The sequence below is a fragment of the Leuciscus leuciscus genome, assembly GCF_965113295.1.
Source record: "Leuciscus leuciscus genome assembly, chromosome: 9".
NCBI classification, from domain to species: Eukaryota; Metazoa; Chordata; class Actinopteri; order Cypriniformes; family Leuciscidae; genus Leuciscus; species Leuciscus leuciscus.
The window spans coordinates 26,045,233-26,169,321 of record NC_138733.1 but is presented as its reverse complement, the minus strand read 5'-3'; the positions used below and the strand labels follow the sequence as shown (position 1 = coordinate 26,169,321).

General features: G+C 40.7%; 5 protein-coding genes and 1 pseudogene across 22 annotated transcripts; 4 read left to right on the top strand and 2 right to left on the bottom strand.

Annotated features, from left to right (window-relative positions):
- Positions 1–8,537: 8,537 nt before the first annotated feature.
- On the top strand, positions 8,538–24,066 carry LOC309506150 (uncharacterized protein). Of its 9 annotated transcripts, none has more exons than XM_082179766.1 (10): positions 8,538–9,849; positions 10,536–10,601; positions 10,713–10,793; positions 12,055–12,108; positions 12,884–12,949; positions 13,061–13,141; positions 14,775–14,828; positions 16,133–16,231; positions 19,952–19,995; positions 22,997–24,066. In XM_082179766.1, exons 1-8 carry the CDS (start codon positions 9,814–9,816, stop codon positions 16,145–16,147), a joined length of 453 nt encoding a protein of 150 aa, XP_082035892.1. In that variant the 5' UTR covers positions 8,538–9,813; the 3' UTR covers positions 16,148–16,231; positions 19,952–19,995; positions 22,997–24,066. The 9 variants fall into 9 exon arrangements, with proteins under 9 accessions (XP_082035892.1, XP_082035891.1, XP_082035894.1 ...); XM_082179765.1 differs by having other exon boundaries at positions 19,952–20,030; positions 23,898–24,066; XM_082179768.1 differs by lacking the exon at positions 22,997–24,066 and adding an exon at positions 20,787–21,803.
- A 293-nt stretch (positions 24,067–24,359) lies between these two features.
- On the bottom strand, positions 24,360–46,705 carry LOC309506127 (NXPE family member 3-like). Of its 4 annotated transcripts, XM_082179721.1 has the most exons (9): positions 46,598–46,705; positions 46,153–46,523; positions 45,509–45,579; positions 36,011–36,403; positions 35,495–35,910; positions 35,329–35,405; positions 34,938–35,141; positions 34,508–34,845; positions 24,360–25,015 (listed from the first exon to the last, which is right to left on the bottom strand). In XM_082179721.1, exons 2-9 carry the CDS (start codon positions 46,196–46,198, stop codon positions 24,821–24,823), a joined length of 1,740 nt encoding a protein of 579 aa, XP_082035847.1. In that variant the 5' UTR covers positions 46,199–46,523; positions 46,598–46,705; the 3' UTR covers positions 24,360–24,820. The 4 variants fall into 4 exon arrangements, with proteins under 4 accessions (XP_082035847.1, XP_082035849.1, XP_082035850.1 ...); XM_082179723.1 differs by lacking the exon at positions 46,153–46,523 and having other exon boundaries at positions 46,598–46,686; XM_082179724.1 differs by lacking the exon at positions 46,153–46,523 and having other exon boundaries at positions 36,011–36,330; positions 46,598–46,686.
- Positions 46,706–51,676: 4,971 nt separating this feature from the next.
- LOC309506148 (cobra venom factor-like) lies at positions 51,677–56,281 on the top strand. The gene is made up of 8 exons (XM_082179759.1): positions 51,677–51,785; positions 51,971–52,168; positions 52,285–52,479; positions 52,572–52,715; positions 55,200–55,325; positions 55,418–55,495; positions 55,587–55,787; positions 56,261–56,281. The coding sequence occupies exons 1-5, from the start codon at positions 51,726–51,728 to the stop codon at positions 55,209–55,211; spliced, it is 609 nt and encodes a 202-aa protein (XP_082035885.1). The 5' UTR covers positions 51,677–51,725; the 3' UTR covers positions 55,212–55,325; positions 55,418–55,495; positions 55,587–55,787; positions 56,261–56,281.
- Positions 56,282–58,104: 1,823 nt separating this feature from the next.
- LOC309505810 (complement C4-like) lies at positions 58,105–59,977 on the top strand (the record flags this gene model as incomplete). The annotated part of the gene is made up of 6 exons (XM_082179266.1): positions 58,105–58,150; positions 58,250–58,389; positions 58,557–58,760; positions 58,905–58,956; positions 59,041–59,132; positions 59,882–59,977. The coding sequence occupies exons 1-6, from the start codon at positions 58,120–58,122 to the stop codon at positions 59,975–59,977; spliced, it is 615 nt and encodes a 204-aa protein (XP_082035392.1). The 5' UTR covers positions 58,105–58,119.
- Positions 59,978–66,791: 6,814 nt separating this feature from the next.
- On the bottom strand, positions 66,792–86,043 carry LOC309506130 (NXPE family member 3-like). Of its 6 annotated transcripts, XM_082179729.1 has the most exons (9): positions 77,659–77,719; positions 72,860–72,930; positions 70,921–70,939; positions 70,568–70,836; positions 70,052–70,467; positions 69,885–69,961; positions 69,494–69,697; positions 69,064–69,401; positions 67,106–67,315 (listed from the first exon to the last, which is right to left on the bottom strand). In XM_082179729.1, the coding sequence occupies exons 1-9, from the start codon at positions 77,702–77,704 to the stop codon at positions 67,121–67,123; spliced, it is 1,635 nt and encodes a 544-aa protein (XP_082035855.1). In that variant the 5' UTR covers positions 77,705–77,719; the 3' UTR covers positions 67,106–67,120. The 6 variants fall into 6 exon arrangements, with proteins under 6 accessions (XP_082035854.1, XP_082035857.1, XP_082035855.1 ...); XM_082179728.1 differs by lacking the exon at positions 77,659–77,719 and adding an exon at positions 85,956–86,043 and having other exon boundaries at positions 66,792–67,315; positions 70,568–70,939; XM_082179731.1 differs by lacking the exons at positions 70,921–70,939; positions 77,659–77,719 and adding an exon at positions 85,956–86,033 and having other exon boundaries at positions 66,792–67,315; positions 70,568–70,866.
- A 6,742-nt stretch (positions 86,044–92,785) lies between these two features.
- LOC309505809 lies at positions 92,786–119,733 on the top strand (annotated as a pseudogene). The gene is made up of 31 exons (XR_014211630.1): positions 92,786–92,950; positions 93,019–93,145; positions 93,323–93,438; positions 93,562–93,735; positions 93,922–94,119; positions 94,236–94,431; positions 94,524–94,666; positions 94,812–94,941; positions 95,034–95,111; positions 95,203–95,403; positions 97,264–97,381; positions 97,510–97,582; positions 97,679–97,818; positions 99,042–99,402; positions 99,455–99,843; positions 99,988–100,308; positions 100,609–100,779; positions 104,192–105,106; positions 105,176–105,215; positions 105,331–105,420; positions 105,645–105,720; positions 105,872–106,004; positions 106,105–106,209; positions 106,288–106,397; positions 106,966–107,021; positions 107,246–107,433; positions 110,490–110,645; positions 111,050–111,109; positions 111,204–111,290; positions 119,294–119,420; positions 119,546–119,733. The product of XR_014211630.1 is annotated as an uncharacterized misc_RNA (transcript).
- The last annotated feature ends 4,356 nt before the right edge of the window (positions 119,734–124,089 follow it).

The following is a 124,089-nucleotide window of genomic DNA, read 5'->3' as shown; positions in this document are numbered from 1 at the left end:
AAATATAATGAATTAAAAAAGTTCCCTTAAGTTGTGGCAAGTTTATTTTCCTTCATTAGATTATGTAATCATTAAATGCATTTACTGGATTCAGTGCATCTTGAACTTGTATTTGTTGATTTTAATAAAAACAAGGAACTCTCATTTCACTGTAAAAACTTTCATCACTTTTTTTACTTTCATTTTTAACAACAACATATATTTCTTTAGGGAAAACCAGTAAACGTGCCTAGAGCACCTCCAAGGGCACCTCATATAAAACACAGGAGATATTGCTTAATAACTTAACAGCTTTAACAAAAATATACACAAGCTTGATAGAAATTATTCTTGATGCAAGTGTTTTCCAACAGTATTTTGGATGCATCTGGCAGGTTTAATCAGGATGTTGTCCAGTGTATGTCTAGAAGAAGTCCTGGCTGGTGCAGCTGTATTTAATGACTTTTGATGAGGGCCACACTGGTTCCTTTGACTGTCCATGCTCGCTGTCATCATCAGCAGAATAAAAATCCCTCTTTACGATTGCATTGGTCTGTTATTTTCCAGCTCTAGCTAGAACATGACGGCTTTTTTTGTATAATAAAAAATAATACAGACATAAATGAAAGGGACACCACTTACACCTTGCAAGGCGCGAGACAAAGCTCTCTATTTCGGACTGTCCTGCAAAATGTGGGATAGGTGCATGGTCACCATAGTTGTAACTTTTTTGAGTGGAGATCATTGTCATTACTTTTGGTATCAAAAGAACAGTGTAACTTTCGCTGATTTTCAACCCACCGTTACAATCTCGGTAGTATGTGTAAATGAACAATGTTTACTCGCTCTCCATATTACCTGAGAAATTCAAGTTTTTTCTAGTCAAGTCAAGTCAAGTTTATTTGTATAGCGCTTTTCACAATACAGATTGCATCAAAGCAGCTTCACAGTATTAAATTAAAATAATACAACAAAGTTTGTTTCAAGAGGAATTTATTGATTGATAAAATTAAATTAAATATCCCCAAAATATCCCCAACTGAGCAAGCCAAAGGCAACAGTGGCAAGGAACCGAAAAACTCCATCAAGTGACCTAATGGTGTCCTAAAACTCCATCAGGTGCCTTAATGGAGAAAAAAAACCTTGGGAGAACCCAGGCTCAGTCGGGGGCCAGTTCTCCTCTGGCATTGGATAGAGGCCGGATTGTAGTTTGAACTGTAGGATTATATGAATGCCTGGCTGAAGAGATGCGACTTTAATCTAGTTTTAAACTGGGAGAGCGAGTCTGAGCAACGAACAGTATCAGGAAGACTATTCCAGAGTTTTGGAGCCAAATGTGAAAATGCTCTCCCTCCTTTGGTGGTTCTGGATATCCTAGGTATGACCAAAAGCCTTGAATTTAGTGATCTCAAAGAGCGCGATGGATTATAGGGCGATAGAAGATCCGTTAAATAGACTGGAGCTAAGCCGTTTAGGGCTTTATAAGTCAGTAGCAATACCTTGTAATTAATACGGAACTTTATAGGTAACCAATGCAGTGATGATAAAATCGGTGTTATATGATCATATTTTCTTGATCTCGTAAGAACTCTAGCGGCGGCATTTTGGACTAACTGTAGCTTGTTTATTGAGGATGCAGGACAACCAGCTAATAAAGCATTACAGTAATCCAGTCTCGAGGTCATGAATGCATGAACTAACTTTTCTGCATCAGAAACTGATAGCATATTACGTAGCTTAGCAATGTTTCTAAGGTGGAAAAAGGCTGTTTTTGTAACATAAGAAATATGATTTTCAAAAGACAGGTTGCAATCGAGTATAACACCCAGGTCTTTTACTGTAGAGGATAAAGTAACAGGACATCCTATGATGTTAAAGTTGTATTGTGCGAGGTTTTGTGGGCGGTTTTTTGAACCGATAAGTATTACCTCTGTCTTGTCTGGATTTAATAAAAGAAAATTACGCGTCATCCAATCTTTTATATCTTTAACACACTCTGTCAATTTGGAAAATGTAGCGTTTTCATCCGGCCGTGATGAAATATATATTTGAGTGTCATCAGCATAACAATGGAAACTAATTCCATGTTTCCTTATAATATTTCCAAGTGGCATCATATATATTGAAAATAACAGAGGGCCTAATACAGATCCCTGCGGCACTCCATAGTTTACTGGAGTTATGATCGATTTTTCTCCATTTAAATAGACAAAATGGTAGCGGTCAGATAGGTATGATTTGAACCAGCTTAGTGCTTGTCCTTGAACACCAGTATAATTTTGTAGTCGATCTAAGAGTATTGTGTGATCTATAGTATCGAACGCAGCACTAAGATCAAGTAAAACTAGTATTGAGATACAGCCTTGGTCAGAAGCTAAAAGTAAATCATTTGTGATTTTAACGAGCGCAGTTTCAGTGCTATGATGCGGTCTGAATCCAGACTGAAACTTTTCATAGATATCATTTTGTTGCAAGAAAGAGCCCAGTTGAGCGGACACCACTTTTTCTAATATTTTAGACATAAATGGAAGATTTGAAATGGGTCTATAATTTGCTAGATTATTATGATCTAATTGTGGTTTCTTAATGATAGGTTTTATAACTGCCAGTTTAAATGTTCTTGGAACATGACCTAAAGATAAAGACGAGTTAATAATATTGAGGAGAGGCTCTTCCACTACAGATAACACTTCTTTCAGTAGTTTAGTTGGTATAGGATCTAATAAACATGTTGTTGTTTTAGATGAAGTGATAAGTTTATTTAACTCTTTTTGTTCTATAGTTGTAAAGCACTGTAATTGTTCTTTCGGGGTGATAATTGAAGCTGAATTGTAAGGCGCGATTGAAGATTGAACGTTTATAATTGTGGTTCTGATGCTTTCTATTTTCTCAGTGAAGAAGTTCATGAAATCATTACTACTGAACTGTAACGGGATATTTTGTTCGGGTGACGTCTGTTTATTTGTTAGTCTAGCCACGGTGTTAAATAGAAACCTTGGATTGTTTTGGTTGTTTTCTATTAGTTTGCGGAGGTGCTCAGCCCTGGCAGCTTTTAGGGCCTTTTTATAACGTGACATACTGTCTTTCCACGCGATTCTAAAGACCTCTAAATTAGTTTGTTTCCATTTACGCTCTAAAATATGGGTTTCTCTCTTTAAAACATGCGTAGTATTGTTATACCATGGTGCTTTATTTTTCTCTCTGACCTTTTTTAATTTAATAGGTGCAACCACATCCAATGTTCTAGAGAGAATGGTGCTCATAGTGCTAGTTAGTTCTTCTAGTTCATCTGTTTGTTTGGGTTCAGGCAGCAGCTGAGACAGATTAGATAAGCAATTTGAGAAATTATCTATGGTGGATGGGAGGATTGTTCTGCCTGGTTGATAACGCGACGCCGCATGACATATTACAGCAGTACGTAATATGCAAGTTACCATGTAGTGATCAGTGACTTCATCACTTTGTGGAATGATATCTATATCGGTTGGATCGGTTCCGTGTGATATAATTAAATCGAGTGTATGATTAAGACGATGAGTTGGTCCGGTGACGTTTTGCTTGACCCCAAATGAATTTAATAAATCTGTAAACGCAGCTCCTAACGCATCATTTGGATTATCTACGTGTATGTTAAAATCTCCAACAATTAATGCTTTATCGACATTGACTAATAGGTCTGAGAGAAAATCTGCAAACTCTTTTAGGAAATCAGCGTAAGGCCCTGGCGGTCTATATACGGTAGCCAAGGCTAGAGATAATAGGGATGTTTTTCTAACATCTAAGAGCGTCACATTTAGTACAAGTACTTCAAATGAAATAAACTTATAACCCGTTTTCTGAGTAACATTTAGAATATCTTTATAAATGGTTGCAACACCTCCGCCACGGCCAATCAGACGGGGCTCATGCTTATAACAGTATCCAGGAGGAGTAGACTCATTAATACCGAAATAATCATTTGGTTTAAGCCAGGTTTCAGTAAGGCAAAGTACATCGAAGCTATTATCTGTGACTATTTCATTTACAATAACTGCCTTAGGTGTGAGTGATCTAATGTTTAGAAGACCTAGCTTTAGAAATAGTTTTTGTTTACTAATAGCAACATTTTCTGTTTTAATAACAATTAGATTTTTCCTAGATCCTGCATTAGATTTATTATTTGATCTCACTAAACGAGGAATAGACACGGTTTCTATGCAATGTTCTACACTAGTATTTATATCAGTTGAATTGGTGCAGCAGAGACTATGATTTGGACTTTTGGTTACTAGTCAAAGGGTATTTAACATTTTGGAGATGTTATCTGACAGAAGATCCGCTCCGAATCTGCTTGGGTGTAAGCCATCAGCACGGAAAAGCCTAGGACGCTCCCAAAACAGATTCCAATTATTTACAAAGAGCAGTTTCTGCTCATTGCACCATGACATTAACCATTCATTTAGCGCAAATAATCTGCTGAACTTTTCATGCCCTAGTCGGTACGTGGGAAGCGGTCCTGACACAATGATCGTTGTTTCAGGCGATGTGCTGCGTACCGTATCGATTAGATTCCTGAAGTCTTTCTTCAGAATCTCCGTCTGGCGCAGCCTGATGTCGTTCACTCCCGCGTGCAGGACCACAGTTCCGACGCGCTCGTCACCGTTCAGGATCTCGGGAACGCGAGCAGTGATTTCAGAAACACGAGCACCAGGGAAGCAGTGACTTTGCACCTTACTTGTACCTAACGTAGCGTGTACGTGCCGAACGATGGAATCGCCGATGATCACAGCATCGCGTTCTGTTTCGCGTAGAGGGGAGAAGCGGTTTTGTGTCGATAACTCGAAAACCGGGAGGGTCGGAGAAAGTCTTGGTCTAAACCTGACTCGCGTCTTCCGCTGCGGAACCACCCAGGCTTCGTGGTGGCGTGTTGGAGCCGGAGTGAACGAGACCATGGCTGATTGCGACCGATGCTGAGGAACGCACGGAGTAGACGCGGTCGGAGTCAGCGGGTTAGTAACGTTAAACACTGATTTGTGTGCGTCGGCGCGTGATGTTTCAAGAGCCAAACACCGGTCTCTCAGCTCGGCCTGTCTCAATAAAAGGTTGTGGATCTGTTTCTCAACAGCTTCCAGCTCAGACTGCAGTGCGTGAAGCTCAAATGTGTCCTCACCTGCACCAAGCGGTAGACTACTTACATCTGATATATTCGCCATTTTAACAGATGGACAGTGAGTTAGCAACGAAGCTACCAGTGATGCTATCAATATTAATACTAATTTATATTATAAGTTTGTTTGTAAATGAGTGTGGAGAAGACGCGTTCAGCCGTGATCCACGGACGTAACCTTTAAGAGTATGCAGCGTTGGATCACTAATAGGCTTGAGACGCGTCTGCTCAACAGTCCGCGTTGTAACTATGAGGTTTTTTAGTGGTAGGGGTGTAGAGTAGACGCACGATAGGCGAAAAAAAAGTGTTTGTTTATAAGTGAGTGTGGAGAAGACGCGTTCAGCCGTGATCCACGGACGTAACCTTTAAGAGTATGCAGCGTTGGATCACTAATAGGCTTGAGACGCGTCTGCTCAACAGTCCGCGTTGTAACAATGAGGTTTGAGCAGTAGTGCTTCTCAGTGAGGAAGAGTAGAAAATGTTCGTTGTAAGCGGGTTTAAAGAGAAAAATCAAGAATTATAAATCAAATCGATAGAGCTCCAAAAACAACAACGCATTCAGACGCAACGCATGATAATGACAGGACAAGACATTATTCACCGTGTTTGTTGAGTGTTTCTTATTCACCTGAGCTTTTATGAACTCAAAGGCGCGAGAGAAAATAAATAAATAAAAATTAAATAGCTGAGCGCAAGGGTGGCGCGTTAACAGGCTAGCGAATTACTAGCGTGTTATGCGTCAGGGTTGGGTAAGCTGTATTTAGTAGTAATATAAACAACTAGAAATTGTAGTAAATGATGGTTCAAAACAAGGAAATACGAGGCTAAGACGGAGCTTACAGCTCCGAAGCAAACACACTCACAGCAGGCAGCGAGAAAAATCAAGAATTATAAATCAAGTCGATAGAGCTCCAAAAACAACAACGCATTCAGACGCGACGCATGATAATAACAGGACAAGACATTACTCACCGTGTTTGTTGAGTGATTCTTACTCACCTGAGCTTTTATGAACTCAAAGGCGCGAGCGCGCGAGAGACAAATAAATAAATAAAAATAGCTGAGCGCACGGGTGGCGCGTTAGCAGGCTAGCGAATTACTACCGTGTTGTGCTAGTAGCAACGGAAGCCAGCGATGTTGGGCAAGCCGTATTTAGTAGTAGTATAAACAACTAGAAATTGTAGTAAATTCTGGTTCAAAACAAGGAAATACGAGGCTAAGACGGAGCTTACAGCACCGAAGCAAAAACACTCACGGCAGTTTTTTCTAGTCAGGTATCACCTAGTTCAAAAAAATGTAATTTGACTTTTTACTGTATAGGCAGCCAAGTTTTATTAAAAGCCCATTTTTCCAGCGATGAATTAAACCTTTGAGATAAAAGTGAGATTTTCTTTTAGATGACTCAATGCAAAGTAAATTACTGATTTCTTGGTCATAATGTGTATTTTTTTTTAAGATTTTTTTATAAAAAATAAATAATAATTTGAAGAACATCCAGTAAATACAATTTCACACAAGGTCTCAATCACATGACAAGTACAACAGAAAGAAATACAGAAGTAAAGAGGGAGATGGCCAGCAGAGGCCCTTGGATTTCTACCCCACACTCAATACCCACAACTCACACTTGTGGTAGTAGGCTAGTCTAGTCTTTTTTTAGCGCTTCTGTGTTGTACCAGAGAATGTCTAATAGGAAGAGAATTGGCACTCGCAGTTTACTTCCGGTTTCTGGACTGGCTGCAGTAACACGTCTCTGTCCATGCGGTGGCGCTCGCAGGTGAGTGCAGAATGAATGGAGGTCTATGGTGCTATACCCATCAAAATCCACTTTTCTCAGGATATAATTTTTTGTCTAATATATAATTATATTTGGCGCGCAAAACCTATGGGGTCGCTGTGTCCAGTTTATATACTGTCTATGGCTTCTCCTCTGTTGCAGTGAATCTGCACGGCTTGGACAGCAGGCTGAGATCCGTGCTCAAAGGAGAAGAGGACGGGCACAGGTGCACGGCGACAGTCTCCTCGACGGGGGGCATGCGCACATAGCCTGCGTGGCAGAGTGGGTGCACGCCGATTGGGGGTGCAGACCACGACTTCACCACGTGCTCATGGACGTCCGGAAAGAAGATACCTCGAGTCCAGCTTGCTCTTAGTAGGCTCGTCCGGAGCATTCCACGTCAAGTCCAGCTCCTTGACAGCTTTGCCGAGGACCCTGACGAGCTCCTCCTGGAGGTCTAAAGGGCCTTTTTGGTCGGGGCAGTCCGGTTCGGACGCTGCCCAGTCCTTCTCTGATGCCAACAGTGACAGTGAAAGGCTCGCTGGCGGCAGTGGGCCTGGGCCCCGTTATTGCAAACCTGCAAAGTATCCAGGTCAAAGTATAAATCTCTTGGAGCTTGATGCTTCAAAGCTGTCAAATGGAGTCCAGTTGCACAAGTCTTCACTGCTGTTTTAATATGAGATTATTAGATTAACCAAATCTAGTTGCTCAAATCAAGGTGGAAACCTTGTTTCTTATATCTATTTTATTTAAACTACGCAGCATTGTGTATGTTGAACAATTTGTGCCTAGAAAAAGAAACACAATAGAGACTTTCACTGTTTTTCTCATCCTGTGTGAATTGATATGCCTTTAAAAGGTAATTGGAAAAAATTATGCAATTCTGTTGGTAGAGCAGTGAATGTTCACTATGAGGATACTAATAGATGCAATTTTTGTGACTGTTGTTGGCAATAATAAAGGAGTTCATAATTCATCTTTGACGTCTATGTCTGTTATTCATAGCTGAAATGAGATTTAATTAAATTATTTTAATTAATCCACTCATTAAAAAAGAATAATACCAACTTGTTTTTGTGTTAAATCAAAACAATTCCATTTAGTAGTATTCATTAGCATAGTGTTTTGTTTTGTCCAAGGAAACCAATTTGCAGTTACTCATTTTGAATGGTTGATTTGTAAGGATCTCATTTGATTCATTATCACTCAATTGTTAAGTGTTGTTAAATTGAAATAATAATATTGCTTGCAATCTGTTGCCACAATTTTATTGAGTAGATCTAGTGTATTATTTTTTTTTTTTACTTGGAGCTTTAGATTTCAAGTTTCAGAATGAATATATACTGTGTGTGTGCGTGTGTGTGTGTGTGTGTGTGTGTGTGTGTGTGTGTGTGTGTGTGTGTGTGTTTGTGTGTGTGTTTGTGTGTGTGTGTGTGTGTGTTTGTGGTTTACGAGGACTTTTGACCTGAATACGCACCAGCACTATGGGGACATTTGGGTTTATGAGGACAGAGGCCATGTCCTCATAAATCCGACAGCGTAGATGTCATTTACTACGTTCCAGATCCCTCTCAAAGTTTGGCGCCATGTCCTTACATACCACAAAACCCTGAAATTTTACCATACACTGTGTATCCCTGATTTCGAGAGTGCGCCCCTGTAGCCAGGTCCTGGTATTACACCCGCGTCATCAAAAATTTGCATCTTTTACACAAGTGTATTCTTTGGGGCCTGTGATTGGTCAGATCGGTACCGGTAGGCGGGAAATCGCGAAAACAAGATGGCGCCAGTGGGCGGAGCTTCAATCAGCTTTAGTGATTGGTCAGATCGGTACCGGTAGGCGGGAGATCGCGAAAACAAGATGGCGCCAGTGGGCGGAGCTTCAATCAGCTTTAAAATGTGTAGCAACTTAATGCAAAATACTAATTATTTAAGTATTTTTGCCTGTAATTTATTAATTTTGCATTAAATATATGATAAATAAATAAATAAAATCCCGTTTATATTATGATAAGTACAACGTAATCAGAGGTGTAGTCATTCGTCGTCACGTCATTTCCTGTTTGGACTGGACAAACTCTGCACCTGAGAAGACATCAGTGGACCTGATGAAGGCAACTGTTATCCAAAAGGTAAGTTATAATGTTGTTTAATTGCTTCTCTAATAGCATGTGGGTCCGGTTGGCTTGTTTGTGCATGTTCTGTATGCTCTTCGCTGCTCGTTTTACAGTTAGAAAGCAGCTAGCGCGTGATGCTAACGGTGCTAGCGGACCTATAGTGATTCTGTTTACAGACTGACATGAGGGAATCAGCGATGCTTGTCATTTTAAACTCGTTTTCGATTGCACTATATTTGTAACTGCTACCTTTTCTGATCTCATAAAATAGTCTAGCCATCATAATAACGCGTTGTCATGACTACAGTATGTGAAGGGGAGGCTATTTCACCCAGTACAGTATCCTGATATGCTACTGTTAATATTACTACAGTTATGCTTGCTTTAAACACATTAAGACACAAATATGTGCTCATATTACTCCTGACTATAATAAAATATACTCTGAATATTATTAGAACTGTCAGTCTGATTCAGTCTTATTAATACTGTCACTATTATTGCCTATAATGTATCAATTGTGAATGAAATCTATGAATGAATAGTTATTATCAATTAACATATTCCTTAAATATCATATAATAATAAAGTATTAAAATAACTTGAATGCTGTTTACCATAATTGATCAATTTATTTAAAACAAGCTTTTTGAATAATATGTCAAATGAAATGCAATGGTCGTGATTAATGAGAGTCTTTTTCTATGCGCGCAGACACATGAGATGATGACTGAAGTGAGTCAGTGAAGGAGAAGATCAAGATCTGGAAGAGGACATGCCGTTTACAGACAAAGATGAGCTCCAGGGCAGATTCAGCAATCATTATAAAGGTGAGTTCAGGGTTTCCATGCTTAAGCAGTGCCATGCGACCAGTGTTCCTCAGAAACAGATTATTTGCCACAGTTATCAGTCCCTGAATTATGATTGTGTGTGTAAGAAGTGAGTCACGATCACTTACTGTACATCTAGCACAGGCGCAATGTCTCGTATCACTCTCATACATACACACACTTGAACTCAGTGCCGTCCAAATGTATCTAGTTACCAGTGTCCCAGTAAAACTAGTGTCCTCATAGACCAGTATTCTGTTAAACTTACACAACACACTGAGATTCTTCAGTCAAGTCAAACATCAGGAACATGCTCTTATGATGTCCTCATAAAACGGTGTCCTCATAAAACTGGTGTAAAGCTACACACAACCTGACACACTGGAATGAAAACACATGTAATGTGATGCATAAAAGCCGTGAACATTACCTTGTGGTAGCATTTAAATATTGATTTGAAAACTTTAACTATTTTGTAATCTTGTATATTATCTCAAATCAGTATTTCATGTGCAAATATTTATTGATAGGTAGCTGTGTATCAGGACCCTTATTATCCTGTCAGTTTATTTTTTATTAATTACTGACTGACTGTACATTATCCTTTATATATTCCATTTATAATGCTTTTTTTAAACTCTTAGGTGAAGTGTTTCTGTATGTAACGCTTAATTTCATATTCTCAGATGAGCCATAAGAGCCAGTGGTCATCAGGCAGTGATTGTGCTGCTCTTACTGTGGGACTAGACAAAGTAAGTGAGAGTTGTGCTGGAAGAGAACGAGCAAACGAAGCAGAGACATCTGTGAGATCTAGTGTTCACATATTTACACCACTGTTTCATGTCTAATGTGATGTTTTGTAGACTCTCAGTGAGGTTGAACCCTCCACTCTCGAAATGAAGAGTCCGTCCCCGTCCCAGTCAGAAGTCAGAGATGTACAGAAGGTAGTGTTTTTTTGGAAATCAAATTAGGGATACAGCGATATGAACATTTGGGCCGATAACTGATCATTCTTTATATTCGAAAGCCGATATCTGATATATTAGCCGATGAATCTAAATCCAAAATTTGATATACTTTGAAAGCCTGATTACAAAAACGAAACGCACATCATTTAAAGCCAATGTCCCAAACACTTCAACATAAATCAAACATATACAGTACAGTGGCCTAATGTAAGATTCCTTAACTTTTAAAATGAATTTTACATTCATATTTCCAACTTTCTTTATAAAAAGGTTTCATCTTGTTAGTATTAGTTAACATGAACTAACAATGAATGAACAATACTTCTACAGGATTTACTTAATGTTTATCTTACTTAACGTTAATCTTAACATTTTCCAAGACATTTTAGGATCCAGTGTTGTATCTGTTAATTTAATACACTGTGAACGAACATGAATTCGCATATTTTATTAACTCACATTAACAAAAGTTTTTCAATATGAAAAGCAATTTCACTAAATGAATTGAATAGCTCTATTTGGAAATAATTAATCATTCTAGAATGATTGGTGTGATTTTGTAGGGGTTTGCATCTGCATAGAAAATAATAAATTGCAAGCAGAGATAAAAAAAATTAACAAAGATGTTAAATAAACAATGCCTCATATATTCCAGGTAAGTCTAACAGCATTTAGGTACAGAACTTGAGGAATCAACTGTAAAATAACACGGCAGAGTCTTTATATAGCCTGACTTCACAGAGGCCTATACTGCAATGTCACTACCACAGATAGGTATGAATGATAAAGCAATACATTGTTCAGCCCTACAAGTTAATGTTCATGGCTTTAATGCATCACATTACATGCATGTTCATTCCAGTGTGTCAAGTGTGTGTGTGTCTTACACCTGTTTTATGAGGACACCGTTTTATGAGGACATCATAAGAGCAATGTCCTGATGTTTAACTTGACAGGAGAATCTCAGTGTGTTGTGTAAGTTTGACAGAATCCTGGTCTATGAGGACACTAGTTTTACCGGGACACACATATGGAATATTAGGATCGATACTGATAACCCATAATTCACAGCTCATTGTGGCTAATACCAATAGCGAAAACTATTTGTGCTTGTCAGATTAAATATAATCATTGAAGTTGGTAAAAAATAGCAACCTCTGTTTGGCTGTCAATAAGTGATACTAAAATTAGTATTTATTTGTCTTTTTTATATATTTTTACAACTTTTTTTTTTCAGATGATAACTCTGAAGAATCAGATGAAATCTGAACAAGATACAGCAACTCTAAAGGTATCCAATAAGTTAATGTAATAACTCTGTTTCCTCAGAAACAGATTATTTGCCACAGTTATCAGTCCCTGAATTATGATTGTGTGTGTAAGAAGTGAGTCACGATCACTTACTGTACATCTAGCACAGGCGCAATGTCTCGTATCACTCTCATACATACACACACTTGAACTCAGTGCCGTCCAAATGTATCTAGTTACCAGTGTCCCAGTAAAACTAGTGTCCTCATAGACCAGTATTCTGTTAAACTTACACAACACACTCAGTCAAAGTCAAACATCAGGATCATGTTCTTATGATGTCCTCATAAATCTAGTGTCCTCATAGACCAGGATTCTGTTAAACTTACACAACACACTGAGATTCTTCAGTCAAGTCAAACATCAGGAACATGCTCTTATGATGTCCTCATAAAACGGTGTCCTCATAAAACTGGTGTAAAGCTACACACAACCTGACACACTGGAATGAAAACACATGTAATGTGATGCATAAAAGCCGTGAACATTACCTTGTGGTAGCATTTAAATATTGAAATATTGATTTGAAAACTTTAACTATTTTGTAATCTTGTATATTATCTCAAATCAGTATTTCATGTGCAAATATTTATTGATAGGTAGCTGTGTATCAGGACCCTTATTATCCTGTCAGTTTATTTTTTATTAATTACTGACTGACTGTACATTATCCTTTATATATTCCATTTATAATGCTTTTTTTAAACTCTTAGGTGAAGTGTTTCTGTATGTAACGCTTAATTTCATATTCTCAGATGAGCCATAAGAGCCAGTGGTCATCAGGCAGTGATTGTGCTGCTCTTACTGTGGGACTAGACAAGGTAAGTGAGAGTTGTGCTGGAAGAGAACGAGCAAACGAAGCAGAGACATCTGTGAGATCTAGTGTTCACATATTTACACCACTGTTTCATGTCTAATGTTATGTTTTGTAGACTCTCAGTGAGGTTGAACCCTCCACTCTCGAAATGAAGAGTCCGTCCCCGTCCCAGTCAGAAGTCAGAGATGTACAGAAGGTATTGTTTTTTTGGAAATCAAATTAGGGATACAGCGATATGAACATTTGGGCCGATAACTGATCATTCTTTATATCCGAAAGCCGATATCTGATATATTAGCCGATGAATCTAAATCCAAAATTTGATATACTTTGAAAGCCTGATTACAAAAACGAAACGCACATCATTTAAAGCCAATGTCCCAAACACTTCAACATAAATCAAACATATACAGTACAGTGGCCTAATGTAAGATTCCTTAACTTTTAAAATGAATTTTACATTCATATTTCCAACTTTCTTTATAAAAAAATGGCAATACTTTATAAAAAGGTTTCATCTTGTTAGTATTAGTTAACATGAACTAACAATGAATGAACAATACTTCTACAGGATTTACTTAATGTTTATCTTACTTAACGTTAATCTCAACATTTTCCAAGACATTTTAGGATCCAGTGTTGGATCTGTTAATTTAATACACTGTGAACTAACATGAACTCACATATTTTATTAACTCACATTAACAAAAGTTTTTCTCTGTTAGTTCATGTTAGTTAATGCAATAACATATGTATTGTGAAGTTTTACCAAAACATCTATTGCCTTAATAATAATAATAATAATAAATCAAATGAAATTAAAATGCAAACAAGTTATTAGACAACATTAAACTTAAAATGAAATGGCTTAAAGAGCTGAAGGAACACCCCTAAACTGAGGCTTTGTTAGATGGTTTTAGCTCAACGGAACACAACCTATATATGATAAATTAGATATTTATACAAAATAAACACAATATTACAACTTATACTTGCACAAAATCATGCACAGATTAACTTGAGCTATTATTAATAGTAATCAACTATTACATAGTGAAACTCCTGTTGTGGATGCGCTCCTCCCAGGACTACACGCTCAAACACAGCAACTAAACCCAAAGAATTCACGACGTTTTTAATGCAATAGTTTGCTCATTATAGTGTTATGTATATATGACAGTCCCAATCATAATTAATGTTTTGCTGACCACCGGTAGGCCTACAGTGAAGTGTTTACTGCAGCACTCATTAACTCAGCCAAATGCATCCTATATGAGATAAATCAGATATATAACAAAAATAAAAAATATTACAACTTACAATTCCACAAGCGAACTCTCCCTGTAACAATGCGCTGATTTCACAGATTTGTGATTCAAACATTTCAAAACCATCATGGTGAACAGCGCACATCTGAAGCTGAAGGAAGTAATCCATTATTTATTAGTGTTAATATAGCGGCCTAATTTTCTTATCGGATTGACAATGATAACATTAATAATGAGCATTATTTTCATGCATCCCTGATTGGTTATGACCATATATTTATAGGGTTTTAACTTTATACTTGATTACAACTTATGTCACAGTGTTTTAAATCTTAAGTCACTGTTTGAAATGTCCCATCATACCTGAATTAGTTTGGCGTCATCAGCCTTCTTTTGCTCAAGTATATCATTGATAATGTGAAATTGTTTTAATTTTATGTTTTATGACAGTGATCAGTCAGTGTTAATGGAGTCAAGTATCTGTGCTGCTTCATTTGGAGAATCTCTGAATCCTTTGTATCTAATAGATGTTTATTTTTTCTTTCTTTGCCTTGCTTTCAGGTGAGCCCTGAGAAGGAACAATCATCATTGGAGGATCAAGACTGTGTTGAGATGGTAATAAAAAGAGCATTGCATCATTTTAGGAAATGCTAGTCTAGTAAGAACTTTTTCACATCATCTTTGGGGCTGTTTTACACCTGGTCATTTCATTGTCAAAACAATTCCATTTACACTTGGCCACATAAATGTGTCTGCACAAAACAGACATAAATCCGATCTTCATTTCCCGCGCTATATCAGATTTAACGGTGTTCACGTCATCGAAAGCTACCGCTATGAGCAGCATTTTTTGTATCAGCTAATTTTAAGATCAATAGGAGAGAGAGTAGCATCAGCACTGGTAAAATCATTTATTCTCACTACTTTTAATGAAGATGACTGTGTGTTGAGCATCTGCGACTTACTTTAATTTATTTTTAGTTTGTATTTTGTGCATCAGCATGCTGAAGAGATCCTCAGCTACTCATCTGCAGTGATGCGTGTTGCAGAAGCGCTGTCATATCTCACTATATCGTGTCATATAGCCTAAAATACGCTCTCACCTGTTTATTATTTGGCATTTTTGGGAGGAGTAAAATTCATAGTGTTACCATTAATTTACTCTAGTGACCCACCACAGTCTAATCTGTCCCTCCACAGTTTGAACCAAAAGAACCGAAAATATTTTTACGCCTCATAATAACATAAATTGTCTTTGTTTTTTGCGCAATTGCTTTGGCAAAGCATCTCTCAAACATATTAAAATCAAAAGCACAACATGGCTTAATGCCCTTATCAAATCGCAAAAGACGATAAGAAAGTAAGTCTGTAGTCTGTTGTGCTGCGTGTTTCAAACTGAAGAGCACACTTTGCTCGCTCGATCAGCTCATGATCTGGCTTTTTCCATGCCTCGTTTCACAGGGAATGAATGCAGTGAACTCCATCTCTGCATGTGCCATAAGTTTAACATGCATTTGGGAACGCAACCAGCACCAGTTACTCTCTATTTTCACATTCGCATTATATCCAAATTTTTTGTGGTAATCCAATTTTGCAATAAGATGCGTTTATAAACCTGTTTTCACTTAAACTGCAGGTTTCTGCCAGTATAACAGCTTAAGTGAAGAAATTAAGAAAGTATTATAACCTCTTATTGTAAAATAATATACTTATTATAAAATATTAATTTTTCATTGACAGTATTAGTATATCACTGTCTAGGCGATAATTCTAATAATAGTGATCTTAGTGAAGTATTATAGTTGTTATTAATATGATTATTATTATTAAACGGTGCCATTTGTCATGTTTCATAAATGACTTCTGAATACAGGTTAAACTGAAGATGTTCTTGTTTTAAATGTCTCTTTTTCTTTAAGATGAGATCAGTATGACGGACTCTGATGCCAGTGATCCTGATGAAAGCGGTTCTGAAGGTGATGTTCCTGCTGGAGCTGCAGGCGTCTCCAGTAATGTTGGTATGTGTCAACTAATGCTGGGTTACACACCAAAAGATTTTTTACATCTTATAAGATTTTCAAAATGTGATAGACCACAAACATGAGGACAAAAAATCCTAGATTTAACCGTTTTGCTCCTATAGTGTGTGGTGTGCCATGATGTGAAAAGACCGTGAGGGTTGGGTATCGTTTAAATTAACGATTCCGATTCTGCTTATCGAATCCGGTTCTTAACGATTCTTGGTTTCGATTCCAATATTTATTGGAGAGAAAAAAGAGAGCAAATACTTTTTTCTACCTTTTATTCTTGTTACATTTAGGCTATTACCAGTAAAACTGTGACAATGCATCTTAATTTACAATATACTGTATATATATAACACTTTAAGGAATTATAGACTCGACTCGTATTAATTGTCTGATGTATTTATTCATGATCTCTATTTTAAACAAAACTGGTTCTCATTTTATCCGGAATTATGCGGCTCTAGTTTTGTACCTGAGTGTTAGAGACTGCTATTGCTGCTGCTAGTAGCTTTATCTGGTGTGTGGAAACCTGTGGTACTGTTGTTGAGAGATCGCACCGAATCACATGTGCTGCATTCCTTCAAATTGACCCTGTGTTGCAGCAAATGTTTCATCATATTGGAGGTGCTTCCTCCCTTGCATGAAATGTCTTTCTTGCATGTGATACAATTCGCTGTATTTTCATCTTTTTTTGAAAAGCTTAACCAAACTTTTGAACGTCTGCTGCGCTCCGCCATCGTAAATATAATGTACAGCGCATGTGCGGCAGGCAGGTCCTGGCAGATCAATACAACTGTAAACAAATGCTCACTGCCATTCACCTCGCGCATGTGAGCATCACCAAAGTAAGGAATCGATAAGCGGAATTGAAGTGCGCACGTCTTATCGAATCCCCTGTTTTTGGCATTTTGGAACCGGTTCTAGATACCCAACCCTAAAGACCATGCAATCAGAGTCTCGACTGTTAACACTCTAGAGACCTCAGAATAAGCATGGCGGACGATATGCAGGAAGAAATTGCAATGATAGTGTTTGGAAAGGTTTTACACAACACGTTGTGTAAACATTTGTTCCACAAATCAACAAGCTGATCCTCCATCTCTGCTGTCCACATCAATTTCACTTTGTGCCGCCATGACTGCGTTTGTTATGCTTCCTTCTTCCTTCATCTCGCTTTCTGATTGGATATTGTTTCCTTTCACGTGATAATCTCCAGAGCATGCGCGCGTTTGTCCTTGGGCTTCCCCCCACATTTCAGGATTTCTGATCGTAAATATTCAACATGTTGAATATTTGCGATTCGAGATCAGGGCGGCTCCGACGTTCTTCCGATCAGGTTCGGACACTCTTAACACACCTCACACCAAGGGAAAATCTGATAAGATAATCTATAACCATCAAGATAATCGGGACACAGCTAGGATTGTCAGAAGGGGGAAATCGGCCCAAAATCAGCTTAATTATCTTTTGGTGTGTACCCAGCATAACAAGTTTGTGTTTATGAACATGTTTATTATTATTTTAAACCAATATATATTGTGGTACAATTTTACGTTAGTATTTTCACCAAAGAAAAATGGTTTTAAGCCAGTTATATACACTGAACAAAATTATAGATCTAACTCAAAGTTCTAAGACTTCTTCTATGTACCCAAAATGCCTATTTCTCTCAAATATTGTTCAAAAATCTGTCTAAAGCTGTGTTAGTGAGCACTTCTCCTTTGCCGAGTTAATCCATCCACCTCACAGGTGTGGCATATCAAGATACTGATTAGACAGCATGATTATTGCACAGGTGTGCCTTAGGCTGGCCACAATAAAAGGCCACTCTAAAATGTGCAGTTTTATCACACAGCACAATGCCACAGATGTCGCAAGTTTTGAGGGAGCGTGCAATTGGCATGCTGACAGCAGGAATGTCCACCTGCTGTTGCCCGTGAATTGAATGTTCATTTCTCTACCATAAGCCGTCTCCAAAGGCTTTTCAGAGAATTTGGCAGTACATCCAACCGGCCTCACAACTGCAGACCACGTGTAACCACACCAGCCCAGGACTTCCACATCCAGCATCTTCACCTCCAACACCGTCTGAGGCCAGCCACCCGGACAGCTGCTGCAACAATCGGTTTGCATAACCAAAGAATTTCTGCACAAACTGTCAAAAACCGTCTCAGGGAAGCTCATCTGCATGCTCATCGTCCTCATCGGGGTCTCGACCTGCAGTTGGTCGTTGTAAACGACCTGCGTGGGCAAATGCTCACATTCGATGGCGTCTGGCACTTTGGAGAGGTGTTCTCTTCACGGATGAATCCCGGTTTTCACTGTACAGGGCAGATGGCAGACAGGTTTGCTGATGTCAACATTGTGGATCGAGTGGCCCATGGTGGGGTTATGGTATGTGCAGGCGTATGTTATGGACAACGAACGCAGGTGCATTTTATTGATGGCACTTTGAATGCACAGAGATACCTTGATGAGATCCTAAGGCCCATTGTTGTGCCATTCATCCACGACCATCACCTCATGTTGCAGCATGATAATGCACGGCCCCATTCTGCAAAGTTCTTGCATGGCCACCATTACTCACCGGACATGTCACCCATTGAGCATGTTTGGGATGCTCTGAATCGGCGTATACGACAACGTGTTCCAGGTCCTGCCAATATCCAGCAACTTCACACAGCCATTGAAGAGGAGTGGACCAACATTCCACAGACCACAATCAACAACCTGATCAACTCTATGCGAAGGAGATGTGTTGTACTGCGTGAGGCAAATGATGGTCACACCAGATAATGACTTGTTTCCAGACCCCCGACACCCCCCAACCCCCAACCCCCCGACACCCCACACCCCCCACCCCCCGACACCACACAAAACTGCACATTTTAGAGTGGCCTTTTATTGTGGCCAGCCTAAGGCACACCTGTGCAATAATCATGCTGTCTAATCAGTATCTTGATATGCCACACCTGTGAGGTGGATGGATTATCTCGGCAAAGGAGAAGTGCTCACTAACACAGATTTAGACAGATTTGTGAACAATATTTGAGAGAAATAGGCCTTTTGTGTACATAGAAAAAGTCTTAACTTTTAGTTCAGCTCATGAAAAATGGGGGCAAAAACAAAAGCGTTTAGAATTTTGTTCATAGTGTATGTATATATATATCATACTATAGTGCAGGGTTCACCAATCTCAGTCCTGGAGGGCCGCTGTCCTGCAGTGTTTAGCTCCAACCCCAATTAAACACACCTGAACCAGATAATCAAGGTCTCACTAGGCATACTAGAAACTTTCAACCAGGTGTGTTGGAGCTGGTTGGAGCTAAACTCTGCAGGACAGCGGCCCTCCAGGACCGAGATTGGTGAACCCTGCTATAGTGTGTCAGTAGATAATATCAGATTACATTTCTAAACATTCCTTTTGCCATTAATTGTAAAAATCAGTTATCAATAATCAGATATTATTATAAATAACAATTTTTCTAGAACAAAATTAATGGAATCAGTACCAAACCAATAAGTTTATCATGTTCATGTTGGTCAAAAACTTTAAAAAGGAGATGTTTAACACAACATTCCATCTCCAGAATAATGAGTGTCATTTGAAATGTAATTTTTAGATATCAGATGTATAACCAGTTTTAAGTTCTAGATGCAGGTTTGAGTTACATCTGAGTTTCTGATCTGTCTATAACTGATTTCCTACAGGTGTTCAGAAGATGCCCATCGAGAAACCACTGAAGTTCCTCAAGGTACCTGAGGTTTAAATCAGAATATGACCACCATTGTAAGTACATGAGCTCTCATATAGTTAGAGTTTACTAAAGCATGTATTCTTCTGTACAGAGAATGAATGTGAGGTAGGAATAGAAAACCTTGTGGAAAGGACAAAAAGTGTGCTGGTCAAATGCTGAAGTTACAGCTGCAATTGAACATTTTAAGGCACATACTCACCTAAAGGATTATTAGGAACACCATAGTAATACTGTGTTTGACCCCCTTTCGCCTTCAGAACTGCCTTAATTCTACGTGGCATTGATTCAACAAGGTGCTGAAAGCGTTCTTTAGAAATGTTGTCCCATATTGATAGGATAGCATCTTGCAGTTGATGGAGATTTGTGGGATGCACATCCAGGGCACGAAGCTCCCGTTCCACCACATCCCAAAGATGCTCTATTGGGTTGAGATCTGGTGACTGTGGGGGCCATTTTAGTACAGTGAACTCATTGTCATGTTCAAGAAACCAATTTGAAATGATTCGAGCTTTGTGACATGGTGCATTATCCTGCTGGAAGTAGCCATCAGAGGATGGGTACATGGTGGTCATAAAGGGATGGACATGGTCAGAAACAATGCTCAGGTAGGCCGTGGCATTTAAACGATGCCCAATTGGCACTAAGGGGCCTAAAGTGTGCCAAGAAAACATCCCCCACACCATTACACCACCACCACCAGCCTGCACAGTGGTAACAAGGCATGATGAATCCATGTTCTCATTCTGTTTACGCCAAATTCTGACTCTACCATCTGAATGTCTCAACAGAAATCGAGACTCATCAGACCAGGCAACATTTTTCCAGCCTTCAACTGTCCAATTTTGGTGAGCTTGTGCAAATTGTAGCCTCTTTTCCTATTTGTAGTGGAGATGAGTGGTACCCGGTGGGGTCTTCTGCTGTTGTAGCCCATCCGCCTCAAGGTTGTGCGTGTTGTGGCTTCACAAATGCTTTGCTGCATACCTCGGTTGTAACGAGTGGTTATTTCAGTCAAAGTTGCTCTTCTATCAGCTTGAATCAGTCGGCCCATTCTCCTCTGACCTCTAGCATCAACAAGGCATTTTCGCCCACAGGACTGCCGCATACTGGATGTTTTTCCCTTTTCACACCATTCTTTGTAAACCCTAGAAATGGTTGTGCGTGAAAATCCCAGTAACTGAGCAGATTGTGAAATACTCAGACCGGCCCGTCTGGCACCAACAACCATGCCACGCTCAAAATTGCTTAAATCACCTTTCTTTCCCATTCTGACATTCAGTTTGGAGTTCAGGAGATTGTCTTGACCAGGACCACACCCCTAAATGCATTGAAGCAACTGCCATGTGATTGGTTGATTAGATAATTGCATTAATGAGAAATTGAACAGGTGTTCCTAATAATCCTTTCGGTGAGTGTATAACCAAAGGAAAACTGGCCACACTGACTGAATGCCAGCAGTGTAAGACCGCTGAGGATCCTTTCCGTGGGTTTTCAATTTCTGCCTCTCTCTCATTCTCTGTACAGAAGAATACATGCTTTAGTATTCTCTAAACACATGTAGGGCTGGGTACCGAGTTCGATACTTTTTAGGTACCGACCGAATTGCCTCGATACTATCGAGTATCGAAAAATGACTTGTTTTTCGGTACCATATTTCGATACCTAAGGGGTTAACTCGTCAACGTCAGTGCTCAAACAAATACATATGAAATGCACAACAACACGCCTAAAGTCGCTCGCGCACATACACGTGAACTCTACACACACGAGACGCGGGGAACTCTCCGCGCACATACTCATATGAGACGCGCGCGCGCACACAAACTGTCCACGCACACATTCTCATATGAGACGCGAGCACACACACACACAAACTTGCGCACATACTCAATGAGACGCGAGCACACACACTCACAATACCCTAAAGATGTCGATCAAAAGTGTGGATACATTTCTCCAGGCTCGATGCCAACAGCGCGCGATGCAGTATTTGTGGTAAAATAATTGCTGCAAAGACGGTACCGCGACAGATATGATGAAGCCCTTGACAGTGCACGAGTAAACATAAGAGCAGAAAGTTGCTCCGTCTTCGACTGGTAAATGAAGATATACCTTGTTGATCACTCTGACTGTGTTTATATTGCAATAATGACCTACTGAGTGTACACTGCCGTTCAATAATGTGTTGGTTGGTCAGAATTTTTTTTTCACTAAGGATGCATTAAAGTGATCAATAATGACCTTAAAACATGTGTAATGTTACAAAAGATTTCCTTTTTTTAAATAAATGCTGTTCTTTTGAATGTTTTATTCATCAAAGAATCATGAAAAAATGTATCGTAGTTTCCAAAAACTGTTTTCATATTTCTGGAGGATCATGTGACACTGAAGTAATGATTTTGAAAATTCAGCTTTGACAACACAGGAATAAATTACATTTTGAAATATATTCAAATAAGATTTTAAATTGTAATACTATTCCACAATATTACAAGTTTTATTGTATCTTTGATCAGACAAATTCAGCTTTGGTGAGCATTAGCTCTATATAAAAAAAAAATATTTTGTTCCTTATGTATATGTATAAGGAATATTTTGTTCCTTTGTGCTTTTTTTGTTCCTTTGTGCACTGGCTAAGGAGCATGAGTCAAACTGAAAAAATAACACCAAGTTTTTCTGAGGTAAAGTGTTATGTAATCTTGTTAAAATGGATTTCATAAAATTGGTATCGAAAAAAGTATCGTTTAGGAACCGGTATCGAAATCAAGGTATCGGTATCGGTATTGGTATCGAAATTTTTTGAATGATACCCAGCCCTAAACACATGAGAGCTTTTGTACTTACAATGATGGTTGTATTCTAATGACACTATACTCTTCTAGAGCTGATGTACAGCCCAAACTAACTTTGTTGAATACTTTTCCTGTTATCTCTGTAATTCTGCTTTGAAACTTGACAATTCTGTTTACATTTTCTGCAAATAACAGAATTGTCTTTTTAGGTAAACCGTCCCTTGTAAGTCGGTTTCTCTACATGTTGCAGCATATATTGCATGTTGAGTGAGTTCATTTTATACATTTCAAAGCCTGTTTAATGACATCTTTAAATTGTGCCTGTTTCCAAGGGCTGTTTTGTCAATCTTTTCGAAGTTTTGAATGGTTCATCTGTTTGTCATTTTAATATGTCAAAACAGTAATGATACTGTATGCTTTCTGAAAGATCACACAGTTGTGCAAGTTTTATTGACCATGTTTTTAAGTTTGTGGATGTCACTTTCCCCTTAAAATGGCATGACATGATTGTATTACATGGTAAAACTGAAAAAAACTCAATGTTTATGATGATATTATTGAATTCATAATTAAAGCACCTCTAAAACACTTCTGTCCCTGTAATGTTGCAAGTTGTTTTGTGTATTGTATTGGAGATCCGGTACTCTTTAATCACCTTAGTCTTGGTAATACACCGTGTTGTCAGGTTTGTGTGTGTGTGTGGGCATGTACCATTAAACACACTCGTCCTTATAATGTTGGATTATGCAGTTGTGTATTGTGTTTAAGATCCAGTCCTCTTAAATCACCTTAGTCTTGGTAATACACTGTGTTGTCAGGTTTGTGTGTGTGTGTAGTCATGTACCAGTAAAACACATTGGTCCCTGTAATCCACTGAAATGACATATTTAGTGTATTGTAAAAAGAGTGTCCTCATAATCAAGTTGGGCCCCAAAAATCACAATTATGTCATAGGCGGGAACATTTTAGGATGGGCGGGAATGTCCTTGTGTACCACCAAAATATCATATGGTCATATTTTCTGTTCTGTTGTGTGTATAGAACATTTGAAGTCAGATTTGTGATCTGCAGATTAAAACAAAATTTTTGATATTTGTATCATCACTGTAGGGCATTGGGAAAGGGGTGTCCCCATATACCACCACCAAACTTGTTTGGGCATCAGTGTCCTTCTATACCACAAAAACAAGTGTGTGTGTGTGTGTGTGTGTGTGTGTGTGTGTGTGTGTGTGTGTGTGTGTGTGTGTGTGTGTGTGTGTGTGTGTGTGTGTGTGTGTGTGTGTGTGTGTATGTGTATAAACAAGTTTCAACAGCTGAAGTATGGTAAAATGGAAACAGTTTTTGCAAAAAATCAAATGAATATATAAAATGAGGAAATCTTGCCTCACAATTTGATTCAATTACAATTCAAAATGAAACAATTTGATTATAAAACAATTCTTTTCATCTTTTCCTCCAATTCTATTATTATAAAAAATTACTATTAATAATCACATTATAATTATTTTGTTATTTATCTTTTATTAAAAATAAGAGCAATGTTGCAAATAACAAACAGTAACAAATACAATATTAGAAAGAAACAAACTGAATTAACAGTGCTTTATTGATCTATTTGTGATCTATTTAACAGAAGTATTTAAGTAATAATTAATACAGAAATGTAATAAACATGTAAAAATAATCACTGCATAGTCTTTAGTGTATTCATTACAAATAAACTGATTATTATTAAAGCTATTATTAAAGTTGTTTGATAAACAGTAATGACACGGACAGCAGGTTTATTTAGTAAGTCAAAGAAGTTGCTTTTCCAATTAGAGGATGATAAAACAAAAAATGAGGTCTCTGACATGTACTAAACCATTCTCTAAAAAAAATTATTGTAGTTGAGAATTCAAGCGGTTTATAATTTGGACAATTTAATTACAACTCATGGAAGTCAAACAGTATTTTTCAGTTTTTTTAGACAGTTTTTAATCTTGCAATAACAGTTATTGAACACAAAATTGTCAAGATACTTTAATTTAAATTCAGTAAGGGCAAATAAAAGAGAGTAAAATGTCAATCTCATTTTTAATGATGATAGGGCCAGGATGAATGTTCTCTTTGCTGTAGTGACATGCGGTCATTTGCCACACATCTAGAATATAAACACCAACATCCTGAAAAGCCCAGTGCAGAATTTTGTCCAACTGTAGAGAATACCAGTCACTGCCAAAAATATCCTATTATAAAGACAGAGAAACACAAAATTATCCATAAACTTGTCATCACAGAGTGCTTTAATTATTTGAACACTTGTTAGGCTACTCTATAGACCTTTGATCACAGTCCGCATATTGTCACATCGTTTCCTATTAGTAGTGTAATTGATTTTCCACCTGCATTATTGTCAATGGATGGACGGTTGGTAATTTTGTCAAGATAATTAAAGTAACAATTTAAGAGATTTCGAGGGAACTCGCACTGCGTCGATAAGACCCTTTAGGGAATGCCCTTAGCGTTGAAGCATGAATGAAACTAAGGGCGCTTTCACACTTGGTTCGATTGCCTGTTTGCAAACTACCTGAGCGCAAGGAATTGTGGTAGCTAGATGTAAACATTGTATGCCAATTTCGTTATGCTGAGAAATTGTACGTTACAATTATTATTATTTTTTTCATAAGCATGATCAATGCTGTCAAATTCAGGTTTACGTCACCTTAACATTTCCATGCGGCAATACACTTTCACGACATACTTATTGTTTCAGACACATAACATTGTAATACATAATCGTGTGTGTATTATCATTATTATTATATTATTGTAGCAGGAAGGGTTATTACCCCTCCTACCTCCTACGTTATCGCTTAGTGTTTGGCCAATGGCCAGGCGCCCGGTGCGTATAAGAACGTGAGCTACCAGTTCCTTGGCATGCGTCATTATCCGGGGCCGTGACGTCATCCATGCGCCCTGCTGCTTTCTGCTAGAGTTAGCGTAAAATGTGCTGCTCGTAAAAGTTTGCCGAAGCTGTTTATCCACTGGCGGTGCTGTTTGCGGGTCTATGTGCTTGTTTGGAGAGTTGAATGTGGACATTGGAGACAGTGTATGATCTATCAGCGCTTCATCCCAACGAGCTTGGCGGAGACATTCGGCTCCATCTACCGAATAGTTTGGGGATAGTGATTCTGGCCTGGGACAGTGTGCTTCGTCGCATGCGATAAGGACGATCACGACATTCTGAATGAGCATTATCTGCCCTGTGCCTCGTCATAAGGCTTTTGTTCGCGCTGTGCCTCATCAGTTTCCTTTTGTTTATTTCTTTAACTACTTTTTAAGACTGAGTACTTTAGGATTTGTGTTTTGTTTCGAATCCAATTGTACTAGTGAATTTATATGTTTTGTTAATTTATTGTGATTGAATTATACTGCTGAATTTATGTGATTTTTGTTATTTTTGGTTTTGATTGACGATCAGGTCGGGACCAAAAGAGTTGGTTCCGCCCTGGAATTGTATGACCATTTCCATTATTTGTTGTTATTTTGTTTTGCATAACACTGCTCTTTAATGTCTCTTTTCTTTTGTTTGTTGGCAGGGCCTGGGCACCCGGGGGCAGACGAGTGACCAATTAGGTGGTAGGGTCCTCACTGTGTGTCGTGGTCTTCTCTGACATGAGTCGTGGAGTGTGTGCTGTGCTGGTGTGTGTGCACGGAATAGAGTACTCTTCATAGAGGTGATATCTTGAGACTGCCCCTTGGTACGCCCAGGTTCCTCTACAGCCAACTCTAGAATTTAGTGAATTGAAGAGAGTGATTGCTGGCCAACACCTTTTTATAAAAGTAAAACTGTCTTTTAACCATTAATAAAATATATATTTTCAATTACCTATGTCTCTGACTCCAACTGTGGTTAGGATCTGTGTGTGCCTTAGCTTAGAGGTTATATTATTCTTGGGGCGAAATTCCCCAAGTGGCGTAGTCGGAAATAATAAACTGAATTGAGCGTGGGTATAAATTGTTGTTCCGCCCAATGTCATATAAAATAGAGCTGCCGCTCCCGAGCGCTACGCTACATTATTATTAATTTGACTGCAACATTATATTGTCCTAAAGTGTATTCTCACCGTGTACCGCCTGCAGAAACACTGCATCCGTAGGGGCTGCCATTGTTGTTTTGTATGGTTTCGCGGGCTATGTGACGTCAGAGCTCGTAACTGGGAGTACATCGATCTAGTACGAGTTCACGGGTGGGAAGTCACGGGTTTGACTGCCGTTCCAGTGCACTTTCATGGGTATAAGCATTGACATCATATAGATTGACGCCCTATCGACCGCTACTGCCTACTGGCGCGGGTGAGCCATGGGGCCGCCATCTTAGACCGGTCACCCGCTCCACTCAGTGTAATCTGTATGGCAGGTGCAATGAGCTGTCAGCGCATTTAATTAATCATACCTCACTGAATACCGAACTGATTTTCACGCGGGTTTTGCTGCAAAGGTCATTCATGTAGCTATTATACAGGACACATGGTTCGGCGTATTTTAATATTCATAGTAGGCTTAACAGTAATATAATATTCTGATATAAGATATAAAGTGACCAGAAGTCCAAAATCAAAATATGTGATGTAGGATATAAGGTATTTTATAAATCACACACTATAAATATGATAAAGAAGCAGGAACAGATAGTTGCAATAAAGTAAGATATTTTAATAAGTTGAAGAAACGTGTGTGTTTTACATTTACATTGCTTCCTGATATCACGTGCGCAAACACAAATAACCTATATTTATATATATAAAACAGTTATGTCCGGTCGAAAAATGTATGAATTAACTTCAGATTGGATTGCGCTAAAAGTAAGTTTCGTGCCTCTTACAAGTGCTTTCGAACTTCTTTCTGATCTGAATGGTATGTGGAAAACACTTGTTGAGGGAGGGAGAAAACACTTGAGGGAGACTTCTCCTAGTGTCTAGAATGCAACTGAATGCCTTTTCAAGCGTCTCAATACTTGAAAAACCACAGGAAACTACTTTTAAACACGAAATTACTTGATTTACAGAGGGTCTATTCGCACGTCTATAAACGTTACCTGAGGTAATTTTCCTGGACCTTTTTACAGAAGGTAAAAGTCGCCGTAATCTTTACTGACATTGTCCGTAATGATAACTGAGATGCACATTCGGACGGGACTAAAATAAGTTTTGCTCATTTGTTAATAGCATGTATATAGCCTATAATTGCGCAGCTCCCCCTTATCAATTATCTAGCACCCCCTCAGCACATGCGTTAAAAATTCTCTGGCGCCGCCCCTGCACGCACCACATTATACGTCATCAATAGCGGTTCACTTCCGCGATTTGGTACAATTGCGTTCATATCAGCAGCGAACCGTACCCCAGACCACCCTTTTTAAGCGGACTCGAGTACGGTTCGCACCCGAGTTCGGAAGACAGCGTTCACATCATCCAAACGGGTGCGCACCAAAAGTGCTAGTATGAAAGTGCCCTAAACTAATCTTGATTGGTGTTGCGTCATGACGTAACGTGTGACGGCATACACAGAAGCTACAAAGGGACGCCGGCACACAACACAGTTAGCCTTTTTGCTCTTCAGCAAGCGCTCTGTGTGAAACTGTCTGTCCTATTTGGTGTTGTTTGTCCCATAAGAATTGTCCCAAATAAGGTCTGCATTGCAATACAGAATCTATAGTGGCTCGGATCTGGCGTTAATTCCGAGGCAGAGCGTAGATTACGGGTCTACTCTGCAATAAAGATTCTGTGGCTGGGATCTCGCGTTGCTGAGGCAGCGTGTAGATTAAAGGTCTGCATTGCAATACAGAATCTAAAGTGGATCTCGCGTTTGCCGAGGCAGCGTGTATTACAGGTCTACTCTGCAATAAAGATTCTGTGGCTGAGATCTCGCGTTGCTGAGGCAGCGCGTAGATGAAAGGTCTGCATTGCAATACAGAATCTGGCTCGGATCTCGCGTTTGCCGAGGCAGCGCGTAGATTACAGGGCTACTCTGCAATAAAGATTATGTGTGGGTGCGAGGCATGCACAGTCAGCTCCTGAGGGTGCTGGCTGTGTTCATTGAGAAATATCTCGACGCACACAGCCGTGTGAGAGATGAAAGCCAAATATATTGTGAACGACTCGAATCTCGCGTTTGCAGAGGCAGCGCGTAGATTACGAGTCTGCAATAAAAGGGACACACGCGATCTGTGAAATAATACTGTTTGGGTGCGAGGCATTCACAGTCAGCTCCTGAGGGTGCTGGCAGTGTTCATTGAGATATCTCGTCTCGCGTGCATCCGTGCGCTGTCGGATGTTTCAACCTCGCACCTGTTGACTTTCTTCTCGAGGGATGAAAGCCAAATATATTGTAACGGCTCGAATCTCGCGTTTGCCGAGTCAGCGTGTAGATTACGAGACCGTATAAATAAATATTAAAACAGTATTGTCTGGTGATTTTGGCTGCATTTAATTCTATGGAATTAAAATGATGGAATATTATCTGACTTTAAGAAGTTAGATATTTTAATTCAGCCTACCATCCAGGCCGTGTTTCACATATCCAGTGTTATGGCTGCATTTAATTCTGAGCAATTAAAATGATGAGCAGCAAACGTCGAAAATCGTTTTTGATTTTTCCCTGCCGGTCCTCCGCTTCAGGGTATCGAAAACGAGACGAAAATGGCTGTCCCCCCCGTGGATGGACGAGCGAGAATCGCTCCTCCGCGGAGCCCTCAGGAAATCGATGTTTGTATCCAGCGTCAAGTGCGCTTCGGGAGACATCGGTTTTCAGCGAATGCACGCTGTAGTGCCTGCCCAAAAGGCTTGCGGCCAGGCAGTGTTCGCGTCCGCACATCGGAAACTGTTTTCGATTATTCCCTGCCGGTCCTCCGCTTCAGGGTGTCGAGAACGAAACCGAAAGAGCCTCCCCTCTGGGGAGCCCTCAGGAAATCGATGTCTGTATCCCGCCGTAAAGTGCGCTTTGGGACACATCGGTTTCCAGCGAACGCACGCTGCTCTGTCTGCCCCACGGGCTTGCGGCCAGGCAGCGCTCGCGTCCGCACATCGAGAATCGTTTCGACCAAACCCTGCCGTAGAGCTGCTTCAGGGGATTGAGAACGAATCTCGAATAATACCCGAAATCAGTCTTGAGAGGCTGGTTCCCTTAGTAGAATATTTCAAAGCATGGCAAGACCTGCCAAATATTTCTCCTTGGGTCCTGCACACAATGGCCAGTTCGATTCCGCCCACCGAAATTCAACGGGTTGGTGTGGAATGCAGCCGACCCAGTGCAGGGTCGGGTATTGGAACAGGAAGTAAACTCCCTGCTGGTAAAAGAGGCCATAGAGCGCGTTCCTCTGCCGGACAGGGAGTCTGGGTTCTACAGCCGCTACTTCATAGTTCCCAAGAAGGATGGAGGGTTGCGCCAACAGAGAGTCAGGGTTGCGGCATTTGAATCGGTCTCTGAGGAGATTCAGGTTTAAGATGCTCACTATTTCCATCATCGTGAGTCAGATCAAATCTGAGGATTGGTTTGTCACGATAGAGGACGCATACTTCCACATATCCATTCTTCCATTTCACAGGAGTTCCTGAGGTTCGCTTTCGGGGGCAAAGCGTTCCAATATTGGGTTCTTCTGTATGGCCTAGCTATGGATGCAGCTCTAGCTCCGCTGAGGCTTCAAAAAGGGGTGTCAGGGTGCTAAATTATATCGATGACTGGCTTATTATGGCCCAGTCACGAGCTGGCAGTTCGGCATCGAGATGTCGTCCTTGCCCACATCCAGAGCATGGGGTTTAGACTCAACACGAAAAAAGCGTGTTGGCACCAGCCCAGAGAACGACGTTCCTGGGAGTGGCGTGGGACTCGGTCACGATGCGGGCACAATTGTCTCCTGCACATGTTGCCGGAAAGCCGCTTCGACAGATGCCTCCCTCACGGGCTGGGGCGCGGTCATGGATGGCAGGGCTCTGTGGAGCTTCCTCCCAGACCTCAGGGGTCACCACGTAGACAATGTGTCGGTGTTCTCCTACTTGATTCATCAGGGGGTTCTGAGATTGCGCCCTCTATCCAGATTGGCGCATCAGATCATCCTGTGGTCCCAGGGGAAACTGTTATCTCTAAGAGCAATGCACATCCCAGGGGACCAGAATCAGTGAGCAGACATCCTGTCGAGGCAGGGGCTGAGGCCCGGGGAATGGAGACTTCATACTGAGGTGGTGAAGTCGATATGCGAGAGGTTCGGCCCAGTGGAAGTGGATTTGTTTGCATCTCGAGGGACGTGACGTCCCACTGTCCACTGTGGTTTTCTCTCACCCATCCAGCCCCATTGGGTTTGGATGCCATGGTACAGACGTGGCCGAGGCTACGCCTGTACGCTTTTCCCCCGATCGCTCTGCTCCCGGGAGTTCTGGAGAGGGTCCGTCGAGACAGGATCAGCCTACTTCTAGTTGCCCCGTACTGGCCGGCCCGGGTATGGTTTTCATTATAGCACTCCTGGCAGGCCAGCCTTGGCAGATCCCTCTGAGAAGGGACCTGCTTCCACAGGCCGGGGGCTCAATATTCACCCTCGACCAGACCTGTGGAAACTTTGGTCCTGGCCCCTGAGGGGGCTCAGTACCTAGAGGTTGGCCTGTTGGCTGGAGTGGTTGAGACCATACTCAGTTCCAGAGCTCCTTCCACGAGGAGATTGTACGACCTAAAGTTGAATGTGTTTCCACTTGGTGTAGAGAGCGTGAGGTGGACCCAGTTAACTGCCCGGTTGGCTTCAGTGCTGGAGCTCCTCCAAGATCGCCTCTCTGCTTGTCTTACCCCGTCCACACTCAAGGTGTACGTGGCTGCCATTGCGGCTTTCCACGCTCCTCTGGGTGATGGGCCTCTGGGGAGACATCAGCTGGTCGTACGTTTCCTCCGTGGGGCTCGGAGGATGAGACCTGCGGCTCGTACCAGAGTTCCCACATGGGCCCTGGCAGTGGTTCTCGAAGGGCTGGTCGAGACCCCCTTCAAACCTCTGGAGTCGGCTGAGGCCAAGAACCTTCCCTCAAGGTAGCTTTTTTATAAAGTTTTCTCCAGGCGACATTAAGGCTATCTTGCATCCCAGGCCGGGCAATGTGCCTAAGTGCCATTTAATGTGGCACGGCTTATGGTTCTGCAGGTTTTTCATCCTTTCATCCAGGATGAAGAAAGACTTAATTTACTCTGCCCTGTCAGACCAGTTGCTGATGTGCTTCAGGTTGCCCAAGAAGGGGCTTCCCGCATCCAAACAGACCATCAGTAACTGGGTCGTTCAGGCTATCTCTATGGCCTATCAGGTGCGCAGCTTGCCTTCACCTTTGGCCGTGAGGGCTCATTCAACCAGAGGCATGGCGTCCTCTAGAGCCTTCATTTCAGGGGCCCCGATCCAAGAAGTGTGCGATGCAGCAGGATGGGCCACCCCTCATACTTTCATCAGATTTTATAGCCTGGACATTCCTTCTACGCCATGCACTCTAGTGCTCTCGTCCTAAGTGTGCCTGTGTGCAGCTTCACACTGGGACAGGCAGGGCTTGTTGTGGCATAGTGGGTACTCGTTCCCCAAAGTGTCTTATCGACGCAGTTCGAGTTCCCTCGAAAGGGAACGTGTCGTGTTACGACTGTAACCCTTGTTCCCTGAGAAAGGGAACGAGAACTGCGTCCCTCCGCCACGCCCTCCCCTGCCTGGGAGCGACTTGCTTCATTGCAGAAGCTAACTCTGTTGTGTGCCAGCGTCCCTTTGTAGCTTCCGTGTATGCCGTCACACGTTACGTCATGATGCAACACCAATCAAGATTGGCTTAGTTTCAGTCATGCTTCAGAGCCGCTACGCTAAGGGTGTTCCCCAAAGTGTCTTATCGACGCAGTTCTCGTTCCCTTTCTCAGGGAACAAGGGTTACAGTCGTAACCCAAGACGTTATTGCTGGAGGAATAATATAAATACAATACTATCCCATCATTGAAAACAAACCTTTGAGAATAAGACTCGTTTAAGATCTAAAACCAATTACTTTTGAATAATTCACTCTGGGCTGGAAATGTTCCTTTATTTGAACTTAAATTTGATCCAGTACTTAATTATTGTATTAGAAAGTAGAGTGCAAGAAAGCAATGCAATTAATGTTTTATGGGATGTACAGTATAACATTGTCTAATTCTAATGGTCTTTAATGTGATATGTTGTTTATTCTATTCTTACATTTATTTAAAATAAAAAAAGGTAATCAGACTCTGAAGTATTGCACATAGACATACAGTGGGCTTGTGTGCTCCCCTTTAAATCATGAAATATGTGCTGGAATAACATGAGACCATTTTTCTTTTCTTAATGATAGTAATCTGAAGTTGATTTGTTGATGAAATATCTGTGATTAACTGTACATAGATAAATCACAACAATCCTGTGCCACAGGTAGGCCTACTGCCATTGATCCAGGCTACAGCAGAAGTGATTTTATGCTACTATTTGAAGCGTCTGCTTTTGAAGTGTGATGAAGGCCTATAACCAGGGCTCGAATTTCGGCGCGGGATTGCGGGTATTGCGCATAATTTTAATCATTCATCAGGTCTCCCACTTATAATGCGGGAAATTCCCGCAAACATTGATTCACTTTAGCATGTAGGTTGTATTGGTAAATGAATCCACACAGATTATAAAATCAAATCAGTCATTTTAAAACTGTCTGCGAGACGCAATTTCACAAACAGCGTGAGTGATTCAGCGGTGCTGCGTCTTCTATCTCTCGTCTCTCAAAATGGGTTGCACAAGGTAATCGTTAAGCGCGCTGCAGGCGGCGATAACACTCTCGCGTTTCGGGAGTCGGGATAGACGGAATTGTCAATTGCATAATCGGGCCAGCATTGCATCATGAGTAGCCTAACTAAAGTTTACCATTTGCACGTCTTTTAAGTCTTACCAGTTTTAACATTCACGTGATTTTAAACTATTCGGTACTTGCGCGCTGGCTGAGAGATGTTTTTTTTCTCTGCACACATACATAGAGTAAAGCCGCCTCACAAACAGCTTGCGGGTAACAAAAGTTATTTTTCGTGGATTATATCGCTTTAACAGTCAAAAACATGCGAAAATTATATCAATTTTCGGTCTTGGTGAGTATCCTCTAAACACAGTCGGTTATGTCTTAAATAAGCATAAATCGCACATGACCGTATAATGAAAACAGGATCCGTGCAACTAGCTCTTAAAGGGACAGCAGCCATATGTGTCTGTCATTAATTTGGTTGTCAAAACAACAAAACATAGCTTTCATTTTAAGGAATCTGGATTAATAGCCTATGTATTTAATTTAGTCAGGACTAAAATACTACCCAGTGTTATTTTACATTTGATTACTTTATTCAGTCTCTGTAGTATTTCTGAATACTACTGTTAGACCTAAGCAAAAACTTTTCTCTTTATTTCTCTTTATTGGTATCTTTATTCTGTTGTATATATTTGTACTACTTTTTTCAATTTAATTTAAAGATTGAAATCAAGCTTCCTTGAGTTGTGTAAATTCTTAAGAACAAAACTACCCCATTGTAAAAATGCAATGAGTGAGCATACATTTAGGCGAGATAAATGTAATAAAAAAAAAGTCTAAACTCCCCCCTCAAATTAAAAATTCCCCCCCATAATAATCACCTAAGTGGGGATTTCCCCCCCATTTTCCAAAACAAAATTCAGGCCCTGCCTATAACGTTACCTTATAGCCAGTGTTGACAGTCTTGATTATAACAGTTGTATCAGGTGCCCGCTGTAACAATGCTAGAACAGCTTTGCGAATCCTCAACACTCTATGGGTGAAGAAATCCAGAGGGTACGTGGTGAAATGGGGTCCCAGATTGAACATAATGACTGTGTGGGGTCCTCCAGCCAGGTCATCGATCTCATTACTGATGTAGTGCAGATCAGCAAATGCTGTTTTCAGAGTGCGCAAAGGAAGGCCGTGAGCCCTCCAGTGTAAGTCAATGTTGTTATCCACATCCACTGCTATGAGCGGCCCTGACTTATATTGGACATGCAGGTTCATCTGCTTCAGGGCTGAAAAACAGACCCACAATTAATGCATCTATGCACTGTATAAATAATTGATGAACAAAAGTAATGAACAAATAAGCAACTATTTATCTCACTTGGTATTGCGTTCACAAAGAACTCAAACCACTGTCTGATAGTAGAGTCTCCCATCATGTAGATGTGTTTGTCTTTCAGGCACTCTGTTGTCATTTGGGTTGTAAAATGGTGGGTGCTACAGACGAATGACGTCCACACATCATTCAAGTAAAAGCCAGCTGGAACTGGAGTGTGTACACCAGGGTGACATTTCTCTGTAACTTCTGCAGGACGAGTAAATGTAAGTTCTGTGTCAAAGGTATAAGTTTTAAAAATTTTGCCTGAACAGGAGATTGTATTTGACTTGCATTGTCTAAATCTCAAAAAATGTATTATGTGCAACACAATTCCCAACATATCTGCCTCCTCGTACTGTATTATTCTGCTGGGTTAAACCATTGACCAACATACCAATAGTTTCATTTCCCTCTGAATGAAAAATGTTGATGATCCTTTTATCTCCACTGATACCTTTGTTAGTTTGCTTCCTGTCAAAGAGAACATGTTTGTCATTCTGCCTTCCATCAATGCATCACATATATCAAACAAACAGTCAATCAAGTGTTCTTAATCTCACATAAGCATTTTTTCCTTATTAGTCAGGCAGTTTCTATAACCACCCATAGAGTGGTACACAAGGGCACTGCATGGCAGCGATTTGGGTCTCTGACAGTGCCAAGTTTCTCCGGTACGGGGATCGTTGTATTCACAGCAGCAGTCTTCTGTTCCCATATGCTCTAGTCTATTGTTGTCCCACTTTACATTACACATCACTTTTTCACTCAGCCTGGTCTTATTTGGTCCTGGTCCCTCATAATATCCATCAAAGAAAACTCTGTCAGAGTCAGTCTCTCTGTGATGCTTCAGGACCTGCACAGCTTCACTGGAGTGAATTAGACGCACAGCCACCTGTGCCTTGCCGACCCACGGTAAGAGGAAACGTACAGAGTAGGAGCCATTGAGCAGGTCCAACACCTCCCCAAAAACACTGGCCTGTGACAGAAGTACATTCTCAGTACAACTCTCTCTGACCCAGGGAGATAAATAAATCAGGCAAGTAATTTTAGTTAATCTAATGTGTACAATAACTGACCTTAGTTTTAGACCAGAATAGCTTGGCTTGAAAAAAGTCGCCTCCATAACGCTTGGATTTGTTGTCAAAATCCTTTGCTTGCACCGTGACATAAAGCTCCTCACCAATTTGATAGCTCTCTTTCAGGTTCTGAATGATGAATTTGGTGTGGCCTGGACTAGTACTCATGGACACATTTGTGATTGCTCTGTCAGGCCCGGCCCAGTACACATCTTGCTGTAACCTGGAGTAGTCATCTAAATTGATTCCTTTTTCAGAATAAAATGAGCTTGACTCTTCTGAACTAAGTACTGAAGGAGAAGTGGAGTTTGTATATTTTCCTGCAAAGTGCAGAGACAAAAAGCTGGGTGGAGGGTGTTTGTTTCTTTCATTACCTGTATAAGACCATATAACCTACAAATACAAAGATTGTTATTAATCAAAAGTTTTGTCTATGTAGGAATCATGCAAAAATGTCTAGTGATATATATATATCCTGGTTCCCTGAGAAGGAAATGAGACAATGCGTCATAACGTTGACGCTATGGGAATGCCATCAGGTGCGACCTGTGTCTGAAATATGCGTAGAACACGGCAATTGATTGCCAGACAGCACACTTTCAGCACATTGATATCTTCAGTGCTGTATACATGTATTATGCTTTCATAACATAATCTTAGAATATTTATTTTCCATTTGAATTTGTCATCTAAAAATAGACATTTCAAGCTTTCGAAAGATGTATTTCTCATGTCTGCGAGTAAAGTTCACCCTGAGTTTTGGTTTATTTTTTGACGCACTCAAGTTCACAGATGGCAGAAAGCGCATCCTGTTTGTTTATTTTATTTTGCAAAAGCACAACGTTTAGTTATTATGAGTGCACACAAATCCTAAAATAATCAGTTTTGAATTATGTATTAGGCTACTGATGTAAGACCAAAAATGACGGGCGTGGTTAAATGCCAGTGATCATGCCGGCGCAAACACAATATGCACCTAATAATAGCGTACATTTATATAGGTTAACGTTAGAGGGAGCAGTCATGTTAAGTTTCTACTTACATGGTTCAAATGATAAGCCATATTTGAGGTCGATGGATTTTCGCAAACGTTTGGATTTTCTGCCTGACATCCCAGCTCCCAACCTTCTAACAACGTTTTAACAACATGGCCAAAAGGTTGCTATAACTACGTTGTGTGGTGAAGGTTGTTAGAGCGTTGTCAAAATATTGACATTAAACCACCGTTCAGGGCCATTGCTTAAGGTTGTGCCTAGGGTGTCTGGACAACCACTGGACTACATATGTACTCGTTAGGGCTGAACGATTAATCACACTTAAATCGAGATGGCTTATCGCGATTTTAAAATCGCAAAGGCTGTGATTATTTTTTATGCACAGCTTGTCATTGATGTACGTCTCTGTAAACACTGCTCCATCTGAAAGCACTGTGAGTTTGAGTCACTTATAATGTGCAATTGAAAAAACGTACTCGGTTACTGACGTAACCTCGGTTCTCTCTAGAAGAGGGAACGAGTACTGCGTAAGTATCTTACGCTAGGGGATAATCCCTTTTCTGCGAGATATTGAAGCCAAAAAATTATCCTTAATTTTGTATTATTGTAAAACGCGTTGCGGCAGCATACAGACATAGGCAAGACGGCTCGTGTGCCTATTGGCTGTTCTGCGGCAACTGCAGCAGCCTATCGAGCGAGGCCTAGCGTGACGTCAGACCCAATGAGGGTGCTTCGCGCCCACTGCGTCACGTCCCGCCGAAACGGGCGTGGCTTAGGCCTATATATACAGCTCGCAGGCAGCTGATATCTGGTTTTTCATCGCCGAAGCTAACCAGAGCGTGTGCATGCACGGCAAGATACGCAGTACTCGTTCCCTCTTCTAGAGAGAACCGAGGTTACGTTAGTAACCGAGTACGTTCTCTTACGAGAGGTCTCTCGTACTGCGTAAGTACAGTGCCCTCCACAATTATTGAACCCCCTGGTAAATATGATCAAAATTGGCTGTAAAAAATAAATCTGCATCGATTATCCTTGTGATCTTTCATTCAAAAAATGTGCAAAATTCTAACCTTTCATTGAAGTAAAAGAATTGAAAGTGGGGGGAAATCACATTATGAAAGAAATGTTTTTCTCCAAAACATGTTGGCCACAATTATTGAAACCCCTAGAATTTTTTACGAGTAAAATATCTCTGAAGTATATTCCCATTAATATTTACCTTTTTTAGTACACCAGGGTGACTAGGAACATGAAACTGTCCAGCTATGACTTCGTGTTTCACAGGAGTTTAAATATGAGGAAACACAAAGGCCAAATCCCCTTAATCATCCATCACAATGAGTAAAACCACAGAATATAGTTCTGATGCGTAGCAAAAGATTGTTGAGCATCACAAACTAGAAAGTGGCTGTAAGACAATAGCTAAAGAATTGAAAATCCCCATTTTGACCATCAGGGCAATAATTAAGAAGTTATAACCAACTAAAGATGTTATGAATCTGCCAGGAAAAGGACGTGTGTCTATACTGTCTTAATGCACGGCGAGTATGAAAGTTTGAGTGGCCAAAGACTCTCCAAGGATCACAGATGGAGAATTGCAGAGATTAGTTGAGTCTTAGGGTCAGAAAGCCTAAAAAAAAAATTATCAAACAACCCCTACATCCCCACATGTTGTTTGGGAGGGTTTAAAAAAAAAACCTCCTCGCTCATCCAAAAACAAATTCCAGCAAATTTAATTGTCAGACACGACTGGATCTTCAAACAACACAGGGTTCTGTGGTCAGATGAGACTAAAACAGAGCTTTTTGGCAGCAAACACACTAGATGGGTTTGGTGAACACAAGGATAAAAAGTACCCCATGTGTACAATTTAATATACCATTGGATCTTTAATGTTGTGGGCATATTTTTCTGCTGGAGGTCCTGGACTTCTTGTTCAGATACATGGCATTGTGGATTCTATCAAATATCAACAGATAAAAAATCAAAACCTGACGCCTTCTGCTAGAAATCTTATAATGGGCCGTGGTTGGATCTTCCATCAGGACAACGATCCAAAACAAACATCAAAATCAAAACAAAAATTTGTTGTGGAGCACAAAATGAAGCTTCTGCCATGACCGTCTCAGTCCCCTGACCTGATGAGTGGGCTGAACTGAAGAGAAGAAGCACCAACATGGATCTGGGAATCTGAAGGATCTGGAGAGATTCTGTGTGGAGGAATGGTCTCTGATCTCTTGTCAGTTATTCTCCAAACTCATCAGGCATTATAGGAGAAGACTCAGAGCTGTTATCTTGGCAAAAGGAGATTGCAAAAAGTATTTAATAAAAGGGTTTCAATAATTGTGGCCAACGTGTTTTGGAGAAAAACATTTATTTCATAATGTGATTTTCCCCCCACTTTCAATTCTTTTACTTCAATGAAAGGTTAGAATTTTGCACATTTTTTGAATGAAAGATCACAAGGATAATCGATGCAGATTTATTTTTTACAGCCCATTTTGATCATATTTACCAGGGGGTTCAATAATTGTGGAGGGCACTGTATCTTACGCTAGGGGACCCAATGTAAAACACCGTGCGTGCTGGGATCTGACACCAAAGACCCAAGGGCGAAAGCCCGGGGTTCATATAGTGCATAATCACCAGGGGAACTCACAGGGAGTCCAGGAAGAGGGAGGGGCGGAGCCGCGCTCTTCCACATATAGCAGCGTCCCTTAGACGCAAATTACATCATACAGACAGGGCGGAGTACGGCCTGAGCTGATGGGAAATTGTGGGTTTTATTTATTTGCCCATAAGCATTTTGCGGTCGATTAGCGGGCAGTGCTCATCGAGCAGTGCTCAGCAGACACAGTATTCTGAACCGATAGCATCAGAACAGACAGTACTGGTATATTTAGACCGACAACAGCCTGGCCTGTAAGGCGGGAACCTCTAGGTTATAAAACCTTATAAATGTAGACGGGGAGGCCCAGCCTGCCGCCATACATATATCTTGCAAGGCAATCCCACTTGACCAGGCCCACGACGAAGCCATGCTTCTCGTGGAGTGCGCTCTGACACCCAACGGGCACTGCATACCCTTGGAAGTGTACGCCAGCGCAATGGCGTCAACTATCCATCTGGATAGGCTCTGTTTCGACGCGGCTAGTCCCTTGGAACGTCCGCTGAACGAAACGAAGAGCTGCTCCGTCTGTCTGAAGACAGATGAGCGAGACACATAATCTCTTAATGCCCTGACTGGACAAAGGAAGCTCGCGTCTCCTTCCTCGTCAGAGACCGGTAGGGCTGACAGGGAAATGACCTGCGCCCTAAACGGTGTGTTGAGGGATTTTGGAACATAACCGAGCTTAGGTTTGAGTATAACTCTTGAGTCATTAGGCCCAAACTCCATGCACGTCGCGCTGACTGAGAGCGCGTGTAAGTCCCCTATGCGCTTCACCGAAGCGAGAGCCAGAAGAAACACTGTCTTGAAAGACAGGTGTTTAAGATCAATCGTCTGTAAAGGCTCGAATGGGTCACCTTTCATGGCCTCCAGTACCACACAGAAAGGTCCCATACAGGGACTGAGAGAGGTCTGGGAGGATTCAGTCTCTTAGCTCCTCTAAGGAAGCGGATGACTAAATCGTTCCTTCCTATTGACTGACCAAGCGTTGTTTTTGAGAACGCTGCTATGGCCGCCACATAAACTTTGAGCGTGGAAGGGGACCTGCCCTTGTCCAACAGCTCTTGTAGGAAGGAGAGAACCTCCGTCACCCCACAGTCTGGGGGCGACACGCCACGAGCTGTGCACCAGCTGGAGAACACTGACCATTTCGAGGAATAGAGACGTCGCGTAGACGGAGCTCTGGCCTGCGTGATCGTGTTTAACACTCCGCTTGGGAGGTCAGCGGGTACCCGTTGATGGCCCAAACATGAAGGGACCACAGCTCTGGGCGCGGATGCTAAATCGAGCCCTTGGCCTGAGAGAGGAGGTCCCTCCTCACTGGCACTGGCCATGGGGCAGTGCTCGCTAGCTGCATCAGAACTGGGAACCAGGGTTGGTTTTTCCAGAACGGCGCTACGAGTAGCACTGAGCATCCTTCTTCCCTGATCCGCTCTATCACCTGAGGCAGGAGAGAGACGGGAGGAAAGGCATAGAGCGGGCGGCGGGGCCATACATGAGCCAGCGCGTCCCTGCTCTTGGAGAAAAATTCCAGACAGTGAGCGTTTTCTTGAGACGCGAACAGGTCTACTTCCGCTCTGCCGAATTTCTTCCACAGCAGCTGGACTGTCTGTGGGTGTAGAGACCACTCGCCTGTCGGAACATTGTTCCTGGACAGTCTGTCCGGTCCTACGTTTAGGAGCCCTGGCACATGCGCTGCTCTCAGTGAGAGCAGGTTGCGCTGAGCCCACATCAGGAGGCGTTCTGTCAGCCTGTGCAGGTTTCGGGACCTGAGGCCGCCCTGGCGATTTATGTAGGACACCACTGACATGTTGTCCGAATGGACCAGGACGTGGTGTCCTCGTATTTGGGGACAACAACGTGTCAGCGCGTTGTCTACTGCCAGCATTTCGAGGCAGTTTATGTGCAGAAGCTTCTCCCGTTCTGACCATTGGCCGAAGAACTGTCTGCCCTCGAGCAGCGCTCCCCATCCCGAGGTGGATGCGTCCGTAGACACCACCTTCACACTCGAGGAAGTCCCCAGGTTTACACCTGATTGGTACCAGTCGTTTGCTTTCCAAGGTTTCAGAGCTGCGATGCATTTCTGATTGACCTTGAGACGAAGCAGACCGGAAGCCCACGCTCGGCGCGGCACTCGCGCTTTCAGCCAGAACTGTAGCAGGCGCATGCGAAGCAAGCCCAGCTGAAGAACTGATGATGCTGAGGCCATGAGACCCAGCATCCTCTGAAATTTCTTGAGCGGGACAGATGCGCCGCAGCGGAAAGAGCTCGCTGCGCGCTGAATGTCTAGCACGCGCTGTGGTGACAGTCGCGCTATCATAGACAGCGAGTTCAATTCTGTGCCCAGAAAAGATATTATCTGTCTGGGGGACAGAGAACTCTTCGCCCAATTGACTCTGAGACCCAGATTCTCGAGGTGATCGAGTAAAATGGTCCTGTGCTCTATGAGCATCGAGTGAGATTGAGCTAGAATCAGACAATCGTCCAAGTAGTTCAATACCCGCATGCCCTGTAGCCTGAGGGGTGCGAGCGCTGCGTCCATGCACATCGTAAATGTACGGGGTGCTAGGGACAAGCCGAACGGTAGGACTGTGTACTGATATGCCTGGCCCTCGAAGGCGAATCTCAAATATCGCCTGTGACGTGACGCTATCTGTATTTGAAAATACGCGTCTTTCAGATCTATTGACACAAACCAATCTCCTCGGCGAATCTGCGCGAGGATTTTTCTGGTCGTGAGCATTCTGAACTGTCGCTTTGCAAGCACTCTGTTCAGTTGCCTTAGATCTAGTATGGGTCTGAGACCCCCGTCTTTTTTCGGTACCAGGAAGTATCTGCTGTATAGCCCTCCTTCGCTCTGAGCTAGAGATAACGGCTCTATGGCCCCTTTGCTCAATAGTTTCGAAATTTCGGCTCGAAGTAGGTGTGCTACTTCTGTTTTTACCATGGTCTCAACGCGCGTCGCATAGCGACGAGGGCGCCGGCGAAACTGTAGCGAATAGCCTCTTTTTATAATGTCTAGCACCCACTTCGAAACCCCGGGTAGCCTCGCCCATGCATCTGCATGAATGGCTAGGGGTTGAATGCGAAGCGCGCTCTGGTCGCTCAGCGACAGAGGGGCTTCGGTGTGCTGTAACACAAGCGTCGCGCTTATGACATTCGAGGCAGAGGGCGCGCTGATAACAGCGGGCAGATTGCCCGCGCTCGGCTCCTCTGCGGTGGTTAACCGAGAGGGGGAGGGCTGGGCGAGTCCCATAGGACTTGTCATGTCTGTGTGTGGATGTGGGCGTGGGATAGCGGGCACATTTACCACACCGAGAGCACTGTCCGCCTGAGCAGAGCGAATGCACGTTGGTTTCGTTTTTACAGAAACCTCGAGACATGCAGGACGTAGTGATTGTGGGCACTGGGCAGTGGGCACATCTGCTACATTTAATGCGCAATCGAACTGGGTCGATTTTATGTGCGCGAGCCCTGTGTGACGGGCTGTGCTTGTGTGTAGGAATGGGCACTGGGCAGTGGGCATTTTGTCTACACTCATAACACCATTGGCCGTGGCCGGGACACCAGAAAATACACTCTTTATGGGATTTATCTGGGTAGCTGTAAAAACGGCATTTGTGTGCAGGCAAGCGAGCAGTGGAACCGGCTTGTTGACTGCAAAATACACTGGAACAGTCACATTTCTTGGAACTGAACGAGCGATGAGTTTTGGTGGAAGTCCAGCCGCAGCGGGACTTGGACACCGTCGTTTCCCTAGGCGTGCTAGGACGACTTCGGGGCCTCGGGCTTTACCGCAATCCTGGGCCGCGGCCCACGCGGGGCGGGGCGGCGGCCAGATGAGCGAGAGCGCGGTCTCGCGCTTCGGGCCTGTCGACGCTGCGAAGTGGCGGCGGTGGGCGGAGGCTGAGGCTGTGAGCTCTGAGCAGACGGTTTCGTACGGCCTGCTGCAGAACTGGAGCGCTTTCTGAGCGCCTAAACACTTCTAGCTGAGAAGGGGGCGTTCCAAGACTTAGCGACTTCTTCGTGTAACTCAGGAAGAAAGGGCGCTGGTCTGGACGCAGGCGAAGCGCGCTCCCCGGGAAGAAAATATCCATCCAGCCGGTTGTGAGCAGGCTGTTCAGGCGTAGACCACTCGAGGCCGAGGCTCGCCGAGTATGCGCATCAGCTCTGACTCGATGCTAGCTCTTTTGCCTGACGATGCGCGGACAGAGGGCGCGAGATCCACAGAGCTCGCCCAATCCTCACTGCCCGATGCCAGGAGAGAGCAGGAATCATCCTCCCCCAATGCGGCTTTCTCATCAGCGTCATCGACGGAAGCAGCGGCAGACGGCGGCCGCTGTCCGTCAGGAAGAGACACTGACGAAGCCGGTGAAGCTGGCGGGCGAACCGGCGAGCTTTGACGGGTGGGGGAAGGTTCCGGGACCCGCTGAGCACGGCGCTTTTTACGGCGCGGCACTACAGCGGGCGGAGGTGCAGTCTCAGTGAAATATGCCAGGCGAGTCCTCAGAGTCACCATAGGCAGTAGCTCGCAGTGATGGCAGCCGCCGTCAGCGAGCGCGAGAGCTGCATGATCCTCACCCAGGCAGGAAACGCAGATAACGTGGCGGTCCCCGTCGCTGAGTGTGGCTCTGCACGAGCCCCAGGAAGGCATCTTTAAAAAGACGCAAGCTCTTTTAGACAGTGTGTGTCGCGGCGGCGAACACACACACAACAGAGAGTGTAAAGGATATAGGGGCCGGATAGCGCAGCAGGAAGGCGATTGAAGGCAGCGCGGCCAGCGACTTCAGTGACGACTCGTCCCGCTGCAAGTGCTTCCTCAGACGGCGCCGCTTCTCTCCGGATCCAGCGATGCGTGTGCTTCGCTGAAGAGATGAAAAATCAGATATCAGCTGCCTGCGAGCTGTATTTATAGGCCTAAGCCACGCCCGTTTCGGCGGGACGTGACGCAGTGGGCGCGAAGCACCCTCATTGGGTCTGACGTCACGCTAGGCCTCGCTCGATAGGCTGCTGCAGTTGCCGCAGAACAGCCAATAGGCACACGAGCCGTCTTGCCTGTCTGTATGCTGCCGCAACGCGTTTTACAATAATACAAAATTAAGGATAATTTTTTGGCTTCAATATCTCACGGAAAAGGGATTTTCCCCTAGCGTAAGATTCTTACGCAGTACGAGAGACCTCTCGTAAGAGAACAACACGCGTCTAACATCTTTCCAAAACATGAGAAGCATTTATGAACCTCGATCTTGTCCAACAACAGACAACATTTAATAACATGCATTTACTCCAAACTCACTTCATAACGACAGTTGAGCTCATCCTTCTGTGAGATGATGTGCCTTCTTACACAGAATAAGGCAGTCGTGTATTTATAAGTCAATCTTCAGTTTATTCAGCTACAGCGATAGGGATTTCTTGGAATGATGCACATTATTGTACTACTGCGGCGGGGCATATTTATCATGTTTGCATGAGAGCGCCCTCTGGCGTTCAAATGGGGCAGTATTTACTACCAATCAGCCGCACTCCACTGACAAGCTGCACATAAAATAATCGCAGCCTTTGCCAAATTGCGTGCGGTTTTATTGCGATTAATCGTTCAGCCCTAGTACTCGTCACTCACTGCCCTGAAGTGCGAAAATCAGCCTTTTAAATTTCAAAAGCTGATGGTTTGTAATGGTTTTGTAGTGGAAACCATTAGCATTTCTGTATTTTATTTGTTTTATTTTTTTCAGCAGGGAAGCAATGCGACTGGGAAAAAATTATAACCATACACTTAGCATATATATATTATTTAGTTTGATTAAAAGATGCAGTTGTGCTAAATGAACTTACCAGACAACTCATGATCACCAGTAGACACATCCCCATAAAAAACCTCCATACATGTGATCTTTCCCTGTGAACTGTAAAAGCATTGTGTCGTCAGTCCTTTACTTTTTATGAACAAATTGCGTTTTCCATGTTCGGTTAGCCTATATACAATATAGCTACACATTTGTAACTTAACACGACCCATTCAATGTTTATGATTACTATTTATTATTAAATAGCGTTAATAATAATAAGACTGAACTAATTTATTTAAAGTAAACCAACAATGTAAAATTGCAAGATATATGCCATGTGGCACCAATACAATTTTAACAATCAACGACCACAAATATTTTTGCCCCAAACAAATCATATTTTACTTATGGATAAACCTATAAAACATTTTTGTTTACAGTGGTTTCTGGCTAGGCTATAGCAAATCACAACAGGTTCACTGATAATACAGCAATCCAAACAGTGTCTATGGGGATTTTACCTTTTTTTCTTGTTTTGTTTATTTTGTTTTTAATAATTGTTTGCTGATCACCGACCAAATTCATTATTAAGGCATAAATTAAATTGAGACATTATTTATATATTAGACTATTTTTATATTATGTACATGAAGAAAAACAAATGCCAAGAAGTATTCAGAAATAACTTACAGTGTTGTTCCCGAGTTTCAAGCTCCATTTTATTTTTTGAAGGCATTATTTTGAAGATATGTTTTTGCAAAAGTAATAGTCCAAAGGCGATTTCCTCGAATGGTTAGTGTGTGTGTTGACTAGAGGACATGCGCATGAGGTCACCGACGGTTACACCCAAACCCTTAATTTTTTTCACATTTTTTTACAAAAAACTCTTACAGGAATCAAAAAGATCCAGAACAGGGGACAGAATGTCTGCAGGATTCCTGTATGGTCCCTACAAAGTCTTTCAGGATTCCTGCAGGATTTTTTTGTAAGGGAATTGTCTTTGCCCCTTAAAAAAAAAAAAAAACTTGTCCCAGAAAGCAGACAACTGTTAATATCGAGCCCTGAAATGCAAAGTTGAACCAAAGTTAACCGTTGTTAAATAGGTCAATAAAATAGGTCAAGCTTATAATTTTACCTTTTCCTTTTTCTGTTCTGTGCCTCAGAACGCTTTCCACATCTATCCAGTTTTGGTCATGGGACACAGAGCTCTCAAGTCTCACTCATTCACCGTGAGACACTCGCATTTCAACCAGTTCACTATGGAGTTAATATTGTGCCATAATTAAACAAACAAATCCAGCATTTTGTAAACAAACTCGATCTGCTTTGCAAAGGAAAACTCTACTCGCAAACAAACAAAGCAATGTGCAAGTAAATGTCAATTTGAGCGAAAATGCAGTGGCGTAACAAAAATGTATTGTGTTTTACAAATATAAATAAATTAGGCTAGATAATATTTCACAAATAAATGCACACCATCCTACAAATTGCATGTAACCTTTGAACAAATACCAAATCTAGTGCATACAAATGCATATCTGTCTGTTATGATTGTTACTGTTATGTAACAATATACAGTTGTTTCTTAAAGGGATAGTTCACTTTGAAATTAATTTTTGGTATGTTTTAGCTTACCTCAAGGGCATCCAAGATGTAGGTGTCTTTTTTTCCGCAGTAGTTTCAATTTTTATATTTTTAGGTCAAACCGTTCTTGTCTGTCAGTCATATAATGCAGGTCTATGGTCATTATCTCAAAACACAAGCACAGAGTCCAAATTAAAACAATTCCCCGTCGTCCAAATTAAACAATTCCCCATCGTAAGTACACATTGATGGCCTAAGACACGAAACGAGCGGTTTGTGTGAGAAAACGAACAGTATTTATATCGTTTTTACCACTTATACACAGCCATGTCCGAGTGATCTGATCTGACGTGTGCGCAGACTGGTGCATAGATATATACACACTAGATGTCGCCTTGTCTACGGCAGTTCATTGGAACGAATGTCTTTAAGGCGACATCTAGTGTATATATCTATGCACCAGTCTGCGTACACGTCAGATCAGATCACTTCGACATGGCTGCGTATAAGAGGTAAAAACGATATAAATACTGTTCGTTTTTCTCACACAAACCGCTCGTTTCGTTTGAAAAAAACGAAAATTGAAACTACTGCGGAAAAAAAGACACCTACATCTTGGATGCCCTTGAGGTAAGCTAAAACATACCAAAAATTAATTTCAAAGTGAACTATCCCTTTAACTTGCCTGTGACGTATGCAGTGCCCCAATTATTATTTTGGACAGACAAATGAAACCCTCCTTTCAATTAAATGAAATGTTCTCATTAATTTATGGAGAATGAAAGAAATAGATTATTTCAGTGTAGACATAATCACTAATTTAGTCATTTTGCACGCGTCCAATGTAGAAAAAATGTAAAAAAGCAACATATGATGGCAGAGCTTTCAGCTTATAGATAAATAGATTTCCCTATCCTAGAGAGAGTGAATTGCTACTAAGTGCTAATGTGGATTTCTGTCTAGATATGCAATAAACATTTTACAAAAGAAAACCTTAAGAAGGTTAATTACCTGTTCACCGGTCATTTTCCTCAGCTGTAGGCAAAGGCCAGTTTCAAATCAGTGCTTCTCCCGGGAGACTAGCGCCAAATTAATCCCCTATCTTAGCGCCATCTACTGTTTTAGAAGAGGAAGTTGCTCAACTGCATTTGTGAGAAAATCTGCCGGGACACATTTGTGAGAAAATCGAGCCGAGAGATCGTCTCAGGTTACTCATGTAACCATGGTTCCCTGAGAAGAGAACGAGACGCTGTGTCTCTATGATGACACTTTGGCTTCAGCGTTAGCGCTCCTGAAGTCACATGTGCAACTTAGTACAGTCCTGATTTGTGCAACGTCATTCCATGCCGGCAGAATGCGGAAGCTATAAAGGGAGGCAGCGTCACAGCTGCTGTCAGCCTTCTGATCGGCTGAAGCAAGCCGCTCTCAGGTGTGCGGAAGCATGGCAGAGGGACGCAGCGTCTTGTTCCATTCTCAGGGAACCATGGTTACATGAGAAAGCTGAGACGTTCCCTTTTGAGGGAACTCGCGCTGCATCGCTATGACGACACTTTTGGGAACGATATGCCCACTTCGCCATGCTGACGTAAGTCTGTCCCGGTGTGAAATGAGGCAGACCTCAGGACATGATTGCTTGAGACCCCGGAGTCGCCGGAAGGTCCAAGCTGTAAAATCTGACAAAGGTGTGCGGTGAGGACCACCCTGCCGCATCACATACATCTTGGAGTGATGCCCCCGACCACAGAGCCTTTGAAGAAGCCATGCTTCGGGTGGAATGAGCTCTAACTGACAGAGGTGAGGGCAGCCCGCTCACCTCATAAGCCATAGAGATGGCCTCAACGATCCATCTGCTTACGGTCTGTTTAGTAGCCGGGCAGCCCTTCTTAGGGGGCCCGAAGTATACCAAGAGCTGGTCCGTTTTTCTCCACTGGGATGTCTTCCTAACATACATCTCAAGGGTCCTAACTGGGCAAAGCAACCTGAGCTTCTCTTGTTCCGCCGACACTTGAGGAGGATGGAAGGCCTGGAGGACAACTGGCCGGACCACATTAGTGGGCACCTTAGGTACATACCCAGGTCTTGGGTAAAGAATAGCTTTCACTCCCCCCGAAGCAAATTCTAGACAGGAGGGAGCAACCGACAAAGCCAGTAAATCTCCTATTATTTTGAGAGATAACATAGCCAGCAAAAACGCCATCTTTAAGGCTAGGCACTTGTCTGATGCCGTGTCCAGAGGCTCGAAGGGTGCCAAGGATAATCCTTCTAATACTACGGCTAGATCCCAAGTGGGGACTCCCACCTGAGCCGGAGGCCTCATCCTCCGAGTACCACGAAGGAAACGAGTAATAAGATGATGCCTTCCCAGTGAGCTGCCATCCAGAGGAACATGGAAAGCAGCCACTGCTACAACTTTAGTGTAGAGGGGGAAAGGCCGGCAGAGAAACCACCCTGCAGGAACTCCTGCACTGAAGCCACCGGGCAGTTAACTGGGTCCAATTGGTGCTCTGTACACCATGAAGTGAATACTCTCCACTTCAGCGCATATAGTTTCCTCGTGGAGGGAGCTCTAGAGTTTAAGATGGTCTCCACTACCTCAGTAGAGAGACCGGCATTCAGGAACTGATCCCCCTCAGGGGCCAGAGCCATAATTTCGACATCTCCGACTGGGGGTGAAATATTGTGCCCCCGGCCTGAGTTAGAAGGTCCCTCCTGACGGGAATCTCCCACGGGGGGCCGTCCAGGAGGGCTATCAGGTCCGAAAACCAAACTCGGCCGGCCAGCACAGGGCTACCAATAAGACTTGGTCCCCGCCCTGGCGAATTTTCTCTAGAACTCCCGGGAGCAAGGCGATCGGGGGAAATGCGTACAGCCGAAGCCTCGGCCACAGCTGTACCATGGCATCCAGTCCCAGAGGGGCTGGATAAGTGAGGGAAAACCAGAGGGGACAATGTGAGCTCTCTTGAGACGCAAACAGGTCCACATCCGCCTGGCCAAACTTCCTCCAGATTAACTGCACCGTCTCGGGGTGCAGCCTCCATTCCCCGGGCCTCAGCCCCTGCCTAAACAGGATGTCTGCTCCCACATTTAGATGGCCCGGAATATAGATTGCTCTCAGCGAGATAATCTTCCCTTGGGCCCATAAGAGAATCTGATGCGCCAGTCTGCACAGAGGGCGTGATCTCAGACCCCCTTGATGGTTTATATATGAGACCACCAACTTATTGTCTATTCTCTCCAGAACATGATGGCCTCTGAGGTCTGGGAGAAAGTGCCTTAAGGCTAGCAGTACCGCTAACATCTCTAGACATTTTATGTGCCAAGATAGATGATGTTCCTTCCACAGACCCTGGGTTGAGCAGCCCTCCATCACCGCCCCCCACCTTGTGCAGGACACATCTGTCGACAATATCTTGCGCTGACATGGTGCTCCTAACACAGGACCTTGGGCTAAGAACCAAGCTTTCTTCCACATGACCAAGGAACGAAGACACCTGCGCGTAACCATGATCATGCAAAAAGGGTTGCCCCTCGGGGAGAACCCCTTGCTTCTGAGCCACCACTGTAGTTGTCTCATGTGCAGCAGGCCAAAAGGTATCACGTTGGATGCTGCCGCCATGAGGCCTAACAGTCTCTGGAACTGTTTTAGAGTGATGCGTTGGCCTAGCTTTATTCTGGACACCATGGCCAGAATCGACTCGATACTTGCAGGAGACAGTTGTGCCCGCATCGTGACCGAGTCCCACACTACTCCTAAATATGTCGTCCTTTGGACAGGAGTGAGCACGCTCTTTTTCGCGTTGAGCCTCAGCCCCAAACACCTCATGTGGTCGAGTACGACATCTCAATGCCGTGCCGCCATTTCCTGAGAGTGAGCTAGTATCAACCAGTCGTCTATATAAATGCACAAAGAGCCACCTATTGCATTTTATTTGTTTATAGTCTTCTGTTATGTAGGTAGAGGAGGGCACTACAAATACAGAAGTACTCACTGAGGTCTTAAAGACAGCATCAAAAAATAACACTCAAGGCCATATAGAGGGATATTATCTTTATATTGCAGTCTCGGTTTTGGAAAAAGCAAGTGAGTAATAAATGGAAAGTAGCCTAATGATTAGATCAGGAAATGTACGTACAGTAATAAAATCAATTCTAGTTATCACAAGTGCAAAAGTATATTGATTGTCTTATTATACACCAGTCATCTTATTCAATTATTTTATTTACTTAAAGTTACTATTTATCCTCAGATGGGTATTAAAATATGTTAAATGACTGAAAATCATATCACAATGAATATTTTGACTTATTTTATGCAGGTGGCAATCTAGAGGAAGCAGAAAGTTCTTCTGTGAAGATTGTGACATCACCATATGTTATTGATCTGTCAGAAACCAAGACATATTTCACCCCGGGTGGCATGTTTTCCATTTTGGTATGTGGCCTAAATAATTGTTTAACTCATTATGTTATTTTGATCCCTCTCTGGCTTTAAAATGTATGTTAGTATCACACCTGCATACACAAATAAATTAAATTATTTTTTGATTACTGCATTTCTTTTGAAGGCTACTGCAACATATCCAGAGGGCCAAAGAGTCAAAAACTTGAAATTTACAGTCACTGTTAGAATAAAAGGATCACCAGAGTAGATTCTGAGCAATGAGGGCTGGGGAAATGAAATGGGAGATGTAGCCATGTCCTTTCAAATACCACCACAGGCTAAGAATTTAGCTATAACGGTGAGATTTCATGATATTTGATATATCTTTATTACCATTCCAAAGTGGCTACAATATACAATGACCTTGTTTTAAATCTGCTGTCAACAACAGTATCAACCTTTTGTGTATCCTTGTGGCTTTGGTATTGACCAATCAACATCCAGGACTGGGACTGTCCATTTAATATGGTCCTTATTTTGCAGGTTTTTGCCGAGGGGAGAGACCAGGAGGTAATTTGTAGTGATAAAAAGATGACAGCCAGTGCAATAAAAGCTGAAGAACACAGCTATCTTAGTTTGGAAGTGGAACAACAGTTCCTACAGCCTGGAGAAGATTTAAAAGCCACATTACGGGCCATTACACCTCAGGGTTCAGGAAAACCAACTTTATTTTATTTTATGGTAAGACTAAGAACAATCAGCTTGGATGTCATTTTTTTAATAGGTCTTTACCAGATTTGCTTTATCTTCAATCTAATGTCTTCCATCATTTAAAAAATAAATAATTCCCCAAACAGGTTTGGAGTAAAGGACGAATTGTGCAGGTGGGGAGGGTGCCAAGAACTGAAATCACAACAATCAATGTGAACTTCAATGTGGAAATGGTGCCTTCTTTTCGCCTGGTCACCTACTATTTTACAGACTTTACACCAAAAGGAAAAATAGTGGCTGACTCTGTGTGGGTCGATGTGAAAGATGTCTGCAAAGGCAAGGTACAGCAGAGACGATTTATCATTCAGAATCTAAATATGGTGAAATATTGGTTTAAAAGCGAGTGTTTCCACATACCGTTTTGTTTGTATAGGTAGAAATTGATCCAATGGCTGAGATAAAACCTGCAACTGAGTTTAAGGTGACGGTCAGAACAGATCCAAAGGTCAAGGTGGCTCTTGCCGCAGTGGACTCAGCTGTTTACATTCTGAACAAAAACAAACTAAGCCTTCAAAAGGTAATGCATTTGGGATTATGTGCTGTACATTATGTACAAAATCAAAACTGGAGTTTTGTGGATATCTAGTACGCTATGCTAGTGTACTCCTAAAAGCACTGCATGTACCTTTTTAGTATTGCCGCTCATCAGGGGTGCCGCCAGAAATTCTGGGCCCTATGGAAACCAAAATTTCTGGGCCCCCTACATTTTTTACAGATAAAATCTAACCCAATAAACATGCCCTGTATACTTAAAAAAAGATACTTGGCACATTGCGTAGTTAAAATGTCTAAAGATGAGTACAAAGCCTACAAAAAAAAAAAAAAAAAAAAAATTGTATAAGTCAAACACACACGTAATAACCATATTATTTCTATTGGCCTATTTAGTTTTCATAATATAAAATATTAAAATATCTATTTTGTAAACTCCTTATAGCCAATGGTTACTACAGACATGTTTTATTCAGTTTTTTATATTATTTTTTTCTGGGGCATTTTATTCATAGCCTATTAAGAACGTCAAGTTTGACATAATCGATCGTAGCAGCAGCACTGTCACTTCACAGAACACACGACACACACCGCAAACTGATTTTGTGATTTTTGAAGCGTATAGATTACTTTTTGTTTTGTAAAGTTATCATCATGTGGCGAACACAGTAGATAAGACGTGTTGAGAGGCTTCAATCTTCGTGAAGTTTCGCGCTCAGGCTCACCTTGTTCAGCTGAAGGTCCTTGCACACTGAATCCGAAATTTTCACATGCGTTTTTTCGTATCCGTCATTCTGTGGCTCTAAACTGTCAAAACACCATTCAAACCCTTGTTACGGATGCGAAAAACGCAGCAAATCGAACATGATCCGATTTTTTTTTTTTTTTTTTGACGGACGAAAGTTTCGGAGGCAGTGTGCAAGTGTGATTGACATAACGTGAGGTTGTATTTATTTTTTAACGTGCTAAAATATCGGACGCGAATTTCGCACGGGGGGAGAAGGAGGACGTGGGTGTGCAGCAGCCGTTGAATCTGTGTAGAGCTATTTTTGTGTAGAGAGACATGATAACCCAGAGATGTTATTATTGTTGGATGTAAATCATAATTCAGTAATTATTTGACTAAGCTAGCTAGATAAAAGCAGGTCATGTAGCAACAAAAATAAGTAAAGGCCATTGCACACCGAGTCCGAAATTTTCGTATGCGTTTTTTCGTGTTCGTCAGCCTTAAAATTCGTCACGCACAGAAACCTTGCACACTGAGTCCGATGCGTATTTATTAAACCTTTGCGGAAAAAAACGCAAAAAATACAAAATGTATTCGTCAAGGGTAGCAGTGGGGATGATTTTGTTGCCCTCTTTCTTCTTAAAAAGAGAAAAAGAAAGAGGAAATATTTGGGTCCACCCAATACTGAGATTGCGCCGAGAGGAAGGAGAGTTTCAACTCCTTATCAAGGAGTTGCGAAATTATCCCGAGCGATTCAAAATTTACCTCAGAATGTCAGTGGAACAGTTTGATGCTTTGCTAGCGATACTGGAGCCACATATTAAAAACAAGACCACCAATTTCCGTGAACCAATCGATCCTGAACAGAGACTGGCAGTATGTCTAAGGAATGGGCACACACACACACACACACACGCAAGCGGGCGGCGGAAGCGCTGGGCAGACAGAACAGCTGTATACAGGTTATATTTTATACCCAAATAATACATGATTAGTGATCGAATTGGCTGCTAAATCCATTGTGGATTTTGTCGTTCGCTTTTAGTTGTACGGTGGCTCTGAATTGTGAAAAAACCTCTCAAAATACTGGCTGTGGATGCGAAAAACGCAGAAAATCGAACCCGATCCGAATTTTTTTATTACGGACGAAAGTTTCGTAGACAGTGTGCAAGCGTGATTGACATAACGTGAGGTCGAATTTTTTTTTTAACGTGTGAAAATTTCGGATGCGAATTTCGGACTCAGTGTGCAATGGCCTTAACTCTGAAAGTTTTGGAATACAGGAATAGGGCAAGCTACCTTTCTTTTTGAAAAACTGTGTGACATACTGTCGACTTCGGCGTTCTCTGTCTTCTCTTTCCTTTCCTTTTTTGATGCCCTAACTTTTGATGTGACATGCCTGCGTGTGTCAGTGTCACTGTCTGCGCTGCATCATAGCAAGTGCAATAAGCAAGAGACGTTACACTAGCGATCGTAGCTCGGACAGCGCAGGTGGAATGAACCATTGTAAGGGGGAGGGGTGTGACTGAAACAGTAAATACATTATTTGTTTTTTAAATATTAAATCTATGGTCAAAATGGACAAAATACACATTTAGTGCATGAGGGGCCCTAGCACATTTAATGTATGTATAAAAAAGAGAAAAGAAATAAGAAAAGAAAAAGGGGGTCTGCTCTTCTGGGCCCTAAATCAGCCTGGGCCCTTAGAATCGTCCTAACCTTCCACCCCTTTACGGCGCCCTTGCCGCTCATGATGGAGATGATTTGTTTTTTTTCCCACAGATGTTTGAATGAACTCGTATGACTTGGCCTGCTCTGTCGGAGGAGGAGAGGACTCCAGTGCTGTTCTGCAGAGAGCTGGGCTAACTTTCATTTGTAACTGTGATCTGGAAACCCCTTTACCCACAAGTAAAATACCTGCTGACAATCTATTTTGTGAATTATTATTCAAGAACCATAAGAGCATGAAAGTGTGATCAACACAGTTTTTTACTTCTCAGAGCATAAGTGTTACAACTCTAAACCTGACCCTCATATCAGGAGAGCAGCGGATTATGTTGCAAAATACAATGCAGTCGGTAAGATGCAAAACAACAGTTTGACAACCCTTGATCATTCCTCACATGATTTGTCTTTTAATCATATGTCAATTGATAATATCATCAACAGTCAACAGCTATAAGAACAATGACAGGAAATGTTGTCTTGATGGTGTAAGGCCAAGCAAACTGCATACGTCCTGTGATGAGCGTCTCAAAAGAGTAAAAGCATCGGACAGCTCTCGTAAGGCTTTTAAACAATGCTGCGAAGCTGCAAATGAGAGGAGGAAGAAGGAGAAATTTGAGAGGAGAAAAACCAGCCTTGGAAGAGGTACAATTTGTCTTGCATAACTTCTTGGAAGGGTTTTCTCGGATTAAAACCACATTTATTGCACAATTCTACAGTGATTTGACATTCTAAATCAAACCAAACAAAGAAATGAGTGAGCAGTGAAGCCAGTTTAGTTTATTATTTTATAATAATATTATTTTTTTTATTATTATTAGTGTTAATATCCTTAATAATAATAATAATAATAATGTTAAAATATTGTCTATATCAGTGGCTTCACTGCCACTACAGTTTAAAAATATAGTATAGTAAAATATAGTATAAATGTTACTGAGCAGTGAAGTCATTTAGTAAATAATCATAATTATTATAATTATTATTACAATATTGTCAATATTAATACTAAATTGGCTGCTTACACTTATATACAATCAATTTAAATTTTAAAATGTATTAAAATATAAAAAGTATATAGAAGCTGAAATCTACTCTTCTTCTGTCTGTCACTGTAGTCACTGACGATACACTGGACGAAATTGTTATTAATGAGGATGGGTCATTCTATGAAAATGGTGGCTTTTTGAACAGACAACTTTTTAAAAATGTAATTCTTTTTTTTATACCAAAACTTATAGTCAGATAATAGTTAACCTCTTAAAATTATAAATCAACTTAAATGACAGCTTAATGTATTTTTATATTTTTACTACATTACATTAAAAAATGCTTGTGCTGCTTTTTTGTCACTGGTGTTACCTATATTTTAGATGACAATTCAGGCTTCCCAGAATGTAATTTGACTATTTAATTTGCATACATAATCAAAGACAGAAAAATTTAATGTAATATTAAGAAACTGTCTTGATTAGTAATAATTTACTTTAAACAGGCATGTGTAAAGTTCTATTGTGTGACATTTTTCTATTTCTACCACTGTGTTTTTTGTTGTAACATTAGAAATAATTGAGGTTGAGTGATCAAAATTGAATGATCATATCCTTATAATGCTTACTAATGAATGCAGCAACAGTTAGGTAGATACAAAAAACATATTCTATGAAACTGTGAACTTAGAATGCCAGAAAACCAATATGCCATGTGGCGGTAACACCAGTGACGCAATGTAACACCAGTGACGCAATGTAACACCAGTGACGCAAAGTGAAACCAATGACGAAACATAAGATTTTTTCGAACAATTTTTTATACATTTATTATGAAATGCTAACAAGTCTTTATTAATATAATTGTTGAGGCTTTTATGAAACCTTATGTTGAGAAAAAAGTTAGTGGTGTTATTGATTGTCACTGGTGTTATTGTCATGTCACTGGTGTTACCAGCAGCAACAGTAACACCAGTGACGATAACACCAGTGACAAATCTGCAGACAAAATGGCATATCTAAGATGGCAGCCACAGTAGCTCAAACCACACTTCTTAAATTGTAAATAAATCACTTAATCATGCAATTTGAAAAAATATATTTATAAAATTTCATTTCCCCTTACTATAAACTGTAGAACACCAGTGACACATCTTAAGGCCTCGCATGAAATTATCAAATTATTTATCAAATTGCTAAAAGATGAAGAGAGAGTGCACACTCTCCATGTGCTTTTCAAAACAGCCACGCCTACAATAGACCTTTGACCCAGAAAGAAGTTGGCAAGGATGTTGATTTTTTTCAAAGTGGTGGTTTTTATAAATTGTAACACCAGTGACATGAAATTGAGGGACAGGTATTCCCTGTAAATTATTTATAATATTTAGTTGATATTTTCGTTTTTTAAGTAGTCCACTAAATAACTATACTACTTCCCTTTGTATTATGACATTTAAAGGGGGAGAAAAAAATATTTTTTTAACTCAAAATATGTCACTAAACCACGACTCCTGACCCGAGGGACAAGCCAATTTCATGGTACTGACCGTGTTCTACAATATGTATAAAAAATGGTTTGCAATATAACTGTCTTAGATATGTTTTATTAACAATAAAACACTTAAATTAAAACAAAAAACATATATTTTGTGTCATTATCTGACACTTTTAAGTGTTTTTCCTGGTGGTTGAGGCCGGGACAGGAAAGCCACCATTTTCGTAGAATGACCCGGATGCAATCTACCTTCGTAAATATTTCCCACAGTCATGGATGTGGACAGTCATTGAATCAGATAGGACTGGCATTATCAGGTTACCAATTAATCAGATAAATAAATAAATATTATAATGAGTTTGACAATATATACTGATGAATATATAAAAAAAATGATGTTAGATATGATTTATTCTATGTAAATACTTTTTTGTCTTTTGTAAACTTAAAGGCATGATGCAGTTGCTTCTGATTCTCTATAACCACTTGGGAAATGCAGGCTGTGGGCATTTCTTCCACAAAAGGTTGCTATTTACTTAAAATCTGCCATTTGGTGTGCTATTTAGATGCTGATTATTTTTCAAAAAGTGTTTATTATTATTATTATTATTATTATTATTTAGGATTCTGCATTGCAGAGCCAAAACCCCTGAAGGTCTTCCAAGATTTCTTTTTGGCTGTCAACCTTCCTTACTCTGTGAAGAGAAATGAACAGCTTCAGGTTAAAGCTGTTGTGTACAATTACAAGCAAGAGAGTTTACAGGTAAATTTAATTCATCTTTATTTCAGGTGCTATTCTTTTTAACCAGCAAACAGTGCATGTGCCTGAAAAATGATTAGTGTGACAAACAAGATTAAAATGCTTTGAAACTCGGCAAAACTCTTGTTCCTGTTTAAGGGCCGAGAATGCCATATCATGTGTCTCTTTAGGTAATAGTGAAGATGAATAAGGAGAAAGGTTTGTGCACTGCTGGCGGCAGTGAGGTGAGGGAGGTGGTCACGGTTCCTGGTAACTCTGCAGTGGCCGTGTATTTCACCGTGGTGCCCCTTGTTATCGGATATATCCCCATCACTGTGCTGGCTTACGCCTCAGACACTGCCCAAGATCGAGTAGAAAAGGAGCTCCGTGTGGAGGTAAAGTGTGGCATACCACGATTTTACTGTGCTTCAGTGTCACATACCTGAGAAATTAAAGGTGTTTCTCATGGGAATGCTCTTGTTTCCTACAAGTTATTCAGTATTCACCCAAAAACTCTCTTGGTAATCCTTCATCTTTAGGGGGAAGGAGAAATCGCCTCTATTGACAGGGAGTTCAACATTGATCCAAAATGTAAGAATCCAGCATATAAATAGTAGATGTGTTCATAGGCTTTCCATCATTGCAGTAAACTTTTTTTTGTGTCTTTTTATGCAGTGAGGAAATTAGAGATTGATATTCCAGTCCCTGTTGATGAGATCCCTGGTGGAACAGACTCAGACATCTTTTTGAGTTTAAAAGGTGAGGTGGTATATATGAAGAGTTTCGTTGCAAAACGAGATATATCTATTTTGAGAAATGTTGGTTATTTGACATTATTATTTAAGACATCAACAGTCAAGTTCATTCACAATTTTTTGTACATTAAACTATTACTTGAGCTCAGTGAAGGCCAGGGACACAATATTCTTCAAATCCAGGATATTTTTTATTTAATTTTATGTCCATAAATAAATAGTTCATAAATAAGTCAAAAACCATACCAAAATGCAACATATTTATCTTAACATTGTCAAACATCTTAAATTGGTTAAAAAAACAATACATCATAAATATATGGAATAGTATATACAAAGATTGATTAATAATAATAAGATTCTGAGTTAGTTTTGGCCAGAACATACACAACTTTTTTTTCTTTTTTTTTTTGCAAAACGCTATATATCCACCTTAGGCTATATTCTACTACTGTAATACCATTAAGACAAGCTAGTGAATCAATGTTTTGTTTGTGTGTGTGTGTGTGTGTGTGTGTGTGTGTGTGTGTGTGTGTGTGTGTGTGTGTGTGTGTGTGTGTGTGTGTGTGTGTGTGTGTGTGTGTGTGTGTGTATTTTCTTGAGTGTCACATGGGCTTCAGATGCCAGTGTGTGCCTTTTAGTCTACTCTTCCCCCCTGTGGACATCACTGGTCACAGCCAAAGCGTGATTGTAGAAGGCCTCGACATTTGCTGGGGCACCAATGGCTTTAAGCAGGCTGATGATGTCCTTCTTCTTCACAGCCTTCACTGTGGTCATCATGGGCAGGGGATCTGCTTTATACTGGCCCCAGTTGTTGCCTCTCTTCAGGAGAGTGTGCTGGTAGGTGGGACCGCTGAAGGTGGTTCTCACCCCCAACCCTTTGCCATCGATATCCAACCCTTTGCCATCGAAGACCGCGTGGACTGCATGAGAGCCTTGGCTGCAGCTTTGTGGTCAAAGCTCTCCCAGTCCTTCCCGTACACATACACAGAGCCATGCTTCTTCAGGATGTTGGTGTATTTGTCTGGCAGGAGGATGGTGTCCTGCTTACGAATATCCTGCTCAATTCTTCCAAAAACTCTGTCAACGGGGAGAAAACTATGGCCACGGACAGGAAAGAAGCACTCCATTTTCACATCTTTAAAGATAGTGCTTCGTAGGCTGGACAGCATTCCGACCATTGTACTGTTCTTGTTCTGTCCATAGCAGGAATCGCTGAAGAGCCTCAAATGGCCAGCCTGTTGGACATCTTTGGCTAGACTGGTTCTCAGGCAGTGGTCCAGGGCAGAGGCGGTCATGTTGCTGTCTTTTCTATTTTGATTTTCAAGCCACACGTAGAGATGACGGTCACTCAGTGCCTGCAGACTCCTCTCTCCATGGTGGACCACAACACCAAACACATACATGTAAAGCTGCCTAGAGTAGTAGGTCTGGCCAATGGGAGACTTGGGCAGAGAGAGGTTCTGCATCATGTCAGCAGACAGTAACTGTGTCCTCCACTGAATTTAGCAATGTGTAGAACACCCGGGCTCTGCGTCGGAGGAGCATGACAGACACGATCTCTGCCTTCCTCTCTTCCTCAGTAAGGTGAGGATCTTTCATACGGAGTCTCGAGCTCATACAGGTGGCACAGCAGTCCTTTGCTAGATGCCCAAATCCCAAGTTGAATGAGGTGCAGAAAACATTGTAATACAGGGAGTAGCTGATGTCCCTGTGGTTCTGCTCCTGGAACAGCCGGTGCATTTTGGTTACTGACATGTCACTTGGGAGGTACTTCCGTCCAGGTGCACCACGACGAGCGTAGTGGCTGGCCTTGCACATGAATGAGGACACATGCTGAACTACTGCCTGTTCTCATCTTCTCATCAACATTTCTGGTTCCACCCCTGCACTCTGGTCTGGCTTCACCATGTTGACTGAAGTATTTCACCACTCTGGAGACTCTGTCTTTACTAACACCTGTGGAGTACAGAAAAGGTAATAAGGTTGTCTGTGTTTTTTTCTGGAACCTGAAAATCATAAATTAATTGAATAAAAGGCTACACCTCTGGCTTCCACCCAAGATTGAACAGGCCATCTTAGACTATGTTTATAGCACCTGGGTTAAGGATGGGCATTTGAAGAAATCTTTTGGATCATCAGTGGGAAAATTAACAATAATTTATCAATTAATCGTAAATATTCATAATATTCAAAAACATAATGCCATAATAAACATAATGTGACTATGGCGTGTGCCAGTAATCCAGGGCAGTCCCTGAATGAAAAGGTCGGATAACAACGTACGGACGTCTGTGTGCTTGTGCTTCATATAGGGGACAGTGGGCATTAAAAAAAACAAAAATCAAAAAAAAAAAAAACACCGTTGCGCTGCCTAGCTAGCTGAGCTGTCAGAGCAAACAAACTGCAGTGCGGCGCTCTCTTGAAACTGACAGTTCACGAAAGCTGTCGGATTAACAGGTAGGCTATGCAAGACAGTGGTTGAATCTGCGAAATTAGTCATTTGTTTTTTTGTATTTTTTTGTATTTATGTCGGTAATGTTTTGCTCTTGGTCTTCTACTAGTAGGCTACTAACAACTTGTACAACATATCCATGTTCTTAGAATTAGCTGCTTGTCTAATCAAATTATTGCACTCTCGATCAGATCTAATACAAATAACTGAATTTTCTGTTGTTGGCACACTTTGTAGACAAAACTGGCTGACAGTAAAGGATTTTGAATATGCTAGAGTTTGATAACAAGAAAGATAGACATTAAATTATTTGAATGGAAGAGTAATTATATTAGAAGAACATATTGAATTAGCACTAAGCCTAACAATTGTATTTAAGTATTTAAAATATTTGTTATTCATTAGGGTACATACACTTTTGTACATACTTTACATACACACTACATACACTTAGGGTACATACACTTTTTTAAGCTCCTGAAAATCTTTGCAACACTACCTGTCTCAACAGCCACCGTTGAACGCTCATTCTCGAAGTTGAAGCTGGTGAAAACTAAACTAAACTTTGTAATGTGTGTGGACAAAAACGACTCTCTGATCTTCTGCTTCTGGCCATTGAAAAAGACATCCCAATCATAAAAGATGAGGTTATTAAGATCTTTCAGGACATGGTACCAAATAGAAAGGTTTTGCTGTAAAAGGAAAAGGTAAATATTAAAATGTAAAACAGCAAATAGTTTCTGTTATTATCAGCAATGTGTAATTGTGATGTTCTATCAAAACATCTACAATAAAGTCTAAAATGTATTTGAGCGTGTGCTGTCTTCTCTTTTAATTGTATATTTTGTAATAACTGGATAATTTGTGTTAACAAGCAACCACCCCCTTAGTGGCCCTTTTTTTGGTTTAGGCCACTGCCCCTCAAAATGTGCACGGCCCTGAAGGGCACCTCATATAAAACACAGGAGATATTGCTTAATAACAGCTTTAACAAAAATATACACAAGCTTGACAGAAATCATTCTGATGCAAGAGTTTTCTAACAGTATTTTGGATGCATCTGGCAGGTTTAATCAGGATGTTATCCAGTGTATGTCTAGAAGAAGTCCTGGCTGGTGCAGCTGTATTTAACGACTTTTGATGAGGTCCACACTGGTTCCTTTGACTGTCCATGCTCGCTGTCATCATCAGCAGAATAAAAAACCCTCTTTACGAATGCATTGATCGGTTATTTTCCAGCTCTAGCTAGAACATGACGGCTGCGCAATTTTTTTAGATTTTTTTTGTATAATAAAAAATAATAAAACAGACATAAATGAAAGGGACACCAATTACACCTCTCAAGGCCCGAGACAAAGCTCTCTATTTCGGACTGTCCTGCAAAATGTGGGATAGGTGCATGGTCACCATAGTTGTTACTTTTTTGTGTGGAGATCATTGAAAAACTGAAGAACATTCAGTAAATATAATTTCACACAAGGTCACAATCACATGACAAGTACAATAGAAAGAAATACAGAAGTAAAGAGAGAGATGGCCAGCAGAGGCCCTTGGATTTCTGCCCCACACTCAATACAACTCACACTTGTGGTAGGCTAGTCTAGTCTTTTTTTTTTGTGCTTCTGTGTTGTACTTCATACGCATCACACACATGACCAGCGTCGTCCAATAGTGAGCCTACGTGGTGACGTACAACACAGAAGCGCTGCGCTGTTACACTACGTGAATTCATTCAGGCCCACACAGACGAAAATGAATAGTTGAATAATGTCGTTATTTTTGTTATTTTTTGCGCGCAAAAAGTATTCTCATTGCTTGATAAACTTGTGGTTCAGCCACTGTAGTCACTTGGACTATTTTAACGATGTCTTTAATAACTTTTCTGGGCCGGCAAGTTTCGATCCCATAGAAGCCTTTGGAGGAGTGATCCAGCTCTCAGATTTCATCTTAATTTGTGTTCCGAAGTGTTTTTATTGTGGAACTCACACAAACAGACACAGCATTTACACAAAACATTGCATTTGTCGCCTGCAGGAACATAGGAGACACGATGCAGAAAACGGCACTTGGGGGCGAGGCCTCCAGCGAACTCTCTCCTCCTCTTGACCGATCTGTCAGGATGAAGGCTTGGTAGCCGAGGATGACGGATGACCCGCGGCACGGGCTTCTCCTCTGTTGCAGTGAATCTGCACGGCTTGGACAGCAGGCTGAGATCCGTGCTCAAAGAAGAAGAGGACGGGCACAGGTGCACGGCGACAGTCTCCTCGACGGGGGCATGCGCACATAGTTTGCGTGGCAGAGTGGGTGCACGCCGATTGGGGTGCAGACCACGACTTCACCACGTGCTCATGGGCGTCCGGAAAGAAGATACCTCGAGTCCGGAGCATTCCACGTCAAGTCCAGCTCCTTGACAGCTTTGCCGAGAACCCTGACGAGCTCCTCCTGGAGGTCTAAAGGGCCTTCTTGGTCGGGGCAGTCCGGTTCGGACGCTGCCCAGTCCTTCTCTGATTGCAATGGCCCCGTTATTGCAAACCTTCAAAGTATCCAGGTCAAAGTATAAATCTCTTGGAGCTTGATGCTTCGAAGCTGTCAAATGGAGTCAAGTTGCACAAGTCTTCACTGCTGTTTTAATATGAGATTATTAGATTAACCAAGTCTAGTTGCTCAAATCTAGGTGGAAACCTTGTTTCTTATATCTATTTTATTTAAACAACGCAGCATTGTGTATGTTGAACAATTTTTGCCTGAAAAAGAAACACAAAAAGAGACTTGTTCTGCAAACTTTCACTGTTCTCATCCTGTGTGAATTGATATGCCTTTAAAAGGCAATTGGAAAAAAATTATGAAGTTCTGTTGGTAGAGTAGTGAATGTTCACTATGAGACTGTTGTTGGCAATAATAAAGGAGTTCATAATTCATCTTTGACGTCTATGTCTGTTATTCATAGCTGAAATGAGATTTAATTAAATTATTTTAATTAATTAATTAATTAATTTAATTAATCCACTCATTAAAAAATAATAATGCCAACTTGTTTTTGTGTTAAATCAAAACAATTCCATTTAGTAGTATTCATTAGCATAGTGTTTTGTTTTGTCCAAGGAAACCAATTTGCAGTTACTCATTTTGAATGGTTGATTTGTAAGGATCTCATTTGATTCTTTATCACTCAATTGTTAAGTGTTGTTAAATTGAAATAATATTGCTTGCAATCTGTTGCCACAATTTTATTGAGTAGATCTAGTGTAGCCTATAATTTTTTTTTTTACTTGGAGCTTTAGATTTCAAGTTTCAGAATGAATATATACTGTGTGTATAAACTATATATATATATGAAGAGTTCAGATGCAAAAGCCTCTAAATGCCATCTGAAATTTTCTTATAGAATGATCATTTTTATCAAGCTTGTATATTTAAGTTCAGTAATTTCACTTAAATGACAATTGTGCGGCACAGCTTGCCCTTCATATTGTACAACAGACCAATTAAATTATGCAGAATAACTTTTTATATGTTTGGTTGATTGTGTTTCATTTTGATAATGAACAGTCTGCGATATGAAGCAACGCCAGAACTGATATCCTACGTTGTGTGAGAGCGCGATGCGCGAGCGCCATCACTTGGATTTGTTCCACTGCTGGGAAATAACTTAATACTCTGTTATTTAGTCATACAGATAATATGACATCATCCGAAACAGTAAAATGTATATTTTTATTTGTGTACATTAAAAATGACTACAAAATATAATGCCATTGAAAAATAAATAAAACAACATGATGTGCTGCTTTAGCGCGTCTCGGTCTCTTTAGATCTTTCTGGCGCTCACCAAAAATGAACCAAAATACAGAGAATAGCCTTCTTGGCGCGCCTACTTTTGAAAGTCAACATTTAGATTATTTACCGTTAAATGCATTATATATGCCTGAGTCACTTTGGAATAAATCACAGCGTGTTTCATGATAAAACGTGACTTAGCCTATACAGTCGAGAAAATAGGCTATAGGTTATAGCAAATTCAGACCAACTGCTGGTCTACACAGAGAGAAAGCGCTGTCTAAGCTCTTCTGTTGTACCGAGCCATTCGTTATTCTAGTTGTTTGATGAGAAAATTAAATGTAGCCTATAGTTGCAATACACGCGTTTTGTAAGCTCCGTGCAACTGCTGCAGCGGACTATTATTACTAGAATATTAGAAGAAATCTAATACTCAAGCTGTTTTCTCATTTTTCTACTCTTAATATTAAATAAAAAAACGACTGAACGAAAGATACACGGATTCTCTTGAACCACCACCGCGTTTGCGGCAGAAAACTACTGCAGTGCAGCCAAAATGCTCTGTTCGACTTATCTGAGATCCTTTACTCTTCCCTGTGGATGACCTGTGACCTACTTTCTGTAAGATCTGAATTTTTGAACTTGAATTTTAGAAAACTGAATTTGAAGTTCCGAATTTCTTCATCTTGAAAACTTGAATCTGTATTTTTTTAAACTGAATATTTGCACTATACGAATTCAGAACAAAAAAACTAGCTGTTTGAAAATACATGTCTATAAAATTCAGCCATAAAAACATTTCAATTTGTTAAATTTCAAACGTTCAATATTCGTTTAAAAAAAATCAAATTCAGAACTATTTAAACTACCACCTAAAATTCAATTTAGTTAGATTACACTTGCAAATAATTCAAATTTACACAATTCAAATTCAAATCATTTTGTCATATTAAGCTCCATATTTCTGAACTCTTCATATATATATACATATACACACACACACACATATATATATATATATATATATATATATATATATATAAACAAGTTTCAACAGCTGAGTAAAATGGAAACAGTTTTTGCAAAAAATTAAATTAATATATAAAATGTGTAAATCTTGCCTCACAATTTGATTCAATTACAATTCAAAGTGTAACAATTTGATTATAAAACAATTCTTCTTTTCATTTTTTCCTCAAATTCTTTTATTATTAATAATTACTATTAATAATCACATTATAATTTTGTTATTTATGTAATTAAAAATAAGAGCAATGTTGCAAATAACAAACAATAACAAATACAATATTAGAAAGAAACATCAAAGTGAATTAACAGTGCTTTACTTAATTTTACATCTATTTAACAGAAGTATTTAAGTAATAATTAATACAGAAATGTAATAAACATGTAAAAATAATCACTGCATAGTCTTTAGTGTATTCATTACAAATAAACTGATTATTATTAAAGCTATTATTAAAGTTATTTGATAAACAGTAATGACACGGACAGCAGGTTTATTTAGTAAGTCAAAGAAGTTGCTTTTCCAATTAGAGGATGATAAAACAAAAAATGAGGTCTCTGACATGTACTAAACCATTCTCTAAAAAAATTATTGTAGTTGAGAATTCAAGCGGTTTATAATTTGGAAAATTGAATTACAACTCATGGAAGTCAAACAGTATTTTTCAGTTTTTTTAGACAGTTTTTAATCTTGTAATAACAGTTATTGAACACAAAATTGTCAAGATATTCTAATTTAAATTCAGTAAGGGCAAATAAAAGAGAGTAAAATGTCAATCTCATTTTTAATGATGATAGGGCCAGGATGAATGTTCTCTTTGCTGTAGTGACATGCGGTCATTTGCCACACATCTAGAATATAAACACCAACATCCTGAAAAGCCCAGTGCAGAATTTTGTCCAACTGTAGAGAATACCAGTCACTGCCAAAAATATCCTATTATAAAGACAGAGAAACACAAAATTATCCATAAACTTGTCATCACAGAGTGCTTTAATTATTTGAACAATTGTTACTCTATAGACCTTTATCACAGTCCACATATTGTCACATCCGTTTCCTATTAGTAGTGTAATTGATTTTCCACCTGCATTATTGTCAATGGATCTACGGTTGCTAATTTTGTCAAGATAATTAAAGTAGCAATTTGACATTTAACAATAATGTTAATAATGTCAATATTTCAAATGGTTTATTTAGCCTTAAACGATACCCTACCATGTGTACAATCTTCCATTAGAGATAAAATATTAAAGAAGTTATTGCTGGAGGAATAATAGAAATACAATACTATCCCATCATTGAAAACAAACCTTGAGAATAAGACTCGTTTAAGATAACAAAACCAGTTACTTTTGAATAATTCACTCTGGGCTGGAAATGTTCCTTTATTTGAACTTAAATTTGATCCAGTACTTAATTATTGTATTAGAAAGTAGAGTGCAAGAAAGCAATGCAATTACTGTTTTATGGGATGTACAGTATAACATTGTCTAATTCATTGGTTCCCAACAGGGGGGTCGCGGCCCACAAGGGGGCCTCAGCGAGCTCTGTGGGGGGTCCCGTCATATTTTGAAAAGTTTTGAGCAATGAGCATTAAATAAAATCATTAACTTTTTTCTGTTAAAAATTTACAAAATGTATATAATGAGCATCATGAATCCATTTCCAATCCGTGTTTTTGTCTTATCCTGAACCACTATGGTACACCTATAATAAGTGTTTACATTGGGACTATTTAACACTGGTTCGGATCGCTGCCGCTGCGGAGTAGCCCAGTACCTGTGTGACTCGTCATAGACGCACACAGAGAGAAGTAGTTCCGGCTACAATGTTCTTCCGAAAGACGCATTATTCTGTTAATAAACGCAAGTTTATTATCGCTCGCTATAGCGCCAAAAGCGTCAAAAATAAAGCCTCACATTGATAAAGCCTCACAAATAACATGCAAGTATTGAGGTCCCAGACAGCAGTCATTTAGTAGTAGCCTAGCATATTTTTTTTTTTTTTTTTACCTACACACCAGTATGAATATTTTTGTTATTGCATTTCAAATAGGGCCAATTTATAGGCTACTCCTAAGCCTACGTTTTTAAATTACAAAGGGCCTACTGATGTTTTTGTTATTGTATTTTCAATATTATAGGCTATTATTTGTGCATAAACATATCTGGTTATAGTAAACATACCGTTTGTTTGAAAACAACATATTTTGTCATCCTTGCTGCAAGCTTACAAGAGCGATAATATCATTAAAAGTGAAGGGGGGCCCTAAAATATTTTCTTGAGGAAAAGGGGGTCTCAGACAAAAAAAGGTTGGGAACCACTGGTCTAATTCTAATGGTCTTTAATGTGATATGTTGTTTGTATTCTATTCTTGCATTTATTTAAAATTAAAAAAGGTAATCAGACTCTGAAGTATTGCACATAGACATACAGTGGGCTTGTGCGCTCCCCTTTAAATCATGAAATATGTGCCAGAATAACATGAGACCATTTTTCTTTTCTTAATGATAAACTGAAGTTGATTTGTTGATGAAATATCTGTGATTAACTGTACATAAATAAATCACAACAATCCTGTGCCACAGGTACTGCCATTGATCCAGGCTACAGCAGAAGTGATTTTACGCTACTATTTGAAGTGTCTGCTTTTGAAGTGTGATGAAGGCCTATAACGTTACCTTATAGCCAGTGTTGACAGTCTTGATTATAACAGTTGTATCAGGTGCCCGCTGTAACAATGCTAGAACAGCTTTGCGAATCCTCAACACTCTATGGGTGAAGAAATCCAGAGGGTACGTGGTGAAATGGGGTCCCAGATTGAACATAATGACTGTGTGGGGTCCTCCAGCCAGGTCATCGATCTCATTACTGATGTAGTGCAGATCAGCAAATGCTGTTTTCAGAGTGCGCAAAGGAAGGCCGTGAGCCCTCCAGTGTAAGTCAATGTTGTTATCCACATCCACTGCTATGAGCGGCCCTGACTTATATTGGACATGCAGGTTCATCTGCTTCAGGGCTGAAAAACAGACCCACAATTAATGCATCTATGCACTGTATAAATAATTGATGAACAAAATTTATGAACAAATAAGCAACTATTTATCTCACTTGGTATTGCGTTCACAAAGAACTCAAACCACTGTCTCATAGTAGAGTCTCCCATCATGTAGATGTGTTTGTCTTTCAGGCACTCTGTTGTCGTTTGGGTTGTAAAATGGTGGGTGCTACAGACGAATGACGTCCACACATCATTCAAGTAAAAGCCAGCTGGAACTGGAGTGTGTAAACCAGGGTGACATTTCTCTGTAACTTCTGCAGGACGAGTAAATGTAAGTTCTGTGTCAAAGGTATAAGTTTTCAAAAATGTGCCTGAACAGGAGATTTTATTTGACTTGCATTGTCTAAATGTCAAAAAAATTATTATGTGCAACACAATTCCCAACATATCTGCCTCCTTGTACTGTATTATTCTGCTGAGTTAAACCATTGACCAACATACCATTAGTTTCATTTCCCTCTGAATGAAAAATGTTGATGATCCTTTTATCTCCACTGATACCTTTGTTAGTTTGCTTCCTGCCAAAGAGAACATGTTTGTCATTCTGCCTTCCATCAATGCATCAAATATATCAAACAAACAGTCAATCAAGTGTTCTTTAATCTCACATAAGCATTTTCTCCTTATTAGTCAGGCGGTTTCTATAACCACCCATAGAGTGGTACACAAGGGCACTGCATGGCAGCGATTTGGGTCTCTGACAGTGCCAAGTTTCTCCGCTACGGGGATCGTTGTATTCACAGCAGCAGTCTTCTGTTCCCATATGCTCTAGTCCATTGTTGTTCCACTTTACATTACACATCACTTTTTCACTCAGCCTGGTCTTATTTGGTCCTGGTCCCTCATAATATCCATTAAAGAAAACTCTGTCAGAGTTACTCTCTCTGTGATGCTTCAGGACCTGCACAGCTTCACTGGAGTGAATTAGACGCACAGCCACCTGTGCCTTGCCGACCCACGGCAAGAGGAAACGTACAGAGTAGGAGCCATTGAGCAGGTCCACCACCTCCCCAAAAACACTGGCCTGTGACAGAAGTACATTCTCAGTACAACTCTCTCTGACCCAGGGAGATAAATAAATCAGGCAAGTAATTTTAGTTAATCTAATGTGTACAATAACTGACCTTAGTTTTAGACCAGAATAGCTTGGCTTGAAAAAAGTCGCCTCCATAACGCTTGGATTTGTTGTCAAAATCCTTTGCTTGCACCGTGACATAAAGCTCCTCACCAATTTGATAGCTCTCTTTCAGGTTCTGAATGATGAATTTGGTGTGGCCTGGACTAGTACTCATGGACACATTTGTGATTGCTCTGTCAGGCCCGGCCCAGTACACATCTTGCTGTAACCTGGAGTAGTCGTCTAAAAATGAGCTTGACTCTTCTGAACTAAGTACTGAAGGAGAAGTAGAGTTTGTATATATTCCTGCAAAGTGCAGAGACAAAAAGCTGGGTGGAGGGCGTTTCTTCCTTCCATTACCTGTATAAGACCATATAACCTAAAAATACAAAGATTGTTATTAATCAAAAGTTTTGTCTATGTAGGAATCATGCTTGTAGATTATTAAATTAAAAATGTCTAGGGATATGTGTATATCCCGGTTCCCTGAGAAGGAAATAAGACAAAGCGTCATAACGTTGGCGCTATGGGAATGCCATCAGGTGCGACCTGTGTCTGAAATATGCGTGGAACACGGCAATTGATTGCCAGACAGCACACTTTCAGCACATTTATATCTTCAGTGCTGTATACATGTATTATGCTTTCATAACATAATCTTAGAATATTTATTTTCCATTTGAATTTGTCATCTAAAAATAGATATTTCAAGATTTCGAAAGATGTATTTCTCATGTCTGCGAGTAAAGTTCACCCTGAGTTTTGGTTTATTTTTTGACGCACTCAAGTTCACAGATGGCAGAAAGCGCATCCTGTTTGTTTATTTTATTTTACAAAAGCACAACGTTTAGTTATTGTGAGTGCACACAAATCTTAAAATAATCAGTTTCGAATGATGTATTAGGCTACTGATGTAAGACCAAAAATGACGGGCGTGGTTAAATGCCAGTGATCATGCCGGCGCCTCCATGTCATCCAATGCTTCCACACTCTGCACAAACACGATATGCACCTAATAATAGCGTACATTTATATAGGTTAACGTTAGAGGGAGCAGTCATGTTAAGTTTCTACTTACATGGTTCAAATGATAAGCCATATTTGAGGTAGATGGATTTTCTGACATCCCAGCTCCCAAACTTCTAACGTTTTAACAACATGGCCAAAAGGTTGCTATAACTATGTTGTGTGGTGAAGGTTGTTAGAGCATTGTCACAATTAAACCACCGTTCAGGGCCATTGCTTAAAGCAGGGCTATGCAGTTTCGGGAATTTCTTCGCTGTATTCTCGCTTTTTGCTCGCAGGTTTCTCTATAGAGCTCCCCCTACAGCTTCGGAATAGATATTTGACAACACTGTCGAAAAACTCGTTGCCGACTCTCAGATACCAGAGGCTAGTAGATCAACGACATCAAAGCAGATGGGACATTCTTTAAAACGTCTTCTTCATTCGGGTTCGAACAGCGTGAGGGAGCGCAATAATGACAGAATTTTTTCAGATTTTTTTGCCGTAAAGCAATTCGTTACATCGCGAGACCTGATATCACGCAATACTTCCTGACGCTGCGGCCGGCGGCCCGCCGGCTCAAAGTTGCAAGGGTGGTTTTTCGGCTCACAGGCGCTTGGGGGTTGCGAGACGACCACCATTCAACCCGAAAAAAGTCATATAACTATTCCAATGACTCCGAAGCTGTTCGCTTAAGGTAAAAAAGTTACTTAGTTCACCTTTAAGGTTGTGTCTAGGGTGTCTGGACAACCACTGGACTACATATGTACTCGTCACTCACTGCCCTGAAGTGCGAAAATCACCTTTTTAAATTTCAACCACCTGTTGGGCTGATTGTGTTGTCTCATTCTTCATCGAGCAAGGATACGTGAGTATTGCGTTAAATTTACCCCAGCTAAATAAGATACGTAATTATTCAAACACAACCTTCAACTTCATTTTCTAATGTAGCCTCGCTCGCACTCATTAGTTTTTCATTTGATTTGTCTGCTATTTAGTGTCATTCGTTTCTTTGACAAAGGATCTTTCTGGAAATTAACATTTGAACTCACTCTTGTGAAGTTAGCATCATCATTTGAGACGCAAAGTCCCATTCCAGAATTGCTAATGGTTTTAATGGGTAACGGCTGATGGTTTGTAATGGTTTTGTAGTAGAAACCATTAGCATTTCTGTATTTTTTTTTTTTTTTTCAGCAGGGAAGCAATGCGACTGGGAAAAAATTATAACCATACACTTGTAGCATATATATTATTTAGTTTGATTAAAAGATGCAGTTGTGCTAAATGAACTTACCAGACAACTCATGATCACCAGTAGACACAACCCCATAAAAAACCTCCATACATGTGATCTTTCCCTGTGAACTGTAAAAGCATTGTGTCGTCAGTCCTTTACTTTTTATGAACAAATTGCGTTTTCCATGTTCGGTTAACCTAAATACAATATAGCTACACATTTGTAACTTAACACGACCCATTCAATGTTTATGATTAATATTTATTATTAAATAGTGTTAAAAATAATAAGACTGAACTAATTTATTTTAAGTAAACCAACAATGTAAAATTGCAAGATATATGCCATGTGGCACCGATACAATTTTAACAATCAACGACCACAAATATTTTTGCCCCAAACAAATAATATTTCACTTATGGATAAACCTATAAAACATTTTTGTTTACAGTGGTTTCTGGCTAGGCTATAGCAAATCACAACAGGTTCACTGTTAAAGGACAATTCCGGTATTTAACACTTTGAGTCTATTTTGTAGTTTGTTTTGGATGAACAAGAGTGGTGGACAAAGAAATTTTGACAATGGTTCCTATCTCGACTTTTTGACTATTTTAGAATTGCCCATGACCGCTTTAGAATGGGAGTCTATGGCCATGCACAAACATGTCCTTAAAACAACCCTTAACATTCGTTTTCAAAACTGTTCAACTCACCGAGTGGTTAGTGGTATTTTTCTATACACAAATCCGCCGCGATCTCTATCGCCTGCCGCTCCATCTTGCCTGCCGCCATTACTGCGTGCCTGCGAAGTGACGGCGGTGTGACACTTGCCGGTGCCCTCTAATGACATTTCAATGAAAGCGGATCCTGGGGCTTAAATATTGTGATTGTCAAAACATTTTAGTAACTAAACTGAATTGTATTAGGTTTAGTGACAACATGTTGCAATGTTTATAATATATGGTAGGCTACAATTTCTGGTAAGCTATGTTTTTTTATTATTGCTTGAAACAAATTTCAGGATTTCAATTCAGTTCATTTCTTGTGATTTGATTTAATATTGACTAATTTGGTTACATATTAGGTACACAAGATGGGCGTTAATTTTTAAAAAACAAACACTGATTGATCGATATTATGTATGATGAATAGGCCTACATTTCGGTAAGTTGTAGGCTACTGTTTCTTTTAACATTGTTCATTCGTGTTTATTTACTATTAAGTTGAGATGTCGATCGGTTCACGTGCCGCTAGGGATCCGTCACCTCACATTTACAAACACCAAAACGGTATTGTTTGAATTTCGTAATAAAATTGACAGAATCTGAGAGCTGAGCTTTTGAATAACTAATCTGCTGTCTATAGACACAGAAAGTCTGTCGGTCTTCGTGTCCTTTCTGCCTCGCGATTTTTCTGTGCGTGAGAAAAGCTGAAAAGTTGCGTGTGTCTCACGGTGAAGGCGTGAGAGTTGGCAGCTTGGTTTTCAAGATTATTTTATTAATCATCTGGCATGCGAGCTTCAGAACCCAAACTACAGGGCACTGATTGAAGGTCAGAATTATATGAGCTCCGGATGGATTGGCCAGATACTGCATGAGCTCATCACATCAGAGTCCTGCACGGGTCCATTTTTGGAGACCCGCCCCCGCCCGTAACCGCAAAGTTCAGCACCAGATCCGACCCGTCACCCGTGATAATATCAAAATTAAATCCGCACCCGCCCAGACCCGTTAATATTTGGCCCGTTACCCGACCCGTGCCCGCGATAAACCACACAGGTGACGCGTTCATGTAACATAGGGTAGACTGTGTACAGTTGAGACATGTGTACAGTTGAGACACCTTAAATAACTTGCGTGCGCAGCATGCACAAGTTGTGATTTTTGCTGTGCACATGCGTATTAGTGTCCTCTTTTATCCTGCAAAATCTGAAGACTGGACGCGTCTCCGATCAGAAGATATCTGCAAAAGTTTTTTTTCTAAGATAAGGCTTGCATCGTTTTTTGCGCACTCAACTATGAATAACTTATTATCCTTATGTGACTGTTAAACGTAACTGGTACCATTACAAACGTTATTCTGTGCCCTAAAAATTGGCATATTTCATGGTATTGAGTCATGCAAGCTCAATGCAAAATCTAGAGAAATGTGAGAAGTGGCCAGCGGGGGATAGTTGAGACACAAGTGTACCAACTGTACCCCCGATAGAGTTCTATTACAAAACACGCTGTTTATTTGTTCAGTGTTATGATAACAGGTTAAACGTCATAATTGGCCAGCATAGGATGCAATTAAAAATACAATTTCATATGTATTATATTTAAACTGTATATTATTAATAAATATTGTTAAATATCTTGTTCATGTTTTATACATTTTAACGGTGCTAATTTACATCAAATTAATGAATTTAGAAAGGATGAATAAACAGACATGTTGCCCAATTGTTATTTTCTTCATTTGTCTTTATTTATTATATTTGCAATGAACATTTAGTTACATTTCCCTCATTAAAAATGGGTGTCTCAACTCTACCATAGTACTGTCTCAACTGTCCCGTACATAGGTACAGTTGAGACAGAGTTGACACAAAAAGCACCTTATTTTTATTCGCTAATTGTGGAAAATGTAAACTACTTATGGGTATTATTGATTGATAATATATTAGTCTACAAGCTAATGTAATGTCATGTGGCATTTCATGTGAAAATTCAATTCTTTTCAGTATGTATTTTTGTGTGAAAAATCAAAACTCAAAAAGTGTCTCAACTGTACACAGTCTACCCTAAGGGTGCGCTGCCAATAACGCACCTAAAAGCTGTCACAAAGAACTTGGAAAAGTAATGATTATTAATAGGCCTATGTCAAATATATCAATGAGACATTTCAATTGTTTATTAATAAGCAAGTGTTTTCTGTGTCAAAGATGACGATGCTGACTCGCGATCTTCGCAGTAGGCTAGTGAACGCGCCAGAGAGAAATGCACATTTCATACGGATTATAAGCATAGAACAGTCTGTTTTCTTTCGTTTTGAATTGTTTTGTTTAAACGTACACATTTCATGCTTTCTATTTCTCAGGTCTGTGAGGCAAGTAGCTTATACGATGAGTTTCGGTTCATTTAAGAGACGATCAGTTCACGCGCGGGCGCCTCCGGCCGTGTCCTGATTATATTGCCTGCCTGCTACATTTAATTATTTATTAAATCCAGGAATTTTGTAGATGAAACATTGATTAAAATTAAGATACAATTAATACAAAACGAAATTCACTTTAAAGAAAGGCTGAACAAACTTAATGAAGTGGTCAAAATCATGTTTGCCCACTCACGATATTCGGGATCATCGTATCTTATTCATGCTTTTCACTTTTCATATAATCAACATGAAATATATAAAACAAATTATATTATTTTATTTAAACATGAATATGAAACTAAATCGTTTTTTAATGACTGGGCTACAACACATAGGCCTATTAGCCTACAGTACAGAGACATTTTATGTCGCAACTTGGTCGGACTAAAAGGGGAGAAAAAAAATAAAATTGGGTCGGTCCTAAATTGACAGGGTCGGTCGGGTTACGGCAAACAAGAATATTTTTAAGGATGGCCTGACTACACATATTTGCGTATGTGTAATGCTGGTAATTGAGACATACAAATATTGCACATATTTTTCATCCGCTACCCGCCCGCAAGGAGTTCATTATCCGCCCGCGTCCCCGCCCGTGAATTTTAGGAATGTCACAATCCACCCGTTTTAGCCACTTTTATGCGGGTACCCGCGGTTGCAGGACTCTGCATCACATTAAAAGGTGTCGTGAGGTTTTCACAGGCAGTGAACTCGTACCATAATGTGTCATTAACAATACACAGAGAAAACTGCAAAGTTCTCGAATTCAGTTTGTGACTGCATGGTCGACCGAGGGAAGTGTTGTAGCCATACAGCAGGGCTACTGAACAAAATTAAAGATGAATAGATAAAAATAACATTTATTCGTAAATCTGTACATTCGTACAGCTACATCTACTACAGCCGCCTACGGGACCAACGCTACTTCCTTAGCAGCAAGGCACGCAGTAATGGCGGCGCTGCTTTACTTCCGTGTTTCGCCGGATTTGTGTATAGTGGAGCTATTTTTTCAGATACCTCACAACCGCGTATAAACTTCCGCTCTTCCGCAACTTCCGTTGCTCTGCTCACGCTAGCCTTCTGAGAGTCAGAGAACCGAGCGAAAAGACCTAAAAGACTACAACCAAATGTAAACAGCCCCCTTTCCGTTTCCGGTAGCGCAGTAATATCAGAGACAATTAATATCAACGAGCAATGAGTCCTCCAACGGAAATCAATGGGATTTTACAAAATGCCAAATAAAACACGACAGAAACTGTATTTCGCTACGCTACTTGTTTGGAACATCAACGAACACCACTAACCACTCGGTGAGTTGAACAGTTTTGAAAACGAACGTTAAGGGTTGTTTTAAGGTCATGTTTGTGCATGGCCATAGACTCCCATTCTAAAGCGGTCATGGGCAATTCTAAAATAGTCAAAAAGACAGGAACCATTGTCAAAATTTCTTTGTCCACCACTCTTGTTCATCCAAAACAAACTACAAAATAGACTCAAAGTGTTAAATACCGGAATTGTCCTTTAATACAGCAATCCAAACAGTGTCTATGGAGATTTTTGTTTTGTTTGTTTGTTTTGTTTTTAATAATTGTTTGCTGATCACCGACCAAATTCATTATTAAGGCATAAATTAAATTGATACATTATTTATATATTAGACTATTTTTATATTATGTCCATGAAGAAAAACAAATGCCAAGAAGTATTCAGAAATAACTTACAGTGTTGTTCCCGAGTTTCAAGCTCCATTTTATTTTTTGAAGGCATTATTTTGAAGATATGTTTTTGTAAAAGTAATAGTCCAAAGGCGATTTCCTCGAATGGTTAGTGTGTGTGTTGACTAGAGCAGTGGTTTTCAAACTGTGGGTCGCGACCCACTTGTGGGTCACACAGTGAGAAAAGGTGGGTCGCACAAAGGCACTTAGCTGCAGCTAAATTTACGTTACGATGAGTGAAACAAAACCAGTCCGATTAATGACCAAACGACTATGAGTTTTAGCGCCCGCCAAAGTGTTATTTGATCGCTGAGTAATGTAGATGAACTGCTGCGCTTGTGACAGAGTCACAGTGCATGTTTAACTGAAAGAACGAGCGAGCAGAGAGAGTACTCGGTCGCGCGCGCGCGCTCTCTCTCTCTCTCTTCGGAGCCAGGCGAAAGTGTAAAAAAGACTTCACCGTCTCCAAACTAAGCGCTGTCCTGCTCTCTCTCCCTCGCACATATTAATCAAAATAAATCGACACGGTGGTAAAAGGTCGGAAGACCAAAGTTTCATGTGGAGCATTCGGAGATTTTTTTTTTTTTCTTCCTCAATTACCGCTGGGTGTGAATTGTGCTAAATAAGTTGTTGCCTTATCTTCTCTGAAAAGTGAAATGTTTTCTGTGTTGACACAAATCTTGGATGTCTATGTCCTAACTGCTGGGATAATCACACAACGCGCACGACACGTCCAATTCGCGAACTAATGACTCCTTTGAACGATTCATTTTAATGAATGGACAACTGATCTTTCCAACAGTGAACTCAGGAGACGTTTGAATCAGTAACACTTTACAATAAAGTTCTATTTATTACATAAATTACATAAAAAGTACAGTTTGCTTACTCAAGCTTAAGCTTTAAAATAAATAAAACCCCTTGTTTTTTTTTTTGAAAACCATATGACTACATTTTTCCACACAGTGCTATCAAGAATCGATAAGAGAATCGTTAAAGAATCGGATCGATAATCAGAATCGTCAGTGGCATTATTATTATTGATAAAATCTTATCATTTCCCATCCCTATGTGAAGACGGTAAAATTATAATCAAACATTAAAGAACATACAGTACATGTTTTTAAAAGTTTTTTTAAGAGTTAAAAGTTTAAAATATTTTTCTAACATGAAGGCTTGTCACTGTCAGTCTTTTTACATCAGTGCAAAACTAGGGAATGCAGATTAAGACCATCAAGCATGCATTGATTAATCCCATTGCATGTAGAAAAAAAAATGTGCGACCAAATCATGCTGGTGCGACCAACTGATAAAGTTGGTAGCACCAGTGCAAGTGGGTCTTGAGATTGATTATACTTGTCTAGGTGGGTCCTAGAACGAAAAAGTTTGGGAACCCCTGGACTAGAGGACATGCGCGTGACGTCACCGACGGTTACGTGCGTGTCCACTGGCACGGTGCGAGCGGAGCGGAGCGAGCGTTTTCAATTCATTCCTATGGAAGTCGAGCTTCACGCTCGCGCAGTGCATTTTGGGATTGACAGCGGACCGGAGAAAGCGTTGAGAATATAACCAATTGCTGTGAGGTTCGGGATGTGACGTCTGTTTTGAGAGTTTAAAAATATGCAAATTGTGCCGGAGTTTATGCTGGATTTAGTGCGTAAATCATTTTGTTTACAAATTAGACGCTTTACAGTTGTTATATATATGTTAAAGATTTTATTTTGGATGTGTTCTTTGTGATTTATATTGGCTAGGTTTATAAAAGTTTATAAAATTGAAAGGATCTTTGCTTGGTGCATTTGGAAACAAAGCTTGTCTATTTCTAAATGTAATCGCGTGAATCGCTGATGATTATACTGTCCGTGTGTTGAAAAAAACTTAGATTAAACACACTCGCAACAGACACACCCCAAAGCGGAGACGTTACAGCTGCCAGCGGCACTGAGCGGAGTTTTGCCGCTGTAGTCAATAGAATGGACACGCACCGTTACTGTTCGTTCACACCGCCGCCGACTTGAGCTGCAAAGAAGCTCTGGCCGCCCTGTCAAGGACGCTTGTCAAAAAAGTACGGGGAAGCATGTTGACGCTTTGGCCGCTCTGAAGTCTGTGTCACACCATGAAATTTAAACAGAAAAAAAAACAAGCAATACATTGATACTAGGAACCTTTTATAATGACAGCATTTTTATAACCGTTGTGGTCACATTTGGTCGGGAAAAAAAATATTTAGATTAATATGCGCGAGGGAGAGAGAGCAATACGTATTGTTTGAAGACGGTGAAAGTGAGTGCGCGCGCGCGGCCGGGGCTCTCTCTCTTTTATGAAAATAACGTCATATCATAAATGATAGGAAACCCAGCAACAACGATTATCAGTTTCTCCTCCATTTTCTCGGAACTAATGTTTTGGTAGGAACGAAAGTTTACATCGTATGTTTCTCCGGAATCAGCCAGCCAGACGTCTATTCCGATTGGTTTTTTTTTTTTTTTTTTTTTTTTTTTTTTATTATTTTTTTTTTTTTTTATTGCATAACACATTTGATACAATTTGCTAAAAAATAAACTGATCTTGTAATACAAAATTCATTTAAGTACAGTTCACGTTTTCAAAAGGAATAAAAAATAAAATAAAATAAAATAAAAAAAAGTAACAAATACACATCAGCCAATAGAGAATTGAGACCAACATCATACAAGTAGGCTAACAAATAATCTGTATAAAAATTATAAATAACATAAAAGTACACAGCCAGAGTATCAGACAGTAAATATCAGTTAAATTAATTATAAAGTTAACTTAGATAAGTATTGCATACATTTTGATGCTGATTTACCATCTAATCCAGAGATACAGTCTATATAATTTTTTAAGTCAAGCTTAAAAACATTGAAAAGAGGTATGTTCTTCATAAATTTCGATTTATGAATAAAGAATTTTCCAAGCAAAATTAATAAGTTGACTATATATTGTACAAAGGAGTTTGAGTCAGAAAAGTAAAAGAAGACGTCAAAATTAGATAAGTGTATGTTTGAGCCAAGTTGTCCATTAATGAAACACTGTATATCATTCCACAGAGAAGAGCTATGTGAACAGCTATAGAATAAATGGTCTAACGTTTCTGTTTCCAGAGAGCAGAAGCTACATTTTTCCTCTACAGTAGGGATAAATTTAGAAATAATCTTGTTACAGGGGTAATAATGGTGAAGAATTTTAAATGATATTTCTTTTACTTTGTTTGTGATTAAAAATGTATGTGGGTTACTCCATGCTCTATTCCAGTTAATATGTTCATACAAGGGGGACCATTTGTACCTGGAGGCAGGGATAGATTTTGCACATAAAAGGTTTTTTATTACTTTGTTGTTGACTTTTCTGTCTAGAAAAGATAGACCATTTATTGAAACACTGCTGGAGAAAGATATATTAATTTGATCCACATCTGTCTCATCTCTAAGTAGGGTGATGATCCCATGGGGTATAGCTCTGGTTACAATATCAAATTCTTTTCTTGGAGGATGGAAATTAAATTTATGTGTGAAGTCATCATAAGTTAAAATTTGATTTGAGTTATTTAATAATTGGGATACCAGAATAATATCATGTTTAAACCAGTTTTCTATAAAGAGAGTCTTGTTTCTATATATTATGTTCATGTTGTTCCAGATAAAACATTTGTGAGGGGAGAAATTGTGTTTGTACAAAAGTGACCAACAAGTTAGAGCCTGTTTATGGAAGTTTGACAGTTTGACTGGCAGTCTGTTGATGGAGTATGGGCATTGAAGTAAGAATGTGATTTTACCAAGTTTTTCAAAGATAAAGTTTGGCACAATGTTCCACAAACTGTTTGGATTTTTTAGAAATCTTTTAATCCATTTGATTTTTAATATCTCATTGAAAAGTGAGAAGTCAATTACAGATAACCCCCCGTCCTCAATTTTATTAGTCAAGATGTTTTTCCTGATTTTATGGGGTTTCTTCCTCCATATAAAGTTATATAATAGTTTGTCTAGATTGGCACATTGGAATTTAGGTATTTCTATTGATGTAAATAAATATGCTGCTCGTGAGAGACCTTCTGCTTTAGAAAGAAGAACCCTGCCATACGTAGATATATCTCTTGCGAGCCAAGAGTCAAACTTTTTATTAATAGAGTCATGTAGTAATGAGATATTACTCTCTGTCATCAACTTGTGATTATGACTGATTTTTATTCCAAGATAAGTTACTAAATTATTTATATTTATGCCACATATTTGACCCAAATGCTTATTTTTAAGAGAAAACAGCTCACATTTTGAAAGATTTAGATTCAAGCCTGAGCTTTCAGCAAATTGGTTTACAATATTTAGTGCAACTCCTATTTGGGATTCATTTTTTAGAAACAGGGTTGTGTCATCCGCCAGCTGTGAAATTTTTATTTCTCTTTCATTTAAAGAAATTCCTTTGAATGAACTCTTGTGGATTAAATCACAGAGAATCTGAGCCACAATCAAAAATAGAAGAGGCGAGGTGGGGCAGCCTTGGCGGATACCTTTGTTAATGTAAAATCTGGGTGAAGTTCCATTAGCCAATTTAACACAACTGTTTCCTCCCATGTACAGAGTTTTTACAGCATTAATAAAATTCTTACCAAAATTAAAAAAGTTTAAAGTATCAAAAATAAATTTGTGGCTTATCGTGTCAAAGGCTTTCTGAAAGTCTAAGAATAAAATCAGGTGTTCATCATCTAGAAAGTCTTTGTATTCAATTAGATCCAAAACTAAGCGAATGTTATTGGCTATGTGACGATCTTTCATGAAACCAGATTGGCATTCATCAATTAAAGTGTGTAGTTTAGATTTGAGACGTTTTGCTAAGATAGAAGCTAGAATCTTATAGTCATTATTTAGCAATGTAATGGGACGCCAATTTTCGATTAATAGAGAGTCTTTGTGAGGTTTTGGAATAAGTGTTATGACACCTTGCCTCAGAGAAGGAGGAAGCTCCCCTCTGTCAAGAGATTCTTTGAAGACAGCCAGAAGAAATGTACCTAGTGACTCAGAGAAACATTTATACAACTCAGAGGTCAGGCCATCACAGCCTGGTGACTTATTGTTCTTTAATTGAGCTATTCCCCAAATAATCTCCTCAAGAGTTATGTCCTGGCAGCAGATTTTATTATATTCTGCATCTACACATTTAGGCGAGTTAATCAAGCTAAAGATTTCCTCTGGATCTTTGAGATTAATATCTTTTGAGTAAAGTTTTTCATAAAAAGCACTTATATAGTTTGATATCTCTTTACTATCCTCGCTAATCTTTTCCCCAATGTCAAGTTTTCTTATAGAATTGATTTCATTTCTTCTTTTTTCCATGTTAAAGAAATATCTGCTGTTTTTCTCACCCCGTTCCATCCAATTCCTACGTGACCTTATAAAAGCTCCTTTCGCTTTGTTCTCATATAAAATATCTAGTTGATTTTGTAATTCTAATAAGGTATTATTATCTTCTTGGCTCAAATGCTCTTTTTCAGTAAGTTTGTTAATATTATTGATTAGCGTGCAAGTTACATTTTTCTTTTTGTGTGCCAATATCTTACCATAACCTGAGCAGACGCCTCTAATTTTATATTTGAGAAGTTCCCACGATGTCCCAAAATTATTCCCTTTTCTAGCAGCTTCCCACTGTTCTGAAATAAGAAGTTCTATTTTCATTTTTAGCTCTTCATGAGATAGTAGAGAATTATTTAATTTCCAGTAACCGCTAGAGAATCTCCCTCTTTGTTCCCTGCTGTCCTGAATAGCTAAAGAAATGGCCTTATGGTCTGTCAGAATAGCAGGAGAAACAGTGCATGACTCAATGGAGGGCTCTAAATCAGCCGAAATCAACCAGAAATCTATCCTGGACTGTAGCGTGTGGCTTTTATTGCTCCAAGTGTATGTTTTCAACAATGTATTTTTTTTTCTCCATATATCAATTAGATCCATCCTTTTCGTGAAGTCAATTAGTTTTTTTGAATTTGGAGTTAGTTTTGGTGGGCACCTGTCTAATTGGTTATCCATAACCATATTAAAGTCACCGCCCAAAATTACTTTAGCTAAAGGATATTTAGACATCAACTCATTTAATACAGAGTCCAGATCTTCCAATAATTTTGAATTTTGTGAGAGTGAGCAGTACCCATAGATGTTGACTAAAATAAAAAATGCATCTTCCAAACAGGTAATTGTAACCATCCAGTGACCATCAGTATCCCTTACAGTATTAAGAACCTTTCCTTTAAATTTATAAGTAAGAATAGCAACCCCTGCGGAGTGGTTGGATCCGTGAGTCATCCAAATGTCCTCTCCCCATTGACTCTTCCATAACTTTTCGTCTTCTTTACATGAGTGAGTTTCTTGGATGAAAATAACATCAGCATTATAGTCCTTACAAAAAATAAAGATGGCTTTTCTTTTAACAATGTTTCGTAGTCCTCTGGCATTTATAGAAAGTAATTTCATCAACCGCTAAAGAACAATTCTCTTTACGAGAGAAAAAAAACAACCTAAGCAATAACAGCTTCTGCCTCTTTAAAGTGAGTTTGGAACATTTTAAAGTAATTACAAAGTGCTAGTGTTATTCAAGAATGACTGACTGGGTTAATATAATGTATAATATAAAAATACTAATTATTGTTAATATATAATGAAACCCTGAGAGAGGATGGAATTCAACCCTATCAGCAGATATAGCCAACATAGGTATTAGAACAGTTACCTGAACAGTTTTTCTTGTCCTATAAAGCAGCAACAGAAAGAGAAGGCACGAACTCAAGAATTTACAACAAAGTTCTAGAGTGACTCCGTAGCAAACATCTTAAAGGATCTCCACATCATCTATGAAGGCTCGGGTTCCTCTGAAAAAAGCTCGCTTTCCTTGTTTCCTCGCCTCTTCGATGCGGGGCCACAGCCTTTCTCGGGTCTTCTTGTCAGCCTGAGTGAGATCCTCGCCGAAGCGGAGCCTCTTCTCCCTCAGGAAAGTGTGGTTTCGCGCATTTTTCCAAACGTCATCCCTCGCTGTGCGGAAGGCAAAGAGGATAATAACGGAGCGAGGGTGTGTGTTGCTGCCATCCCTCCTTCCAATTCGGTGCACGACATCGATGACTTGACTCATATTTTGGTTAGGGGCTATTTGCTGACAAATGTCAATCACCTTTCTTTTTACGTTTTCATCCCTTTCCTCTGGTAGCCCATACAGCCTTAGAGCCCATCTCCGCCTGTATCTTTCAGTCTCAGTGAGCCGAATTTCCATGTTTTTTATAGTTTTTTCATGACTGTCGCAAAGCTCAGATAACTTCTTGTTTTCATTTTTCAAAGCTTCAATTTCAACGAAGGCAAAATTAAGAGAGGTTTTCAGCTCTTCAATGCCTGACTTGTTGTCTCTTACCATCAGTTCCAGGTTATCAGCTCTCTGGTTAACTGCAGCCAGAATGTTAGCCTGAAGATCCTCTAGAGACAAGTCGCTCTTTTCTTTCCTTTTTACTTTTGAGGCAGGGCTGGAAGAGGGGCTACCAACCGGTGTTACAACCTCCGAGTCCGTTGAGAAGTCGTCATCCATTTTCCCGCCGTAGTTTTCTTTTTGGCTAGCAACGTAGTTGTGGTCCGTTAGCGTCAGCGCTTGAGCTCTGCCTTTACGTTTCTGTTTCCTATTCTGTTTTTGTTCGGACATAATATGGTGTAAAAAAAGTTACAGACAACACTAATGTAGTTCCACCGTTGTTTAAAGCAAAGTTAGGAGGCCAGAAGACTGTTATTAAGCAAGCCGCTCTGTGGTTGCGACTGAGCGCTGCTCCGCCATTCCGGAAGTCTCCCTATTCCGATTGGTTGCTGGCCTGGCCGCTGCTTGCCGCTGAACCGCGTCATAGCTCATTACCATAAAGTTGAGATACTTTCAACTTTCTGATTGACGCTCAAAACGCCCAAAACGCGACGCCGATGGATTTGACGCTCCTTGCAGCTGAGAGAAGCCAGCTTCCATTGAAAATGAATGACTTCCGGTAACTTTGGAAGCTCAAGTCGGCGGCGGTGTGAACGTACATTTAGTTTATTTTTGTTTTTGATTTTTTTCCAGATCCAGAACAGGGGACAGAATGTCTGCAGGATTCCTGTATGGTCCCTACACAGTCTTTCAGGATTCCTGCAGGATTTTTTTGTAAGGGAATTGTCTTTGCCCCTTCAAAAAAAAAAAAAAAAAAAAAAAAACTGAAAACTAATATCGAGCCCTGAAATGCAAAGTTGAACCAAAGTTAACCGTTGTTAAATAGGTCAAGCTTATCATCTTACCTTTTCCTTTTTCTGTTCTGTGTCTCAGAACGCTTTCCACATCTATCCAGTTTTGGTCATGGGACACAGAGCTCTCAAGTCTCACGCATTCACCGTGAGACACACGCATTTCAACCAGTTCACTATGGAGTTAATATTGTGCCATAATTAAACAAACAAATCCAGCATTTTGTAAACAAACTCGATCTGCTTTTCAAAGGAAAACTCTACTCGCAAACAAACAAAGCAATGTGCAAGTAAAGGTCAATTTGAGCGAAAATGCAGTGGCGTAACAAATATGTATTGTGTTTTACAAATATAAATAAATGAGGCTAGATAATATTTCACAAATAAATGCAAACAATCCTACAAATTGCATGTAACCTTTGAACAAATACCAAATCTAGTGCATACAAATGCATAGGCCTATCTGTCTGTTATGATTGTGAGACACTTGGCATTTTATGAGATCTCTCGGCTCGATTTTCTCACAAATGTGTCCAGACAGATTTTCTCACAAATGCAGTTGAGCAACTTCCTCTTCTAAAACAGTATGGTGCTAAGATAGGGGATTAATTTTGCGCTAGTCTCCCGGGAGAAGCACTGATTTGAAATTTGCCTTTGCCTACAGCTGAGGAAAATGACCGGTGAACAGGTGTGTTTCTGTCTTACTTTATCTATAATTAACCTTTTTGAGGTTTTCTTTTGCAAAATGTTTATTAGCCTACATATCTAGACAGAAATCCACATTAGCACTAAGTAGCAATTCACTCTCTCTAGGATAGGGGAATCTATAAGCTGAATGCTCTGCCATTATTGCTTTTTACATTTTTGTAAAAACGTTACATTTACTGTACAAGTCTATTTATTTCGTTCTCCATAAATTGAGAACATTTAATTTAATTGAAAGGAGGGTCCCACTTATTTATTTATTTAGTTGGAATTCAGTCAGCTTAACTGTTAATGTAATAAAATAATTAATGAACAAAACAAACAATATACAGTTGTTTCTTAACTTGCCTGTGACGTACGCAGTGCCCAAATTATTATTTTGGACAGACACATGAAACCCTCCTTTTCAATTAAATGAAATGTTCTCATTAATTTATGGAATTCATTTTACAGATTCTTTCAGTGTAGACATAATCACTAATTTAGTCATTTTGCACGAGTCCGATGTATACATTTTTTTAAAAAGCAACATATGATGGCAGAGCTTTCAGCTTATAGATAAATAGATTCCCCTATCCTAGAGAGAGTGAATTGCTACTAAGTGCTAATGTTGATTTCTGTCTAGATATGCAATAAACATTTTACAAAAGAAAACCTTAAGAAGGTTAATTACCTGTTCACCAGTCATTTTCATCAGCTGTAGGCAAAGGCAAGTTTCAAATCAGTGCTTCTCCCGAGAGACTAGCGCTAAATTAATCCCCTATCTTAGCGCCATCTACTGTTTTAGAAGAGGAAGTTGCTCAACTGCATTTGGCCCAATGACGTGACGTGCAATTTTGATGTCCAAACCCCTTTATGAAGTCAAAATAAGGAAATGTTTAATAAAAAGCACATTTATTGAATCTATTGATCTCTGTTTATCAAATGATATAAACATATATTGAGGGTATTACAAAGTGTAATAATTATTAGACATTATAGTCACATAATGTCATACCGGATAACTGTCCGGACCTTAGAGTGACATACAAAAAAGCCAAACAAAATGTAAAAAATCTAATAAACCCTAACATCTCTGCCAGATTCTTGACAACAATATATTTAAATATTACAAAGAATATGACATCCAGTTGATTGTTATGCTTTGGAGCATTCTGTCCCAAAACTGGCTGTCAGCCAATGTCATCTGGGATAACAAGCAAACTGGAGCAATTTTATTGTGAATTTTATTTTGACACGATGTGAGATAGCATGTTACACAATCAGGAAGACCCTGATGGACCCCCAAACAATGGTGAAAGGTAAGTATGTCTTTCATAAAATGTGTTTAACTTACCCTTTTTCTTCACTAGCACACTATGTACCGGTAGTAAAATCCTGTGTCATATGGGATAACGCTAAAATAACATATATAATGTGTATTTTATGTAAATATGTTTATTTAGCATGAATTTACATATTTGGAAGTTGAAGGTAAAGGTTGCAGATTTCTATAGGTAGCCAAAAATACTGCCTGATTAAGATTTAAACTGAGTTTTGTCATACCGGATAACAATTTTGTCATATAGGATAACAGTTACTTTCTGTTTGACAATATATTATTATACAGTTTTCAGCTTTAATTTGTATAATTTCCATTAAAATTGTGATATTAACATATCATTAACATTGTTTAGTTAAATATTAGCAAATTATATAATTCATAATAATATTCAATTACAATTACACTTAATTATTGTCCAACCTGTCATATTGGGGAATCAGCCCCTTTAAGTCTATAAAATTGTAGTGTTCATTTAATGAAACTAATGAAATTTAGTGATTCAAGGTACTTCAACCCATTAATAAGATTTTTCTTTATAAATATGTTGTTCAATTACATGCTTTTGTAAATTTGTTGTTCAAATAAATGATGTTCAGTGAAATGAGTGAAGGTCGCCTACTTTAAACCTTTACATTATTTATGAATATTGATTTAGAGTGACTATGATCATCAATAAAATGATTCACGGTACTTTTCAGTACTAAATTAAACCTAATGTTGAAAAGTTGTGCTGTTCTGATATTCATAAACATGAAAAAAAATTTAAATGTATTTGTATACTTGCCAAATCTGGGAAGAAACTACACTGAGTTTGTGTGTAACAGTTTACACACTGAAAACCACATCTGTATTTCTTTACAGTGGAGCCTAATTAATTTCCTTGGAAAAACATTGCATAACATAAACATTAATTATTTATGAACATTATTAAGTGTTGTAAAAATGACAATTCATGTGTTAACTCATATGGTGTCATACCGAGTAACAACTTAAGTCAGGCGGGATAACGCTGTTTTTTTCCATTGAAATGCATTATTTCACTTCATGGAGTTGAGGAAACAATAATAACATGATACCAAGTCCTGTAAAACATTTTCAGACATTTCGCATTTTAAATCACATTGCAGTGTTAAAATGTGGGTGAAGAACTTGAACAAGTAGGGTCACGTTTAAAGAAATCACAATATAATGAGAACAAATTTGTGCAAAACATTTTTTTTCTGTGCTCCAAATATTGTTTACTGCATCACTTTATATATTCATTAAGTATTATTGATTTGAAAAGTTTTAATATCGTAATATTTAGAAAATGCATTAACGTTATCCCGTATGACATTTTGACTGGTGTCGTCACATGATTCTCAGTTAAACCGCTTAAAATACATTGTTTAAAATTGAGATTTTAGTAATAAGTAAAAAACACCCCCATAAAGATAATAACTACTTTGATGTGCAGTTTTAACCTTTTTGAATTTTTTATCAGTTGAAAACCTTATTTGTCACTGGCCCATTTGTGAGAAAATCTGCCTGGACACATTTGTGAGAAAATCGAGCCGAGAGATCGTCTCAGGTTACTCATGTAACCATGGTTCCCTGAGAAGGGAACGAGACGCTGCATCGCTATGACGACACTTTGGGGAATCCCTTCAGCGTTAGCGCTCCTGAAGTCACATGTGCAACTTAGTCCAGTCCTGATTGGTGCAACGTCATTCTGTGACGCGTGCCGGCGGAATGCGGAAGCTATAAAGGGAGCCGGCGTCACAGCTGCTGTCAGCCTTCTGATCGGCTGAAGCAAGCCGCTCTCAGGTGTGCGGAAGCATGGCAGAGGGACGCAGCGTCTTGTTCCCTTCTCAGGGAACCATGGTTACTTGAGTAACTTGAGACGTTCCCTTTCGAGGGAACTCGCGCTGCGTCGCTATGACGACACTTTGGGGAACAATATGCCCACTTCGCCATGCTGACGGAAGTCTGTCCCGGTGTGAAATGAGGCACACCTCAGGACATGATTGCTTGAGACCCCGGAGTCGCCGGAAGGTCCAAGCTGTAAAATCTGACAAAGGTGTGTGGTGAGGACCACCCCGCCGCATCACATACATCTTGGAGTGATGCCCCCGACTACAGAGCCTTTGAAGAAGCCATGCTTCGGGTGGAATGAGCTCTAACTGACAGAGGTGTGAAGGCAGCCCGCTCACCTCATAAGCCATAGAGATGGCCTCAACGATCCATCTGCTTACGGTCTGTTTAGTAGCCGGGTAGCCCTTCTTAGGGGGCCCGAAGCATACCAAGAGCTGGTCAGTTTTTCTCCACTCGGATGTCTTCCTAACATACATCTCGAGGGCCCTAACCGGGCAAAGCAACCTGAGCTTCTCTTGTTCTGTCGACACTTGAGGAGGATGGAAGGCCTGGAGGACAACTGGCCGGACCACATTAGTGGGCACCTTAGGTACATACCCAGGTCTTGGGTAAAGAATAGCTTTCACTCTCCCCGAAGCAAATTCTAGACAGGAGGGAGCAACCGACAAAGCCAATAAATCTCCTATTATTTTGAGAGATAACATAGCCAGCAAAAACGTCATCTTTAAAGGGATACTCCACTTTTTTTGGAAATGGGCTAATTTTACAACTCCCCCAGAGTTAAACAGTTGAGTCTTACCGTTTTCGAATCCATTCAGCCGAACTCCGGGTCTGGCGGTACCACTTTTAGCATAGCTTAGCATAGATCATTGAATCGGACAGGACCATTAGCATCTCTCTCAAAAAAATGACCAAAGAGTTTCGATATTTTTCCTATTTGAAAAATGAAAAGTTGCGATTTTCTAGGCTGATATGGCTAGGAACTATACTCTCATTCCTGCGTAATAATCAAGAAATTTTGCTGTCGTACCATGGGTCCAGCAGGCGTAATGATATGACGCAGCGCCTAAAAATAGTCCCCAGCTCTAACTTACAACGTGACCGGGACTAAGTTTGTCTAACCTATTAGACCTATTTTCAGGCGCTGCGTCATATCATTACGCCTGCTGCACCCATACGGCAGCAAAGTTTCTTGATTATTACGCAGGAATGAGAGTATAGTTCCTAGCCATATCAGCCTAGAAAATCGCAACTTTACATTTTCCGTCGGTCTTAGTACACGATGTAACTACAGAAGAGTCAAGTTTTAAATAGGAAAAATATCTAAACTCTTTGGTCATTTTTTTGAGAGAGATGCTAATGGTCCTGTCCGATTCAATGATCTATGCTAAGCTATGCTAAAAGTGGTACCGCCAGACCCGGAGTTCGGCTGAATGGATTCGAAAACGGTAAGACTCAACTGTTTAACTCTGGGGGAGTTGTAAAATGAGCCTATTTCCAAAAAAAGTGGAGTATCCCTTTAAGGCTAGGCACTTGTCTGATGCCGTGTCCAGAGGCTCGAAGGGTGCCAAGGATAATCCTTCTAATACTACAGCTAGATCCCAAGTGGGGACTCCAACCTGAGCTGGAGGCCCCGTCCTCCGAGTACCACAAAGGAAACGAGTAATAAGATGATGCCTTCCCAGTGAGCTGCCATCCAGAGGAACATGGAAAGCAGCCACTGTTACAACTTTAGTGTAGAGGGGGAAAGGCCGGCCGAGAAACGACCCTGCAGGAACTCCAGCACTGAAGCCACCGGGCAGTTAACTGGGTCCAATTGGTGTTCTGTACACCATGAAGTGAATACTATCCACTTCAGCGCATATAGTTTCCTCGTGGAGGGAGCTCTAGAGTTTAAGATGGTCTCCACTACCTCAGTAGAGAGACCGGCATTCAGGAACTGATCCCCCTCAGGGGCCAGAGCCATAATTTCGACATCTCCGGCCAGGGGTGAAATATTGTGCCCCCGGTCTGAGTTAGAAGGTCCCTCCTGACGGGAATCTCCCACGGGGGGCCGTCCAGGAGGGCTATCAGGTCCGAAAACCAAACTCGGGCCGGCCAACACGGGGCTACCAATAAGACTTGGTCCCCGCCCTGGCAAATTTTCTCTAGAACTCCCGGGAGCAAGGCGATTGGGGGAAATGCGTACAGCCGAAGCCTCGGCCACAGCTGTACCATGGCATCCAGTCCCAGAGAGGCTGGATAAGTGAGGGAAAACCAGAGGGGACAATGTGAGTTCTCTTGAGACGCAAACAGGTCCACGTCCACCTGGTCAAACTTCCTCCAGATTAACTGCACCGTCTCGGGGTGCAGCCTCCATTCCCCGGGCCTCAGCCCCTGCCTCAACAGGATGTCTGCTCCCACATTTAGATGGCCCGGAATATAGATTGCTCTCAGCGAGAGAATCTTCCCTTGGGCCCATAAGAGAATCTGATGCGCCAGTCTGCACAGAGGGCGCGATCTCAGACCCCCTTGATGGTTTAAATACGAGACCATTGACTTATTGTCTATTCTCTCCAGAACATGATGGCCTCTGAGGTCTGGGAGAAAGTGCCTTAAGGCTAGCAGTACCACTAACATCTCTAGACAGTTTATGTGCCAAGATAGATGATGTTCCTTCCACAGACCCTGGGCTGAGCGGCCCTCCATCACCACCCCCCACCCTGTGCAGGACACATCTGTCGACAATATCTTGCGCTGACATGGTGCTCCTAACACAGGACCTTGGGCTAAGAACCAAGCTTTCCTCCACATGACCAAGGAACGAAGGCACATGCGCGTAACCTTGATCATGTGAAAAGGGTTGCCCCTTGGGGAGAACCCCTTGGTTCTGAGCCACCACTGTAGTTTTCTCATGTGCAGCAGGCCAGAAGGTATCACGTTGGACACTGCTGCCATGAGGCCTAACAGTCTCTGGAACTGTTTTACAGTGATGCGTTGGCCTAGCTTTATTCTGGACACCATGGCCAGAATCGACTCGATACGTGCAGGAGACAGTTGTGCCCGCATCGTGACCGAGTCCCACACTACTCCTAAATATGTCGTCCTTTGGACAGGAGTGAGCACGCTCTTTTTCGCGTTGAGCCTCAGCCCCAACCTCATGTCGCCATTTCCTGATACTGAGCTAGTATCAACCAGTCGTCTATATAAATGCACAAAGAGCATTTTATTTGTTTATATTCTTCTGTTATGTAGGTAGAGGATGGCACTACAAATACAGAAGTACTCACTGAGGTCTTAAAGACAGCGTCAAAAAATAACACTCAAGGCCATATAGAGGGATATTATCTTTATATTGCAGTCTCGGTTTTGGAAAAAGTAAGTGAGTAATAAATGGAAAGTAGCCTAATGATTAGATCAGGAAATGTATGTAATAAAATCAATTCTAGTTATCACAAGTGCAAAATTATATTGATTGTCTTATTATACACCAGTCATCTTATTCAGTTATTTTATTTCATATCATATCACAATGAATATTTTGTCTTATTTTATGCAGGTGGCAATCTAGAGGAAGCAGAAAGTTCTTCTGTGAAGATTGTGACATCACCATATGTTGTTGATCTGTCAAAAACCAAGACATATTTCACCCCGGGTGGCATGTTTTCCATTTTGGTATGTGGCCTAAACTCAAATATGTTATTTTTATCCCTCTCTGGCTTTAAAATGTATGTTAGTATCACACCTGCATACACAAATAAATTAAATTATTTTTTGATTACTATATTTCTTTTGAAGGCTACTGCAACATATCCAGATGGCCAAAGAGTCCCAAACTTGAAATTTACAGCCACTGTTAGAATAAAAGGATCACCAGAGCAGATTCTGAGCAATGAGGGCTGGGGAAATGAAATGGGAGATGTAGCCATGTCCTTTCAAATACCACCACAGGCTAAGAATTTAGCTATAACGGTGAGATTTCACATGATATTTGATATATCTTTATTACGATTCCAAAGTGGCCACAATATACAATGACCTTGTTTTAATCTGCTGTCAACAACAGTATGAACCTTTTGTGTATCCTTGTGGCTTTGTTATTGACCAATCAACATCCAGGACTGGGACTGTCCATTTAATATGGTCCTTATTTTGCAGGTTTTTGCCGAGGGGAGAGACCAGGAGGTAATTCATAGTGATAAAAAGATGACAGCCAGTGCAATAAAAGCTGAAGAACACAGCTATCTTAGTTTGGAAGTGGAGCAACAGTTCCTACAGCCTGGAGAAGACTTAAAAGCCACATTACGGGACATTACACCTCAGGGTTCAGGAAAACCAACTTTCTTTTATTTTATGGTAAGACTAAGAACAATCAGCTTGGTTGTCATTTTTTGAATAGGTCTTTACCAGATAAGCTTTATCTTCAATCTAATGTCTTCCATCATTTAAAAAATAAATAATTCCCCAAACAGGTTTGGAGTAAAAGACGAATTGTGCAGGTGGGGAGGGTGCCAAGAACTGAAATCACAACAATCAATGTGAACTTCAATGTGGAAATGGTGCCTTCTTTTCGCCTGGTCGCCTACTATTTTACAGGCCTTACACCAAAAGGAAAAATAGTGGCTGACTCTGTGTGGGTCGATTTGTAAAGATGTCTGCAAAGGCAAGGTACAGCAGAGACGATTTATCATTCAGAATCTAAATATGGTGAAATATTGGTTTAGAAGCGAGTGTTTCCACATACCGTTTTGTTTGTATAGGTAGAAATTGATCCAATGGCTGTGATAAAACCTGCAACTGAGTTTAAGGTGACGTCAGAACAGATCCAAAGGCCAAGGTGGCTCTTGCCGCAGTGGACTCAGCTGTTTACATTCTGAACAAAAACAAACTAAGCCTTCAAAAGGTAATGCATTTGGGATTATGTGCTGTACATTATGTACAAAATCAAAACTGGAGTTTTGTGGATATCTAGTAAGCTATGCTAGTGTACTCCTAAAAGTACTGCATGTACCTTTTTAGTATTGCCGCTCATTGTTTTTTTCCCACAGATGTTTGAATATATGAACTTGTATGACTTGGCCTGCTCTGTCGGAGGAGGAGAGGACTCCAGTGCTGTTCTGCAGAGAGCTGGGCTAACTTTCATTTGTAACTGTGATCTGGAAACCCCTTTACCCACACGTAAAATACCTGCTGACAATCTATTTTGTGAATTATTATTCAAGAACCATAAGAGCATGAAAGAGTGATCAACACAGTTTTTTACTTCTCAGAGCATAAGTGTTACAACTCTAAACCTGACCCTCGCATCAGGAGAGCAGCGGATTATGTTGCAAAATACAATGCAGTCGGTAAGATGCAAAACAACAGTTTGACAACCCTTGATCATTCCTCACATGATTTGTCTTTTAATCAAATGTCAATTGATAATATCATCAACAGTCAACAGCTATAAGAACAATGACAGGAAATGTTGTCTTGATGGTGTAAGGCCAAGCAAACTGCATACGTCCTGTGATGAGCGTCTCAAAAGAGTAAAAGCATCGGACAGCTCTCGTAAGGCTTTTAAACAATGCTGCGAAGCTGCAAATGAGAGGAGGAAGAAGGAGAAATTTGAGAGGAGAAAAACCAGCCTTGGAAGAGGTACAATTTGTCTTGCATAACTTCTTGGAAGGGTTTTCTTCAGCGGTGGTAAAAGTACTCAAAAGTTATACTCGAGTAAAAGTATATATACCTAAATAAAAAATGACTCCAGTAAAAGTAGAACGTCCTCCATTCAAACATCACTTGAGTAAAAGTGCAAAATACAATACAAAATACAAGGTAAGACTGTTTTAGAATATCACTGAGGAAGAACCACCTCTTTAAGTTGAAATATCTTCAAAACACACCATTAAGCTACACAGAATACTATTCAAAGTTGTAAAAGCTTCTGTTCAGCTTTAGCAGAAGCTGATTTTCAAAATTGCGAGTCCATCCTGGACTATGGGGGCTAAATAACAATCCTGCTATACTAAACAGCCTCTTACACACCACTGAGACAAGAAGGGGTGTGTTTAACCTGATGTACAACTTGCAGTTCACGAGTTCACACTTACATACTTACATACAACTAGAGGAAATAAAGTTTAATGCGTATTTGGCGTGCTGTCCGGGGGGAGGGCTCCGAGCTTGGAGTTCGGCTCGAACCCAGAGTACTCCCCCCGTATGTAAATGGTTAGGACTAGAAGTGTGGAGAAGGGGTGATGGAGGGATGCTGCTAAACTGTCAATGGATTGAGGTGAGACCGCTGAATGTATATATGCACCTTTTATCGTTTATTGCTGAGTGCTCTCCACTCGTGTTAATTATCTGAACGTGCTCCTCCCGAACTTTGTTAATAAAACATCATATGGAGGGAAAGGTATTCAGCAGACTGGTGTTGTCAGCGGTTTAATCACACGCAACCCCAAGTCTGCCACCGTTAGCTATCAATATGCGTTAGCTAACTTGACTAACATTCGCTATCTGTTTACAAGTCACGTTTCAATATGAAATCACTTGGCTAACAATAGTAACAACATTAACGTCAACTCACCTCAACATGTTTTCTCAGATTTGAGGGTGAAGTTTTGAATTCTGAAATTCAATTCACCCATGGCAGGCAAAAAAGACATTTCAGCCGATAAGAATCTCCCTTGACTTCAGTGAATTCTAACATATCCTTGTGATATGGCCATGGGGGATCCCTGTCGGGAATCTTGGGATTATTGCTGACAGCGAAAGCTGTACCTTCACCAGTTTCAGCGGTCATCTTCCACTTCGCAATGGCGAACTGACTGCTGCGTGAGCGTATGCTGGCAAAGCAGCATTCTTTTTTTCAAAAGAAAACCAAGTTTTTCATTGGTTTGGAAAGCCAGTGTAATAAATACTTGGAGCGGGCATGGGGAAATCGGAGTAAAAAGTAAACTTTGTCTTTAATATTGTAGTGGAGTAAGAGTGAAAGTAGATGCAAATAAAAAATACTCAAGTAAAGTACAGATCCCCGAGAAAAATACTTAAGTAAAGTACTTACCACCACTGGTTTTCTTAGATTAAAACCACATATATTGCACAATTCTACAGTGTTTTGACTTTCTAAATCAAACCAAACAAAGAGATGAGTGAGCAGTGAAGTCAGTTTAGTTTATTATTTTATAATAATATTGTTTTTTTATTATTAGTGTTAATATCCTTAATAATAATAATAATAATAATAATGTTAAAATATTATCTATATCAGTGGCTTCACTGCCACTATAGTTTAAAAATATAGTATAGTCAAATATAGTATAAATGTTACTGAGTAGTGAAGTCAGTAAGTATATAATCATAATTATTATAATTATTATTACAATATTGTCAATATTAATACTAAATTGGTTGCTTACACTTATATACAATCAATTTAAATGATAAAATTTATTAAAATATAAAAAAGTATATAGAAGCTGAAATCTACTCTTTTTCTGTCTGTCACTGTAGTCACTGACGACACACTGGACGAAACTGTTATTAATGAGGATGCAATCTACCTTCGTAAATATTTCCCACGGTCATGGATGTGGACAGTCATTGAATCAGATAGGACTGGCATTATCAGGTTACCAATTCATCAGATAAATAAATAAATAATATGAGTTTGACTATATATAATGATGAATAGAATAAATCACCTCTAACATAATGTTTTTATATGTAAATACTTTTTTGTCTTTTGTAAACTTAAAGGCATGATGCAGTTGCTTCTGATTCTCTATAACCACTTGGGAAATGCAGGCTGTGGGCATTTCTTCCACAAAAGGTTGCTATTTACTTAAAATCTGCCATTTGGTGTGCTATTTAGATGCTGATTATTTTCCAAAAGGTGTTTATTATTATTATTATTATTATTATTTAGGATTCTGCATTGCAGAGCCAAAACCCCTGAAGGTCTTCCAAGATTTCTTTTTGTCTGTCAACCTACCTTACTCTGTGAAGAGAAATGAACCGCTTCAAGTTAAAGTTGTTGTGTACAATTACAAGCAAGAGAGTTTACAGGTAAATTTAATTCATCTTTATTTCAGGTGCTATTCTTTTTAACCAGCAAACAGTGCATGTGCCTGAAAAATTATTAGTATGACAAACAAGATTAAAATCCAGTATCCATTATGAGATGCCTTTAGATGACAAAAAATTTATTAAATATTCTACTAGGTGATAAGCTATGAGCAGGGCCATAACTAAGGTATCCAGGTTGTTGCTGGGGGCTCTCCTTGGTGGAAAATGTGTCCCCCACAATTTTAATCGGGTTCTTCCTCCTCGATTGAAGTACGAGTCAGTACGATTTAAAAAAAAAATGTCTTTGATAAAAGTCTCTTATGCTTACCAAGGCTGCATTTATTTGATCAAATATACTGTTTTCTATTTGAATATGTTATTAAATATAATTTATTCATGTGATGGCAAAACTGAATTTTCAGCATCTTTACTCTAGTCTTCCGTGTCACATGATCCTTTAGAAATCATTCAGATATGCTGATTTGCTGCTCAAGAAACATTCATTATAATTATCAATGTTGAAAACTTAATATTTTTGTTAAAACTTTGATATATATATATATTTTTAGGATTATTTGATGAATAGAAAGTTTGAAAAACAGTGTTTATTTGAAATATAATCTTTTGTAACATTAAAAATGCCTTTACTGTCACTTTTCTTAAGTGTAATGGATCCTTTTTTAATAAAATTATTAATTTCTTAAATCGTACTGACCCCAAACTTTTGAACAGTATTGTATATATCATATATTTGCAAATATATGCGAAACAAGAGTTTTTGTTGGGCCCACCATTATACAAAACTATTAAAATACCTGACAAATGTTAGGATGTTGAAACATCGTATATATTTAAACCACATTGTGGCGAGGGGGGCGTGGTTCCGCGAGATCTGTAGCGGGAGAGAGAGAAGGGAGACAAGCGGCGCTTAAGTAGGTCAAGTGCAAATGACGAACACCTGTGTCTTGTTGCAGTAATCGGCGTGGAGAGACCGGATATAAGCCGACGGGGAGTGAGAGAGAGGGAGACAGGAGGATTGAGGACTCGTACGCAGCATGACAGTGGCAAGAGAAAGCTGTTGACAGCGGGAAGAGTTCACGTGAACCAGAGAAAGCTGATGCAGCGGGAAGAGCTTGTGTGAACTGTCAATACATTTTCTGTGCTGTAGTAAAAACCTACGGTGATGCACCTTTTGTTTATTTTTCTTTTACTTTAAATAAAAGTGCCGTACGAGTTCCAGTCACGCTGACCCTGTCTTCTTCCTTCACACCCACACTGAGCCTCATCACACTGGTGCCGAAACCCGGGAAGGAAGAAGAGGGCCCGCCGCCATCATGCAGTCACCGCCAGGGCCGCCATTTGCAGATGTTATACAATCGCTCGCGAGTCTGCATCGAGAACATCATGAAGCACTGCTGGCCTTGAGGGAAGACCAGGAGCGATGGTTCCACGCACTCATCCAGGCCCAGCAGGTAGACCGCAAGCAGTTCCGGAGCTGGATTGACCGGGAGGTTCCGGCTACTAAAACTGACCAGCCTGCTCACGTGCCTCTCAATAAGATGGGTCCGCAGGATGACCCCCGAGGCATTCCTCGACCTGTTTGATAGGTCTGCTGAGACATGTGGGTGGGCTAAAGCGGACTGGTTCATTCCTCTGCTCTCCGGAGAGGCGCAGGTGGCCGCACAGCAGTTACCAGTCCGGAACCTCCTGGTCTATGAAGACCTGAAGCGCACCATCCTTCAGCAGGTCGGCCCGAGTCCTGAACAACACCGCCAGAGGTTCAGGTCCCTGGACCTTGGAGAGACCGGCCGACCCTTCGTGATGGCGCAACTGCTCAGGGACTCATGCCGTAGATGGCTGATGGCCGGGGGAAGCGACGTGGACGCCATCATTGACAAGGGGGTTCTGGAGCAGTTTGTGACGCGGCTGCTGAAGAAGACCGCGCAGTGGGTCCAGTGCCACCGTCCCGCGTCGCTGAACCAGGCCATCCAACTGGCGGAGGACCAGATGGTGGCGTGCCCCGTGGTCAGCGAACCCCTCCCAGCAGCTTCTCTCTCTCTCTCTCTCTCTCTCTCTCTCTCTCTCTCTCTCTCTCTCTCTCTCTCTCTCTCTCTCTCTCTCTCTCTTCCCTTGTGTCTTTCCCCTCTCCCCCTCTAAACCGGTCCCGAGGGGGTCTCCCACCCCGACCAGCACCCTGATGGTGGTCTGGGCCACCGGCGGAGCTGCCCACCAGTTCCAGAGCTCCGACTAGGGGGGTGGCCCTCATCTGTCACCTCCACAGCACCTCCTGTACCTCCGCTCTCTCCACGCCGGTTCCTTGACCCGCTTCCTGCCACTAAGGCAGCGGGGAAGCCTGGGCCGGCCTGTTGGCGCTGCGGGGATCTGGGTCATTTTATAGATCGTTGCCTGGTGATGGAGGTGGGGACAATGATCCGGGTCCCGGACGCGCCGCAGGCTGCCCCCGATCAAGCTGGCCTTTACCAGATACCTGTGAGTATCAAGGGGGGTACGTATCAGGCTTTAGTGGATTCAGGATGTAACCAAACCTTGATTCATCAAAGTCTGATTCAACCGGGGGCATTGGATAAGAGCCGCATGGTTAAGGTTCGGTGTGTGCATGGGGACGTGGTGAATTATCCCGTAATGTCAGTGGCTATTCAATTTCGGGGACAAAAGCATAAGGTAGAGGTGGCGGTTAGCCCGCACCTCCATCATCTGCTGATTTTGGGTACCAGTTGGCCAGACTTTAGCATATTATTGGGATGTTTATGTGCGGATGTCTCTTGAAAGAAAGAACAGCAGGGGAAGGGGGCGGTTGCTCAGGTGGGAGAAGCTGAGCCAGGACCAATGGGAGATGGGCCAGAGGAGTGGAGTGTTCTTGAAAGGAGAGTCCTCTCAGAGCATGATGATTTTCCTCTGGAACAATCCCAGGATGAAACGCTCCAACATGCCTTTGAACAGGTCCGTTCCATCGACGGGCAGCTTCTCCAACCAGATCGACCGCTTTCTTATCCTTATTTCGCTATTTTAAAAGAGAAGTTGTATCGCGTGACCCAAGACACTCAGTCAAAAGAAGATATAACCCAGTTGTTAACCCTCTGAGGTCGAGAAACGCGCCGACGCGTTTTGCTGGATTTTTTTCACATAGCAGCAACATAAACTTAAATTACTCCGTCATTTATGGTTATACAGAAAAAAGAAATATAAAAAAAGAATCTGTGATATTTCTACTTTTGTATGTGTCCACTTACAATCAAATCAAAACATTGTGCTTTTGTAAAATAAAGAAAATAAACAGGGTGTGCGTTCTGCCTCTCCGTCGCGGTGAACTTTTTTTTCTTGAGCACGTCTATAAACTGAAACATAACTCAGCGAATACTTCTCACACATTTATGAGCCATATACCTTTATACACATTTAAGTGTGTACTTTTAAATGATCGGATTCAAACTGAAAACAAATATTCTCTGTTTAAGTAATTTGTATAAAACCAACAGGATGTCCAGTATCTCAAACGCTTGCTAATTACTTTTTAATTCGACACGCCCACTCGCGCAAAAGAGATTCACATGCAAATCTCCACATGGGACGCGAACGCCCTCGTTACCTCAAACACAAAACACCAAAACACTTCACAAGTCTCTGCTTTTCGTCGAGTTTGGAAGACACGTCTGAGCTTACATTGGATTTAACTCAGAAGAAGAAGAACGCGATTTGAAGACAAGAAAGATGTAAGGTAAGAAATTCTTACTTATTAGTTTATGGTATTGTTGCATAAACTTCACATTGCAGTTGAACTGTTGCTAGATATATGGTGAATATTATACTATTTAGACCCGTGTTTACTGTTAAATACTATTTGTGGATATCTGCTCAAACATAGATATGTATAACCATAATGTTTAATATTTTTGAGCGCGATCGCGTTTGAATGTAGGCTATCATATTTTGGAGCGCGCTGTGGGTTTGAGTATCATATTTTGGAGCGCGCTGTGGGTTTTAATGTATCATATTTTGGAGCGCGATTGCGTTTGAAAGGAAAAATGCACCAAACATTAGGCTTTATGTTTTTACTATTATCTCATTTCATATCATCATAACGAATGGAAACATTTGAAGTAACATATGATAATCAATATATTTTTCTCTAGCGTAGTTGTTCTTGAAATCTTTTGGAAGATTTAATTTATTGTTATTATTATTTTATGCAGCACTGCGTAGCCTATGCCTACAAGGCCTATATTCATGTTCATTATATATTGTTGGAAACGTGTGTGTGTGTGTGTATTCTGTGAATTTTAAAAAGAAATTTTAACCAGAAAAATCTAAAATCTATTCCCAAAATCGTGCAGCCCTATAGTTTCTCTTGATATCAGTATGTTCACAGTTTTTTTCTTTTTTTTTTTCTTTCAGGGACCAGATGCAACTGAGTCCTGCTGACTTCAACATTCACATGAGTCTCTGTACATGAACATGGTAAAGTGAAAATCAAACACCTTGGAAATGAAAGGTATGTTTTTAGGAATGGCACAAAGGTCTCTGTCTTTGGATCATTGTTTTCAATGTGCTCTTTTGTCATTTGTATTTTTGGATTGTGTTGTGTTGTAAATAAATCCAAACAATCTAAAAGCCATTCTTTTTTAAATCTCCTCATTCTTTGTGCAAGGTTGCTCTGAATGACAGGGCCTGATCGCTCCTAATAGGGCAGTTAGGGGAGTGTCTTTGTCTTTCTCAGGTGTTAAAAGCTTACATATTCATGAGATGATCACGCCCCTTCGCATATGGCTTTGTCACACAAAACACGTCTTAGAAATTTTAAATCAATATATTGTCTTATCTGAATGAGCAGTCAGGGTGATTTTCACATAGTTTTGGAGCAAATATTCTAGGCTATGTCATACAATTTTCAAAAGTCTTGTGAAGAAATAATCAGTATGGGTTTCATGGCCTTATTTCAGAGAGAATTTTTTTTTGTATTTTCACAAACCACGCATAAATGTCATTATCTCAAAACTACAAACTTTTACATACATGCTGCTGATATATTATTGTAGCAGAGTTTGTGCTAAATACAGTGTAATTAGACTTTAGCCATGAAAATGTCACTAGTAACAGAAAAAAACACAAATGTCAGAGCATGTCAGACCACCTCCAGGGCCCAGAAAACAGCTCAGACCTCAGAGGGTTAATACCAAAAAGCCGTCGGGAAATGCTTTTTCAGGCGGCTCATTGTAATCCAATGGCCGGACATTTGGGACAAACAGCAACACTTAATCGTCTAATGACCCGATTTTTTTTGGCCGGGCATTCATGAGAACGTGCGCAGGTGGTGCGCGTCTTGTCGGGAATGTCAGTTGGTAAATCCACCGGCCACCCCAAAAGCACCATTGTGCCCTCTCCCTCTTATGCAGGTCCCCTTCGAACAAACTGGCATGGACCTCATCGGGCCATTAGAACGATCAGCACGAGGGCATCGCTTTGCATTAGTTCTGGTGGATTATGCAACGCGATACCCAGAGGCAGTGCCGCTACGCTCTATTTCCACGAAGAGTTTCAGTTAATCTCCCGGTTGGGAATCCCGAAAGAGATTCTCACCGATCAAGACACAGCGTTTATGTCACGAACTATTCGCGAACTTTACGAATTGTTGGGCATTAAATCGATTCGCACCAGCGTCTATCACCCACAAACAGACGGGCTGGTGGAACGATTTAATTGCACGTTGAAAACCATGATTCGTAAGTTTGTTCAAGAAGATGCCAAAAATTGGGACAAGAGGTTAGAACCCCTCTTGTTCGCTGTGCACGAGGTCCCACAAGCCTCCACAGGGTTTTCCCCTTTCGAGCTTCTCTACGGGCGCCAACCCCGCGGGGTGTTGGACGTCCTTAGAGAGACTTGGGAGGAGGGACCTTCGAACAGCAAAAAACGAAATTTAGTACGCACTGGATCTGAGAACAAAACTCCACACGTTGGGGCGGCTCTCTATGGAGAATTTGTTACAGGCCCAGGACAAACAAAGCCGGCTGTATAACAGGGGAACTAAACTGCGTGAATTTGCACCGGGAGATAAAGTGCTTGTATTGCTCCCCACTTCTAGCTCTAAATTGCTCGCAAAGTGGCAAGGACCCTTTGAGGTCACACGTCGTGTTGGGGATCTCAATTATGAGGTGGTTCGAACAGACAGGAACGGGGCACATCAGGTTTATCATCTCAATCTCCTCAAAAAATGGAGTGAGTCAGTGATGCTGGCGACGGTGGTGAGCGGAGAGGAAGATCTCGGGCCGGAGGCGAACACAAAAAAATCATCCTTCGCGCTGGCCCCAGGGGAGATCACCTCTCACCCTCCCAGCTCACTGACGTGGCTAAATTGCAGGCAGATTTTGCCGATGTGTTCTCGCCCCTGCCTGGCCGAACAGACCTTATTCAGCACCATATTGAGACAGAACCGGGCGTGGTAGTGCACAGCCGGCCATATCGCCTGCCTGAACATAAGAAAAAGGTAGTTCAGAGCGAATTGGAGGCAATGCTAGATATGGGAGTAATAGAAGAATCCAGCAGTGATTGGGCGAGCCCGATAGTTTTAGTACCTAAAACGGATGGCTCGATTCGGTTCTGTGTGGATTATCGCAAGGTGAACGCTGTGTCAAAGTTCGACGCATATCCAATGCCACGGGTTGACGAATTGCTTGATCGGCTGGGTACTGCTCGATTTTATTCAACACTGGATTTAACAAAAGGATATTGGCAGATCACCTTATCTCCTTTATCTAAAGAAAAAACAGCCTTCACAACGCCGTTTGGATTACACCAATCTGTGACGCTTCCTTTCGGGTTGTTCGGGGCTCCGGCCACCTTTCAGCGTCTCATGGACAAAATTCTCCGGCCGCATGCTGCATATGCCGCTGCTTACTTGGATGACATCATCATCTATAGTAACGACTGGCAGCATCATATGCAGCATTTGCGGGCTGTCCTGAGATCGCTGAGAGGGGCTGAACTAACGGCCAACCCGAAGAAGTGTGCGATTGGGCGGGTGGAGGTCAGGTATCTGGGCTTTCACTTGGGTCGCGGACAGGTGCGTCCCCAAATTGACAAGACGGCAGCAGTTGCAACCTGTCCAAGTCCCAAGACCAAAAAGGAGGTGAGGCAGTTCCTGGGGCTGGCGGGATATTATAGAAGGTTTGTACCTAATTATTCTGACCTCACCAGCCCGCTGACTGACCTCACTAAAAAGGAAGCACCAGATCTGGTCCAGTGGATGGAACCGTGCCAGCAGGCTTTCACCCAGGTTAAGGCTTCCCTGTGTGGCGGGCCGCTCTTATATTCTCCTGACTTTTCTCTCCCCTTTTTGTTGCAGACTGACGCATCGGACAGGGGGCTTGGGCGGTGCGGTGGGGGTATGTGGCGAGGGGGGCGTGGTTCCGCGAGGTCTGTAGTGGGAGAGAGAGAAGGGAGACGAGTGGCACGTAAGTAGGTCAAGTGCAAATGACGAACACCTGTGTCTTGTTGCAGTAATCGGCGTGGAGAGACTGGATATAAGCCGACACGGAGTGAGAGAGAGGGAGAGAGGAGGACTGAGGACTCGTACACAGCGTGACAGTGGCAAGAGAAAGCTGTTGACAGCGGGAATAGTTTACATGAACCAGAGAAAGCTGATGCAGCGGGAAGAGCTTGTGTGAACTGTCAGTTAATTTTCTGTGCTGTAGTAAAAACCTACGGTGAACGTGCAGTGGCGCACCTTTTGTTTATTTTTCTTTTACTTTAAATAAAAGAGCACTGAGCCTCATCACACACATACATCTTTGTTTTAACTTCTTATGTACCAGGTTACAGCACAGTCCTCACACACAAGAAAACTGATGGCTCTTACGGAGCCTTTCTGCAGACTCCCAGCAGTATTTGGTATAGCATGACACTAGCAATGCCAAGAATGCTTAAAATGTATTTTTATATTAACTACAAGAAATCCACACATAATTTAAGATTTTGTTTTTGAGATATATTAGCACAAAAGTGTTTTTCATTTTTTTTATTCTATCCAACCTTCCTGTAGGCTTACTGCATATATTGCCAAGGAGCTGACGGAGTCCCGGGACATTATCAATGTGAATGACTTATATATTCAGGATGCCATGTCTTATCTAATTTCCAAACAGAAGGCATGGGATGATCCCAAATCACCTAAATGACAGAGGAATGAAGGTACAGCTAAAAGGGTATATTTATTTTATTTATCAATATTGTATTGCTAACATTGACTGAAAATAGACAAATATTTGTCCCCAGGGAGGAATTGAAAAGGCGAAAGATGATGTTCCCCTAACTGCTTTTCTCCTTATATCAATGAACCATGCTTTGAAAGTCTACGAGCTGGGAAGTGATTCAGAACTGGTAACATATTAACTCAAGTGACATCAATTCAATTCATTAACTACTGAATAAACAAAACAAACCTCTGTTTATTTCCAGCGAGCAGCTATTGATAAAGCAAAGTCTTATCTAGACGGGCAGTTGGATGCTTTGGAGAGTCCTTATTCGCTTGCCATCACAGCTTATGCCTTGACCTTGCATGACCATCAGCAGCCATGTCACCCTGTAGCCCAAGACTGGTTGCCCACTGAAGCTAAGCAGGGCTGAGCCTGGTTAGTACCTGGATGGGAGACCTCCTGAGAAAACCAGGTTGCTGCTGGAAGAGGTGTTAGTGAGGCCAGTAGGGGGCGCTCCCCCTGTGGTCTGTGTGGGTCCTAACGCCCCAGTATAGTGACGGGGACACTATACTGTTAAAGAGCACCGTCCTTCGGATGAGACGTTAAACCGAGGCCCTGACTCTCTGTGGTCATTAAAAATCCCAGGATGTCTTTCGAAAGAGTAGGGGTGTAACCCCGGCATCCTGGCCAAATTTGCCCAGTGGCCTCTGTCCATCATGGCCTCCTAATCATCCCCATATACTGATTGGCTTCATCACTGTCTCCTCTCCACCAGTAAGCTGGTGTGTGGTGGGCGTTCTGGCGCAATATGGTTGCCGTCGCATCATCCAGGTGGATGCTGCACATTGGTGGTGGTTGAGGAGATTCCCCCTTCTATGTTAAGTGCTTTGAGTGCTGAGAAAAGCGCTATATAAATGTAATGAATTATTATTAATTATCAAAGTGCAGAAGCCCGGCGAGTGCAGCAGAAGCTAAAAGACATTGCTAATTGTGACAGCATTCAGTAATTAAATTATTACCAGCAATTTTACATCTTGAATTCTTTCTCTTAGAACATAATTCACGTAACATAGCAGAAGATATTCTCAAAAACTGCATGTCTATACACATAAAATATTTAATAAATAAAGAATCACCAAAAAAAATTGGTCACAGTTTTTTTTAGCTCATTTGTCATATTATCCAATCCATGCATCATATTTTCTCTCCTTTCTGCACAGAAAAGTGTTTTCGGAATGACAAAGGTGGCAGAGGCGAATCAGTGGGTAAAGCTGCGGCTGAATCTGTGGAGACCACAGCATATGCTCTACTCAGTATGCTGTCAGTGAGTGACATGAAGACTGCTAAACTCGCTGCAAATTGGCTGACAGAGCAGCGCAAATATGGTGGTGGATTCCAGTCCACACAGGTGGGTTGCGGAATTTTATTAACTCTTTCCCCGCCAGCATTTTCTATTTATTTTTTTAAGTTGCCAGCCACTGCAAGCATTTTTGATCATTTTCACAAAAGTGTCATGGCCCCCAGAATATTTTGTTGTATGAATAGGCCTATCTGAACATGCAATATATCAAAAGAAAGAACAGACCCTCAGCTTTTAAACAAATAAACAAACAAAAAAACGTTTTAATTAACACTTCAGTGTGGGTACGTTTTAAAAAAAAAAAGCAACATTTTGAGAAAAAGCTGAGAAAATAGTGTTTTGTCAAAGACTAAATCCAGATCAGATTCAGAACGATGATCAAAATGATGGAGTAGGAAAAAAGGGTGAACAAATTGCAACAGAATCAAACTCAACTGATTTTGTATCCTCCATATGTCCTGAGTAAGGAAAAAAAAAAAAGCCCAGAAGAATCCCATTAGGGGAAAGTTCCCGAAAAAGACCCAAATATATCCTATTCATACGCCTATTCATTATTTTTCTCACATGAATAGGGTAAAAAATTTAACCTTTAGATATCACCATGAAAATTACTGAGTTGATTACTTATATCAAGACAAACAAAAAATGTATTACAAGTTTTTTTTAATTGTTTGTTAACATGGACAAACGGTGCATAATCTAATTACAGATGTGCTAATTTGCATAAATACCACAACAAATCTAAACATTGGGTACAGCGTTTTTTAAAACATTCAGAGATTCAGTCAGTCATTAATTCAAGGTCCACTCAACTGTCACCTTTCAACTGTCACTAAGCTGTCCCTCAGGTAAGAAAAATTTCCTTTTGTTTTTCCTACATGGATTATTCATTAATATACATTAATAAAACATACCTGGTGATCAGCTACAATTTATTGGGAACATCTGGATGTGTGTTGAGCTGTTGTACGACTATTTTTGGTGAAACGATGTCAAGTTTAGGATTAGCGAATAGTTTCATTAGATAGCTAACACGGCTAGCAGCAGCAAATAACTTGTTAGCTGTCTTGAGATTAATCGACTTGAATTACATACATGGCAGTGTAATGCCTACAATAATCCATATATCCATATCTTAAGTACGGGATAATGTTAATGAATGATAGGGTTGGGTAACGAAACCCGGTACCGACATGGAACCAGTATCTATGTATGTATGTAACCGGACCGAATCAAAACTCAAAACAGTTGAGAGTTGACAGTTGAGTGGACCTTGAATTAATTACTGACTGAATCTCTGAATGTTTTAAAAACGCTGTACCCAATGTTTAGATCTGTTGTGGTATTTATGCAAATTAGCACATCTGTAAATAGATTATACACCGTTTGTCCATGTTAACAAACAATAAAAAAAAACTTGTAATACATTTTTTGTTTGTCTTGATATAAGTAATCAACTCAGTAATTTTCATGGTGATTTCTAAAGGTTACATTTTTTACCCTATTCATGTGAGAAAAATAATGAATAGGCGTATGAATAGGATATATTTGGGTATTTTTCTGAACTTTCCCCTAATGGGATTTTTCTGGGCTTATTTTTCCTTACTCAGGACATATTGAGGATACAAAATCAGTTGAGTTTGATTCTGTTGCAATTAAAACGCCTGGACTACAAAGCTTGCACAGTCCTATAGCTCGTCCTGGGTCTACATTTCATTCATTAGCATTAGGCAGTTTTGATTTATATGCTGTTGATCGCATTATTTTACATATGCATATGATTAGCTTACATATGACAACGCATGTTTCTGCATTTTCTTCTCATGTGTTTTGATTAGGAGATTCAGCAGTCTTTCAGAAGATGCCATAGCACCCCCTACCGTATAACAGTGCAAAAACGCGGAAGCGTTTTCTCACAAATTATTGAAATTTTCGTCAATGGCGGGGAAAGAGTTAACTATAAAATGTTGAAATGTTACTTTACTCCTAATTCTTAATAGGCTAATTCCTTATAAAACAATATCTAAAAAGTGTTGTAATGCTGTTTTTAGAATTTTTTTTTTTTTTTTTTACTGTTTGATAGCCTGATATACCTACCATTTAAACATTTTTGGAAGAAATTAATACTACTACTACTAATAATAATAATAATAATTAATACTAATAATAATTTATCAAGGATGCATTGAATTTATCATAAGTGACAGTAAATACATTTATTATGTTAAAAAATATTTATATTTCAAATAAATGCTGTTCTTTTGAGCTTTCTATTCAAAGAAAGAAAGAAAAAATCTGTTTCCACAAAAGTGACATGTTTTTAACATTTATATTAATTATTATAATAATAAAAAAAGTTTATTAAGCATCAAATCAGAATATTAGAATAATTTCTGAAGGATCATGTGACAAAGACTGGAGTCGTTCTTTAGTTTTGCTACCACAAGAATACTGTAAAAAAAAAAATATATATATATTTTAAAATAGAAAACAGTTATTTTAAATTATAATATTAATTTTTTTTTACTGTATTTATGATTAAATAAACGGAGCCTAGGTGAGCATAAGAGTCTTCTTTCAAAAACAAACAAACAAAAACAGCCTTACTGACCCTAAACCTTTGAACAGTAGTGTACCTTTTATTCATTTGTCTGATGGTAACATATCCTTAATACACAATCACACACATTGCATTGGATTGTGAGCAAGGACTGTTTCTTACTAAGTTAAAATCTCACTCATAAAATAACTTTGTGTACTCAAATGTGAAACAGCAGTGAGGCATAATAATAAAAAGATATGTTGCAGGTTGAAATACACTAAAGAGTGCTCCATGAACTAAAGAGTTTTTTACCATTATTACCATTATGACCTTGCCTTGAACGACAGTAGGCAACAAACCTCAAGTTGCTGCACAAGTTGTTTTTAAAAAGGTTGCATTTTTTTTTAAATGACAAGACACATAATGTGAAAATTATAGGCCCAAGACCAAGTGATTTTTGGCACATTAGCGTTTTTAAAACTTGTCAGCTTCATTTCTTCCATCTTTTGTGTTGGTTTTCTAGATTGCATTAAATCTTGTTTTTTTAAAAATATATACATAGGATACAGTCGTGGCCCTTGAGGCTCTGACGAAATACAGCAAACTGAGCAACGATATAGGAGACCTGAATCTGAGGGTGGAAATGTGCCTTGAAAATGGCAACAAGCAAGATTTACACTTGACCAAATATAATGCGCTCACCGCAGAAGCTGTTAAGGTAAGAAAGATTACTTAAAACAGTAATGGTACTATTCCTAAAGGGTGACTAATTTATCTTCAGCAGATATATGCATATACTTTACATTTAAAAATAGTGATGACTCATTTGTACTGTCCAAATGTTCTTTTCTTTCTTGAACAAATAAGCCCTTCCCACTAATTCCATATTCAAGCGACTAGAAAGTAGGTTCATGGCTTTGGTGCAACTAATTTAAAAAAGGAACAAACGTTTTGAAATGTTGAAACATCCAGTTTCAATGGGGGAATATATACAGAGTGCAGAAAACTCAAGTGATTTTATTGGTCTTTAAATATGTGGTAAAGTATGCGGTCTTTAAATATGTGATAAAGTATGCCATAACAAGTAAAAAACCCTCACTATATGTGCACTTGTTTACACAGGTCAGAAATGCTGGTAAAGTTACCCTAAATGTTACGGGAACGGGACGTGGAACATTAGCAGTAAGATTTATTTATTTTTCCCCCCAATTTACATTATTGATGATCTATGATGTTTCAGTTAATGCTATTTTAAATGACTTTTTGCTCATTACAGGTTGTGCAGACATGCCTATGAAGAAGGATGAAACATACTGTGATCTTTTTCACCTTAGTGTTACAGTGGAAGGAGAGCTGGAATACAGTACGTAACATATAATGCGACAGCCACTGTTGTTGTAGGTCACTCTGAATAAGAAATTAAATTTGAATTGTGTGTATATTATTATAATTTTCTTTAAGTATAAATGTTTTATTCAACCAGACAGGATGTTAAAAACTATACATTAAATAAAAGTTGCACATATCTGTTTGGGTGAGGGTGACCTCAGGTGGCGAGGAGGAGTAGTTACAAACGTCATCTAATAATAATTTAGACTAGGTATCATAAGACTTTAAGTCAATATGCTCTTCTCTAGAAATGTACAATAAGGAAGAAACGTTAGATGATTATTATAACTACGAAGCCGAGGAGGATCAAAAAGCTGTGCCCATGAGCAGCATAGAATGGTTTGATCTTTTGAAACATTGCCAACCCACATTCACAGTAACCTTATACAAAAGAATAAATTGAATAAGATAGAATAAAAAAAGAATTTTCATTACTGTAAAAAAAAGTGTAGTATTTATTCATCATTGTAGTATGTTATATTTACCTAATGTATGCTGATAAAAAAAAATAATAAAAAAAAATCATAGTTGCATCTGTTATATTTACCTAATTTATTCTGATTTAAAACAAATACTACTATGAAAACAACAGTTTTTTTTTTTTTTTTTTTAAATCAGTATAAATTATGTAAGGGATGATGTACATCCAGCCGGTGGTTCTCTCAGAATAACCCCCAACAGGGTGATGAGGATCTTAATCAGCCTGAAGGGGGTTATTTTGAGAACAACCGGCTGGATGTACATTATCCCGCTTATTACACGGCTACTTGCGACATAATAATTAAATAATTAGACACGAAATATTGGTCTGAGTTGAAATATTTTATTTAGTCTTTAAACGCAAAGCTTCGCTGAGAGAGCCGTTGCAGCGCAGCAAGATCAAACTAAACGGACATTTAAGGAATGGGGTATACAGTCATACCACTTATTACATAGCATTTCGCCACATAAATAATTATGGGGATTAGATATATTGATTTTTAGATTAAACTGTTTTAAAATCGATACTGTTAATCGATAAAAAAAATCGATAAATCGATAAACTGTTTTATTTTACAATACAATAGTCACAAAATGGCAGCAGCTGCATTTGTATGAAACAAGAGAGAGCGAGTCCACAATACTGGATGGCATAATTAAATAACTGTACACAAAATATTTATTTTGTTTCAATATTTTATTAGCTCACCAAACACAAAACATCCACAAAGAAAAAACGTTCCTTGCGCTGCTGACTTCAGGAATCCGGATGAGGCTGCGTTCCCTTTCGAGAGGTCTCTCCTATTGCGCAAGTAGCTCCTTTTGCGTAAGGGAAAACTCCTTTTCTCGAGAATATTGAAGCCATTTTTTTAAAACGCAATGTAGCAGCACAGCACACACAGATGAGCGGCGAGCACGGTCATTGGCTGTGCTGCGGCAACTGCACGAACCTATGATGAGGCGGCTCAGACGCATAGTCCAATCAGGGCAATTCGCGCCCTGACACGTCAGAGATCCCCCTCGCATCCGCCATGATGGGCGTGGCCAGAGGCTATAAATTGAGCCCATCGTCCGTCAGAGTCTTTAGATCTAATCTCCTTCAGCGAACCACCACTTCGCTGAACCTCTGGATTATTAAGCCTTCGCCGCCGTTGAAGAGCACCCAGTGGAACCAGCCCCTGCTTGACAGGCCTGAGGACGCCGGCTTCCTTCGCCGCCTTCTACCGCTGTTTCTGCTGAGCCAATCCGGCGCGCCGTATCCTTTTTGCTTGTGTTCGCTGCTGCGACACATTACTAAAAGAGAATTTCCAGGGAGCGTTGTTGCAAATGCCTCGCACCAACTGCGCCTCGTGCAGAGGCCCTCTCGTCGGAGGAGATCGCCACATCCTCTGCGCTTCCTGCCTGGGCCGGGACCATGCAGAAGCTGCATTCGCCAAGGGCGGCTGCCCTGAGTGCGACGTGATGGATCTCCCTACACTGCGGGCTCGCCTTGCCGTCTTCACCGAGGACGATCCCGCCACTTCCGCTCTCTCTCTACCTTTGCTCGAGCCGTGCAAGAAAAAGCGCCGTTCGCAAAGGATGCCTGAGCGGACAGAGACCAGCGATTTCACGCCGGCCCAGTCCCCACGTGCCTCGCTCTCTCTGGATGATTCCCCCTCGCCAGTCCAGTTCACGCAGGCGGACCAGCGCCCCTCTATGCGAGCGGCAGGTCTCGTCTCCTTCGGAGAGTTGGACGACAAGGAGGACAGAGATGACAGCCTTTCTCTCGCTGCATCGAACGATTGGACGGGCTCTACTTCCGGCCCGATACCGTCCACCCAGGCCAGCGCAAGGGCGAACATGGACACTGAGATCGTCCATGTTCTCTCCAGGGCCGTCGAAGACCTCAGGATCGATTGGTCTTCCCCGCAAGAGCCTGCACGCAGCAGGTTAGATGAGTGGTTCCTGCAGGTGTGCCGGCAGGCCCCTCAGCAGAGACCCGCCCCGTTCTTCCCGGAGGTTCACGACGAGCTCACTAAGTCATGGAAGGCGCTCAACACACCTGACATTTCTAAATCCAGGGTCCAATCCTGCTGGTTACCGATACGACCCTCTGTTGATCTGCGCATGCGTCGCGTCTGAACGCGTTGTTTGTGTTTGGAGCTCTATCGATTTGATTCATAATCCGTGAATTTTTTTCTCTTTAAACTCACTTACAACGAACATTTTCTACTTTTCCTCACTGAGAAGCACTGCTGCTCAAACCTCATAGTTACAACGCGGACTGTTGAGCAGACACGTCTCAAGCCGATTTGTGACCCAACACCGGTTTTCACCTGTGGGTCACGGCTGAGCGCGTCTTCTTTACACTCACTTACAAACGAACATTTTCTCGCCTATCGTGCGTCTACATTACACCCGTACCACTAAAAGACGGATTATATCCAAGACTTCAGTCATAAATTAGTATTAATATTGATAGCATCACTGGTAGCGTCGTTGCTAACTTACTGTCCATCTGTTAAAATGGCGAATATATCAGATGTATGTTGTCTACCTTTTGGTGCAGGTGAGGACACATTCGAGCTGCACGCAGTGCAGTCTGAGCTGGAAGCTGTAGAGAAGCAGATCCGCGACCTTTTAGAGAAACAAGCCGAGCTGAGAGACCGGCGTTTAGCTCTTGAATCAGCACGCGCCGATGCGTCGATTAGAGACCGGCGTTTAGCTCTTGAAACATCACGCGCCGATGCACACAAATCAGTGACTAACATTAGTAATCCGCTGACCCCGACCTCGTCTACTCCGTGCGTTTCTCAGCATTGTTCCCGAGCGCTCAGGTCACGATCAGCCATGGTTTCGTTCACTCCGGCTCCGACACACCACCACGAGGCCTGGGTGGTTCCGCAGCGGAAGACGCGAGCCAGGACCAGAGCAAGAATCTCTCCGTCACTCCCGGTTTTCGAGATCTCCACCCAGAACCGCTTCTCCCCTCTTCGCGAAACGGAACGCGATGCTGTCATCATCGGCGATACCATCGTCCGGCACGTCCACACTACGTTAGGTAAAAGTAAGGTGCACAGTCACTGCTTTCCTGGTGCTCGTGTTTTCGATATCGCTGCGCGGGTACCCGAGATGTTGAACGGTGACGAGCGTGTCGGAGCCGTCGTGTTGCACGCAGGAGTGAACGATATGAGGCTGCAGCAGACGGAGGTTCTGAAGAAAGACTTCAGGAGCCTGATCGAAACGGTACGCAGCACATCGCCTGAAATAACGATCATTGTGTCTGGACCGCTTCCCACGTACCGACAAGGGCATGAAAAGTTCAGTAGATTATTCGCTCTGAATGGTTAATGTCATGGTGCAATGAGCAGAAACTGCTCTTTGTAAATAATTGGAATCTGTTTTGGGAGCGTCCTAGGCTCTTCCGCGCTGATGGCTTACACCCAAGTAGAATCGGAGCAGATCTTCTGTCTGATAACATCTCCAAGATGTTAAATACCATTTGACTAGTAACCAAAAGCAGTGGTGGAATGTAACGAAGTACAAATACTTCGTTACTTTACTTAAGTACATTTTTCACGTATCTGTACTTGGAAATATTATAAGGAAACATGGAATTAGTTTCCATTGTTATGCCGATGACACTCAAATATATATTTCATCACGGCCGGATGAAAACGCTAAATTATCCAAATTGACAGAGTGTGTTAAAGATATAAAAGATTGGATGACGCGTCATTTTCTTTTATTAAATCCAGACAAGACAGAGGTAATACTTATCGGTTCAAAAAAACGCCCACAAAACCTCGCACAATACAACTTTAACATCATAGGATGTCCTGTTACTTTATCCTCTACAGTAAAAGACCTGGGTGTTATACTAGATTGCAACCTGTCTTTTGAAAATCATATTTCATATGTTACAAAAACAGCCTTTTTCCACCTTAGAAACATTGCTAAGCTACATAATATGCTATCAGTTTCTGATGCAGAAAAGTTAGTTCATGCATTCATGACCTCGAGACTAGATTACTGTAATGCTTTATTAGCTGGTTGTCCTGCATCCTCAATAAACAAGATACAGTTAGTCCAAAAATGCCACCGCTATAGTTCTTACTAGATCAAGAAAATATGATCATATAACACCGATTTTATCATCACTGCATTGGTTACCTATAAAGTTCTGTATTAATTACAAGGTATTGCTACTGACTTATAAAGCCCTAAACGGCTTAGCTCCAGTCTATTTAACGGATCTTCTATCGCCCTATTATCCATCGCGCTCTTTAAGATCACTAATTCAAGGCTTTTGGTCATACCTAGGATATCCAGAACCAACAAAGGAGGGACAGCATTTTCACATTTGGCTCCAAAACTCTGGAATAGTCTTCCTGATACTGTTCGTTGCTCAGACTCGCTCTCCCAGTTTAAAACTAGTTTAAATTCGCATCTCTTCAGCCAGGCATTCATATAATATTTTTAATCTTACAGTTCAAACTACAATCCGGCCTCTAGCTCATAAATGCCAGAGGAGAACTGGCCCCCGACTGAGCCTGGGTTCTCCCAAGGTTTTTTTTCTCCATTGGGTCACCTGATGGAGTTTTAGGACACCATTAGGTCACTTGATGGAGTTTTTCGGTTCCTTGCCACTGTTGCCTTTGGCTTGCTCAGGTGGGGATATTTTGGGGATATTTAATTTAATTTTATCAATCAATAAATTCCACTAGAAACAAACCTTGTTGTATTATTTTAATTTAATACTGTGAAGCTGCTTTGATACAATCTGTATTGTGAAAAGCGCTATACAAATATACTTGACTTGACTTGACTTGACTTAAATTCGAGGCTTTTGGTCATACCTAGGATATCCAGATCCACCAAAGGAGGGAGAGCATTTTCACATTTAGCTCCAAAACTCTGGAATAGCCTTCCTGATACTGTTCGTTGCTCAGACTCGCTCTCCCAGTTTAAAACTAGATTAAAGACGCATCTCTTCAACCAGGCATCAATATAATATTTTTAATCTTACAGTTCAAACTACAATCCGGCCTCTAGTTCATAAATGCCAGAGGAGAACTGGCCCCTGACTGAGCCTGGGTTCTCCCAAGGTTTTTTTTCTCCATTAGGTCACCTGATGGAGTTTTAGGACACCATTAGGTCACTTGATGGAGTTTTTCGGTTCCTTGCCACTGTTGCCTTTGGCTTGCTCATTTGGGGATATTTTTGGGGATATTTAATTTAATTTTATCAATCAATAAATTCAACTAGAAACAAACCTTGTTGTATTATTTTAATTTAATACCGTGAAGCTGCTTTGATACAATCTGTATTGTGAAAAGCGCTATACAAATATACTTGACTTGACTTGACTTGACTTGACCTACTGTAATGTAAGCAGATTTTGCTTATCAGACTGTCCAGCATATAGGGAATCATATACATTGATAAATCACAATGACTTTTATTTAACATGTTATATCAATTTTCATATTTTATCACAATTTTCTTCACATCTTTTTTTGCACACTTGTGGTGTGACATTTTTGAAAAGCACAAATACTCTGTGTAGTCTCACAATTAATATATATAAATGTCTGTCAGATCAGAGTTATTTTATAATTATTTATGTACTATATAGTTATGATTAATATTGTGAATTAGCTTTTATTTTTAGATTTTCCATTTTCATTGTAATTTTAGTTTAGGTTTTTTTTTATTTTTTATGTAGTTTTGTAATTTTTTATTAGTTTTTGAGTTTTTTTATATTTCAATTTAGCTTTAATTGATTTTTGTTTAAATTTTAGTTATTTTAGTACTATTTATAGTACTCACCATTTATTTATGCATGCATGCTTTATTCCAATGTCAAAAAAATAGTACGTTACGTTAGTAACCGAGATGTTATCTGTTTTGAGCGGTTGTTATCTGGGAATAACATAACACTGGATGGCACTATTGACCAATCAGAATCAAGGATTCCACAAAGCCTTGTAATAAGTAAATATAACAAATACTATATGAATACAATTATTTTTCAGTTTACCTATTTTATGCTGATTTAAATAGAAAAACAATTGTATTCCTAATAGTATTTATTATAATAGTATTTATACATAATTTATGTTGATTTAAATATAATAAATACTACCAAGAATATAATTGTTAATATGGCAATTTCCCAACTGCAGATGTGGAGTTTAAAGAGGGAGAGACAGAGCACATTCATACTATAATTTTGTGTTAAAGGTCCCATGACATGAAATTTTCACTTTCTGAGGTTTTTTAACATTAATATGAGTTCCCCTAGCCTGTATATGGTCCCCAAGTTTCTAGAAATTTCAATCGGTGTAAATCGAGCTTTTGCTATCTTTCTCTGCCTTTGAGAAAATGGAGGCTCAAACGCGCTGATCTTGAATCTCCTCCTTATGACGTCATAAGGAGGAAATGTTACCTCCCCTGTCTCTGCTTTGCCCGCCCAGAGAATATATTTTCCGCCCATGAGAAAATGAGCTAGGAAGTAGGAACGCGCGCGCGCGCGATTTTAGTTTGTCCACGAGAGATATCATGGCTTTTGAGCGAGCGAAGCATAACAATTGTTCAATAATTGGATGTACAAATGAACACCGAAGGGTTAATACAGAGCTGGGCTTGCTGAACGTCTGAAACTAAAGTCTGGATCAGTACCAACTCTCTTTGGCTCAGCTACACACCTCGGACAAGTAAGTCAACTAATGATATATAAGTGTGTTGCTTTACTGTTTATGGTTACCTAGATTGTTACACGTAGAATCTGGCTGTAACATTAGCTATGCAGTTTATGTGTGTGAATACACACACTGTAACGCGAGTGTTGTACACGTCTTTGCTATTTGGATAACCGTTTTCCTGTTGGTTATATGGCGCGCGCGATATCCGCATTTCAAGATCGCAGAGCTTGATGTAATTGTAATAAGATAAATACAGACGTTACAGATCTCTCATGAAAAGGCAACAGTAGGTTAGCGTTAGCTACATGATAATAACTGTAAACCATCCGAATAAAGTACCGTATCCAGACATAATATTTTAAACTAACCATTCGGAAACGTCCTGCTGGAGCCGCTGAGTTGCAACTTCTTCATTCGTTGCTTCTCCATCTGGATCAGATTCTGGGTCAAACTGAAATGCTTGAAAGACTGCGTGTCTTCGTGACATTGCTATATCCAATGTAAACATGCACGCCACGGTACCGTTGCGCAAGATGGTCAAGGCCACACCCACCCTCCACCTTGCACCGCCTTTCTCCTCCTCATTATCATTTAAGGCTACAGACACCGAAATGGCCTGTCTGAAGGAAGCTCATTCTGGGACTGGCTTGTAGTGGCTATAATTCTGCACCGAGGCTGAATTTTTGGAAAGAGATTTCAGATACAGTACTAGGGACCACTAAGGCCTATATTAAAGCCTACAAAAAGTAGCATGTCATGGGACCTTTAAATTAAGTTTAGTTCAAAGTAATGTGCATGTTATTCCCTTTAGGTGAGTGATCCAGTGCCAGCAGAGTTCAGTCTTAACACACAGATGCTCCTACTTTCAAAGAGGACTCTCTGGTTGTCAGACGGCTCCATGGGCTTTGGTCAGGAGAGTGATACTGCTTTCTCAGAGGGTAAAATGCTAAAAACAACATTTTATTCATATATGTGATTTGATCCTGTGACCAAAGTAAAGATTATGAGAACTGAAGTATGACACCTACAGTATCACTAATTCAGGGCTGTTGCATTTCTCTAGGAGATATCATCTACGGCCGTGTAATGATAGATCCTGTTCAGAATCTTGGAGACTCGTTCATCTGTAACATCGAGAAGGTGTTCCTTTGCACAGGGGCGGATGGGTACATCCCAAAGTACAACCCTGACAACTTTGAGTACGGCTGCTTAGCTGATTCACCATCTCTTTTGTACCGATTCAAGATCATTGTAAGTATTGACACAAACTTTGCATAAACAGTTGGAATTTTTTATTTGAATATTTACTTTTAAAGGTTAAATCAATTGTAAAAAAAATTCATTAATATAAATGAATATTTACTTTTTAAGTAGGTTTTTGAGAAAAACTAAAACTAAAAAACACTTACATGCAGTTGCATTAAATAAATACATACAAACAGCTAATTGTAGTTACAGTTAATCATATTTAGAAAACAGAATACAATTAAACATCATAAATGTTGTTTAACTCTTTCTTCGCCAGCTTTTTTAAAAACGTTGACAGCCAGCACCTGCATTTTTTAAATCATTTTCACAAAATTATCATGGCCCCCAGAACCATGCATTCTTTTTTTTATCAACACTTGAATGTGGGCAAGTTTCATAAAAAAGCAAAATTTTGAACAAAAAGCTGAGAAAATCGTGTTTTTGTCAAAGACTACGTCCAGATCGGCTTCAGAACGATGATCAAAACATATACTGAGTCCATCAACACCTATACCTTAAAGTCCTATGCCTTTTCCTGGGTCGACATTTCATTCGGTAATATTAGGCGGATTTGATTTTTATGCTGTTTAACGTTTGTGTTAGGCTCCTTTTCCCAATGCTTCTTCGCTTGTTTTGGGATCTGGAGCTTCTGTACTCTTATAGAAGATGCGTAATTGCGCCCCCTACCGTATAACACTGAAAACATGGATTGCCAGAAAATTGCCAATGGTGGGGAAAGAATTAATAGTTTTAGTTTTAATTAACTACCACTGTTCAGGATTGATAATTGTTATTGATAGCATGGAGAACAACATTGGCTTTGCGTTGATTTCAGGATCATTTGACAGTGTAACATAAGTTTGAACTTAATCTGCTTTACAGGACAAAGCTCAGCCAGAGACTCAGGCGAGAACATTTGGTAGCATTAGTTTCAATGCTTTCCTCGCTGTAGACGATCCTCAAGCGCTGGTGCTGGTAAGGCAGCCATACTTATATTGTGCAGATTCCAGATGTTTTTTGAAACAAGCAAATTGCAGGTATATCTGAAAAATATGAGTGCCACACTGAAGAGAAATACCCATAAAATGTTGGGGGAACTGATCAAATGATTTTGCCTTGTTGCGTTTCTTTGACACGTTACACAATAGACCTCATTCACAGCAGAGTCCTGCACGGGTCCGATTTTGTAAACCCGCACCCGCCCGTACCCGCAGTGCTTCAAACCGCATCCGACCCGTTATCCGTCAACAGCACTAATTAAAATCCGCACCCGACCCCACCCGCTTAAAATAGAACCGACACCCGACCCGCACCCGAAATAAAATCAATTTAGCCAATCACATTATAGACACAATTACAAAAATGTCTATTGCCAGGTCATACAGAAGTTATAACGACAATTAACACAAGGACAACTTCAGCCGAAGCTGTCAAAAGGCCGGTAGGCTACATGAAGAACATGGCTAGGTTACCACAAAACAATAGGTTACTGTCGTAACCCCGGTTCTCTGAAACATCGAGTGGAGAGATCCACCTATGGGAAGGGCATCCGTACCTGACCTCTGCAGAAGCATCCAATTGCACCAAGTCTGGCTAGACAGACAGAAGCGCGCAGCCAATGCCAGGTAAGGCCACACCCCCTTACCTAAGGCATATAGCTGTCAGGCGCGCTGCTATTCCTCAGTAAGTATATTCGCTTCTCGTGCGGCAAGCGGGGCGAAGCTGGTGGATCTCTCCACTCGATGTTTCAGAGAACCGGGGTTACGACAGTAACCTATTGTTCTCTTTCATCATCTCGTTTCGAGATCCACCTATGGGAGAGACATGGACAGCTCCCCGATTGCCCAATACACTCACAGTGAGGTTCTGAAGGCCAGAGAAGGACGGTCACCTCAGAGAGGCGGTGCCTGACACGTCCCACAAACATGACCCTGCAAGGGTGATGCCACGCTAAACTGCTGTGGACAAGCAGGGCATGAAACATGCATGAGACCCATACATGATAATGGCCCCCGCACCACCAATGCACATAGCTAAACCCAAGAAGGAATGCGAATGCTTGGTGACAGGAATGAACATGGCCAGCCGGCCCATTCACTCTTCGTTGGTTAACCCAACGGGGCTGTGGGAAAGGGCTAAGAGGACCCTACCCCTAGGACCGAGTGTGCCACCGAGGTTCTGGTGACATCCAACCGGTAGTAACGCTCAAAGGTATGAGGAGAGGCCCAGCTGGCCGCGGAGCAGATGTCTTGCAGTGGCACTCCCCTGAACAAAGCCCAAGAGGCGGCTAAGCCCCTTGTAGAATGAGCTCTGATGCCCCCTGGGGGCTGCACTCCCTTTGCTTCATAAGCCATAGTATAGCGTCCACAAGCCAATGTGAGAGGCATTGCTTTGAAATGGGACTCCCCTTGTGCGGGGGAGCCCTTGAAACAAAGAGCTGGTCGCTCTTGCGGAAAGCACTTGTCCTGGTCATACATGCTTGCAGAGCGCGACCGGGACACAGAGCATTCAGCCCCTGATCCTCCGAAGAGGCAAAGGGTGGAGGGTGAAAAGCGGATAGCTCCAAAACCTCCGAAGTGCATTCATGCATTTCGGCATGAAGGCCAGGTTAGGCTTAAGGGAAACCTTATCTCCACTTAGGGAGAATTTGGCGCACGAGGGTTGAACCGAGAGTGCATGTAGCTCACTGACCCGTTTAGCAGATGCCAAGGCCGAGAGCAAAGCTGTCTTGAGGGACAGCAGCTTAAGGGAAATACTTCCCAGAGGCTCAAAAGGATAAAGAGACCGCGCTTCCAGCACCATGGAGAGGTCCTACCCTGGAACAGATCTCCTGATGACCGGCAAAGAGCGGCGTGCACCCTTCATAAAACTGCGGGTTAGAGGGTGCTGCCTGACGGTGGAGCCCTCAAAACCCACATGACAGGCTGAAAACGCAGCCAGGTAGACCTTAATGGTGGAAAAGGACCTGCCTCTTTCCATGAGGTCTTGCAGGAAACACAAAATATCAGGCACCGAGCACTGATAAGATGTGAGACCACGCCCATCACACCACCCTTCGAACACTTGCCACTTCCAGCCATATAGGGATCGTGTGGAAACGGCCCTGGCATTCTGAGTAGTGGCGATTACACGCGGCGGGAGCCCCAGTGCATTTAGGTTCGTCCTCTCACAGGCCAGGCCCAGAGAGTCACCCTGTCCGGATGGGGGGTGGTAAATCTCCCCGTTGGCTTGGGACAGTATGTCCGTGCGAGGGGGAAGGAGCCATGGCTCGGCGTACAACAGAGGGATTATCTCTGCCAGCCACGGGGCTTTGAGCCACCTGGGTGCTATCAGAATGAGAGACAGGCCGTGCTCTCTCACCCTGGCCAGTGTGAAAATATCAGGCACAGGGGAGGAAAAGCATACAGCAGCACTTTGGGCCATGGGTGGGCCAGTGCGTCTGCCCTGAGGGGCGCGTCCACGTCCTTTAGTCGAGAAGAACATAGGACAATGGTGGTTTTCGCGCGAGGCGAAAAGATCTACGGCTGCCTGTCTAAATCTCATCCATAACATCTCCACTATCTGCGGGTGAAGACGCCAATCCCCTTAGATTGGGTTTCCCCTCGATAGCAGATCCGCGCCTCTGTTCAGAATGCCCGAACATGAGTCACGCGTAATGACAGAAAAACCCGTCTGCTCCACACCAACAGCCTGTAAGCTAGAGCGTGGAGTTTCGACGAGCGCATGCCGCCCTGACAGTTGATATAAGCCACTGCCGTGGTATTATCGCACCGTACTAGAACGGGATGTCCCTGCAGGCGAGGCAGAAAATGATTCAGAGCTTTCCAAATGGTAAAAGCTCTAAATAGTTCATGTGCGCTGAACGTAGTCTGCTCAGCCACAGACCGTTCACCATTCTGCCTTCCTGGGTGGTTCCCCAGCCTGTTAAGGACGCATCTGTCGTCACAACTTTCCGCATCGTAACCGTCCCAAGGGGGTTCCCCGAGCGTAAAGTTCTCGCTCTCCCAATGGCGCAGGGCCGCCGAGCAGGCGTGCGTCACTGTTACCGAGCGGCAGAGATCGCGAATCGGGCTGAAATGTAGTGACACAACCCATTTCGTGAACGCTCTCATTCTCAGGAGACCCAACGGCACAACTTGGATAGATGAAGCCATGAGACCCTGCAGCCTGAGGCATGTGCGATATTGTACTCTCGCCCCTTCTCTGAACTGAGACAGACAGTTCATCAGAGAGCGAACGCGCTCTTGAGAGAGACGCACTCGCAAGGAGACTGAGTTCAATTCCAAGCCCAGGAAAAAGACATTCTGACTGGGAGTCAGATTGTTTTTGCTCGCATTCACCTTGAACCCGAGGGATGTG

Coding starts and splice junctions, on each gene's coding strand:
- LOC309506130 (XM_082179727.1), bottom strand. CDS start 77,704: ATGCCTTCAAAAAATAAAATGGAGCTTGAAACTCGGGAACAACACT. Junction 70,468..70,567: donor TATTCTGGTCTAAAACTAAG/GTCAGTTATTGT, acceptor CTTCTGTCACAG/GCCAGTGTTTTTGGGGAGGT. Junction 69,962..70,051: donor AATAAGGAGAAAATGCTTAT/GTGAGATTAAAG, acceptor TCTCTTTGGCAG/GAAGCAAACTAACAAAGGTA.
- LOC309506150 (XM_082179762.1), top strand. CDS start 9,814: ATGAGCTCCAGGGCAGATTCAGCAATCATTATAAAG. Junction 10,602..10,712: donor TTACTGTGGGACTAGACAAA/GTAAGTGAGAGT, acceptor GATGTTTTGTAG/ACTCTCAGTGAGGTTGAACC. Junction 12,109..12,883: donor AAGATACAGCAACTCTAAAG/GTATCCAATAAG, acceptor TCATATTCTCAG/ATGAGCCATAAGAGCCAGTG.
- LOC309506127 (XM_082179721.1), bottom strand. CDS start 46,198: ATGCCTTCAAAAAATAAAATGGAGCTTGAAACTCGGGAACAACACT. Junction 45,580..46,152: donor TGAAACTCGGGAACAACACT/GTAAGTTATTTC, acceptor ATGCTTTTACAG/TTCACAGGGAAAGATCACAT. Junction 35,911..36,010: donor TATTCTGGTCTAAAACTAAG/GTCAGTTATTGT, acceptor CTTCTGTCACAG/GCCAGTGTTTTTGGGGAGGT.
- LOC309506148 (XM_082179759.1), top strand. CDS start 51,726: ATGGGAGATGTAGCCATGTCCTTTCAAATACCACCACAGGCTAAGAAT. Junction 51,786..51,970: donor CTAAGAATTTAGCTATAACG/GTGAGATTTCAT, acceptor CTTATTTTGCAG/GTTTTTGCCGAGGGGAGAGA. Junction 52,169..52,284: donor CAACTTTATTTTATTTTATG/GTAAGACTAAGA, acceptor TTCCCCAAACAG/GTTTGGAGTAAAGGACGAAT.